We start from the raw sequence: 144,179 nt of genomic DNA, 5'->3' as shown, positions 1-144,179 counted from the left end.
ACTTTGTCTAAAAATATGTAAAACTTTGCACCTCATGCTCTATCATTTTGGAAATAGGAGCATACAATTGACGAAAATTATATAAATATATATCATCTGCTAATGCAATGTATTTCTTATTTTGATAATGATACATGTATGATTTGGAAAAGTTGTATGGATGATTTGCCTCCCATTATAAGTATTGGTATTGCACTCATGTTTCCAAATAGTAGATGTTTGCGGTGATAGGTTCCGTTTAAAATTTGCATGATATAAAAAATTACATAATTCGCATCTACATCCTCACTGTGCCATGTTCAAATTTTCAAAGACAGTAGGTGGGTTACGATTCATAAGGAAGCTGTCACAAACTATAGTGCAACATATCGGAATATTATCGGATGTACGAAGCATTATAGAGTACTTGGTGTTTTATTGCAACACACACACACACACACACACAGATTTTTTTGTCTACAATCGGCAACATACCATTTCTAACACTTGCGTACCATTTTTTAAAATACAAACGACTGCATTAGAATGGAATAATATGCGCATTCTATATGTTAACATTGAATCTTCCATATATCAGGCACTTCAGAAGGTTTTCTTTTCAGTCTGAGTTGGGCCTGACTGCTGGAACACAAGAATTCTTGCTGATTCCAGACGGTCATAAGTGTGCTCCAAGTCTCATCCCTGATATCCAATACTTGCTAATGGGTACGAGCCTCTGAATTAGATGTTCTCAAATTTAAAAGAAAATATGTTTTGGGTTCCTTTCTCCATTTATTATTGAATTGTCTAAATATTTCGCTTGCTATGTTTTAGTCTATATCCGTCCTTAGTTTCCTTTTAAACTCCTGATTCATTGTATAGTTTGAAACGTATATTATTGGTAATCTTTATTGGCAGAATTACTATGGTAATGGCACAATCAAGAAAATAAACTTTTGTCAATGCCTTGCTTATTTGATATCTTAATGTAATCCGTACTGTGCGACATATAGATAATGCACTATCACTGATATATTTTATATTTCGAATATGATTTTGTAATAGGCAAGATATACATTGTATGGTTAAGAATGTAACTGCATATAAAGAATATCTTAAATTATCAACACTTAATGTAAAGTAATAACAACGTCAATATTAAAAGGCCCAGCATATGCATATAACAATTAAATAATTTTTTGCTGGTTATAGGCGCATATTGTTATATGTGTAATATATTCACAAACTAAGAATTAACCATTTCATGAATTAATATAATCATATAATCCTGATCAAAAAGGGATATTCTTTTAAAAAATATTCTAATATGACTTGGGCTATATTGCAGCTAAAAATATTGGATATTCATTTGGCGAGATCCAACTGTGCATGCGAGAACCCACACAAGATTATTGCATGTAAGTATTCTGCGGCCTACATGGATGTGTTCAATATATAACTAATTGCTTTTATAACTACTACTGCTACTGCTGCTGCTAATAATAATACAAATAATAATATTAATATTACTTCTCAACATGTTTTCGTTGTAACTTGCAAAAGAATTATAGTTTAAATCCATAATAAAACAGTAAAAAGGAAAACGAAGGAATATTATATTCAATCTAATCATTCTAATCTCGTCCATTTGTCTAAACTGTTTACTTATCTAATATTAAAATGTATATATCTAATTCTGAACGTTTTTAGCACATATTAAAACCGAATATCATAGTTCCTTGGAACGAATCATATGTCATCCACTGAAATGGAGATTGTAGAGAGCAAGGTTAGATACGTATATACTTATTCATGTTTCATTAGATAATGGCTTTGTTTGTACTTCATCTCAAACGCGTCTGGAACTACATTTACCACGTTGATTCCAGGTTGAACATTTCATTGATTCAACTTTGAATCTCTAATGTTAAGCAAAATTTTGGGAATTGCACATCAACTGTACGAATTTGTGTTACACTTGTCTAGAGAAAATTAGTGAATGTGGTTACATATATTTCATCCTTTAAGAGTGATACATACGTGCATATCTGATTATATGTAATTCGGTTCATGCTTGCTGGAAGTAACTCGTATTGAAAATGTTTGAGTGTTAAATTAATTTCCATTGTTGTTACTTGTCTTGGTGATAATGCTTGTATTAAACTATCCGGAACTGAATAGGTATATTACAAATATATAACTATCAGAGTAATTACATTTTGATTGAATTGCCAGATAACTCTTAATGATATGGTTTTGCTCATTTTATATAAACCCAGTCTTCCATAATTTCCCTACTAAATGTCACAAATGAATACATTTGGCTAATCGATTTCATGATAGGACATTTTGATTGCAGATAGTTATATAGGCAGTACATAAGGATGGTTCATTGAAATTACGTTACAGGCTGTAGTAGTATACATTATTTGCATTTTCTTTTTGATAATATATCATGGTCCCTGAGCCATCCAGTACAGATATTATCTTTAGAAACATTGCCATCGAGAAGTACGTCATCCGTATCGATATTATTGGTAGCGGCTTCGGTAATGCTAATATTAATGATTACAATGAGAATCATCGATTTGATCGCATTGCCACATTTTGCCAAAATAAATTGTCACTCCCAAACGTGACGAAGTATCAAGAAACTTTTTATTAAATTTAGGACACGCATATAATTAGGTGCATTAATATTATTTGACAACCATTAGGTGAAACGAATATACCGCTGATATATGAGGACTTCTCCCAGAGATCTATTCATTGTACGTGAAGAGGATAATTCCCATCTAGAGCATGACCATAACAGTGCATATATAATATATTGATCCAGTTTAGTATTTGAAGGATTAACTTTAATTGAATATTTCATTTGGAAGAGAGTTAAAATTTAAATGAATTTTTCATTTGGAAGAGAGTTAAAATTTAAATGAATTTTTCGTAGTTGCCTCAGGCTATCAGATCAAAACGCACTTACGTCTCATTTCCTGAGCAATTTTTATCAACAATATATATATATATTTATATATATATATATATATATATATATATATATATATATATATATATATATATATATATATATATATAGATAGATAGATAGATAGATAGATATGTATATATGTATATATAAATGCGTGTGTTTGTGCGTGTTTGTGTGTGTGTGGTATATATTTATAATTATTATACTTATTGAATGACTGTGTAGTTTTAGGAGAGTGAATTACTACGTCGTCATGCCAGTTTGACTTCTACACACGTGTGCATATAACACCGATTGTGTAACATCATTTTTTGTGATGTGTGTTTAGTCGTGGAGAAATAAGGGCTCGTATGTGCAGGCAAGGCGATGAGTATTGTCTACCCGTGGACCTGGGTTACAATATCAGTAGAGTACGATTAAAAAAAGATTTAACCTGTATGATTGTAGTATCTGTATTATAATAGTAAGTCTGCCTACTATTAACAATCATTCTATATATAGAATACATGGAGAGTATTTTAAGTTATGTCTATATATATATATATATATATATATATATATACATATGTGTGTGTGTATTTGTGTATATAGTTAGGTTTATTAATATCAATTACATCAGGACACCACCTCTACTTTTCCAATAGTTCGATTGTTTTGATTATTTGACTGATTACATGATTATATCTTTAAATGATTTGTCCATTCTTTCTTTGTTTCATTTCAGTTACGTATCGATACCGTTTGTCATGAAAGAATGAAGCACATTGTAACTTGACAGTATTATTAAAAACACAATTTTAAACATCAATAATCATGTTCTTGTGTTGTCTTTGGGCATATGTACTGGCATGGAATTATAACAAAGAAGAAAACCAAGCAATATATCATATATTAAAACAATAGTATATATGTTCAAAATAAAGTCAAGAAGGGCCTGATAATTTTTTCTTGCGATTCGTTCGCGTAAATGTTAATATCGCTTAGAATTATAAAAAATTTGACCAATATACCTGAGTGAGTTCTGAATGACCATCTGTGCTGCAAGAATAAAGCAAACTTATCAGCTTGAAAATGATATTGTTTCTGATACGAATATGGGAGAATGAACACTATATGATCAATGCGCTTTTTGCTCGAAATGGTCTTTGCTGGCAGAAAGGTTGTTGTTCCTTATCTGAAAGCCAAATCTCCGATGAGCTACCTGAACCAATATGCATAGAAGAACATTTTGTTGCTTCTATCCCTCTTCGACGGCTGTTCGGTGTCTTGACATACCCCAGGTACTAATTTACTCTGGTATAACCCATATGTAGGACCCTGATTATAGGTGTGCTTGTGACGGCGTTTCCACGAACAGTTATGTCATCTTCTATATCAGGGTACTTAAACACATGCAACCATGGAAATACGTATTACCGCTCCTCAAAACGACCTCAAAAGTACGCCATTCTGAGCGACAATTATCCCAGTGAGCTATTGTCTCTAGTTTATTGATGGTGTTATTCAGTTTTATATATATCTCAATTTTGAAGATATAAATTTTGTTGTCCAAATTCATCAAATTGTGTAAGCAGGCGCATCGCCATAAATTCATTTAAAATTTGGGCTTAACGTTAACATATGCATGAGACTCTTACCAAAATCTATTTAAGCATATATCTTGAACATTTCCAGTCACAAACGTGTAAATGTTTGGAACTCAATGCAACATAGTAGCATATGATATTAATACATAAAATCAGTTTGATCTACTTTTAAGGAATGTCAGGCTTTTTAAATTGATAGCATTTGTTACTAGCTACATGATTTAACGAATTAACGAAGTAATTGTATTTTCATGGCAGCCAACAAAAGTCAAGGGATCTGTATATCTACCTATATTCCTATATCTGGATATCGCTCTCTCTACCTCTCTGTCTCTCGCTATGTGTGCGTATATATATATATATATATATATATATATATATATATATATATATATATATATATATATATATATATATATATATATAATAACAATAATAATAATAATAATACGTTGTAATAATTCTAGATTTTGACCATCTTTCGTCATATAGCCATATCTTATTTATGCTTGTGTTTAAATCTTATAAATGGAATTCGTTCTGGATATATTATACAGTGTTTTGTGTTCTTTGACTTATGAACATAGTTCATGCGTTCTTTTGTATGTTTATAAGTTGCGAGCTTTCATCCGTCTTTGCATACTCGTTGATATTACTTGTTTTGTTTAGTTACCGTTAGAAATGATAAAGATCCGTATATCGGTTGTTTAATTCGGTGCGTATCATTCTGTTGAATTCATCTGATGAGCAGGGTGTCCGATTATGCATTATTTAATTACATTTCAAATACATATTCCATTCATGAAGTTCAAGTGTAACTTTTCTAGCTAATCCAATCTCAGTTCTGCTACGAATTATTAGTTTATGATTAATCACAGTTGGAAAAGAAAATATTTGGACTTATTTTAAAAATACTAAGCACTCCACAGTAAAAGCGAACAAGATGGTTGGGAAGAGATTTATAATTAAAATGTGTAGACTGCATTCTAAAGAAAATGTCCACACAGTTGTATTTAACATTGGCTCTGTAGCTGCCGAAGAGATCTGCAATGTACACTCAGCAAAAGATTGCTGTAAAAGTCGCAATGTTGCCTCGAAATATGGAAGTTTCAAAGTAAATGTTGACATGAACATTTCTGCTAATCATTATGAAAACTATATTTGGACAAATTGTTATGGAAACAAAAGTTTCCATTTAAATCTGAAATTTAATGGAGGTTTTGTAGACATTGTTTCAAAGTATGACGAAAGCATCGTCGAAAAGCAAGATGAAAGCATTGTCTCAAACGATTTCGAAATAATTGTCTCAAAGTATGAAGTAAGCAATGTTTCAAAGCATCTTGAAAGCAATATCTCAATGTGTGATGGAAGCATTGTTTCAAAGCATGTCGAAAGCAATGTCTCAACGTATGATGGAAGCAATGTTTCAATGCTTGTCGAAAGCAATGTCTCAGCGTATGATGGAAGCAATGTTTCAAAGCATGCAGAAAGCAATGTCTCGAAGCATGATGGAAGCAAAATGTTTCAAAGCATGTCGAAAACAATGTCTCAGAGAATGATGGAATCAATGTTTCAAAGCATGTCGAAAGCAATGGCTCGAAGTATGATGGAAGCAAAATGTTTCAAAGCATGTCGAAAGCAATATCTCAAAGTATGATGAAGCAATGTTCCAAAGCATGTCGAAAGGAATGTCTCAAACCATGATGGAATCAATGTTTCAAAGCATGTCGAAAGCAATGTCTCGAATTATGATGGAAGCAAAATGTTTCAAAGCATGTCGAAAGCAATGTCTCAAAGTACGATGCAATCAATGCTTCAAAACGTGTTGAAAGCAATGTCTCAAAGTATGATGGAATCAATGTTTCACAGTTTGAAGTAATCATTGTTTCAAAGAATGATGGAAACATTGTTCCAAAATATGATGGAAGCATTGTCGCAGAGTATGATGAAAGATTTTTTTGTAGATGAAACGAAATTATCACATCAAAGGTCAAAACAAATATGCAGGAGGACACAATCACATCAAATCGTGTATGTACTACCATTCATATCACAGCAATAACAGACTATTTGCCGTTTACCGTAAATATGAATAATTTGATAACTCTTCTTTAACAGTTGCTCATCGCAAAATAACTTATTTGAACCGACAGAATCTCATAACAGAAGCTTTTCAAACTTTAAAGATTGTTTCCGATTGTAAAATATATAAATATAGAAAGAATTCGATATAGAATTTGTAAGATTTGTTTTTAAAGATGTGCACACAGCATGTTGTCATAATGTAGTCCCATATTAAATAGATGTTTGTTTTGTGTGCATGAGTATCATTTATCAGGGGAGACTTTGCTTCTTTATACAATGTCAATATTACCCCATAGTGTCTCTGTGGGTATGTTCATGAACTGTATAGTCGTTTTACACAGGCTTGTTTGCAGGCCTGACTACTTCGCGTAGCACCGTGTAATATAGCTCAGATCCTCGGGTAAACGGCATACATCATCTTGCATGCACACATGAGCCCATATTTCGTCACGACCAAGCACACATAACAAAACATTGATGTCACTCAATCGGTGTTATATGTACTCGTGTGTAGCTTGTGTCTTTGCGTGTTCGTTTAAATATCAGGACACCCACGGTTGGTCCCCCCCCCCATGCTGCTATCTTTCTCTCAACAGAAAATGTTATCGAGACCTACATTATATCACGACCGAGGATCACATACAGTTATCGTGATTAATCCATGATGGATCGCTTGAGCGCGCGACAAAAATTTCTAAACTGAATCATATCCATGTCCGGTGAACACCAAGTCTGGTGAATGTTTTGAAGAGTATGTGTATCGACTTCATTAAACAAAGGTAACATATTGCAGTTATCTAAGATCATTTTAGGTACTTGTGTCTATTGCTGAGTAACATAAATAATTTCCGTGTTTTTTTACCTGCCTCGAGACAATATCCGAGGTGGACTTGATTTTGTATCTAGCATCACATCATCGTATGCTACAAAATTATTGATGCATTAATCTAGGTAATCTACAGTTGGAGCATCATCAATATCTTTAATAAAATCCATAATATAATATACCGTCCTCTTCCAACAATTTCATTAAAATATGTATGCACGTTGTAGCATAAATTAACATTTAAAGATGGTGTAACTAAATACAAATTATCCCAATTGATCCACCTCAGTATTAGATTAAGCAACACTTGCTTCTCAAGAGACCCATATAGACATATGATAATTGCTCTGATAAAATATGGTAGCGCTGGATAATGCCTGACTGGCTCTTGATTTCGTGTCGCTGAGAAATCATCGATATCCATGTTTTACAAATATATTAAATACTATGAATTTATATTGTGTTCGATCCAGAGCCCCTACCTCCCACCATTTGATTAACGAAAATAACGACGACGAATAAAATACGTGCACTTTAAAGCATGCGTATAAAATGTAGGGTACACCGGAATTTGAAGACCATATTCAACTGCTTCTCAACGTGGATTCGTACGTCAGCACTTACAAGTAATACCTGAAGATACACAATTACCACCGCATTCACTTTCATATAAGCAGTGCAGAAACTGACAGGTAAACTAAATATTGACCATTAAATACGGTCATCAACGATACAATATTTGAATCGGAAATAGTTAGACCTTGCCATGAATGAATCGTTATAGCATATCCTTTCATCCGTGGACTTTTCTCCATCGTTAAAGCACTCTAAACAGCACTCACATGAACCAAACAAATGTAATTTAGTACAACGTTGTCTTTGTCGTTAATTCGTTCCGATTTCAAGATTGATATTTTGCCGTCGCGTATCTGTTGGTGATAACATAATGTTACAGGTAGAGACCAAATGATATCTTTATGTAACATAAACAATTGCTGTTGAAGTGTTTGACGAACTATGTTTATACTTGCGACTATCAAGTCATGTGGTCTCCACTTATTAGCATTATTTTACATTGAATTTTAGCTGGATGTAGTCTGAATTTTTTATATATTCTTTTAACGAATCAGCAAGCGTACTGTAATCACATTACATTTTTTATCATGACGTTATAACCATTAATAATTAACGCACATATATCTTGTCCAGAAAGATGAAACTATCAATGGTTTTAATATTTATATTCAGTTATGATGTAAAAAAATGTAAAATAAAAGGACACGTTGTAGCTTCTATTTCTTTGATGTTGGCTTTGCTTCGTGCTGGTCTCTTTTTATATACAATCGTGTTTACCACGTCAAAGTGAACTTTAACATTTATCTCGTACTGATCTACAATGATTCCTCATCTCATTTAGCAGAATGTTTCCTCATAGCCGGCATTGGTCCAGTATATCGTTAACCAAACGTTTCGTTAAGTATCAAAATGGTAGGTATCAGATATATGTAATACAATGAAATTGAACAGTGGATTCTAGGAAGCGACGATATGTTTTTTAAAGCTAACGAAATTTTATATATTTGTTATGAATTCAGAAGCAATTAATTACAATATTAATGCTTCTTTAGTTCAAATATATCTAATACTAGGGATGTGGCTATTTGACTAAGTAATAATCCAATTTCATAATACATATCAGTAAAAGTGACACTCATTGGAATGAGCTTTCTGAAATATTAGTTTTCGTGATCACAAAATGAATTTAATAGTTATATATGTACTAAAAAAGCATAGATACACCAGTCTACTACGTATATATAACATGCGGCATGCGACTTTAATTTTAGCAGTGATCTTACTACAGACACTATTACCATCTTGACGTCAGTAATCCCAAGAGAGAGAAAAGGTCCTTGATCTATGTCATGAATTTAATCTCATTGATATTTTGACGATTTGCATGCAGTCGCAGCGGTGATGTTTCCTACCCTTATTCCCTCAAGACGATTTGCATGCAGTCGCAGCCGTGATGTGTATGGTATTAGTTTTCGCTCTTTCTTACACTAATTATATCTGATTGTACGCTAAAATGATTGAGCTTGCATCAATTGTTTTAGTTTTTTATCCTAGTTGCGTGAGTGCTTCCACATTCTACCTTTCTATCACAATTTATATACGTCCATTCAGGATCTTATCCTTCCATATTTAGCTCTGGATTTTTATTTCCATATTTTGATATGATAAAAGCATATACTATATTCTTATTAGTGCTGGTGTAATGTCAATACCTTCATAGACGGTAACCTCAAATTCTGCGTCACAATTTAGCGTGTAATAGCATTTTCTATTATTGGCTAAAAATACAAACTTCCCAGTTTCTTCTTCTCTGTTCCAGTCCATCTCCATTATCCTCATTCCTACCCCTCTATGTGTTGATTTTGCTAGTTTTACCATTTTCAAGTTGTACATGCTGCACTTGGTTTTCAGGCTTAAGAGTATTCACTAAAAAATACATTTGTTTTATTATTGCTATATAATTTCTACCACTTCTGGGCATACTGCGAAAGCCGCAAGCAATCTTTTTATCTCTAAATTGTGTACTTGCTGGCTGCTTACTTTGTTCACACCATATCATATAAACATTTATATACTTCCTCCTCAAGAATGAGTGTCAGTTCATTTCGAACGTGTTATCGCTCGCGCAAGCGAAGACTAGCTAACACGTGGAGTGTTGAGCAGGCTGAGGGACCATTACAAGAATGCGCGTAATGAGAAGGTACACTTTAACTGTATATTTCCGAAATACCCTGGAAGAAATACTATCAGTTGCAACAGATTTGGTAGCCTTTGACTTGAGGAATAAGGATTTCGTAAATCTAACGTACTTATGTTGTAGAAACACCCGACGCGTTGAGATAATTTGTTCCGTTCTATCAACATGTAAAAGTTAGTCAAGACATCTGGCTCGAGGATGTGGGATACGAATACGGAGCGGTACGGGGACATTTGCCTGATGTGAAGCATCTCCGTAGTTCTATCACATAATGCTCTCGATGTGCATTTGATTATGCTACGCAACAGTGAAAATCATGATGTGTTTAAAATCAAAGATTCGTGGATTCGTGATTGTCCACTTGCATTGTTGTGTCGAACTTAACTTTATTAACACAGTTTCCTGTACAAGTTACTGATATCGGTAAGACCGAATGGCTTCAGCCTGCAGTCGCCATCAAGGTAATATTTTAAAATAAGGCCTGTAATCTATTCATCAGTCGGCATATCCATGCCGACAGTTTAATATTGATTCATTAGTGTTACACGGTCCAGATATGTGGTACCATTGTGTTTGGATCAACATGGTTTAATGATAGTAAGCACGAGGGGAAAATAGTGTCAATTTAGACGTTGCATAAATGTATGTAGAACACAACACCTGACCTTCGATGTGATATAATCAGTTCAAAGCTGCAGCGTAATATCAAGCCAGTACCCTAAAATAGCATTATGCAATTTACAGCAGCTGAACGAAAAATTAAGGTGGTATATATCATTATTCCTAAATTTGAATGTCTTAACATTCACATGGTCGATTTGCTTTCCCAACCGATGTTTAATCAATTGCGATGCAATTAGTTGAACAAGTTTCAAGCGTAATTTATAACACAGATTTAAGATACGACGGGCAGCCCGTGTCATCAGTGCTGTGTCACGCAAGGACTCGGTTGATGTATTTTTTAAATCGCTAGAGGTTAAGGCGAAATCGACCAGATAACAGTTATATTCGCCCGCAGACGTGATGACCTATGATAGTATCTGCGAGGTTTCGTCGGTCTCTCATTGCTAGATCTGCGATCGCGCTTCAAGCTCTAGTAACGAAACAGTACGCTATGACTTTCCCAATACTTGCTCGTAGATTTCAGCTGCAGAGCGCATTCAATATACATCTGCAGATTTGCACAAGTAAACCAAACTAATTTGTGGTGCTTCACAACCTACGTGGATATGACGGATACTTGAATAATAACATGGAAAACTGCACGACGTGAGGGCTGGGACAACAGTATTGTTGCTGAATTTAAACCTGGACAAGCAAGCTAGTAGTCTTGAATTAGTAAGCAAAACTTACGCAGCAAACTGTCAATTCAAAAACCACCATTCGATACGACACCGCTATCCGTGACAAGTCAAAGTTTATAATTTTAAAACAACATTATCATAACAAGTACAAGAGTGAATGGGAGAAATTTAGTTAACTCCATTGCCACTAATCGAGCCATTGAATTGATCGATGTCGCGTGAATATATTTCTCCCTACGTCTCTGAATAACTCAAAGTATGGTGCGCATTCCAATGCAAATTCATTGGCAATCATAACGATCTGTATTTGAAAACATTTGTTGTTGGTCGTGGATGTATTGGAGACGTTTCGAGACACAGCCATGCGTGCTTTTATTCTTGACCACGTGCATCACTTATCATCATATGAACTGGCTTGGTAAGCTCTTCTGTTAACGACAAATATTCAACTTGTCTTGTTCTCCGATACTGACCAGGATATGTTTATAGAGCGTGAAATCCGTTGGTGAGTTTAACGGCGAATTATCGCTACGCTAGAACCGAAAGCCCTAACGTGGACGGATATGGCCAGTGGTACCGAAACAGTTACATCATCTATCTGGCGCCGACAACTTTCAGCAATTGGAAATGAAGCAGCATGTTGGCGGTTTTAAGGTGGTTCGACAACTATATTGTACAAGTAAACGTGTACGACAGTGTGAGTGATGTCTCATATATCGTTGAACTTGATCATGAATATCCAGACGATCATCACAGCAGCAATAATCATTATACGCTAGCACAAGATGAAATCTTGGTACCGCAGGATTTGTAATCGCCGTATCCACGTGATATTAAAAATGATGCTTTCCGCAAGTACAGGGGCTTTATTAATCCTGCTTCGAACATGAAAAGCAAATAAATTATATAGTGCACATACGTAATTTGCTCTTATATCTGCGTTTGGGCATAAGTGTGTCACCGATTCACTTAATGTTACAAATTTGTCAAAGTGCTTGCATTTGCCCTGTATTTTGAACTGAACATTGATCGGAGAAAATAGGTTATCAACGAGTTTTAAAAAGACATTTTTAATTTTATAAACTACGCCGTTTTGGAGAATCAGTGCAGTCCATGATTGTAAACATATCAGCGTACCATGCCAGATCAGTAGTACGATGTTCCTTGAAACCGTCGGGTTATTATGGGGCATAAAGACACCAAATACAATTATTTCATTGTGGGTCTAACGGTCATTTTTTTGTGAAATCATTTCTTAAGTAACTGTGAAGCTTTCTGCTGAATTTTTCAGTGGGTTTTAATCAATTCACACGTGTGATTTCATCATTATGTTATGCCAAGTCTGATAGAAGCACATGTAATCGGAAACTTCAGCAACAATCTTGGTTGTACTGATGTTCAAATAATCGTTCCTCATTTATAGAGTTAATCGCTCTACAATGGTTTGGCCCCGATCAATGTCAACATGTCCTGCACGTACCATCACTGTTGCTCTGTTAACAATGCACCCAGTGTCCCAATCGTTTCAGTACTCATCATCGTAATATACATCATTGATATATGTAATGTATATAATAAGCTCAAGCAGCAACGCGCTTAACGTCTTCATTTACATTAAATCATTGCAATATACGTAGCTAGCATAGACATCTGCGCGAGTAAATAAATGTATGCGTGTCAGCAACGATTACTGCATCTTAAAACGTCAATGGCTCCGTTTCCGTATCTGATAACAACATATTCGATGGTTAGCACCCCATTATATTTGCGCAAATGAACTTATATGATCATGTAAAAGAAACAACTGATCACCCTGATGATTTTCGGTAGCGGATTTAGCACCCATCCATCTATCAGAAAGCTTTCCTGGCACACGTATGCAAATTGTAACACATTGCATACTTCAGCAACCATTTTACATCAATTTCATGTGTACCATTTGCAATGCTGTATCAGTTTTAATCAGAGGGTTTACCTTTATAACAAACACGAGGTCTTTAGTATATTTTTGATAATGTCCGCTCCGAAGCTATGTTTATGTGTTGATTATTTCAATGTGCTGTGTCTCAAATGAGTGGACTATGTTCACAATTTGCAATCTTAATCTTCATACTCCACAGACGCATATAAATCGTGAAGAGGATCCCTATGAGAACGTTGTCTCGCACGGATCTCATCTGATGGTTTGTTGCAATAATTTGCACGAAATTTAAGCGACACATGTGCATCTAAAAGAAATGGATAAATATACAGCAAATTGGGATAAATGACGCAATACGTCATTGCTGCATGCATACTCTGACCTACTCTTGCAGTTCAAACCTAGTGCCTCTCCGCTCCCCATGGATTGAACTACAAGCTCATCACCGGAGTGACACCTCCGCAAATGAAGGTTAGAACAGCTCCTCTACCTACTTCTTTCTCTCTGTCTCAGAGTGAGCATCAATAAAGACAATCCATCTAGCAAGAAAAAACATCCATCATAAAAACAGGCATGACCAACAAATCACATGAAAAGATAGATAAAAGATACATGGGAGAGATGACATTTGAATGAATCAGTCACACATTTTTCTTTGCTGTCCGAGGGCACAACCCAGACCAAATAAATTAGTTTTATTTTCAACATTATTTTGTGGATCATAAGGATTGTATATGTATATATTAGTTCCTAGGGGTTGTAACGGGATGATCCGGGTTGTGATTAGATCACGAAGAGGACACTAAAAGCAATTTCGTGAAAGATGATTTATTGTAATGTGATTGAAAAAATATTAACTCTAACGCTGAGCTCGTGCCTATGACACCCACCGATGCGCACCAATTAAAATAACTAACATAAAGAAAATGCTGTCTTCCCTTATTGGAACGAATCATAACATGTTTATACAAGCATGTGATCAACAAGAATTAATGAATATAAACATAAATGCTTGATATAGGGGTCTATCACCATGAATGATCAACGTTTAAAAATTGACGAAAAGAAACTGTTACATCTACCACCAAATGTATCAAATTAGGAAATCATACATACATATATATATTGTATAATGTAGAAATAATCTCAACCCTGTCTGAGATGCTGACACTTGGGTCTATAGCTACAGAGACACATTGATAGCATAACCTAAGTTCTTTTCAATTTAAGTAAAACCAACTCTCAACCCCATCTACAAGGACATTGCCCACATAAACATTTTGTGAACATCTACAACCACCCCACTGACTGCAATTATCGCCCAAGGTGTTAAGGTCTCTCTAATGTTATAGTAGTCTAGAAGTTGCGCAACGGTCAAAGTATTGGAAATAACACCGGAGACTGGTTACAAATCTAGAACCATTGTGCTCATCCACAGATGATCGCGAGTCATACTCGAAGGTTTCAGTCTTTATCTGGAAGGTTTTCTTGGAGGTTTCGTGAGATGGGTGACAAGAGAGACAGGATAACAACATTACCACATTTTCTAATCTTGGCTTCATCTGATCACCAAGATAGTGACTTCCTATATTAAATGTTGTAGTGTGTCCTTGAGAAAGGCCCTAAGAAGACACACTGCCAATTCTGAGTTCAGAGACCGTAAGAGCGTGTGAATTTTTGCAGGAGTTTTTTTTTAAATTGATCAGGCAATAAGAATGTAGTGCAATAATATATAGATAGTGTATAAATATATATACTCTTTCACTTATCTCTATCTTTCTACATTAGGTGACCTTTAGTGTTTCTGCCGAAACAAAACCATGTGATCTTTTGTATCGTCTCCGCGCTTGAAACATATAAAGCCGTGCGGTATCCCGAATTGCCATCCAATCTTGACTTGCCTTCAAAATTAGCTAAGCTGAAGAAATAGAAAATATCAGGATGCTTACGGCGGCGCAAGAAATGATAGAAGTGGTCTTTGGAGAAGATATTATAAAGGAGCAAAAAGAGTGGACAGAGAAGTACAAACCTCAGAACCAGCAGCAACAGCAACAACAACAACAGCGGCAGGAGCCAGAAAGATGCTTTATGGACTGTAGAGTGGACTCCAAAGAGTTTCCTGTCTGAAAACCTGTTGCAAGACGGGGACGTATCCACATGCGTTATGAGAGACTACCAAAACTCTTAACAAGCAAAACAGACCTTTTCAAAGCTACCCCCCAAAAAAAACATACTACTATTTTGAAAAATTGATGCATTTGTTTGTTGGTCTGTGAGCATGATTGTCAGTCAAACGTGTACCTATAGACATTTCGTTTATCTGGCTTGTAGGAAAGTGTATGTGTGTTTGTTTGTGTGTGTGTTTGCTTTATTCCTTGAAAAATATTATTATCCCCGTATGAACAAAATAATTGTTATGTGTGAAAGTCGATTAGTGTCACTAAACACGCTAATTCTTGTATCTGATGTCATTGTAGGCGATATTGTGTTTCTAAAAATAACTTTACTTTCCCAAATTGTGTTGATATAAAGCATAGTGGTTTTTTTGTACTTTTGTGTTGTTTTTAATTCAAATTTATTATAGGTTAGTATTCATATGACTGAAAGTTTTGGTATGTGATATGGGTAGTTGGTGTGAGTGGATAGTTTCCTTCACGTACGTGTTTGAGGTTTATATGGTGTCGCATTCATCAACAGTGCTATTAAACGTTGACTAAAAATGACAATATATCACGTCAAAAAGTGGTAAATGAGGAAATGTTGGTTCGGCTGAATAATGGATGAAGACAGGGAAACAAACGGAAAAGAAACAAGATGAGGAAAAATACGATGGGAAGAAGAAAAGTGTAATGAACAACATGAGAAGGTAGTGTAGAGAAAGAAAGAAGGAGAGGCATTATAAAAAGTTAAATGGCTCTCTTCAGGGCCTCTCGATTGGTTTAGTCGGTTGTATAGTTGTTCGCGTATTCAGGTCAACCCCTTGCCAAGCTGTTCCGCCCGACTGAGATCATTCACTTTCGACATTGTAAAATTCATATTGTCCCTATACAGCCCACTCCTTTTATATATGTTGTTGTCCCTGTAGTACAAACACACTGTCTGTAATGATAATTCTCATCTTCCCGATAAATCATGTCCTTATAGTTAAAACACCCAAATTTGACATTGAAGTCCCATTGTCCATATGGTATCCACATTCACTACTTACATATATGATCATTCGCAAATATCTTGTGCGTATATTTTTCTGATTTCAGTACAATGTTCACAAAAAATGTAGATAATGAAATGAATATAATATATATTCTGAGATGCACTTTTCATATTTCAATTCAGGTATATCCAAATTTTGCTACCTTAGGCTGACCGAGAATTCCTTATTCGGAACTTTACAACATATATTTCATTCCTTTCATGGCATACTATGCAATCCCTGACACGCGTGCTCCTTTGTTGGATAAAGTGCACTTGAAACAAGAATAAAATTAATATCAGAGAAGTAAAATGTTTCGATGAATAAATACAATAAATAGAATACCACGTTGCTAAATAAGACAGTTTTAGCTTCGTTATTTTCTTTAGCCAGTCAGCTAAAGAGAATGACTAAGATAACCATTAAAACAACATAACTGCAAATTTCACAGTGACAAGTTTACGTTTTTCTTGTAAAGGACAAAGAATGATCGTTTAAGCGTATTCAGTGATTCTTAGTTTGTTTTTTTTTTTTCATAATAATTTCAGCCGCTGTTTTCAAACCTCCATTCTATATATAGATTCTTATTAGATATAATGTGTTGGTTGCGTAATATCCATTCTGAAAAGTGTATATTTAGAAATGATTCATCGTTTTGTATCATTTGCATTACAGGCAAACATGACAAAATTGTGATGAAAACGATAACGCTCAGAATACCACCCGCAATAAAAGATCAGTGTACGAACATATGTCGATTCCAAAACCATATCAAGGAACATTTTAACGACATTTTTCAATATCCCGTGTACTTAGTTTAAGTGAAAATCCGTACGGAAGTTAGAGCAAATACATGCATATATTGTACTATATACAAAGTCAGTAGATGAAAAGCCTAACTTATTTCACTTTGAGAAAAAAAGATACAACATCAAAATTTCATTTATCGCACTTCAGTTTATTTCGGTCAATGTTTTTGTAGTATATTCGCATCGATGTTTAATAGTTTTATATCACATTTCTAATTTCTAACTAGAAAAAGAGCTGTCAACGTCGTCTTGTGCATTTGTTTTGTTATCATCATTTTTGCACAAGGACAACTTAAGATTAATATGTGAATAGTGTTCACCCTTTAAATCAACTTGTTGTTAATATTATTTTTATTATTAATAGTATTAGTAGTAGTATTAGTAGCAGAGCAGTAGCAGTAGCAGCAGCAGTAGGTTATGAACTAAGTACACATATTGCTAAACGTCTGATACTTACTAACGAGGTCAATTATTTATTTATCGTATCCACGGCTCTTGGTCTATTGCAGAAGTAAAGCGGTCAGCTGCAAAGTACAGAATTCCCTATTGCAATAGAACATACGAACTTGTATAAATATCATAAACGCAGATCACACATATCAAAGCAGAGACGTAAAACACATTCAGAAACCATTTATGTTGTATTTAACGTTGATCGTATGCGGATAAAATAATTTACAGAAACAACTATAATAACAACTATAATATATTGCGGAATACATAAAAAATAATAAATTTATAATAAATAAATAAAGAGATATTATTAAATACAACAGATTAAGTGTTATTATTGCAAACCATTCTAGTATAGATAATTGTATTTGTAGGCAATTGTGCCCGTAACAAACCATGTTCGAAAGATAATCGCATGTCTGAGAACAGACAAGGCATCAGTGTCAGGTAGTTCTCACATTACATGGACTTCATTAATACATCTAGCAAACAAAGCATTAAACATGTCTGAATTATCTTCAATTTATTTTAAACAAGTCAGTTGCTGATAATGAATATTAGATATAATGAAATTAGTCTACGAAGCTCGGTATGAGCATTGAACAAGGATCAACTCAGAAAAGTATGATCGATACAAAAGCATATCAGACATAAATTAAGCAAAGCTAATCAAATATCGAAACACACAAATAGCAACATTCTTTGAACACGGAATACATAATGCAGAGGTTCGCACCCATTAGCAAGTATCTGGATCTAGTGTCAAGATACAGAAGACCACTACTTATTTTAGGAATCAAAATTAAGGTTTTCATTCATGCAGTAATGCTCAAGTTTGCCTGAAAACATATGTCCAGTATATTTTATACTTCTAGCGCATAAACGTTGCCTTCCAGTGCACTCGATTGAATTACTTATGAACTTATTCAAGTAGTTTTAAAAAGTGATTTTGTTGGAGTTAAAGACAAAGTAAAGTCTCCCACCTAACTATTGGATACAATGAAATATGAAGAACATAATCATGCATTGCATATCATACATATTTTTATTTTGTTATGTGTCCTATAATCAGAGTCAGAAAGATGTGTTTTCAAAAGACGCAGCATCCTAACATAAACTGTGCTTTGAATGGAATTTACGCGGCTGACTGCACATGTAAGAAGAGAAGCTCGTAAACCAGTATTTTATACAACATGCTGGATATCATCCACTACAACCAGGAAAATGGACATAAATATACCGCATAGAGACAAAACATATGAAGCATAGCATGTATTGTAAGTAGAATATAGACCTAATCATTTTAGCGACGTACCACATATTCCAACATAATGCACTCGTGATGCAAATGGCTTTATAATATGGTTGCAAAATTCACATTTAAGCATTTAAAACGTTGGCGCTTTGACTACATTTACAGCAATAATTAGAAATTTCAAATTCCCTTCTTATTTCTCTGGTGTATTAAATCAATAACGAGTACAGCTATTATTTTAGCAATACTATTGGAGAATAATGGCGGTGAGTCATATAGTACAATGAATGTTCATAAAATTACTCCCACAAGTAAAACAGGGATGCTATATCAATACAATGTACACCATGCAAGATAGCTAACTCCTTAATGGCCATACTAATGTGATCCAGAACTGCAGCAACAAAACTTATCTAAATCAGGCATATAAACTATACGTAGAATATCGAATTGTATCATCAGTATGTTCTATGCTAAAACCTGCACAATATCGCAATATGAAGATGAGTGTACCATTTACATTTATTAATATTACTTTATTTTGCAATGTGTGTCATGTCTTTAATCAAACATGACATTGTCACTATTCTATTTATATTGTGGTATGTAGTTTTCTCTCATTTATTCAATAACCACATATAGAGTTGGTATCGTATACGGTGTTTACAATATAAATGTACAAGCGTCTACCGTTTTTTTACAAAAGCATACGGATAACAGCCATTGACCTTACGATGTACATTAGGCTCACACACTCTGCTAAAAGAACATCTTTAAAATTGTACCTGCCGCCGAGGTGTGTATTTTTCAAATTAAAAACGTCTTCGCTGAAGGAATATTAAATGGGTTAAAATTATAAAGGTACGGAATGGTTAAACAAGTCTTACCTAAACTGTAGGTGTGGAAGGTAAAACAATGCAGGCTGCAGGGGAAAGTATGTCATCCATAATGTGCCTGTGGCAGACTATAGCTTGTATCAAGTCTGAAGTTCAGAAATGATTATATGTTTAGTGAATTTAGCAATTCGATTCTTCTGGTATACGATCGCCTATCACACGTCATATTTCTGAAGGAACGCCATTACAGGAAGAGATAAACATTTCTCAGTAAGGCTAAAGAATGTATGAAGTGTGCATAGAGAAGATATGACACCATAGCAGTAACTTTGATAAGCATATTTATATAATTTTACTTGAATTATGTATTATTTCTATATATAATCTTATACTGAAGTCACCAATGGCGGCCGGCAGCAACGCTAAAGAATGACTGAATTTGGCATAGAGAAGATATGCCATCATAGCAGTAACTTTGATATGCATTTGTATATCTTTTCTTTTGAATTAGGTTTTATTTCTATATAAAATATATACTGAAGTCATTGAAAGAGGCAATCATGGAGTATCCTAGTATTTCCTCCCTGATGCCAAACTCGAAACACGCTCACATTGCGGTATAATTCCTGATTAAATTATCTGTCTCCTCAGTATTGATCTCCCTCGGGCTATAAACAGACACCTAACCATATATATACACACATAAGTATCATAAGAATACAAATTATATGATATGGCGAATACTAGTCCTTTCAAGTGCACTTTATCCAGCAAGGGAGCACGAGTGTCAGGGATTGATTAAGATAATTGCAATATACTGACAACGAAGAGTGCAAAACTAGTATAAAGCTAGCCTGCGCGCTTTTGAATTCGTAATGAGTCTTTTCAACATGAAACATAGACAAATCAAACGAAAAAATCCACATAAACAACTCTGTGTTTGCAAAACTGTAGATGACCTTTTTACAGAAATTGAACCTTTAACTTTATTATGTTTCGACTAGTTTATTTCAAACTTGTTGAGGATGAAGGAAAACATTTGATATTGACCTAGAAGTCGGTGAGCCATAACGACAGTTGATACATTTTTTAATTTATATAAAGGAAAATGTATCGGCAGAAAATAGAAAATTGTTTTTGTGCATGACTGACTTTTTACAGTGTTTTTGGTTTGAACAACTTAGTTTTAATGTTCTAAGGCGTCGTATCGAGTACGACTCCTTTTCTTTCTTCGTTTCAGAACTCCAGTTGGGGTTGTGATCAAATGCAAGAAGTGTTGTACGACTGAAATTGTGGCCACTAGATATAAATTGTTTTGCGACTTGGCTTCTGCACAGTTTTGTCATCTGATCAGATTTTTGAAGGTTGATCCTTATGTGTAGTTTTTCATTTTCTCTGACATACTGAAGTCTACAGATCTTATATGAGATGAGACACATTATATTCTCCGTTTCGCATGTTTGGCTTGGACCATGTATGTTCAGCTTTTGTCTAGTCACTCTGCTAGAACATATTTTGGTCTATATCATATGTTGACAGGTTTTGCACCCTTTATCGTCACATGGGCCATATTGACTAGGGTTAGTGATTGACGTTATCTTCGCCATGACTAGTAAGTACTTGAGGATTTGGGTATCCTTTAGGCTACTAAATATTTGTTCGGGAGGATCTACTTTAGTGCATCATACGATTCCAGTATTTACCGACGATTTTACCTACTTTGGGGTTGTCAGGATGGCAGGCCAGGATCAATGGTATTGTATAAGTCTTCCCCTTCTCTCCATATTTTAGTAAGTCATTGTGATTTGTTTGTTTAGCCATTTGGGTTGCCTCCGGGATCAGGGCATTGTCATAGCCTCGGTAAATCATATGTTTAGATAACTCTTCAGACCTTTTTTGCAATGTTTCATCATCGGAAGAAATTATGCGTATCATCAGTGGCTATTTATACGGGATGTTCCTAATGCAGTGTTTGATGACAGTTGGTTGGGAGGAGATACTGCTATTTATCGGTTGGTTTCAAGTAGATGTCTATAAGGAGTTCGTTTTCTACCAGTATGGCTGTTGGGTCCAGGGAAACATCGTGAAGTTGGAGACTTGTGCCGTGAATTTTATTGAAGGATGGAAGATGTTTGCCTTTGATACGAAGTCATTCAGACTTTCTCTTCCATGTTGTCACTCCATTTATTTATCATCGATAATGCGTGCAAACATGTATGATATATGTTCCACTAATGCTTACAGTTGACCCTCCAGTTTTTACATATAAAAAGATATTAGCATACGAAGGGGCCATTGTTGTACCGATTGCGGTTACATTCATTTGGAGGTAGGTTTCTTGATTAAATTAAAATGCATTTCATTTTTGGACAATCTTCTGGAGTTGGAGTAGGAAGTGATGGGTAGGTTGTCTACAATTCTTGTTTCCCATGCCTCTCTACACGCCTGTATCCCTTCGTTGTGCGGTATGTTAGTATATCAGGAGGTGATCTCTAAGGAAACAAGCAATATATCTAGAAAGTAAGGGTATATTTGCTTTGCTTAAAATATGGTAATCTGTCTGTCGTGTCCACAAACTCAGTAACGTGCATGATAAAGTTAGGTATTCATAATAAAAATCACACTAATGCTTCCAAATTTCCTCTCGTCAGATCCAATGATAACAATCTGCGAGTTGTTGGATGTGTACTTATACTGCTATATATTAATAACTTCGATATAACGTAACCCGGTTTCTTTGAGTATGTCCACAAAAATCATGGATTTCGGAAAGAATAACAAAAAACAAATTTGAGTTATCTAACTTGAATGTTAATGTCAATTAGCCTTAATTAATCTACCAGACATCCTCTCGTCAGATCCAAGATTGCAATCTGTTGGATGTCTTCGTATATTGCTATATATTTGTAATTTATATATACTTTTATTTCTGACAAATGTAATCCAGAATCAATTTGTAATAAATTTTATTTAATAACTGGAGCGATATCCCTGCACGAAATGAAAGAGACAATGCCCAAGCTAAAAACTATATAGCATTATCTTTGCGGTGTATGCATGCTTTAAACAGTATAACGATCGATGCTTACAAGCAAGACGAGGAGTGTTGTAGACCGCATACCCGGGTTTAAAACTCGGTATGGTCAGACTTCCAGCTTACCTGTAAAGTGCTTTTATATCAAGATGAACAGAATGTTGAGATTTCTGTGCATGTTTTAAGGAAACATAAATGTACGCATGAAAAAAAAAGTCATCGACACAGATGTAAAGGCATTAAGGAAGAGTCCGTTTTCCCATTTGCATGACCTGTATGCATGCGTATGTGCCTGCGTAAGTACACGCACTCAGATAGATTGCAAGAGAGATAAAGATATATTTATTTCAACAAAAGTTGCACAAAACATTCAGATATTTGCTCCCACTCCGCGCTTGACACGTGGTAATAGTTATGTAATATCCATCAAATGGACAACAGCCAAGCACTGTTGTTTTAAAAATTAATTGTGTCAGTAACTAAAATGCTTAGAATAAAGTGTAAATGAATAATGGCTAGAATATTCAGTTGCCCTACTCTGACCCCAATGCCAGGTTTAATTGTGAGTGGTATAGCTTTGAGGCACCTCAGCTGTAATATGTTTACTCAGCGGCACCTACCTTGATTGTCTCACAAACAAATGGTGAACGGAAAATAATCTCCGTTGAAAGCAGCTTAGTAGGCAAGACACTTTTTGATTGTTAGAAACACAAACATATAAAGCAGACGTAGTGACCTTTGTATATTTATTTATTATGGTTTTATCTCAGTTCAATTGGGAGGCAGATGAAAAACTATTAAACGTTACGTGCAATATCCCATAAATAATATGCGGATCCTTTGAGTATGTGTCGGCGGAAACCTTCGAAATACTTAGCCAATGTCTACAAAATACATTTGTTTTGGCAAGCAGTAAAGAAATCAATTTCGAGTTACCTAACTAGTTGGTGATTTTAATTATTCATAATTAAAAATTAAAATGATTTTACCAAATATCCTCTCCTCAGATCCAGTTTGATACTTTCAGTTTTGTTGGATGTATACTAATAATACAATGTAATACTTACTTCTATAAAATTGTCTGTCCAGTATCAATGTGTATTAAATTCTAACTAATAACTAGGGTCATATCCGATTACGTTTGCTATTAGAAAATGACCACATCAACGAATCTATAGCATCATCTTTGCTATGTATGGATGGTTCAAATGGCATAAGGAACGATGCTTGCAAGCAAGGCGAAGGGTGTTTTAACCCGCAGAGGCGAGTTTGAAACACGGTAGGGTAGGAATTTAAGCTAAAACGTAAAATGTTGAACGCCAATATGAACAGAAACATGCTCGTTTAATACATAATATATAGGATTGGCTGTAAGTTTAAAAAAAACAAACAAATATTCCGTAATGAAAGACCATCTACATATACCTCAAAGCATCGATCAAAAATCTAATTTCGCATTTGCATGACCTGTATGCAAATTTATGTGCTTGTTTGATTACTAAAACATACAAACATGGATATATATATATATATATATATATATATATATATATATATATATATATATATATATATATATATATATATATATATATATATATATATATAGATAGATAGATAGATAGATAGATAGATAGATAGATAGGTAGATAGATAGATCGTTAGACAGATATATACATAGATAGATAGATAGAGAGAGAGAGATAGATAGATAGATAGAGAATAGATAGATAGATAGAAAGATAGATAGATAAATAGAGAGAGATAGATAGATAGATAGATAGAAAGATAGATAGATAGATAGAGAGAGAGATGGATCGATAGATAGATAGATAGATAGTAAGATATAAAGGCTTCTGCATTCCCCCCAGCTACTTATTCCATCAAACGTGAACACATTCAGATCTTTTCTCCGACTCCATGCTTGACAAGGGGTAAAAGCTATGGTAAATCCTTCAAATGAATAACAGCTAAGGACTGTATTTGCATTGAAATGAATGATGCAAATAATTAAGATGCTTAGAGGCCGATGCAAATGTACAATGGCTAGAGGATAAAGTTGCCCTATTCTAACCCGGATGAAAGGCTTAATTCTGAGCTGTATAGCTTTGAGGCAACACCTATCTTGGTTGTCTGACAAATAAACGGTGAACCTAGCATGTTCAACATTGAAATCAGTTTAGTAGGCAAGACCAGTTTTTATATTCATATAAATATACATGTAAAGCAGACGTAGTGACCTTTGCATGTTATTTTATTATGGTGTTTAAATGAGTTGAATGGAGACGCAAATGAAAAGCAGTATAATTATAATTAGGATATCCTAAAACTGCCACACTTTTCCTTTATGTGCCTGTGGAAATCTTCGAAATAACTGGATTATGTCCAGAAAATACATGGGTTTTGGAAAGCAATTAAAAACGCAAATTCGAGTTTTCTAACTAGCATGGCAATGTTTAAATATTGCAGCATAGGATGAAACAAACTCACTATTTCGAAAAATTTTAAAATATACTTAAATCAAGGTCGGGTATCTTTGTACACATAAAACAAAACCAGAATACACTTACTGAATAAATAAAAGGATTCATACTATTCCGGGACAATGCATATATCGCAAACAATAATTACAGATTACGTTAATGTTACCAAATATCCTCTCGTCAGATCCAATGAACGTACATTGAATTATTTTCGATGTGTACTAATAATGCTGTATAATAATAACTTCTATATTTTTGTTTCTGACATAGGAACCCGGAATCAATACGTACTAAATTTTAATTAATAACTGGGTCGAATTCCTGGTACGCTTGCTGTAAGATAATACCAACACAAATGAATATATAGCATCATCATAACCTATACAATTCACTTAGAAATAAAAATCCTGACAAAATCAACATATATCCCTCTATTAACAAAAAACCCTGATATTAAGCCCATGAAAAGTATAGTAAGTCAGCTATTCGTTAGTTGTCGACATAACTTGGAATACAAAGTTTGTACAAAGTTAATGAGGTCAAGGAGAATCATTCAATATTACATTACATTATCATGTGATGAAATACAATTAAATTAAACTAGCAAACAAGATGCATCATCCAGTTATGGACAACTGATTAAAAACAGGCTTGGGTTGAAAGCTGCCAGTTAAAATATGATTGATCAAATACATCTGAATGATATTGCTACAGGTGGTAAAACTTGGATTCACTCTTAATGAACACGACTGAAGAGAAAACCTATAAAGATTGAATCATTTCAAAAGAGCAGGGATCACAAATTACAATAAGTGATTTTTCTGTCAAGAGAGATGTATGCATATTGTATTTCCATCCAAAAAGCCCGTTCCTACATATACCCTCCTGGTGTTACTTAATGTTACTATGACTTGAGATTGGTATGCCTCCAAAGTGTTACCAATGTTATGGATCATAACCCGTCTAGTCGTCAGTGTACCTGCGACCTGTGTAAGAATCTTCGTCGTGATAATGCATCGTCCATAGGCCGAAAACATGTGGTAGTGCATAGAGAATATATTAAGGGCACACATTACAGGTGAAATGATGAATTCAAATTAAGTACGAGTGTATACGAATAAGAGATGCTGGAGGTTATCCACAGTTACATCACCTTTAAGAAGTTTGAGAGAGTGCATTGCATTCGCTCCACCAGTGCACTTGACAAGCTGCTGGCGACCACATGCTTGCTTCTCACGGACATCGCGTATTTACCTTGTTTATTAAGGATGTCGGACTTGATGATTCAGAACCCATGCGATGCTTCCAAAATCACATCGACAAGTTCATCGAGAGCCATACAAGTGGAAGAAATATTCTTGGCTGGAAACCTGACATACACACTTACGCTAGCCAAGTTGTCTCCATGGGCCATACTTACGGCACCTGTCAAATGTAAAAATGGAACTTCAACAACATGTAAAAAGAGCCGTATTGTCTTCTTCCTTTGTGAAAGCTTCAGCTTGCACAGACGGCCAATCACCTCAGAAGTGGAAAAAATGGATTGCTGATGCTTTAGTGTCTTGTAGCCAAATGTCTGCTTGAAAGATTAATACGAGAGCGGCTTTGAAATAGAAAACATTCTACTGAAAATATAGCAGATACGTTTTGTGACCTAGTACGAGAATACAGCCCCGCAAGCAACGAAGATAACTTATTGGCAATCAATTAAAGTAGCCTCATATTGTTTAATCCTCCATCTATGTTGTTTCACCTTTCATATGGTTAGCTTTTTTGTAAATTTTGACCATCATTCACAGGACAGACACATTTTGGCATGACATTGGACAATGGAATTATGCTCGTTTCCTAATGGTTGTTAGTGGGTATCTTGTGACGAAGGAAGATAAATATGTAAATATGCTTGAAAGACCACATACCAATCCAGAGAGAGAGAGAGAGAGAGAGAGAAAGAAAGAGAGAACGAGATATAAAGAGAGGTTGCCTATGAAAGTGAAACTATAAAGATGGCATGTACGTTCGTATAAATTGAAAATATTAAAGGATGAAAATAATGCATGATTAAAAGAATAAAAATGAAGGGGTTCTTTCTAAGGTCACGAATATTTCGACTGCCGGTTAACATGTTTCTAACAGCAATGAACCATGTGCTGATATTTGCTGAAGAAATTAGTGGACTCGATTGTATCGTCCAAATAGTTTATTGATCAACCATAATCTACAAATCGAATAATTGTATATATATGTGGATCTTTTGTCACACAAGGTGCTGCATCCTGTTTACACCAATGTAACACTAACCAAATATTATCTTGTTTCCTGTCCGTCATGAATCGTGCATGATCTGTTCGCTAAATTCATGCAAACTTTGAAAGTTGTCAACCTTTTGCAATAAATGATGATTTCACCTAAATTAAAGGAACAGATTTAAAGTCTATAGACCAAGTTAAACAAATCCATACACGAAACGAAGCGCAGGCACACTTGATGCACCACGGGGACGAGTCTTTCTAACTGTCTATCTTCGTCTCTTTGTTGCTGTCTGACTCTCTCTCTCTCTCTCTTTCTCTCTCTGCCTCTCTGTCTGTCTGTCTGTCTGTCTCACTCTCAATATATATATATATATATATATATATATATATATATATATATATATATATATATATATATATATATATATGTGTGTGTGTGTGTGTGTGTGTGTGTGTGTTAGTATGTACCCGATGTAAAACAACTGAACATATGTTCTTATACATTGACCACATAGTTGGAGCTCTAATTGAATAACTGGGTGTTTTAAGCACATGATGTAATAAATGCGTGGTTATGATATATTATATCGGGTCCCGCTCATCATCCCTAAACAATATATTAACCAAAGTCTTGTCACAACATATTGATATGCTTGAATCAGTTACACACATTATCCGATAAGTATTTCGATAATACGTGTACCATTATTATTTGCTTGGAAAGATCTGACATGTTCTTGCTATTTAGAAGATGGTGTTTCGTTTCAAGTTTAAGATGACGGTCTTGTTTAATGTTGTAGCTTTCTCAAAGGACACAATGATTGCTGTGTTAATCACGCCATACCAAGCTCTCATCCCCAAAATCCATAATAATAAACAAAATAGTATATAACTGTCATAGCAACATGTGATTATGATATAAACTGAAATAATTACGGCATAATCGTGATACCCGACCCTAATTAGTTTATTTAACATCAGACGGTACTGTCAAGTAGATGTCAAAACATTCAAAGCAAACATGAAACCAAATAAGCCCAGTTGGTGTTCCATCTGGGCATTCGACGGTAAGTGACTGTATGATATTGAAGCACGTAGCAACACGTTGACATAATCATTGTGTATCAGTATACCCAGCACCTGCCACATTCATGAGAGTGTATGTTACTTTCTCAATATTTGAGTAGCAATTGTGACTTACGCTCAGTTGTCCCCCTTGACTGTATCTCAATCAGGGATGCAAACGTGAGCCAGTCTTTACAGGGTGATTGCAAACATCAATAGCAGAGATATAATCGCGAGGGTGACAGCGACTGCTTCACTCAAATCCATTGTCTATGTGTAGAAGTGGGCAGATTAAATCTTACATTCTTTAGTACAATATTAAATTTCTACAGGTTTACTTCTGGAAGATATTTCCTCCTCTACATATTTACACGGTATTTTTCACATGACCATTAGTTTCAAGACCATGCATCAGGTAACTGAAGTTTTATATCGGTCACAGACAGAATAATGAGAAGAAGCAATGTGTCACCCAATACTTATAACGATCATGTCATATAAAGAATGTTTTCACAATTGAACACGACGACGAATGCACGAATCTAAATTAATATAATATTTTCTTGAATTGCAATTGAACACTAATCCACTCTTGACAATCTTGTACAGGCGACTCTGTACCAGTGGGACTAACAGTCCTTGTATGGTGTGTTTTGGAAGTGTGCATGTAGGTTTAGTACATTTCTGCTCTTGGCTGTACACCAATAAATAACTTTCAAAGAAACTTAAGATGCTTTGCACAGGTGTATTGACATATACAGGTTTCGGTGCTAATTAACATGACACGTTCATACGAAGTTAGATATATCAATACAAAGTCGTCAGATTGGAAGATTAATAAACTGTCACTTTTGTGACACACCCAGCATGCACACGCTTACAAAAACATACACATTATATGTCGCTGACCCTTTCTCTATATAATCAACTTTCGTAAAGCGAGGTTTAAAGAAGCCAGCAGAGATATCTCGAAGTCAACAACATTAATTTAATTTTTTATGCTATCGTAATACCGATAATTCGGTTAACGTAAACATATATTTTATTGTCAAATATTCAAATGTCAAGATAATATTTTGGCACGCTTGCTGTGAAGTCTGTATAATATTAAATGTGGTATTATCCAAAACAAGAAGCTCACCTTTAAACTTCAATTCAGCAGTCTCAAAATATAATGTCATGGCCTCTGTTAAATAGATCTGATTCTTGGCTCACTTGGCCATTCAAACATATGCCCACTGACAAGTAGCCTAGGCTGATCAGCATTACATCGTTAGATATTTGACCGATTCGCCCTCCCTGCAAGTTGTTGTTGCCCAGACGGTATATAAACCTGGTCAATACGCGAATAATATCAACGGAACGTATCGTGCTTCTGAAATCAAACCGCATACAGGTAAGTATAGCAAATATTCCATTGCAATGAAGTCACGTATTCCTTGGTAAAGGCGAGACTCTGAGTGATTGCTGATTTGTATACAGGTGTATGGGACAGGTATTGCAAGTTTGTGCTATTCTTTTATGAGAAGTCACTATCAACAAACGCATTGTTATTGTTATTCTTATTATTATTATTATTATTATTATTATTATTATTATTATTAATTTCAGTAGTAGTAGTAGTGGTGGTAATAGTGGTATAACTATTTATCAATATATCAAATGGTCTGTTCTGGACTTTCTTTGAAAACTATTTATTAGTGTAATATCAATATCAAAAATGCACCCAATCAACGGTACAACTTTAAAGCAAAGCATGAATGTGTTAGCCCCAGTGGTGAAGGGGCGTCTTAAAATGTTCGTCAATTGCGGATAAATGTTCAATAGTATTTCAAGAACATAATAGTTTATGTGAGTTTGATGTTTATCTTTCTCCATTCATCTTCGCCAATTTTGACAATATTATGGAGAATGCATTATTTGCTCATTTGCATTGTTTGCGATTCATTGTTTCATGATCTCGTTATTGTGTCTCTGACGGACATACGGATTATATCACACGTGATCCGTATTCTTTGAGATAATGGTTATGTGAAATAAACCATGTAGCATGTAAGGTCTTTGATGTAGGAAATATCTTGCATAAGTAAATAACTTGAACCTTAATCTTATATTGCAGAGTGTAATTTGTATCTTCCCACTTCCACCTCTTAACCTGACAATGGCTTTGAGAGATGCAGTCGCTGTTGCCATCGCACTCAAATGTTTGATATTGATTGTGGCAACTCAGTCCGTAAAGGCAGGCACCTGTTTAGATGCATCAAATAACAGAGTTGTGCGTGATAAGTGAACGTAATTCATGGTGTTTTCTCAAATTATTAATGAATGAAACTACCACAATAATACGTGGACAATTTATTGGATTGTCTGCTCAATTTAATTACATCGGAGGGGACACTGGAAACAATGCAATATTTAACAAATAAAGGTAACGATTGTGTGTTCGATACAGGACGACTACTGCGCTACTAAACAAACCAATTAATTGCATATTTATTTAATAATAGAGAAGGTGTTACCATATCCCTAAGGAAACCTGAATATCAAAATCCGAAGGGGTATTGTGCACCAGATAAAGCATTCGTTTATGTCCACATACCATTGTACACTTTACAAAATGCTGCCATATTTAGCAAAATAATATAAAAGAAAACAAGGAACAAAAATGTAGAACTTTGTAACAAGAATAGGATTGCTATGTCAATACATTATCATTTAATTTTGTTTGAACGTTGACACGGTTTTGAGATTTTGCTATTATATTGTTGATTAAACTGTAAACATACATTTCGTAATAACATTTTTCTTATTATAGCAAAATGGATTAAATATTCAAATATTCATTTTAATCACTAAGTAAAAAAGCAATTTTCGCTTGCATCCAATGTCTCTCACAAATGGGTCGGTTTCAGTGACTTCTGAATATATCCCCGGGGAGGTGTAGAGATAACAGACTGATCGATTTGAAGTTACAATTATGAATGACCATCATCTCTTAATTATCCAGAACTGGGATGCCTCCGTGTGTCAATTACTATCCTCTTATTGACCAGACTCCCTTTATGGCTTAATTACCTACACGTATTAAATCTATCTTTCCAACATATGTGAAAAGAACAAATAATCCTGAAAATAATGAATATCTTTGAAATCCTATGTCCCTCATACATATGTTAAGTAGAAGATGCATTCATGCTGAATTTGCAGAAGCCGTTAACTTATATAACGTCGTAGACCAGAAGCACACACCTTTCGACATTATCATAATATTATTCTTCCTGCACGTATTATAAACCGTACGCCTCATCAATATTATTCGTACGACTTTAAGTTTTGAGTTTTGAGTTTGATTTAAATTGTTGCACTTATGCAATTGTATGCATATGTGACCTCGTGCATACGTATCCAACCAACTTGAACTTCATGGTTCACCTTGAATAATGATAACAATACAATACAACACCCAGTTTAATAAGTTGCATATGCTCGCTTGTACTTAATTCCGATACCTCTTTGTCTTAGGTAGTAATCTTTATTCATGGCGTTCGCCGTATTATATTTTCTAGGCTCGAAAAAGAAAAGGGCAAAATAAACACGGTAATACAAAGGTCATTATTGAATGCAGCATTATATCATTTGCGTATTGAATGCTGACAATAATTACTTAAATCGGTTAAGTAGAGCAAGACGCATCGATTATTCTCCACAGAACACAAAATTAAGGATTTATTTAAAATATTATATAGCTGCGTTAGGTTACAACCTTTGACTCTATTCATATGAACAAACACAGTTTTCACACACTCCCATCCGAGAGATAATAGCTGGTTTAGTTTAATTCGTGCCTTGTTAGGTAGCGGTATATACCATCCTGCGTCTTTATTATCCCAATATCGCATTGAATGTACCTGTGTGCACGCTAACTGTATACATTAAATAATATTTTGACCTTTTCGTTAAACTGTTATCAATGTTACGAAAACAACCAGCCATCGATCAAATTAGACTTAATTAATTACTCCTCCGCAATTTCTCAAATGTCCTAAAACTGACAATCTCATTCGTGTTCGTCAGTTTTTGAATTTGCATATTCCTGAGCACACTTAATATTTGAACGTATTATTTTACATATTCATTTTCCTAAAGACTTGGTTATCTTTAATTCTTACATTTTTTTTGTCTAATACGTCTCTCCTAACAAGACACTTATAATGTATCGTATATATTAATTGCAATGAACGGGAAGAATGCACATGCCTGAGACGCAACCTGTCATGGGTAGTGACGTACGTATTTGCTGTTTTGCATGACCTGCCAAGCAGGTGCTTACTATTATCGGCACTGGGAAATATTTGTCATGGGTTCATTTTTCTAATATGGAAAACAAGTTGCAATGTATATATATATATATATATATATATATATATATATATATATATATATATATATATACACAACTTAAATCGGCTTTAAAGCTATCATATTTGTGAGGATATTCAAGGTAATTAAAGTCTATAATAAATACAGCCTTAGAAATCATGATATGGAAACTAACGCAATATATTAATTTTGCCATTCGGAATTTATGTTGAATCTTCATAATTGCAATATGAAACGGCAATATTTGAAATTTTTACAATCTTTGTTTTCCCTCTCACATTGCCAGTGGTAAAACTGACCGTGCTGAAAAGATCGGTGCTGACGTCGGGCGAAAACTACGTTGCTGTCAGAATTGATGAAGTTTTTAAGGTTAGATGACCACACATTTATCTAATTATTTTGCTTGATTCGATAGACTAGTTTATTAGAGAAGCACGCTCCATCGAAATATATTGAACCTTACTATTACCCATGTAATTGCAACCTTTTATGCTTGAGAAATGTCTATCAAACAGTTTATAAATATATATGTGTGTATATGTGTGCGTTTATAATTCCCGTCCACAACAAATATGTTCTTTATATATAGCACAAATTGTAAGGAAAACCTCGACGAAACAACTTATTTCTTAGGAATACATATTCTAAAAAATTATAAGATATATCTAACAGGTTTTTCCTAGTAATTTCCATTCATTTTATATACATGAATGTTTACCACCGAACTGTATTTAAATCTAAGCAGATACTATGTTTACCTATTTTGCAATTTAGAGCCTTTTGTTTGTATAAATCATGTTGCTCAACAAACACGCAGGTATACATAAAACGAGCGGCATATATACACCATTATCGTACATTAAACAACCAGAAGAGATGTATGTATTTTGTAATAAATAGTCTCCTCAAACCTAAAAATCGTTTCACACATGCTTTGCATTGCGCCATTTGTTAGCTTGTTTACACATCATCACATTCTGCAAAGTTGCCTGGAAGCTTTCGTTAAATATTCATGTACAATGTATTCTGCATTCTACTTGAGTTTAGACTCAGATAAAACAAATGGGTATTGACCTTACAATGTCCGTATAGGTCTATATTTCCAGTGAGTATGTTTAATAACACATCATTTATACAAAGTGTTTAAGACAGTGGTTTGCTTTACTTGGCAGCGGATGATTTTGATACTAACACAATATCGAAGGAATCTATTTGATTACGGCAGAACGTGATAAGACTGCATGAATGGCGTAAACCCGAAAATCATGTAAAAGATAATGGTGGAAAAAGTCTAGGGATCCTAGGATAAGAGTAGACTAGCCTAGTTATGAGGTATTAATATCCATAGATAATGTCAATACATGATGGTGTCATATGGAAACAATCAGAAGAGCAAAAAGGGTGTCTAGTACAATCTCAGTTTGTTAATGAATGCATCTATGGAATAATGGCACAGTGGAGAGGTCTGCGGTTGCAAATTGAACATCTGTTGTACAAGATCAGAGAAATATGAGGATGTGAGAGAAAGAAACCTCTTGAAATAAGGATCACATTTTGCGTTAAATACATTTCAAATTAGATCTCTGTGCCGCAAGCTTATCATCGTGATGACACTTGCTTCCGAAAGATTATAGATAATATCTCAATTAAATCTGAGTATGTCATATATTTATCTAACATTTTGTAAAATACAAGCTATAGTCTGTTACACGTCCCTTATAAAACGTTCCTCCCATCCTTTCCTCGAATGTATGTGCCTGACATAATTACAATTTAGCTTTGCATTTTTAATCCATTCATCACTTCCAACCTATTGAATCTGGTTTTGGTAATATTGTCATGCAATATTGTCGCAACGTATTTGTTGTGGAATGCTTATACAACGTTGTTGTTTAACATCACACATTAAACTTCCTATGACAATCTGACATCATTCAATACCATTAATGAAAGTGAAGAATGAATTATGTTTATGTTTCTTAGACCTATGAACACCACCGATGGCAATAAAGTCCAAAACTTAAATTAGGCACTACAAAATGTCAACATTACCATTCATCTCGGAGTAGTAAAGATAGCATAATTTTCAAAGAAGACTTAATGTAAGCTTTGTAAAATTTTAATTTGGAACCAACCAAACATTAGCAGTAATTTGAACTTACTAGAAGGAACTCATTTAGGATGCCAGAGCACACTAGTGCATCAATCATACAAACATTGCACAAGTTTGAAAGGTGGTGATGAGAGATAATGCCTGCACATTAAATTAGAATTACTCAAATACAAATAGACAATCTGCACTGCATAGACATTTGTATTGAACAAGTCTATGCCTTGGATGTGGAAGGTCGCAGGTTCGAACCCCGACCGAGTCATATTAAAAATCTCTAAAAATGTTATTAGCAGCTACCTTGCTTGACTCTCAGAATTGAGAAGTTAGTATTAGGACTGGCCGAACTGATCACAGGATGATGTGACAAGGTGGGACATAATGAAACATATCCTTGGCATGATGCCCCAGCGTTAGACATCACTGTTAACTGACACACTGCAGTCATCATATCAGTATGATTGACAAAATATTAAAAACTATGTTAAAAATCGTTAATTATTTCCAAAATTATTTATATTTCTATTTGCATTCATCGTTGACTAGATAATCAAATGAGTTACAAAACTTTCATCTATTTAAATTAATATGTTAAGTGTAGTCAAAGCAGCGACAATTTAAATGATTTTTATGAAGTTTGCAAACAAATATATGCAATTTTATTGAAGATTCGTTAATTTGGAATGTGTTATACGTAGCTAACATGTGGCAAGTTCGATATTCTACTTACATTGCATCGTAATGATTCAGGGAGATTGTAATTCTGGTAAAGCCTCACTTTATTTTCCTTTCAGTGGTTGGTATCTTGTTTATTGTTTATATTATCCAAGTGCCGACATTTTTATCCATGCGAATATCCGCGTAACTTCATTGTACATTAAGATGTATTACAAGTTGATCGGTCTACAAAATTGACCCGTTTTAAATATTGCACTCATTTTTCCACATAGTAGAAGTTTGCGCTGATATCTTTCGTTTGATATTTGTATGGTATGAACCATTACATAATCCTCAGCTACATCTTAAATGTGCCAGGTTCATATTTTCAAAGACAGGAGGTGTGTTACGATTCATAATGAAGCTTTTTACAACTCTTGTGCAACATACGGGAATATTATCTGACATATGAAGCATGTGGCAAGTTCGATACTTGTACCTGTGTTTTATTGCAATAATATACACATACATACATACATTTATATATATATATATATATATATATATATATATATATTAGATGTGCATCACACCATTTCTAACACTTTTATACCAGTTTTTTAAATGCAAACGACTGCATTAGAATGGAATAATATGTCTATTATATATGTTAACATTGAATCTTACATATATCAGGCACTTCAGAAGGTTTCCTTTTCAGACTGATTTAGGCATGATTGCTGGAATACTAGCCTTCTTTCGGATTCCAAACGGTTATGCTTGTGCTCCGAGTTTCATCCCTGATATTCAATACGTGCTAATGGGTACGAGCCTCAACATTATATGTTCTCAAATTTAAAAGAAAATGTTGTGGGTTCCTTTCTCCTTTTGCTATTGAATTTTCTAAATATTTAGCTTGCTTTGTTTTAGTCTATATCTTTCTTTATTTTCCTTCTAAACTTTAAATTCATTATATTGCTTTAAACATATATTATTGGTAATCTTTATTGGCAGAATTACTATGGTAATGGCACAATCAAGAAAAGCAACTTTTGTCAATGCGTTGCTTATTTGATATCGTAATGTTATCCGTATTGTGCGAGATACTCACACCTAAAGCACTATCTTGTCACTGATATGTTTCATCGTTGGAACATGATTTTGTTATAGGCAAGATATACATTGCATGTCTACCAATATAACTGCATATAGAGAATATCTTAAATTGTCAACACATAACGTAACCTAATAACAACGTCAATACTAAAAGACAGAGCATATTCATATAACAATGAATTAATTTGTTGCCGGTTATACACGCATATCGTTATATGTATACTATATTCACAAACTAAGAATTAATCATTTCATGAATTAATACACGAATAGTATTCATCAAACTGGAATATTGTTTTAAAAATTAAAAACATCTCATAAGCTAATCACTACAAAGGTACATTTTATCAATAATATGGTTACCACTAAATATGAAAGTTTCAAAGCAAATGTGCACATGAATATGTCTGCTAATAATTATAAATACTAGAAAATCAGTCTACTTGCATTTAAAGGGAAATGCGAATAATTTAGATAACTCTTCTCTAACATTTGCTGATCGCATTTTAACTTATTACAACGGAAAACAGCTCAACACAGAGGCTTTTAAAGCTTTAAAGATTGTTTCCGATCGTACAATATCAATGATGTCACAAACAAATTGAAAACATAAAATATAGCAATTTGTAGGATTGGTATTTTACGATGTGCACACAATATGTTGTCCTTATGAGAGAGAAAGCATGTTGTTTTAATGTAGTCCCATATCAATTAGATCTTTGTTTTGTGTCCGTGAATAACATTTATCAGAGGGACCTTTCATATTTATACAATCTAAAGATTTGCCCCATTAGGTCTATGTGTTTATGTTCATGCTATGTATAGTGGTTTCTCACTGGCCTTTTACGCTTTTTTGTTGTTGTTGTTGTTGTTGGGTTTAACGCAATTCTTCAGCACACGATAGGCTATGCATGGCGGCCAGTATTAATGGTGGAGGAAGAACCCAGGAAGAACCACCGACCCACGAGAAGCTACTGGCAAGCTTTCTCACATATCCACATTGGCCGAATCCTAGACACGAATCCACGCACAGAGAGGTGAGATGGCAGTGATCCGTAACGGACTGCTCTTTAGACCACTCGGCCACTCGGGCCCCCGGCCTTTAAGGCCGGCCTGACTACTTCGCGTTGCACCGAGTAAAATAGCCCACCATCGTCTACGCCAATTACTTCCCTTGCTACACGGTTCTCTATCTACGGTGTTATTACTCATTGGATCAGCGTATAAAGTGTAGCTATATAAGCAATTTGTAGGTGTCACTGTTCTCTAGTGCGCAAGTTGTTGTACATCAAGGGAAATTCGGAAACCTTTTCCACCTCCAGGTAGTTTTAAGTGACCATCATCCAAGGGATATACCATGAAAACAGACAGGCCATTCATAATACTAACCAATTAATGATGAGGTCCAATCTTTAATACCTTTCGGCTGAGGTTCGTGTCAATGGTGAACACTCTAATCACTTAAGCCATCGGAGATGTCCTCATAGTGCAGCTATTCCAAGATATATATATATATATATATATATATATATATATATATATATATATATATATATATATATATATATATATATACATATATATATATATATATATATATTAATACAAATAATACTATCATACAGGTTAGATAAATTTTAATTCGTACTCTACAGAGATTCTTACCCAGATCCGCGGGTAAACGGCACTGATCTCCTTTCCTTCACACATGAGTCCATATTCCCTGACGACTAAGTTCACATCACAAAAAAAGATTTTACTCAATAGGTGTTGTATGCACTCGTGTGTAGCAGACACACTCCCATGACGACCTAGTAATATACATATATATATATATATATATATATATATATATATATATATATATATATATATATATATATATATATATATATATATATATATATGTGTGTGTGTGTGTGTGTGTGTGTGTGTGTGTGTGTGTGTGTGTGTGTATGTGTGTGTGTGTGTGTGTGTGTGTGTGTGTGTCTGTGTGTGTGTGTGTGTGTCGTATTTGTACATATAATGCATCTTAAGTTAAGAATATTTAATCTTTAGGCAAATAATGGATAAACCCATGCCAAATTAAATTGATTATTAGCATTTCTATAAAATCCTTACAATTACAGCAACAGGGAGGGTGAACAAACCACGTTTTAGAAGGATACATTCGCGAAAATAAATCTTTGTACGAAAACTAAAATGTATGGTCAATAACGCGAAACCGAAACTTCTAATCGCCCGAGGTATCATTAATTGATTTGTTTGACGCTTGTGTGTTTTCGTGTTCGTTTACATTCTCTCACTGTTGGTCCCCCCCCCCCCCAGCCTCTCTTTGCTGCTATCTTCCTCAACAAAGTATGTTATCGATCGCGAAGTACATTTATATCGCGACCTAGGATCATATAACTTTATCGTGATTATTCCATGATGAATCGCTTGCACGGGCGAGAATAACTGTCTTAATTTAATCATATCCATGTCCGCTGAACACCAAGTCTGGTGAATAATTTGCAGAGTATGTGTATCGACTTAATTTAAACACACGCAAAATATTGCAGTTATCTCTAATCATGTTTGGTGGTCGTGTCTACTGCTGAGTAACATGCATCATTTCCGTGTTTTTGTGCCTGCCTCGACACAATATCCGAGGTGGATTTGTTTCTCTATCATCACATCATCGTATACTACTAAATTATTAATGAATCCATCGATGCCATCTACAGATGGAGCATCATCAATAGCGTTGATAAAGTAAATAAGATATCATTACCGTCCTCGTCCAACAATTTTGCATTTTCATTACAATCTGTATGCACGTTGTAGCATCGCCGATCATTTAAAGATGGCGCCACTAAATATAACATATCCCATCTGAGCCATCTCAGTATCAGGTCAAGCAAAAATTATTTCTTAAGAGACCCAGATAGACCTATAGTAATTGCTTTGCTAGAATTTGCTAGCGCTGGGTGATGCTTGGCTGGCTCTTTATTTCGTGTCGCTGAGAAATCAATGATATCCGTGTTTCACAAAAATAATAAATACTATGAATTTATATTGTGTTCAATCCAGTACCCCTACCCCCACCAGCTAATTAACGAAAATAACGACGAGGAATAAATAACGTTCACTTACAAAGATGTGTATAAAATGTACAAAAAATACTATTTATCTCAAATAAAACAGGTGGAGATTCATGGGAAAAGTAACAGGACTCCTGGGGCCAAGTATTCTGACGACAAATGTATTCCTGGATATAATTGTTGTGGTCCTGGAATCAGACTTGATATCAGACACGATGAGCGAAGACAACCAAGAACTGGAAAGTATCAAATAATGCGATTGATCAAGCGTACTAAGTTCATGATGTCGTGTATACAATTTCGGATATGCAGGAACGACACATTGCAGACATGAGTTTGATACACATGCTAAAGACTGTAAAAAAATCTCTCGGAGAATCGATTGCTAATGTCTTCGTACGATCTGCGATGAAATGTAAACTAGTGTTTGGGGCTTGTAATTCCTAGGCCGATTATTATGATAATAATGTAATCGATTTATTATAGCCCAATATGATGTTGGAGAGGTAGACCAGCGATTAGTAAATTGCTCATACAGCAAGTGTCGCACGTTCAGTTGCTGCATCTTGGCTAGAGCGACACGCAATATAACAAAGATATGTTCCAGCACCTACAACAAATCAGTACGCACAATTTGATATCGACACAACCAATGAGGTTCGTCAAGCAGATACTTTGTTCTTACCACACGAGACTATTAAAATTGGTAGACAACCCCGCACATACAAATAAGCGTTGACTGTCGTTGACGTTGCAAGTAGACATAATGAAGCAGAGCCGATATCAGCTAAAACAGCAGCTGAAGTTGCATCTGTGTTTGAAATTTTCAGCGTCATAACATCCGAGAGTAGACCTGCAATTTGTAGATTAGATTCAACTGTTCCTCAAAGTGGATTCGTATGTGAACACTTACAAGTAATACCTGAAGATAAACAATTACCACCGCCTTCACTTTCGTATAAGCAGAGCACTGTTGAATTGGATCGCAGTGCTCTTGTGTTTAATAAATATAGGCAATTCATTCCACGTCGCTAGAGGATTAGGACACGAATGAACGCACTACGTATGATTCCGTTTTCCAGACAATGGGAACAATAGGAATGAGATTATATGAACAGGAGCGTTCGCTTCTAGCTGGAGTATATAAATTGGTGAGGTCAGATAGGTATATTGGGTTGGAACCAGTCAAGAATGAAGTATAGTAAGCATATTTTTTGTTTTATTCTGGATCGAAGTGTTAGCCAGTGAGGGTTACAGAGCAATGGGAGGTGTACTTATTTAATTGTGTTCTGAGGATGATGCAAGGAGCCGTGTTTTGAACTGCTTATAGTTTCTGTAATATATATTCAGGCGAACCAGAAGGAAGAGAATTACAATAATCCAGCCAGTACTGATAAAGATACAATTGCTTAAGTGGCATTAACCAAAAGAAAATTGCAAATAAAGCTGATGCGTCTCAGCTCAAGATATGCAGCCTTGCATATGTTCATTACAAAGTGGTGCAATGAGAGAGTACTCTCAAGAGTGACACTTAGGTGTCGTACCGACTGTTAAATTTAAGATTGGTATTCATGATACTTAGTGTTTGAGGTAAAGGATATGAATGAGGACGCCGTTGTGTGATCAGGATGGCTTCCGTTTAATCATCATTCATCTGCCGCTTGTAACAGGACATCCATTGCTTCACACAAATGCACCTATCCATTCCTTGTGTGGTAGCCTCAGCTTCAGCGATGTGGCTGACTGGTCTATTTGAGTGTCATCAGCGTATACTTCGTAAGACATCAGATGACGGTCTATTACACTTGAGAGCGTTTGAATGTAAATGATGAAGATAACGGGCCGAGAACTCATAGGCAGTTTCAGTATAGTGTCTTTATAACTGACTCACGCTAAGTTATGTTGCATTGATAAGTGTAGAAAATGCACCGCGGTTTTTTCTCAAGAAGTGAATTTGCATCCAATGAAAGCAAAGAAAAGCACGTAATAAAGTCGAATTCTGGCAAGACATGTTCTACCCTGTCAGGACGAGAGGACGATAAGCCCTGGTAATTAATTTGATGTTAAGCATCCAGCGCGTGCAGCAGACATTGAACCAAATGGTCTCGTGATCCAGCATTGTGTTGCATACCTCCGTATATATATCTATATATATATATATATATATATATATATATATATATATATATATATATATATATATATATATATATGTAGAGAGAGAGAGAGAGAGAAAGAGAGGACGAAACTGATGAAAACAGTAAATTTCAGTATAAACAATTTAGGCGGATTGATTGCAAAACACTTTAGCGTATGTTATGGAGCGTCTGACTCTTTCAAACATACATACATATATATATATATATATATATATATATATATATATATATATATATATATATATATATATATATATAATTGTGTGTGTAGGGAGATAGATAGATAGATAGATATGTGTCTGTCACAATCTGATTTAAAATATGTATTTATTTCATTAATGTATTACAATAGGGGCTATCCATTTAGTACGTACGCAGAAATCTGGCAAAGCTTGACACTTACTCCCCTTCCTGTATACATTTGTACTTTTTACACCCCCACCTGCGTATGTAACAAACCCACAATTCGATAGAACGGCTTTTATTTAAAAAATGTTATTAACATGTTTAATGAAACAAATAGTCCAGCGACGTTGAATGTCTCGCTGCATCGTTGTGTCTGCTAAAATTCAAACACAAGAGTATGCATTTGGGTTACCCCAATGCCCCCTCCGTGGGTACGTTCTAAATGGACGTCCCCATATTCGATTTTGGATATAATAAATATAAAAAAGGTGTTATCTGAAGTTGCTTTTGGAATAAAATCCTATCTTTGCAATATGGTTGTTATAGTTGTGTAATATTTCGCACCAGTATGGCTGGTGTGTTCAGTTGAATTGGATTGTATGGCTGGTTTGGCAGGATTGTCGCAACATCATCAATAAAGCCGGTTTGACTTGGTGGATTGATGGCCCGCTGGCCTATATACTGGGTAATGTGGGCAAAAATGTATTATAGGACTTTACAGCCAATGGTGTCTGCTGGCAAAATAATACTTGTATGCAGACGACTGGACAGCGTGGTCGGCAGCCGGGACATTCTTGTACATTATTTAAAGAGAGGTATGCTGGCCGTGTTGGCCGGCAAAGTCAGAAAACACCCTGAAACGCAATTTGTATATATCAGAATCAAACAATGGACGTGGACTTACACTCAGAAGGTTGTCTAAACTAACCCCCCCACAAAAATCAATGATGCAATTGGTTGACCTTCTAGTCACCAGTGTCTTTATAATAATACGGATCAGTGAAGATTCAATGAGTCATGTCACTCGTTTTTACTTCAGACACACCATACTTCGGTGTGTTATTCGTTCTCAGACAGGCTATTTGGCTCAATGCCTCCATCGGGATGTTGAACTGAGCCAGATCTCTACAACCTGAGCTGTTCTTTTATCTTGTTCGTCTGCTAATGTACCGTCCATTAGTGTGTGCGTATTGCAGACACCAAGGGTGAGGTGCATCAGTTTAGTCTTTTGTATGATTTTAAACCGACAAGGTGGGATCTCCGTCAGCTGCAGCATGCTGGCCAGGGTTAAGGTGAAGTAATCAATGATCCGGGCACCTTTTCTAGCCCCTTATACCTGCTTAGAAGGTGCGCAGTGTGAGCCTAGATATGAAAAATAGCCCTTTGACATTAGGGTCATGGTTACAATCATAGAAAATTTGCGTTCGGGTTTGTATTTAAGATTTTGCCTGCATGTCCTGAAATACTGGTCACAATGTTATACAAATTTTGTATTAAGGGGTCTCATTCTATGGGAATTTGGGTCTAGGTTACACAGTGAATTGTCTCAACATGCAGGACCTACCATTTTTAGTTTATTTTAGTTTCTCGAGGATTGTACGTATCCCAAAACCATCCTTCATGGTGCTGAGATATATCTCGGAGATTACATAGTTGTAGCAAAGTTGCGACAAATAAATAAATGCGTTAGAATTATGGACATATAAAAGATACAAGATTGTTCCAAAAGCGGCACATATCTGCCTTTCTTGAGTATCACACACACACACACCAACCTCAAAATAGGCCCAGACAATTTTTAATTGAGCTGTTGCGGGACATTTTGCACTTTGTGTGCTGGGTCAGGCCGTTTTGTACATTGTGCCAGGCGTTTTACCCATTGTTCAATTACAAAAACAACCCGTTAATCTTTCACGAACGCAAGCGTGAATTTTCTCTGCAATGGATGAACTTCAGATCAAACTTGGGAGTTTTCGAAATTTGCAAAATCAGCTAGGTTATCTAACAACAACAACAATAACATCAACAACAACAACAACAATAATAACACTAATAAGAAGAAGAGGAAGAAGCAGAAGATGACGAAGAAGAACAAGAAGAAGTGGAAGAAGAAGAAGAAGAAGCAGAAAAATAGAAGAAGACGACGAAGAAGAAGAAACAGAAAGGCAACAATTCAGTGGCGGATCCGATGGTGGACCCAGCAACCCACCACCCCAAGAAAACAAACGTGAACGCGGAGCTACCATTCTAATAAGTTGTGTTCTTTATATTTCGATTGCTACAAGTATGCCATAAAAATGCTTGACAGGCAGAATCTCCTCTATTCAATATATCTAGATCTTCTACTGCAATTCACGAGTTACTGTTCTGATAACGAGATACGTATATAAAAGGTCGTTAATGTATTGCAGTATCCCTACCCTTATTAGATCTAATGGGGAATACATTTAAGCCACACAAACATTTCTTGCTAGAAGAGTGTGTGTATAAGAAAATGAAGGCCTCCTGACAATTACCTCGATCCATTTTCACAACGTTATACTACAGTTAATACCCATCCACGGAACTCTAATGGAATATAAACAGAACTTATTCAGTAATTAGAAAGAGGCAAAAAACATTCGTTCGAAACATTTTGATGGCGAAGATGAACTCTGCGATGACATACAAGTGGAAACCTATAATCGTCAACAGGTTAAAAGTGCAAATTTTATGGAAACGAATGAAAGATATTTGGTTTGCTTAAATATTTGAGGTGTACGTCATTATTTAAACGTGCTTGCATCTATGTATTTGTGTTCGTATTATAAGCTATATATAACAATTTCCCAAATACCCACATTTTTGTGTCTTAGATTCATTTGTGTTGATAACAAAGAACAAGTGTTCTTCAACATTAGATGTATCTTTGACACACATTTTTACATTTCGACTACATGTTAAATCGGAATTCACGACACAGTAAATGGAACTCCATCTACCGCCGTATATCGGAACAGATTACTTCTAAACCTTCGACATAGCAAATATATAGCTTTCAATCACACTTTGAAACTGAACCGGTAAGCTAAAACCTCGACATGTAAATTGAAATTTCAGCATCAAAATTTAAGTGTGCATGTAAAATTGGAATTTTTTAATACAAAATTAAAATTTCAAACACCGCTATGTAATTCAAAACTTAAAATCTAAAAACCTATACAGGAAATGGAATTTTCAACTTCGGATGTTTAATTTAACAGATAAAATGTCAAAATATCGACATATGGTATCTATCTTTCAAAGTAAACTATTTGATTCAACATGTGAAACTGGAATTTCCGATATACTACTTTGATATTTCAAACACCACTGTATTTCAACCGAAGAAAAGGTACAAATTTCAATCTAGAACAATGATCTTCAACCACCGTTATGTAATTCAACATATACAATTGAAAATTAAATATATGAAATAGAACATTCAACAACAACAATTTCATTCAACGTATAAAAAAAGAATTCTCGATACGTGCTATTGAAATTTAAACATATTTTGTCACATACGGTACCTCGTACATAATACACTATTTTATAAAATATGACAGGCCAGGCTCCTTACAATCAGACGTAATTGGTATTATAAAAAATCAGCGTCTTATAGACATTTACAAAGTTTTCCGCTATAATAATTTGTTGATCATTTCAAACGTTAATTATATTTTAATTCAACAATAAAGATCGTTATAACGGATGTAGACATTTTCATTTGTTTTCAGCATCTTGTTACAACTTGTAACGCATAAAAAATTTATCATTTTCAGTTTCTCTGACTTAATGATGCCGCCCTGTATATTATTGTTTCTTAAATGATATATAACATTCAACTGGATTTGATTTTAAAATGGTAAGTTTAGACAAAAATAAAATAGCTTGTTCGTGGTGTTGATTGTGACGATGGCATTTTCATTTATGTGCTCATTACAAGGCGAATTTATTTGTTTCAACTGGAATTAAAAAACAGGTAATTTCAGCATCGCTGCAACGGAGTACTATCCTGATTTTGACCGAAGCGACATTTAAGAACTTGTTAAGCCAGTCAAAAAACCAGTAATAACTCCATTGTGCGTATATTTTGTTTCTGCCTGATTGAGTTGAACGTGTTCGAAGAGGAATTCAGTATATGTAGTTTGTAGACATGGCACACGCGTTGCACCATAGATACTATTTCTTTGAGGTAGAAACAGTTGTACAAGAAACTAATTTTAGACAAAATGACAGCCAGTGCTGCGCATCATTTCAATTCAGAGATTAACTCCTGGCGTCTTATTGGTAAACTGCTTTAGGTTATCTCGCACTGCGTCCTTTAAGCCATGGTAGGCTTCATTCCATTGAATGCAATGACGTAAGCAAATCTTTGGTCGCTCCTCTTTCATTGAACAAGTTTGCGAATTTGTTCATAAATTGTTATCCTGTTCACTTTGTTTATATGTATGTCACGTTCCTAAATAGGTACGACCTGCACACACTATGAAACATGTGGCCATGCAGTCAACAATTATCTTCAGCTCGTATTGTAGGCAAAACAAAATAAATTGTACTGACCACTTGCACGTATATAAAAACACTCTACTGCCCATTGTCCGTCATCATAGTGTGCAAAACGTCGTATCGGCACCCGAAAATCCTCTAACCTTCTGCTTTATGCTAGTTTTGTTTCTTTCTTCTGTTGGCCTCCTGCTATGTATCAATGACTGTAAAGCTCATGCATATAAATCTATGTGTCTGTTTATACGATAATTTTAACGACAGTTTACTTACAAAGTAAGCTGTTACATTATCTAAATATAGTTTCTTGGTTCTTGAACATAACAATACGCAAGCAAGTTTTTATATTGCGATCGCATGACACAAGCCGTTATGAGAATGCGCAGACTATGGCAAGGTTTGCAACGTCTTTTGGTTTCAATTGTCTGTCGGTCAGTATTTTCAAAAATCTATAAGATCCGACTGCGGCTTCTCTCTCAATTTCTTACATACATACATACACACCACACACAAATACAAACCCAATCCCCCCCCACACACACATACATACATACATACATACATACATACATACATACATACATACATACATACATACATACACACATACATACATTAGCTGTTATTTCTACTGCTTTTGCTGATGGTTTAGGGTTTTGAGTTCTAATTTAGGCATGGCTTTAGGATGTAGACCGTTCGTTCTTAATATGCTGTAATTAAATTAAAGTGTCATGAGATTCATTTACGATTACAATAGACAATTGAAATCAAATTTTCAACATTTCCGTCCGGTTTTAGATTTGTTAGAGGTCCGGTTTACTGAGTGAAAACTGAATCGAAAATTTGGAACATTAACATGATTGGTTTCAAGTTAATACTAAAGGGCACGTGTTTCTGACGATACACCGCTGTTGATACTTTTATTATTTGGCAAAGGATTCAGCAGATACACAATAACAGAGAGAGAGAGAGACAGACTGATAGACGGGGGGAGGGGGGTCGGTAATACTCAATTACTTCTAAAAGGAGGGTTTGATCTTCTGTACATGATTGAACATTTTTGACCACGACAAAACTCTTCAGCCATGCATTCTCAACGAAGGAAATGTCAACCTACTCATAACGTTATGTGCTCAGATTTTAATGACATTGAATTTGTCTGAATAAATCATTAATGATTTCATCAATTCATTTCCGGTCCCAGCAGTTAAATCGTATGAACTTTTATGTAACAGATGGAATGAAACTAGAACGAATATACAGACGTCTAAGTAGATTTAGAAAGCGAACACAATCCTCAACAACTTCAGGAATAAAAGAACTAATAAATAAAAGTATAAGAAAAGAAACAACCAGATGAGTTGCGAAATATATGACTATACATAGAGATAAAAACAAGTAACAGGATTGAAAGATCAAAAGGTTTCTACTGAAAAAGTTAACTTTGGTTTTTACGTGGACATTTTGAGTATAGTGCTTCAGGAAGTGATCTAGGTACTAGGTCTCATTATCATTAACTAAGTTTTCAATGCTGGTTTAGTGTTACATTAAATTCTTTATCATCTTATCTGTGATCTTCGGTGCACAAAATCAATTTTCAATATAGCTGGCAAGTCAACAATCCCATCCTGAAGATACACACACACACACACACACACACACACACACACACATATATATATATATATATATATATATATATATATATATATATATATATATATATATATATATATATATATATATATATATATATATATATATATATATATAAGTAGTGAATGGGGTGAGATTAGCGACAATGGGAATTAGCATTAAAAACACCCCCTGGGTAAGATTAGCGACAATGGAAATTTACCATTAACCACCCTGGGTAAGATTAGCGACAATGGAAATTTAACATGGGCAAAATACCCTGGGTAAGATTAGCGACAATGGAATTTAACATTGGAGAAAGGAAAAAAAAGGAAATATCCATTTTAGCGTCAAACGCATTCGAACAATGGAAAAAAAAATATCGATTCTAGGGACAAAGGCAATTGAACATGGGGAATAGAGTTTGGGTCTGTCTAGGGACAAGGGGAATTGAACATGGGAATAGAGTTTGGGTTTGTCTAGGGACAAAGGGGAATTGAACATGTTAGAAAAAAAGAAAAAAAACTACTTTAGGGACAAGGGGAATTGAACATGGGATTTTTTTTATAAAAAAAAATTAAAAAAGGGGTAGGCAATCGAAAGGCTATCTCTTTTCGAGAAATGTGGGTGGCCCTGAAAAGGGCCTTTGGGTTTCTTCTTCTTCTTCTAACTCCTCCACTTCTTCCACCAAGTCCTCACTTTTTCCATTATTCCTTTCTTCTTCTTTTTCTCCTCTGGCATCCAGTCTGGATGGCCCAAGGCTCTAAACTTTTCCTGGACTTTGATCCAATTCTGATTTAGCCTTTCAAAATCAGCCTGTTTCTTTATGTTTTCCTGATCTTTTCTTTCTTTATTCCATCTCTCTTTAATCTTCTTTACCTCTACCTCCTTCACTTTTATCATCAACTCCTCTCCTTTCCTCAGTCTTTCCTGACCTCTCTCCACAAAAGAGCACTCTGTCCCATGTGACATATTTTCAAGAAAGCACCTGACTTTGCTCGCATTGTCAAGTGCTTCCTTTAGGCTTCCCACTCTGACATAGGTGGGATTTATCATACCTCTCAATCTCTTTTCCTCCTCTTCTATCATTTCTGCTATCACTTCTTTTGCTACGTTTAGGCATTTAGCGTAGTCCAGATACTCTGCTATCTTCCATTCTTTTTCTAGTCTCTCCACTACATAGATACCATCCATTATCCAATTGTATATATGTACCAAATTGTTGAACAACTCACTTGCAACCACCATCTTCGTTTTTATTATTCCGTAGAATGGTTCGAACATCAAACCTTGTGGGTTCTTATAGTTAAAGTACGGACGTGAAGGAAAACATCCCCTAAAAACATAAAATTGATCTTACCTCGATCAGGACCAAACAACGCGCGGACGTGAAGGAAAACATCCCCCTAGTTTTCTCATTTCATATAATATACTATCCACATAAGTGAAGCAACAATAAACAAACCCCAAATCTACTATTTACACACGCAAATCATTAAAACAAAATCCATAATCTACTATCCACACAATTGTACGTGAGCGGTTACAAAACCCAAACTATACTCTCCACATACGCTAAGAAACAATAAACAAACCCCAAATCTACTATTTACACACGCAAATCATTAAAACAAAATCCATAATCTACTATCCACACAATCGTACGTGATCGGTTACAAAACCCAAACTATACTCTCCACATACGCTAAGAAACAATAAACAAACCCATAATCTACTATTCACACAAACTTACGTGAGCGGTTACAAACACAAACACACAAACACATACACTAGCACTATGAAAAAGGAGTCAGTGTTTATATTCACACTACTCTATCTACACACATTGGCAAATTGATGGTTATTTCTTTTCTAGAGTATTGGGTAGCCCTGGAAAGGGCTGTTTTTTGGAACTTCATGGACACCTGGTTAATGATGGCACCTTCCAGGCCTGGCGCCACATACACATCTTGTTCTCCAGTTGCTTTTACTTTTTGGGGGGAGAGAGCAGAGGAAGGATAAATAGCTTCAGAATCCCAATTTTCTGTCTCTGGGATTCTGAAATTTCTTCTCTCCTTTTCCTCCTCTTCTTGGTTTCTTCTCTCCTCCTCCTCTTCTTTGTATCTTCTCTCCTCCTCTTCTTTGTATCTTCTCTCCTCCTCTTCTTTGTATCTTCTCTCCTCCTCTTCTTTGTTTCTTCTCTCCTCCTCTTTCATCCTTCCCTCTTCCACAATGGCTTCCGCGGCCAGTTCGTTCAACAGGCGCCTGGCATAATCCAGATGCACATGAAGTTCCAACAGTTTCGCTAGTCTCGTGTTCATTCTGGTGTTGATCAATCAACGAGTTTCAATTTATACTAAAAGTGCGGACGTGAAGGAAAACATCCCCCTAAAAACATAAAATTGATCTTACTTAGATCATGACCAAACAACGCGCTGACCTAAAAGAAACACTCACTTTTTATACTACCCATTCCTATTCTAAATTTTTTTTTCATTAATCACTTCAATATGCTATTCACATACGCAAAGCAATCCAATCAAACCTACCAAATCTACTCTCCCCACACCTCAAACAGCCAAAAAAAACCATGATCTTAATCTACTATCCACACCAACGTACGTGAGATGTTACAAACACAAACACACAAACACATACACTCGCACTATTAAAAAAAGAGTCATTGTTTATATTCACACTACTCTACCTACACACATTGGCAAATTGATGGTTATTTCTTTTCTAGAGTATTGGGTAGCCCTGAAAAGGGCTGTTTGTTTTTTGTTTTTTTTTTTGTTTGCTATGGCAATCTTTTAGTTTCTAAGAATGTGATGTCCTCTGAGGATAGACTTTCTGGCGATAGGTCTGCTTCTTCGGAAAGAGAAGAAGAACTCTTTGGTGTCGATACGACAATCGACAAAGCCTCTGTCAGCTGCTGCTGCTGCTGTTGCTGTTGTTGTTGCTGTTGCTGCTGCTGTTTTTGAAGTCTGTACTTCTCTGTCCATTCTTCTTTCTCCCTGTTCACTTCTTCTCTGAAGAGCTCTTCTATCAGGTCTTCAGTAACTTTTAACATTCTCACATTCTCTATCTCTTCTGGCTTCGGTATCAGACTGTGTCTGTCCCTATGCAAATTCACGTAGGCTTCGTTTAGCTTAGCTAGTTTGGAGCACATCTTCGTAGAAGGATGAGTCGACAATGGATGGTTAGACTGGAAACAACCCGGTTCTTAAAGTCAAAGCGCGGACGTGAAGGAAAACATCCCTCTACGGTTTTCGAGCCGCAACGTTCAATCAGTGTCATGAGAGGGATAGTAAGAAGTCAAAGAGCATATATCAACATTCTTATAGCCAAACAAACCACAAAGGCATTTTTTTTCAAAACACAACATTTTTTATTCAAAATCACTTAACATTAACCAACAACTATAACATTTTTTAACAATAATCCAACAATATAACATCAAACATTTTTTTCAAATGACAAACATTTTTTTCAATTTACACTCTACTTTAAACAGGGTTGGCAACGTTGTGAATGAAATTGTGATTTCCACTGTTGCAAGTCATTGAGTCATGGATGGACACTACGTTTCCTAGCTGAAGACAACAAAATAAGCATACTAGTCACAAAATCAACGATTTACTTTCTCATCGTTTCTAGAAAAATCATGATCAAAATAAGTCACTAAATGTTCTTTTGCTGATAATAAGTGATCAATTTCGATCTCGACTTTCTCTTTGAATTTGTCAAAGAGGGCTTTGATGTAATGGATTTCTTGAGTCGTTAATGGAGGACAGAAATGTTCACGCAAGTCTTTATACCACCAACGTAACCCGTCTTTTTTAAACAGACTCCAAGCTTCGTCCAGATATTCGTTGAATTTTTCTTCTTGACTGATGTTTTGACATTCATAGTAATCATGCTTCATCCATATCGTAGCTGTGTCTGCCAGGTATGTAGCACAGTAGGAGACCAATTGCTGTTCTTGTTCTGGACATCTCGACGTGATCATGATGTCCTTTTCGTCTTTGTCTTGGGATTCTCCTTCCACGGTCTCCTCACATTTCATGTCTAAAGTTTCTCCACTAGGCAAAGAGGGATAACAGTCTTCCATGGCTTCTAATAGTCTAGAATGACTTCTCTCAGACTGTTGATTTCTATGGTATTGTCGAATTCTGCATACAGGAGAACGTACACTGTGTGATCTGGAGGTGGATTTGCAAACTGAAGTTCCACACGAATCTGGCCCGATTTTATAGGGTGGAAATGTCCCTCGTCGCTGCCTTGGTCTGGAGTGAAATCAAAACCCCACAAAGCATAGCCTCCTGCATAATCGTCGTACGAAATACCGTGGCTGGTGTTGGTTCCTAACTGTCCCGTGGCTTCGTACAGGGACAAGTACGATCTCAAATAATTCTTTGCGACACCAAAGTTGGGCTCAAAGGGTCGGGTACACAAGGTCTTGCCGTCGCGACTGACTTCGATCTTGGACACATTGTAATGTTGAAACTCAAAAGGATTTTGATCGTGGGTTCCGTTGAAGGCTGAATTCCTGACGATACCAACAATCAAACGCTTGGGTAACTGTCCTTGGAACAGATGATCTTCGATCATAGATCTCTGTCCAGCGGGAATGGTGAGCGTTTTCACTTCTAGGCGTCGTATCGGATACTTGGCGGTCGTTCTGCTCAACGTCTATTGACGTCGTTTCCCACTTTAGGTAACACTTCCACATGACGCACGTAAAGTCGGGCTTCTTGAATGATAGTTTTGTATTCGTTGGCATGGGCCATCAAATGGAAAGCGGCACTGCTACAATTCAGTCTCAGACGGATATCCATCCCGTTCAGCAAATACTTTTCTTGTAACCACATGTCCAAATGCAAACGATCCATCAGTTCTAAACTTCGCCCTTGCAGAATTTTCTTACGACGGTCGTTAAACCCCACATTGTGAGGATTGTCATCTTCTGTCAGGACTGTGTCGCTAAACGTGCCTACACCTGCCGTGTCAGGTTTCCATACCACGCAAGCATCCAGATGAGTATTCTTGGCTTCTTTTCCGTACGTCAAGAGATTTTCCAAGTAGGCACGATATGGGTAAGTATCCATGCTGCTGCTGACCAGTTTGTTATTCAAGTACAAGTCCACTTCGCTGAACAAGGAATGCATGAAATTGTTGACAGGAGCTACTCTAGCATCGCCTCCTGGATTGGTGTTGTCCGTTTTGATCACTTTCACTTTCAAATACAGGTAACTGCTATTCAGATCGATGTAATCTTCGGGTTGTCCTTTGATTTCAAACTCGATGGGAGCGGAATCCGTCAAAGAGGAGACGGGATGAAATTCCACCCATTGGGATTCTTGCATCGTCATCATGGTAGGGGGTTTGGCAAAGAGATCCAGTTCCGACTTGGAACAAGCACAAGACTCTCGGTGCATCATTTTGTTCTGTGTCTCAATAATCGAAAACGTCTAAGTCTCGAACGGTTCTTCTTTTCTTTGTCTTTCTCGCTTTAGACGTGTGAAGTCTGGTGAAAGGGTGTTTTCTTCGTCGTCTCTTTCTGCCTTGTCCCTGCTGAATGCTTGACTCGGTAGCGTGTAGGGCATTTATAGGTGTTTCGCGTCGGTCCAAAAGGTCTTTGCCCGTTTGCAGCAAGACATTTTTGCCTGCCCTCATGAAGGCTTCTTTAGGGTTTTGTTTGTCGATGATGACATTTTGGAGAAATTCTTTGCCTTGCGTCAGTGCCTCATCTTTCAAGGCGTGCAATCCGCGTGTCACCATCGGTTTCAAGACTGGGGCCACCGAACGAAAGGCCGATTTTAACATATCTCCTAAACCGTGTCCTCGCTGTCGAGCAACCCCTCGGTACACTGGATACATGACTTACGAGTCGCGAGAGAACCGTTTTCGAAAATGGAGTTTCACCGTGACCTTTCCTTTGGTGAATGGAATATTTTGTCCCAAATCTCCTTTTATAGCAATGTTGACCGTGTCCAAATACGACTTGCTGACAGGCAAATAGTGAGGATGTACAAATTCGCGGTGAACGTGATAAGTGTTTCCACCTTCCTCGTCAGTGACCGTGGCAGAATCCGCTTTGAAAGGAATGACACGCAGTAACGGTGCGGAGGTGTGTCCCACCACGTTGTACTCCACCACATCGGAGTACACAAACATCAAATTCAGTCCTTGGTTCAGTTCTACCGGGGCACGAAATAACTTGCTAAAAGACTCGTTGTCGTAAACGATTGGTAATTCGTTTTTCTTGAGCATGGCCATTCTCATGTCCATGTCTCCGCCCAACATGTCAAACAATTCAGGACAAAATAAAATGGACAGGATTTTACTCCCATCAAATTTCATCAAGAGGAGACGAGCTGCTTTGTGGTATTCCATGGTGACACTTTTTTTGACACTCTCCAAAGCTTTCAGAAACACGACATTAAATCTGGAGGTTATGGTGCTCACCAAATGTTGACCACTAAAATAATAGCCTGGAGGAATGAACAAGTGATAGGTGGTGTACTTTTGATTTTTTGTGCCAGGGGTTTTCTTGTCATATTTGCCATAGGTATCCAAGAACTGTTGCAATTGTTCGTCATGAACTTCTACATCAAAAAAATTTTGATTGGGAAGGACATTGAGGACTTGGGGAATGATTTCTACTAAAGCCACTTCCCAATGGGCTTCGTGATCTAAGGGGATGGTCTGAGGTAATTTGGCCGTGTAACAGCACAACGTGTTGTGGGGAAACACCTCCATGGAACTGTCACTGGGTAAGGTTAAGTAAAATTGGTTTTGGTGACTCATAATTCCAGAGTTCTGTGGCTGTCCGAGGGGTTACTGGACGTCAGAGGCGTGTCTCCGACCAAAATGGGGTTCTGGCTGTGCTTGTTGTTTGAGTGGTGACTGGCACTGGCACTGGACAAAAGGTTCCCGTGGTTCCCGTTCGAAGAGAATTTCAGGGAGGGATTAGGAAGCAGGTAACCAATGCAACTGCTCAATAAAATGGTCCACAACTGTTTGTCTCCTTGTTGCAAACTCAAATTGGCAATGGCTGCCTCGATGACACAATACACCACGAAGATTTGGCAGAAAAAGACGATTTGCGATTTAGGCACTCGTTCTCCGCATCACACCCACAAGGGTTGTTTTTGTAAATCTTGCAGAGAAGAACTGGGTGAAGGAGTGGTCGACGTAGCTGTGTCTGTGTGAAAGGGCATCATGGTCACTTCTTTTTATAGTCGATGACTTGCGAAGCGTCGATCCAAGAATCAAAACTGGGTGGATATCCTTTCTAACGTACTTTGATTTCTTTGACACGTCGTTTGCCTACTTTACGGGTTCTGCGTTCGAGAATGCGTTCGATGTCGTACACGTCGTCTTCTTTTTTGGTGACACGTTGTAACTCGGGCAAATAAAACGTTCCTTTGAGCACGTCTCCGTTCATGTCGTCCAATTTATAGACGGCAGGATGACGGCCATGCACTCGTCCAGTGACACGAAACAATTCGGTCGTCCAGTTAGGTAAGTAACCTTTGTCGAAAGTGCGTTTGGTTTTCCCAATGCGCACCCAATCTCCTACGGTCAACTCTCCACTTTTCTTGGGGACAGCCCTCGTCGGGGACGTACCAAACAGGCGCTCAAACACCAACACTTCGTTCTCGGGAGTCACTTCTTGCGGGGCACGTCCGATGTTTCGTTGGTAAGATTGGTTGTACGCTTGCACCAGGTGCGGTAAGATGTCGATGTACTTCAGAGTGTGGTGATGCGTAAAATATTTCCACATGCGTTCTTTCAAAGTGCGTTGAAAACGTTCCACGATGTTGGCTTTGGTTTCGGGATTCTCGGTGGTAAAAAAATGAATGTCACGTTTCTTTAATTCTTTTTGGAAAGATTGGTTCAGAAATTCGGTACCTTTGTCCGTTTGCCATCGAAGAGAGTGACGACCACTTTGTTTCAACACTCGTTGCAGGGCTCGCACTAACTCGCTGCTCGATTTGGAAGTCAAGGGCACGACCCAGGCAAATTTGGAAAAGACGTCGATGACACAAAACAAATATTTGTAGCCACGATTGTAGCTGGCCAAATGAGAGACATCGGCTAAATCGGCTTGCCATTGATGATCGATGCCTTCCACTCGGGTGCGACTTCTGGCAAACTTGCGTCGAATGGGTTTGTGTAAAGTGTAGGTAGCTTGTTCTTGTAACCATCGTTGCACTTGAGGTAAACGGAGACTTTTCAATCGAGTTTTGGCAGCACGATACAATTTTTGAACTCCTGCGCAACCTGCAGGATGAGAGCGATCGCAGTAAATGCTGGCTAAGACTTTTTCCATTTTTTTGTGTTTGTGTGTTAATAAGACACCCACTCTTGGAGGATGCTACTCTTTTTCTCTTGGGGTACTTTCTTGGATTGCAATGCTTTGCGTGTGCGACCGGCAATAGGTGTTGAAGAGGAGGATGTCTGAGCGGGGGATATCGGTTCTTGTTTCACTTCTGTCTTCACTTCTGTCTTCACTTTCTTTTTCTCTTGTGATGAAGAAGGGGTGGCCATCATCTTTTTAATCCATCCAATTCTGGAGGTAGGTGGTGTTGTTAACTTGCGTACTTTTTCTGGTGGAGTTTGAAACCCTTCTTCTTCTTCTTCTCCTCTTTCTGTCTTGGTCAGTGGTAGTGGTGTTACTGGTACTTGTACTGGTGATGGTGCTGGACTTTTCATCAAGGTCTTAAAATCTTTCAGAGTGGATAGAGCTGTTTCGTCTAAAGCTTTCTGGTGAAAGAGTTGCAGTCGTTGCAAGAGTTGACTGTACTTTTGCGATTTTTCTGTTTCGGACAAATCTTGGCGATCCATCAAGGACTGCAATTCGTGTTGTAACTGGGACATCTCGCTCAAATGGGGATTGGGAGGTAAATGCGGGGTGCGTTGTTCTTGCCAACGATGGTATTCCATCCATCGTTTGTAAGGCACTAAAGCTAGTTTTCGTCCTTCCATGTGGTTGTCAGGGGTCAATTCTGAGATCTTGGGAGTTCCGACGGCCTTTTTATCTTGCTCCCACCAGTCCTCCCAACATGGTTCCCAAGACTCCTTTCAGTAAGGGACCTAACAAGAGGGGTAAAATGCCTCCACGTTGGACCAACATTTTCTTCTTTTGACGAATGGGAATTTTCTTTTGAACCATTTGGCGAAGAACGTGACGATGTTTACCTAAGCATTGTTTCTGGTGTTTGGACAAAGGGATCGTGCCTTTCAAGACGTTCAAACAGCATTCGCACACGGTATCGATGACCTCTTTGGAGGCCGATTGAATGAGTTTTTTTCGTAGAGGTGGAGAAGCTTTGGACAGGACAGATAACATGTCCCCATGTTTAACTAAACGAGGAGGCAGACCTTTTCTTTTCTTTCCTTGGGGCTGTTTAGCAGAGGGATGTTTTCTGGAGGGTGACATCTTTGAGTCTTCAGCACCAAAAACACTGATACGCCTACTTGGTCACACACCTTTTTTATACTGGAACGCGTCGCCACTGATTGTCTTTACGTCGTATCAGTTTGAGGACAGGCATGACACGTCGTGCAGGGGTACGTAACGGACTAAATCGAGCCAGTTCTTGCTTGGACAAATCCAGTAAACTTTGTAACATGCCCGATCTTTCTTGGACTTTGATTTTGGGAGAAGGTACTTTGTGAGCAGCAGCCACTGCCACTAAATTGGAGGGTCCTGCCACTGGGGAAGTTCTTCTTGGGGTCATCAACGGAGATGTTCTTGGTGTGATTAACGTCTCCAAGTACTCTTCAGTTCTTGGTGGCATCAACGGTGAAGTAGATGAACTTGAGGATGCCGAAGACGCAGACACCGCCGTGGCAGGTCGTGGTTTGCGAGTGTAAAGTTGCGTCCTGGCCGAAATGCCTCTCTTGCGACTAGTTTTCTTCTGTGGACTTTTCTTTTTCTGGGGTTTCTTTTCTTTTTCCGGGGTGGCGTCTCGTAAGAGGAGGGTCCCGCCACTGGAGAAGTTCTCCTTGCGGACCTGGTCTTTTTCTTCTTCTTGGAGCTTCGTTTGACTTTTTTCTTGGGGAGAAGTTTGGGGGCATTAGGATCCCTTCTTAAGAGAGAGCAAATGATGACCCCTCCTAGAGTACCGCTTCCTCCAGGTTTCAAAATGATTTGTTTTTTGGTTTGAGTGTCGATGCGGGGATCGGCCAGTTGGGTCAAAGCAACTTTGTTTCGATCAAAAAAGCGTTTGGTTTGATGAGGAATCTGAATGATCCGTTGGAGTAATTGACGTGCCGTCACCGTGAACCATCGTAAGACTTCTTTGAGACTAGCTTCTAAGACACGAGCTCGTGTTTGTGGATTTTTTTCTCGACTGATGCCATACAAGGCACGAATCAATTTGACGGGAAGATAAGACTGAAGGGACGTCATGTTCAAAATGTGTGTGAGACAGACGAAAAGGGTCTGAGGTTTTTATAGATTTTTTTTGTGGAGTGAAATTAAGTCGAGGACGGAGACGTGTACAGGACAGGCCCTCCGTCTTGGCACCAGTGGTGAAACAAGTGGGTACGAAATCGCAAATCCTCGGGGGTCGTAGGTTTCAAATCGACGAGTAAATATGCGTGTGGAGTTTGAGTGGCATCGTCGTACGCCTGAGTCAGCCAAGGTGTCCCTAACTGTTTGGCTAAGACTTGCACTTGCGATTTATCTCGAGGGCTTTTAAACAAGACCACGTAATGCGCATTGAGACTGATGGTGCGATGGGCTTTACTTTGTTGAAACACATTTTGGGTGATGTAAACGACACTGGCATTACGGTGATGCCCTTTGCGCGTGAACCACAGTTTAATTTCTTCTTCGTCTTCTCCTAACATGTCGTCGAAAATGACCAAATGGGTTTGACGGGAGTCAGAGACGATGCCGTCGTCTTCTTTAGGAATGCCTTTCACAAACACGATGGAATCGCCTTGACTTTCTCGCAAGAGGCTGTACGCCGATTGCCACTCTTTGTAACACCACACGATCCGTTGAGGTGGCCGATCGATCAAATGATGTTTATGTTCGATCAAACGTTTGACGAATTCGGTTTTGCCTGAACCGCTAGGTCCAGCAATGAGCATGTTAAAAGGATGGCGAAGATACAAAGCCTCCCAACTGGCACGATCTAAGTGTTCGTCGATGACTTTGACAGTGGAGGAAGAGGGAGCACAGACAGCAGAGGTAGCCATAGTGTCTGGAATGTCACTCGTGACACGAAAACAAAAAAGACGAGAGTTTATATACTTTTTTTCAGAACACGTTTATTGAATGTTTCAAACATGAATACGAAAGATAAAAATACATAAAAGCCAAAGGCTTAAGTACAAGAATAAAAGGCACATGATAACCATGAACGTGGAATAAACACAAGTGTCTGTACAACATGTTTTGGGTAATGTTCTAACCAGTTCTATAGTAGGGGGTAAGGTCACACAAGTGTCCTCCCGAAAGGGTCTTTCAGGCCTGTCCACGACAGTCCTGTCCTGGGTGACGGGTTCTTCTGGCACCGTCACTAATACAGGTTGAAAAGTCGCACGGCTCACAATCGTATTCCAATTCAGAAGCCCCACACTTGAATTGTGCCTGTCTAAACTTGTTTTGTGTTTCTCTGAAAGTATTCATCTTGTTCGCTCGGTCTTGGTAGTCACAATGAACTATTGATCTTGCCTAGGGTTCCTTTTTATATACAGACCAATACCGACGTGTCCATACGGTAAGGTGAAATGATTGGAAAGTCGCACTCGCTTCTGGTACACGATTTGATAGACTTTTTCCAAGGGTAGACTGACGATGTGGTCAGTGGGTAAACGTACACTCTTGTTCGGTTGATAGGTGGTCACTTTAAAGTTTCCATCCTCTCCCGATTGCAAGGCTTCTTTCAATACCCCAAAGTTCACCACACGACTGGTACGATAATTCAGAGTCAATCCTTTCACTTTACACGTCGTGTGCAATTCTCCTTCTGGGTCCCGGTATTCGTAGCCGTAATTTTTGGGACCACCACTGACGAAACTTAGAATCTTGTCGTCGGGATGTTCGTCTGTCCAGGCTCCTAAACGGTCTCCTTCGATGTCAGGGTGCTGTTGACTCGGGTGATGGATGTAAATGTAACTCTCCGTGTCAAAGTACAGGACACGTTCCCCTAACAGTTCTAAAGCTTCGTACAATTTTAAGCGAGCATGAGCTGTCACGTAAGCCGCAATGATGACATTTCCAAAGGGTCGTCTTGTACAAAGTCCAGATCTTCTTCGTAATTGACCAAGATCAAATCCTCGCGAACGACGTCCACGTGTTTCATGTATTTGGTTTTGTCGTGAATCATCTGACAGTAGCGGGAAGGTTCTGTCAAATATTCCGTCTTGGGTAAACACGGTCGTTGTGCCATTTTACCCCACAAGCAATTTAACATCACTTTGGCAAACAACCGCCTACCTTCGTTTTTCTCGATGTGGTCTAAAGAGATGCCTTCTTGTTCATAGTATTTCTCTTTGAATGTCTTTTCGTCTTCGGAAGTGTGACACCAGGAAGGATATCCGCTTTATTTGTGCTTCAGTTTCAAAAAGGCATCCACGTAGTCGGCGAAAATGCCTTTCTGACTGGGGTCACCCTTGTGGTATTCTTGTGTCTTGGGAAAGTGGCAAATTTCGTACACTTCTAACAGTTGGTATCCCATGTCCAGAGCTTTGAACAATTCTACGCTGACCCAGGTTCCCGTCAAGGCCCGTTCTTCCTGGGTGTGCTGACAAGGTTGATCTTGGTTGCACGTTTCGGCACAAGTACGGCACAAAGGAAACATCAGTTTGCCTTGGCAATGGTGAGGTAAGACGGGATGGTATAGGTTCGTGGGAGGCAAAACTTTACACTTGATCAAGCCTTCGTATTGTCGAATGTTTTTCAGGTCGATGTGTTCCGTGAACAATTGTGGGTGCCCTGCAGGAAAGCGACAATATTTGCACACGTAAGGATACAGCGAACACACGTCCAAGTATTTGATTTCTTCTCCTTTCTCTTCGTCGGCTTGGTACAGCAAACAGGTGGCATTGGTCCTTCCTCCGTACAAACTATCCCTCGGGTTTAGGGGGTCCATCAGCTTGTAACTTTCCACGGCACGTTTAAACTCGGGATCGGTTTTCATACTGTGATCGTACTCGTGTTCCCACATTTCCACCACTTGGTATCCTTCCTGTTCTAACTTTAGGCGTCGCTGACAAGTGGCCTGGTACAAGTCTTCCATGGTTCGTTGCAAAAACTGATTTTTAGTGCTACGATCAGGGTAACAGACGGGACATCCGTGAAATAAGCAACCGTTAAACTCGTACACGATCTTGGGGTTTTCTAAGTCCCAGCCATCGACCGAATACGTTCCGATGGTCTTTTCGCCTCCTCTGTTGCGGGCATGCTGAATCTATTTATCTTCCTTGTCGCACAAGTAATGTAACCAACGTAGGGCTTTGACCGAGTATTGACGTTTGACATAGTGGGTCGTTTGAGGGCTGATGACAGCCACGATGTTTTCAGGCATGAATCGTTGTCGATACACTAAGGAACACGCTTTGGCAATGGTGCAAGCTTCTTTCAAAGGATCGATCCCTCCGTGTTCCATGAACAGTTCTCGAAATGTTCCACAGCAACGCCGTAAAATGTCCACGTCGGAACGACAATATTTTAGCATTTCTTCCTGAAAGTCGAAAGGGTCGGAGGCGTGAGTCTGCTACCAAGCGTAGAAAGCTTCTCGTTGTTCGGTACGCATGTTGTCGGGGTCGTAATAGTGAGCCTCAGGCAAATGGGGTAGAACGGCGTGTTGATTGGCTTCCGAATTGAAAAAGTGTGGAAAGTACCCTTTAGCCATTTCTGTCATTCCAAACGTTTTAGGCATTGGACTCAAAGGCATGGCCAAATAGCTCATCGAATCTTTAAACTGCACTTGTCCCACTTGCATGAAAATGATTTTGGCTCCGTTCAAAGTGACTTTAGGACTTTCGGTGCCTTGTTCCGTATAGTATCTGAGAAGAAACTGTCCATCGTATCCGGAGAAATTGTGAGCCATCACTGTGGCATGACAATGACAATCTCCGCAACGTTCGATGTCCTCTTGGCTCCACGTCTTGTCGATGGGATCTAAGACCCATTGGGCAAAATCGGCTAACGTGTTAGGTCCTCGAAAGATTTTTTCACGCCCTCCGGGAATCTTGCTGCAGTGAGGGCAATGACTGAAGATACGTTCTTGAATGCACTTCTCGCACGCTCGATGAGCCACGCAGAAATTAGGAATGTGAATGCCAGTCTCTTGCATGCATTCGAAATCGAAAAAGATGAAATTGCCTTTCTTCTTGTGACCGTCTTCTTTCTCTGGTGGGGGTTGGTATTTTTGCACGTAGCATTCGTGTTGCAGGTCCACGATGTGGTGACAAATGTGACATTTTTTTTCCTGAACATACGTGTGTCTTGGTACTGTTGGTACGTAGGCCTTGTCGACACGTAGGGCACAATCGCAGCAGTTGACAAGTACATTTCTGCTGTGAACCTTGCGTCTTCAGATGTTGTTGGTAACAGGTAGGGCTGACAAACGTGCGCAGACAAGCAGGACAATGTACTCTTTCTTGTCCTTCGCTCAGACAGGGTGGAGAGGCCAAACATCCTGGGCATTTCCATCCGCAATGTTTGTGTTGCTCTCGATTGTTATAGCCATAGTCACATTTCTCACAGTAATACTGTATCCCAGGAATCCAGTGATAGTGGTAATGGTATCGAAATGGTCATCATGATAATAGACATGAATGTATTTTCCGTCCTTAAAGTCTTTCTCTCGAAACAACAGAGGCCCGCGCATTTCTTGAGGGTGCACTTTCAAGATGTAGAGTGGAGCTAGGACATCTTGCAATTTCTGCATCTCAGGAATGCCACAGGGTGTGTCTTTGGACAGTCCGGCTTGTTGTAACAGGAGTTCTGCTTCGTTTCGTTGTTTGGCTCGGTCGGATCGTTGAATAGTTTTCCAGGCTCTTTTCCATTCTACCGTGTCGTTCTTGTTGGCATAGGTTCGTCCCAAAACGATGGCTCGGGCTAAACACATCTGGTCTTGAGAATTGTGAATTTGGACGAGACTCTTTTTGGTGTTGCGAAGGTCGTTCACCAATAACACCTTATTGCGTTGTCCGGTCCCTTGAGGAGGAGAGACGTGGGCCATTTTCAGTGTGGCTTTACCATCGGTGATGTCAAACTGGTCATTAGATTGTTGTACGTCTTGAATCTTATCCATGACTTTGGAAGGGGTTAGTTCTGCGGGTCTGCTAAACTCGATCCAAACAGGAGATTTCAAGCTGTCGTGATCAATGGATATTGTCAAGCGATCGTCTTCTTTGGGTTGACATTGTCGCTTGAGTGCGGTGAGCAAAGAATCCCACATCTCGGTGATAAACCCTTCTGCTTTCTCCAATGGTACGTCGGACTTGAAATCTTTAAACTTCACTGTGTAGGTGTAAGCCGTGGTTCTAAATTTTCTAGAGGAGCGCTTTTCCGTCTCTCGAATGGAATAGTACTTTTCAGGGTTGACTAAGGGTGGTGAACTTTGTTTAGAGGGTTCGGATTCTGGTTCACTCATGTCCTCTTCAAAATCACTGGCATGAATTTGTGCCAAGACTTCAGCTCTGGTACGAGGCGATAGATCACGTTTCTGCCTCTTACTTTCTTCTTCTTTCTTCTCGAATGAATAGGATCGTTTCATCTTGAGTGCAAAACGTCAAATGACTCAAGTTTAAACACCACAGACTAATTTATAGTCATGGCAAACCAGCGTATATAAAAAGGGTGTGTGTCTTGTCCTTTCACTATTCATTTCACTCTCAAACCGAGCACAACGATGGAAGAGACTACCCAGATGGAACGTTTCATCAGAGCTTTGCGAGGGGTCATTAGAAAATAATCTTCAGACCAGCCGACGGACTACTCTCCTTCCTTTCGAGATAAAAGTCAAGATACTTGCTATATCTATCAGAAGAAAGGGCATTGGTCTTCAGAGTGTCCAGACCGTCAAAAAAGAACAAAAACAGGGGCTAGAAAAGACAAAGTCAAGATACCTGTTATTATTGTCAAGAAAAAGGACATTGGTCTCCAGATTGCCCAAAACAGAAACAAGAGGAGTCGGAAGAAAAGAGGGATTCTTCAGAAGAAGAGAGAGATTCTTCAGAGGAAGAAAGCAGCCAGGTGAAGAAAAAGAAACAGGAGAAGAAAAGAAGAAGGGAAGAAAGTGAGGAGGAAGAAGAGGAAAAGACTGTGACGGTGAAGAAATTGAAAAAAAGAGAGAGTAAAAAAAAAGAAACAGAAGAAGTGAATGTAATTTATAAAGTGTTCTGTTGTGAATTGTGAATTGGATTGTAACTATGGAGAAAAGAATACATTAATTATATAAGGTAGGTGTCTTTGAGTTTTGATTTTAAAATAAGAAGCTACACTCACGCACTCATACACAGACATGTACTATAAGGGTAAAATGGTTTTTTTTGTTGATTTTTGAGTTATTGGCAAATTGAAAGGCTATCTCTTTTCGAGAGAAGTGGGTGGCCCTGAAAGGGGCCTTTTTGGTGTAGGGGTGAGTTTAAGCAATCAACTTTAACTGCCTTAAGCCTTTGCCACGGCCGAGGCCTAATTCTGATGATGATAATTGGGTTGAAATCACTAAGGGTGGTACGATAGGCTTAGTGACAGGGTTGGCGTGTTTAGCTCGGGAAGGTCGTATTCTCTTCGGTCGTGATAAAGAAGTCTCATACATTTGTTTCAGACTTCTTAACTCCGCTAAAATGTCCAACAGTACCGTGGCCGTTTGATTTTCACCCTCTTGTTTCTTTGCTGCTACTTCTTCTTCTTCTTGTTTTTTTCTTACCTCTTCCTGTTGCTGTTGCTGTTGCTGTAGGAGAAAAGCTTGTTCCGCTTCCTTTTGTCGTTGCATAAATTTCTCCAATTCTTCTTTCTGTCTCTGTCTAAAATTCTCCACTTGCGGTAATGAAGAATGAGACGAAGGTTCCGGAACAAATTCTTGCGAGGTAAGAAAATCCACAAAATCCCAATGTACCTCTTCTGAAAGTAAGTCCGGGTTCCCTTGGGCGGTCTCCACTGCTGGTGCACCCCAGTGAATCGTTTTCTGAGTTTCCGTCATGTTGAATCACTGTCTCGCATAGATTGACTGCACACAGGCGCTAGCGAATCTATATAGGCCGCGTGACGTCACAGACTGCTCTCTTCGGATTGGATGCGGCTGACTGAATTTTGTCACGCGTGTTTGGATTGGTCAATGAACTCAATCCGTTTCAATCCTTCCTCTCCCTATAAATAAGCGCAGTTCAGTGCATTGATTCACCTGTTCTCGGAGCCTCACGACGTGGACCACAGTTGAATCATCCACCCTTGTGTCTTCAATGATGTTTAGGACGGACATACCCATGTATGTCCGATCCAAGTGGACTGTTGTTGATAGGACAGATACTAGTCTATGGATGAGAAGAGTTTACATAGAAAGACAAGGATGCCTCAAGAGGGTACTTGTGTATGGACCTGCAGTTAGAAGGAGTTTAAGAAGAAGAAGATGTGACAGATGCCGTCTATGTTAATATTAATATTAACATAAAACCAAAGGCCCTTTTCAGGGCCACCCACATTTCTCGAAAAGAGATAGCCTTTCGATTGCCTACCCCTTTTTTAATTTTTTTTTTAAAAAAAATCCCATGTTCAAGTCCCCTTGTCCCTAAAGTAGTTTTTTTTTTTTTTCTAACATGTTCAATTCCCCTTTGTCCCTAGACAAACCCAAACTCTATTCCCATGTTCAATTCCCCTTGTCCCTAGACAGACCCAAACTCTATTCCCCATGTTCAATTGCCTTTGTCCCTAGAATCGATATTTTTTTTTCCATTGTTGGAATGCCTTTGTCGCTAAAATGGATATTTCCTTTTTTTTCCTTTCTCCAATGTTAAATTCCATTGTCGCTAATCTTACCCAGGGTTTTTTGCCCATGTTAAATTTCTATTGTCGCTAATCTTACCCAGGGTGGTTAATGTTAAATTTCCATTGTCGCTAATCTTACCCAGGGGGTGTTTTTAATGCTAATTCCCATTGTCGCTAATCTCACCCCATTCACTACTTATATATATATATATATATATATATATATATATATATATATATATATATATATATATATATATATATATATATATATCGCTTTAGTTAATGTCATATATGGTGTTTCATCTACACTTCTGTCCTTTTGGCATATTTGCTAAAATTACCAATTATATCAGGCGACGATGTTATTAACCTTAAAATTAATAATATCTCCACGGGCAGGTATTATGCATCAGCCTTCCAATCTAATAAATAAAACACCTGAGTTTCTTATAGATAAAACATATACATAACCCATTAGCTTTTGACACTTATTGTGTCAAGAACACCGCAAGATGGGCATTTTGGTAATCTAAGTCTAGAACATCTGAAAATCACAGCTGGAAATATTTGCTACATCAATGATCGGTATATACTTTAGAAAATCTGAATACAATAGTTGGGCGTGGGCTATGTGATACCAAGAGATCCGATGTCCTTCAGCTATTAAACTTGATGAGATACAAGCGAATAAGTAATGTTTTCATGCTGGAGATATGTATTTACCAGTAGTTGATACTGCATCAGGTGGGTCTATACTGAGAAATAGAGGACTGATCTTGAACCCAAAGAAGTATGAAGTTATTGAGAATTTAATAGCATTTTGTTTCAATGGGAATTTGAGTATTACCGGTAGTCGTATATGGGTACTATGCAATACTAGGAGTCTGCAGTTTCCATGCTTGCCACCTATGCATTATGTTTGTGTTTTTTCTTATACAAATTACAATGGATTCCCCTTTATTATTTGAATATCATGTTAGAGAAAAACAGTTTTTAAACGGATGTATGAAATGGGTAGACCCAGTGAGAGCTGAGGCTATGGAAAAAGGAACACAATTTTTACATCTCGTACCCACGGAATGGCTTCTACAGATAAATACCATTTGACGTACGTTACGACATCTCCAATGGGATAGGTGAGATTTTAAATGTAAGCCGCATATGAAATACTCGCTATTTAAGTGTCCATGCACATTCAATAGGTCAAGGCAGAGAGCATTATAAAATTCAAGGGTAAAGACTGTACATGCCACGATGCACCGATCTGTAACAGTCGTTAAAATGGAGGCGGCTTATCATGTGAGTGATATTATTTTTAATTTCATTTTTACTAACCAGAGTGCACTACAATTTGCTTCTGTCGTATATATATATATATATATATATATATATATATATATATATATATATATATATATATATATATATATATATATATATATATATATATATATTCGTTTTCTGATCTTGAAACACGGAATTACAAGCAGATATCGTACAACCGATAGATTTGCACCAAATCACCAGGAATTACCCGGGTCCATTGTTACCGTCATGAAAAGCATGAAGTTTCTCTTAAAGGTACATGTAATCGGACAACCGATAGATTTGCATAAAATTACATCACCAGAGAGTATTCTGGTCCATTGTTACCGTCGTGAACGACACGAAGTTTTTCTTGAAGGTTATATTCGTACGTAAGCTACATTGTATCATTTGATTGACTTATTCCTCTTAATGTGTATTCTTCTTCAAGTTTGTCTTCAACACTTTAAACAAGTTATGAAATAAATAAAATTATATATCAATGATGCATAGACGGGTTTTCTAGCCAGGTTATTTGAAAATATGTGTTTGGTATCAGCAGCTACCCTTCTATGATCGGTGTATCTTAAATGCAACCAATTAAATCAAGACTAGGATACCCACTGAAGATAATGGGATACTCAGATGCGGAAAATGAACATATGGCTGCTATTCGAGAAAATGAACATATGGCTGCTATTCGAGAAGATGAACATATGGCTGCTATTCGAGAAAATGAACATATTGCTGGTAATAGAGAAAATGAACATATGGCTGCTATTAGAGAAAATTAACATATGGCTGCTATTCGAGAAGATGAACATATGGCTGGTATTAGAGAAAATGAACATATGGCTGCTATTCGAGAAGATGAACATATGGCTGCTATTAGAGAAAATGAACATATGGCTGGTATTAGAGAAAATGAACATATGGCTGGTATTAGAGAAAATGAACATATGGCTGCTATTCGAGAAAATGAACATATGGCTGGTATTAGAGAAAATGAACATATGGCTGCTATTCGAGAAGATGAACATATGGCTGGTATTAGATAAAATGAACATATGGCTGCTATTAGAGAAAAAGAACATATGGCTGGTATTAGAGAAAATGAACATATGGCTGCTATTCGAGAAAATGAACATATGGCTGGTATTAGAGAAAATGAACATATGGCTGCTATTCGAGAAGATGAACATATGGCTGATATTAGAGAAAATGAACATATGGCTGGTATTAGAGAAAATGAACATATGGCTGGTATTAGAGAAAATGAACATATGGCTTGTATTAGAGAAAATGAACATATGGCTGCTATTAGAGAAAATGAACATATGGCTGGTATTAGAGAAAATGAACATATGGCTGGTATTCGAGAAAATGAACATATGGCTGGTATTAGAGAAAATGAACATATGGCTGATATACGAGGATTTCTCATTTGGGTAGGGGATTGTAATCTTCAGAACAAGTGAATGCAGTTAATGAATATAGTCTGTGATGGGGCACATTTCTGGCGATCTATGATGTACACATTAACTTGGGCCAGAGAACAATTATTTAGATTTATGGGGGCAGGCGCGTATCAAATCGCCATACTGCCATGATCTGTAATGTCTTTTCGAGGGGAGAATCTTGTTCTTAATTAAGCATTCGTTTATTTAGTAGACTGATGGAGACAAAACGTAACTTCGATTCCACAGTGTAAATGTCGGAATTGAAAGATCGCATAACACTGTTACTCAAACTACAAAGTCAAGTTGACCACGACTTTGGCGCATCTGGAAAAAGGCGGTTGATATATTTGATTCTGATTGGTTACGCTAATTAAGGGGTGTGTTTCCCGCACTAAATTTCATAGTTTCAATCGCCACATCGAAAATTCTAATCAGACCAAGCTTTTCTGCAAGAGAAAACAAGTGCAATAACACGCCGAGAGTAAATTTTGGAGAAATTGTCTCGTATAACTATTGTCCAAGATAACTGTTGTCGAGGACAACCGACGAACAGATTTGGCGGTAAAGGCGAGGAACGCTGAAAGCTCAAAGTTATTTGTGACAATTCCATGTAATTTCTTGATGCCCATATATAATGCGTTGCTGAATTCTTTACTTATATTTGCATGAATATTTTTGCTACATTCGTATATCAATTTGCTTTATGAAGTAAAACTGTGTTGAGTTTATGCATAGGAAGTCGTACATTAATATTTAGATAAGTTTGACGAAATGTTTGAAGGGTCGTCTTGTTGGCATAAGAATTAGATTCTAAGAATTTCATGCATTAGATTAGTTAATATGTGTTACGAGATTCCGTATGAATTCGCCGAATTTAGAAGAGTTCACGTATGATTAGGGTTGAGTGTGTATTGACTGAAATGACGTAGCAACTATTTAATGTATCTCATTGATTCACTTGTGTAAATTGAGGCTGGCTCGGAACCGTTATGCCTCGTGTGGTGTTAATGTGTGGTGTTAATGCGTGATAGAATAGCCATTAAACTAACTAGGGACATTATAGGACATGTGGAGCCGACTGATAGCCGTATTATATGTTTAACACCGATAGTAAGATATGATAACGAGAGGGGGATAATGCAAGCCCCTGTTATCATAAACAACAGAAAATTCAGGTCGTCTCTACTTCAATTGTTTTAAAAGGGAGAAAATAGCTCCAGTGACGTATTAACTCTGAGACGTATCCTGTGACGTATTATCTCTGAGACGTATTCTGAGACGTATCCTGTGACGTATTATCTCTGAGACGTATTCTGAAACGTATCCTGAAACGTATAGTGAGAAGCAATATCCTGAGATCCAAATATTTGTGAATCTACGTACTACGTACAGAGTTGAGGACTGAAAGAGGAAATAACAGAGGGAAGTCGAAAGAACAGCTACCGTGGAAGTGGAGTGAACAGGAGAATCAGGTTATGCACTTGTACAAGGCACTAACTTTGATTGTTCACTTGATCCTATGATGAACTAAATCTATCAGTAAAACAGATCGGCTACTTTGTTTAAATATATTTGTTTTTTGATATTCGGTGAAAGTTGTATTTCTAGAAGCTTCTCTTTCAATTAATTTCATACATACATACATACATACATACATACATACATACATACATACTATAGCTGTTATATTCTACTGCTTTTGCTGATGGTTTAGGGTTTTGAGTTCTAATTTAGGCATGGCTTTAGGCTGTGTAAAGACCGTTCGCTGTTAATATGCTCTAATTAAATTAAAGTTTCATGAGGTTCATTTACGATTACAATTGACAATTGAAACCAAATTTTCAACATTTCCTTCCTGTTTTAGATTTGTTAGAGGTCCGGTTTACTGAGTGAAAACTGAATCGAAAATTCGGAACAATAACATGATCGGTTTCATGTTAATATAAAAGGGCACGTGTTTCTGACGATACACCGCTGTTGATACTTTCATTATTTGGGAAAGGATTGAACTGATGCACAATAACAGAGACAGACAGACAGACAGACAGACGGACAGGCAGACAGACAGAGGGGGGTTGGTAATACTCAATTACTTCTAAAAGGAGAGTATGAACTTCTGTAATTGGACATTTTTGACCACGACAAAACTCTTCAGCCATGCATTCTCAACGAATGAAATATCAACCTACATCATCAGTAAAGTATCCAGTTTTTACAGTCTTTCCTTGCATCTACAAGTAGAGTTTTTAAAAATGCATTGCCAATAGACGTCTGCGAAAGTACTACCTGTCCAGATCTACGTATACAGCGAGCATTTCTTCTATGCCATGTGAAAGTCTTAACTGTATATATCTAAGCACAAAGGCTGCATTTCTTCAGGTCATGGGAATGCCCTATCTGTTTAGATACGAGTGTACATTCTGACTTTCTTCCAGGCAATGTGCAAGTCCTAGCTGTATAGATCTATGTAAAATAGCTTCCTGTCTTATGTGTTTCATCATAGAGATCAAACATTTTATATGTATAAATCCATGATACTCATGATGCTCTCTCCAGCCGCACTTCTTTTCCCGGAAGACAGTATTCAATATAGTGTATTTGTGTACCGTGTGCAATTAGCTAAACGCGTTCTCATCTCCGGATGTACCGATGTGAATATAACAAACCATGTTTAATGTATGGTATGACTCCTCAGAATTGAGATTATTTATTAAGAACATAAAACCTTTATATAAACTTATGCATCAAGAGGTAGTAGATACCCAGTTAGCTTTGAATTAGTTATCTGGTATGCCAAATCAAGGTATGTATCCAACCTTTTGATAGGGATTCTTTGATAGCAGAATATGCTGAATGTCTACGTTTGTCAATAAGTTATGCATTTCAATCGGGGTTATGAACATTTGTGGTGAAAAGTTTACACTATAGTGATTTTGGAGTCTTTTATCTTACACATTGCTACAGATAGGTATAGATTTATGTATTGAAGAACTGTTTTGTGCCATTCATTCGGAATGCTAACAATTACCAAATGCTTTATGCATTATATGTACATTACATTGAAATGTGCCTTTACTTTGACATTGCAATGTTTGTCGCGCATTCTCTACCAGTGTATACTGATGCCTGCAGCCTCAACGTCAATGTGACAATATTATTCTAGCTTTGAGTGGCTTTTTTCACAATTTCCCCTTGTTCTTGTGTAACGTACCTCAGGTAACTTTCTCTTTATAGTTCTTCCCAAACGTTCCCTTTTTAGTGGGTAACATTACTATGTATGAAGGAATTATTTTGTCTCTTATATATCTCCTTACACTTTCCAAAAGATTTAAAACTGAACAAATATAGAGCCAATATTACATTGATGCAAATTTAGCAAGTTATGCCGACCTGACTTAGGAAAACTCAGCAATCAAATTAGCACCAGATTGTTAAGATGTAGGATGGATAACACATGCAGACAAGCAAATGCCAGGGAACTTTATATTTTCTCCACGTATATGTTTGCATCAAGGATCGCTCTATACTTAGAAGTATAGATTTGATATGAGCATTCAAACATGCAATTATTAAAATCATGGTTTACATGAGTTTTACACAGGTTTGCTCTGCGAGTTGAATTAGTAAATTAAGTCTTTTCGAGAGAAACTTGCTCCAGTGTTTCCATGCCGTTTGAATACAGAAATATCATGTTCTTTGGGAGCTTTGAAACGATGCAAACAAAGCAAAACGAGCCTTTTAGGAAACGTGCATGTCAACACAACTTTAACATTAACCTTCAACATGTAAAATTCGTATCGAAAAATTCTGAAGTATATTGAATATAAATGACAGTTTTAATAAGAACATCATAATGAGGACATAATGTGTCCATCTTGCAAAACTTGTATTATCAATATTAACATAAATATTATGATAAATGTGGAGTGGTAGTCATTTTAGTTTTGGCAATCGTGTTCTAGGAGATGATCGACAACGGTGTTACTGCCCGGATCGAGTAGTTAATGATGTAAAATATGAAATCAAGGGATGAGATAAAATAACTGTGCAGAGATATAGAATAGAATAACACTATCCCCATGTGTAAAATGCAACAATTTCATAAATTACATAATAATGCCATGAATAAATTGCTTAACTAAGAAACATATTTACAAAATTATGAGGATGTCATTGAACCGTTTTGTTACTTATGCAACTAGTTTCATCATATGATTTAGTGCCAGATCGAACTCAGATTTCCAGGGTTTACGGCCTTTTCCAAAAAGTTGCTGGTGATTCATCGGCGTTTTTAGTATCTTACCTTCTCTCTCTCCCTTTACTTACCTGTCTGGTTCATTGACCTCTTAGTTGCGAACTCTGCTCCTTTACCCACTGTGTAGTCAGGTATGTAGAACTATTTTCTTACCCTTGAAAAATACAAAATATACCTCCCATCCTAATCACATGACAGATATGTCTTCTCCTGGGGTCTGCTAAGATTCCAACTATCTGTAGCGTCAGATGATGTATATCAACCGAATTAGCAAATATCATTCGCCTAATACACAAACTTACTATCCTAGTATTGATATACAATCCTATCGATTGTGAATTTATGTCCGTTCTTGCGCCCTCACATTCCCATTGAGAACATGACATGATTAGACCTCTCTCATAACATTATTGTCCGCAGTGACCACACATTTACCAGCTGACTTTTCAGGTGGCACAAGTTACTCGATTCTCAATTGAAATGAATTCACATTTAGCTACATACGAATTAATGGACTTCACCTCCTTGTCCTAAGCTTGTTAATTTGCTAATTAGCGATTTCTCGACACGTATTCCCAGGCATATAAAAGGTAAGTCTTCACGATACTTTATACGAATCATCTGAGGCAAGTAAATGAACTTCTCACAATTTGTATTCAGAAGAAATACGTGGATATATGATTTCGATTACATGCCAAACCTCTAAACCTAAACACATTCATCTAAAGAAATATTGTGTGTCATCCTTACAAACATGAATCATAATACATGCATTAATTAGTTCTGAACGAAGAGAAAACTGGAGGTATGATTTTAAAATGAATATATTAAACAGTAATTACAGATTTACATCATTGAATATACATGGCATGTAATCGGGGCAATACCTTTGTGCATCTCCGAACTCTAGCTCGCTCAACATCAGAAAAGTCCCTCTGGCCTTCACTGGTTACGGATCTCTACCAGAAACCCCGTCTCTTTGACGATTTATGATGGAAACACACCACCTCGTTTAGCTTTGCCAATCAGTATTATTGCTTTACCCGCCAAAGTTTCTTATCAGTTCTGTAGAAGTCAAGAACTTCTTCCCAGTTCGCCATTATTAATAACTATTTGGAAATTATCATCAAATGATACCTGTTTCAAATGGATTACAACTTCCTAAATATATTCTCTGGTACGTGTCCCGCTGGACATTTTACCTCCATGATTTGATCTCCTGTTAATATCGCACTATATCTTTCTGTTATAACTGTTCAAAATCGGATCCTAATTAAAACTCAGTTGAGGCCCCAATCAGAACATATTAAATATTACAAGTTGCCCAGCTATAGAGATCCTAGCTAATACATCAAGTTTAATGTTTATGTCACGCTGCGCTGACCGCAACAACAGGTACTACCAATGAATCTACTGTGAAATATATACTGCAGAACGATTAATTTATGTGGACAGAAATTTGTCGACAAACGTTTGCACCATTATAATAAATAACAAGAGATTAATTTTTTCGTGAAAACCATACAGCAAAAAAAACAAGTGACATTTATTTATACCGTAAATAATCTCCTATAAGTCGGATCAATCTATATATGACTCAGATCCTGATGGTCAATGTTCTCGATTTAAACCAGAACTAGTTGTATGGCCCAGCTATTCCAGCACATTATGCATAGTAATATATGATTTTTGTGCAATTTGCAGTTGCTACCGACTTTATGCGAGTGTATATATATATATATATATATATATATATATATATATATATATATATATATATATATATATTCGGCAAATTCATGCTTCATATATGTAAATATCAACAATATTTCAGATCACTGCATGTGGACCTTTTGACAAACATCTATCAAAGCTGTTTGTTGGGACCATATTTAAATGGCATCACAGCCTAACACTCGCATATATTCAGAGACTATTTATTTCGGTGCGTATCGCGTTCCTTCCGTGAAAGATGTGAGTTTGAAACTGGAGTTTAAATGCCATAGTATAATAGTTTTAAATTACTGGAAGTCATGCTATTTGTCAAATATAATTACAGTCTGAAACCATTAGGAAAGCGGCAGTGTTGCCCAATATATAATGCTGTTCGTAATCATTTAATGAGTGCACATTGCACATTGAATGCACATCACTGTCCTTAACAATATTTTAGAGCTAAGAATGGTGTAGATTATAAATCATAAAGAATGACGAGTTGGGCAGGATACTTCCATCGTTGAAAAGATACATAATTCTACACAATTGGATTATCTACGAAACACAACTATTCATAGGAAGCAGTATATGCGGAACAGTCTGCGGAACACAACTGTGCACAGGAAGCAGTGGAATGCGGAGCAATCTGCTGTGTGAGAAAGTGTTTGGTAAGTTCCCTCAGTCTGTGGATTTTGATGGGAATTAATGTGAGTCTCTCTCTCTCTCTCTCTCGCACTCTCTCTCTCTCTCTCTCTCTCTCTCTCTCTCATACACACACATACACACGCACGCACGCACAATTCCACTTATATTCAACGAACCATTACTTGACTTAGAGGCTAAGACTGTTGGTATATTAAATGTATCCAGGTTAATAATTTACGACATAGTGTGGTCTGTCGCATATCTGGCCGTCAATGCTAGTACCTATCTCCCAGTGTTATCCAGTGACATGGTTTCAACTGGAAAATAATACTTGTGACCCTGTAAACGCACTAAATGAAATTGCAGTCCTAAGAGATGAGGGTTTGTTTCAATAGTTCACGCAATATTTAACAACAAGCCTGTTTTGAAACTGTTAGTGACCCTGCTCAAGTTGCCCGCTGCATATTATGATGACGCATTTCCAGACACTCAAGATGTCCTTGAGATCCGGCTAGGCTTTGTTTCAACAGTTGAAGAGGGTGGGGAATCTTTAAAATTGGGCATTTTCTTTACGTTTATGTCATGAATTATTTTTCGAGCTGTTATAATATATATTTATTTTACTTTTCTACAAATCAGAGCAAGGAATATAACGGCACAATAACTGAACGAGCTCTTTCCTAAAGACTATTTATGATTTAACAGCATAGAAAATGTATTCCTTTTCCGTGCCATTAGAAGATGGTCCACAGTTGCATACAATATAATAGCTACTCGTAAAAGAACTCAAACAAGTTGGGATCTGGTTTATTTTCAATGCTGTATCCATCATATTCTTTAATGTTTAAACTACCAAATTTATTTTAGAAATAAGTAGGATGTAGGCTCATAAATTCGAGAGAATAAGTAGTTGAACGGCATAATTTTGATGTTATTGAAAAGAAAGCTTGCACCACTGGACTATCAGTCCGTGTGTCCACAACTTACATGAAGTGTCATTTATGTTTAATTTACATTGTTTGTTTGTTAGTTTTCTTGTTATTGTTTTGTATTTCATTACATGCTATTCTAATGAAACATTACAGGTCAGGTCAAGTAGAACACTATATAGTCCTGTTGCTGAGATGATTTTTCACTTGTGCTTTAAGTCCAATCACTTTTATGTTGTATTATATGTTGTGTCCTGTATTTCATTTTTGACTGGAAACTTTATTTCTTCAAATTATTGAATTAAAGTATCTATTGTCTCTGGAAATAAAAAAAAATGATCTGATACAATTCCTGGATAAGGACATTCATTATAATGTAGTGCATTCAGACCTGGAATTATATTACTGTGATTCAGCAAAAGACTGTTGACACATCTACACTCTATACGGTTCCACCAACACATCATCGTCTTTAGTTTTGGATTTAATCTGGACTTCAACTGAATTGTATTCAGGATTTTAAATTAATTGCGTCTGTAATTTGTGGATTATTTTGGGATTTAATTCGCTATTCCGTCCGTTCTTTTTTCTCATTTTCACTATTTGTTATAGCGAATTCAATTATTTGTTGAAATTTTACAAAGCTTGTTGTTTTTCTCTCTTTTATGTTATTTATTTTACGAGCGTAGCCTCGTAACAGAATAACAATATGCATTTGGATGAATGCTATGTGAGAGAGTGTGTTAAGATCACTTAATCTATGTGAATCTAAAGATCAATATGGAAAGATGCACAATTACAATAGCTTTAGAAATAAGACATTTTATTTTGTATCGGATATCACAAGAAATTACATCAGCTATGAAGAATTATTACATAGACTTGGTAATATACTTCAGAAATATCCTTGTAAGGCCTTGTATGGTAGGGAAAGAAGACGACTACCTACAAAGTTGGAATAGTTCAAGAGATGGCAGTACCATAAGCTTATATATATATTATTGCACCTATATTCACATGGCAAGATACATTGCATCCGCCTGTCCTTCAGATTTGGGAGCACAAAACATTTCATGGGCGCAAACACAATACTTAATACGCTAGTGTGGATAAAGGAGACGAACAAATTTGCTTTGAAAGTTTATCCACCTTAACCTTTGTCTTCTGCACTGCATTATCATTTCACTGGCGACACAAACACACAAACACACACACACGCATGCAAGCACACACACACGCACATGCACACACACATGCATACACATATGCACACAAGCACACACGCACACACACACATGCACATACATATATGTGAGAGACATATAGACATAGACCTTGTTAAAATAGCCCATTAGATATTTGACTGTCTGGTTCACCTGCAATAGAGCTAAGCTATGGAATTTTCTGGATCATGCTTTTATTAAAAAATAATGTTTACTCATTGTATACCTAGGGACACAGATGCGAAAAGTGCATGAAACATCGTGCACACAAGGTCCATCGTTAAAATTCATCCTAAACTAGAGGTTTGCAAATCATTATTTATTGTAATTGTCACGATTGTGGTTACTGATACAAATTCACAGGTATGATACGAAACCAATTTCAAAAATATTTTGGATCAAGTATTATGGTTAAATGTAGGAGCGACGGAGTTTTCAAAAGTACCACATTAATGTATGAGGTGATAAAAGTCAGCCGTCCGAAAATAGATTCCCCTCTCTCTCTCTCTCTCTCTCTCTCTGACCAAGATTGAGTTTGTACTTTTATCTATAGTTGAGAAAGTGGTCTAATAGTTTCTGACGTAGTAATATATATGCGTTTTATATGTAGCAAAAACGTAGCCAGGCAATGATGTTATTGAGCATTGCTTTGTTCGTCAGTAAGGAAAATGGTGCAGCAGTGAGTATGTGATCTGTTCTGATTCGATGTTATTTGGATTTTTATTAAATGCAATGTATATTGTTATAACTTAAAATTTATTCTCCATAAAATTAGACTGATTTTTATTCTCAGTAAATACTACAGTGTTTCACGTTGTAGGAAAAATGTTAGTGGTCCCTGATATGTCACACTCAGAAAACAACATTTTAGTTCAGGAAACATTGCACGTGTCAGCAACTATATTTGCATCGTACGTGGCTAGTAACACATAAGAGCATGAGAAAATGTAACATGTAGTCGCATCATGCCTATCCGAAAAAAATGTATACAAAATGAGATGTCATAAGGTCTGGAGTTTGGTAGTGTGATATTGACTAACCAGTTATAGGAATTGAAAGCATATGCAAGAAACTTAAAATAAATGGATAAATATACAACACATAGGGATAAATTACGCAATACGTCATTGCTGCCTACAGACTCTGAACTCCTCTTACAGTTCAAATCCAGAGCCTCTCCGCTCCCCATCCATGTAACAACAAGCTCATCGCCGGAGTGACACCTCCGCAAATGGAGGTTACAACAACACCTCTACCTATTCTCTCTGTCTGACAGTGATCATCACAAAAGACAGTCCATCAAGCAACAAAAACATCCATCATAACAACAGACATGACCAACAAATCACATAAAAAGATAAATACAAGATACATGGGAGAGATGACATTTGAATGGATCACACATTTTTTCTTTGTTGTCCGAGGGCACAACCCACACTAAATAAATTAGTTTTATTTTCAGCATTAACTAGTGGATCATAAGGATTATATATTACTTCTAGGGGTTGTAACGGGATGTTCCGGGTTGTGATTAGATCACGACGAGGACACTAAAAGCAATTTCGTGAATGATGACTTATTGTATAAAGTAGGAATCTCAACCCTATCTAAGATGCTGACACTTGGGTCTATAGCTACAGAGACACATTTATATTGTAACCTAAGTTATTTTCAATTTAAGTAAAACAAATTTCCAACCCCATCTGCAAGGACAGATCCAACATAAATATCTTGTGAACATCTACAACCACCCCACTGACTGCAATCATCGCCCAACGTGTTAAGGTCTCTCTAATGTCATAGTAGTCTAGAAGCTGCGAACAGTCAAAGTATCGGAAATAACACCGGGGATTGATTACAATTCTAGAACCATTGACCATTGTGCTCATTCACAGAGGATCGCGAGTCATATTCCAAGGTTTCAGTCTCTGTCTGGAAGGTTTTGTTGGCGGTTTCGTGACATGGATGACAAGAGTGGCAGGATAACACCATTACCACGTTTTCTTATCTTGGCTTCATCTGATCACCAAGATAGTGACTTCCTATATTAAATCATGCAGTGTGTCCTTGAGAAAGGCACTAAGAAGACACACTGCCAATTCTGAGTTCAGAGACCATAAGACCGTGTCAGATTTTTGCATGTGTTTTTATAACATGATCAGGCAATAAGAATCTACTGGAATAGTGCAAAGACGTTACGATTCTTGCAAAGTTCTAAAATAGTGTTCAGACTAGCAAAGGTTTTTTGCGTGTACCAACCTGTGGACAAATAGAGTATCGGGTAAATAGATACCAATTTACCAGCTGCCCTAATGACCTTGACAACACTTTCATAAAGGTTTACCTGAAATTATTATTGGTTTAACGGTATCATTGGTTCATTGAAATATAATGTTATATGTTTACATCTTAGTAGTGGTGGTACCATATATGTTTTTATTGATTTAGCTATCATGACTTTGCTAATCAGCTATTAATATTTTGCATTGATGATCTATATCAAAATTAATATATAAAGTAAACCTCGTTTAATATCTAACCCTTACTTCTATCCATCTTTATAAGTCAACATTGCATTGACTGTATAAACAGTTTAACACCTGTGTCAAACATATGCTTAAAGGATTATAATTATAATTAGATTTCTAATGTTAAAAATATATTTGATTTGTAACAAACAAAATTGTCATGAAAAATAAAAACATGCTGTTAATTTCATTACTTTCTTGCACTGTAATTTCCTTACGCTCTCTATTGATGGAAACTACAAAAGTACTGGTAGAGTGAAAAAGTATCATCCAATGAACCAACGGAAAATGGTGCTGCGGTACACTGTTGTACTTTGCACCTCTACCAGACAGACGGACGAACATATAGACACATGTTATCAACATAATTCGCTTTGCATATTTTCATGGAATGGATTGAAGGCTTGATCAGATAAATTAAGAGACATACTGTAGATTTGTTAGGACTGCTAATCAAATGGAAAGCAAAGATACACGTAGTAGATATGTTACGGTTGCTAATAAGATGTGGGAAATATAGATACCGTAGATCTGTTTGGACTGCTAATCAAATGGGAAGCAAAGATACACGTAGTAGATATGTTACGGTTGCTAATAAGATGTGGGAAATATAGATACTGTAGATCTGTTAGGACTGTTAATCAAATGGGAAGCAAAGATACACGTAGTACATATGTTACGGTTGCTAATAAGATGTGGGAAATATAGATACTGTAGATCTGTTGGGACTGCTAATCAAATGGGAAGCAAAGATACACCTAGTAGATATGATGTTACGGTTGCTAATAAGCTGTGGGAAATATAGATACTGTAGATCTGTTAGGGTTGCTAATCAAATGGAAAGCAAAGATACACGTAGTAGATATGTTACGGTTGCTAATAAGATGTGGGAACTATAGATACTGTAGATCTGTTAGGACTGCTAATCAAATGGGAAGCAAAGATACACCTAGAAGATATGATGTTACGGTTGCTAATAAGCTGTGGGAAATATAGATACTGTAGATCTGTTAGGACTGCTAATCAAATGGGAAGCAAAGATACACGTAGTAGATATGTTACGGTTGCTAATAAGATGTGGGAAATGTAGATACTGTAGATCTGTTAGGACTGCTAATCAAATGGGAAGCAAAGATACACCTAGTAGATATGATGTTACGGTTGCTATTAAGATGTGGGAAATATAGATACTGTAGATCTGTTAGGGTTGCTAATCAAATGGAAAACAAGGATACACCTAGTAGATATGATGTTACGGTTGCTAATAAGATGTGGGAAATATAGATACTGTAGATCTGTTGGGACTGCTGTTCAGCTATGGTAAACGAGGATACATGATATAGATCTGTGAAGGCTGATAATCAGCTTTGGGAATGAATTTATATAATGTATATCTGTTATGGATGCTAATCATCTATCGACAAATGTTCTACATGGAGAGATTACTTCTTTCACTGGGGGAATCTTGATTACTTACAAGTCAACTAGGATGCATACTGTAACATGTACAGAATGCCCCAATATGTTGTTGTTACGAAACCATATTATTCAGTGCGTGAATTGGCAACTTTCCAGTAGACTGGGAACCTGGTCTCATACTGTATGTAAAGATACACGTCATGCAGCGGATGTAGTGGCAACTTTCCAGTAGACTGGGGAGCTGATCTCATATTTTATGTAAAGATGCAAGTCATACAGTGCATGCATTGGTTATTTCCAGCAGGCAGGAAGCTGATCTTATAAAGTATGTAAATATACACATAAGAAATATTAGTGTAATTGTGGGAGTGAAGTATACGTTTCAAAACGGTAAGTCATGAAATATACTCAAAAAGAATTTTGGTTACAGATCTGCTAATTTGATAAGGTTTTGATGACTGTCTATAATCTATAAATAGCAAGAAAGTCTCTGTATTTAATCTTTAAAAAATGATAGTTCAAATATGGTGGACAGACCAAGAGTTTTTACTAATGTAAATTGATGGATATTTGTCATGGTATTTTTCATTGTTACAAACCACTTAAGAAACAAATGAAAAGCAATCCATTAGTAAGTACCAATGGATCCCATCTCCAGCCCAGGGAATATTGTGCAAAGTAAATTAAATTTTCCCGAAACCAATAACTACCGGTATGAAAAATAAAACATAAAAATATCCACCTGTGTACAGAAGTTAAGATTCTTGTCCCATTTTATACATATGCTGAAACGGTACGTGTGTCATGTTACGAAATCGTACTTAAGTAGTGAATAGGGGCACCCTAGCCTCAATGGGAATTAGCATTACAGACCCCCCTTGGGCAAACCTAGCCTCAATGGAAATTTAACATGGAGAAAAATCGTGGGCAAACCTAGCCTCAAGGGAATTGAACATGGGAAAAATCGTGGGCCACTCTAGCCTCAAGGGGAATTGAACATGGGGGAATAAAGTGTGGGTCTATCTAGGGACAAGGGGGAATTGAACATGGGATTTTTTTTTAAAATTTTTTTTATAAAAAGGGATAGGCAATGGAAAGTCATTCTCTTTTCGAGAAATATGGGTGGCCCTTGAAAGGGCCTTTGGGTTTATGTTAATGTATCCATTAACATAAAGGGCATCTGCGGCATCTTCTTGTCCTCAAGCTGCGTCCTACTCGATGGCAATAAATCAGTGTCCTCTTGAGGCAACCTTGTCTTTCTACATACACTCTTCGTATCTACAGACTGGTGTCTGACTTGTCGACAACGGTCCACTTGGACCGGACATACATGAGCATGTCCGTCCTAAACATCATGGAAGACACAAGGGTGGATGATTCGACTGTGGTCCACATCTTGAAGCGACGAGAACAGGTGAATCAATGCAGTGAACTGCGCTTATTTATAGGTAGAGGAAGGATTGAAACGGATTGAGTTCATTCACCAATCCGAACACGCGTTACAAAATTCAGTCAGCCCACATCCAATCCGAAGAGAGCAGTCTGTGACGTCACGTGGTCTATATAGATTCGCTAGCGCTTGTGTGCAGTCAATCTATGTGACAGTGATTCAACATGACGGAAACTCAGAAAACGATTCATTGGGGTGCACCAGCAGTGGAGACCACCCAAGGGAACCCGGACTTACTTTCAGAAGAGGTAAATTGCGATTTTGTGGATTTTCTTACCTCGCAAGAATTTGTTCCGGAACCTTCGTTACCTTCTTCATTACCGCAAGTGGAGAATTTTAGACAGAGACAGAAAGAAGAATTGGAGAAATTTATGCAACGACAAAAGGAAGCGGAACAAGCTTTTCTCCTACAGCAACAGCAACAGGAAGAGGTAAGAAAAAAACAACAAGAAGAAGAAGTAGCAGCAAAGAAACAAGAGGGTGAAAATCAAACGGCCACGGTACTGTTGGACATTTTAGCGGAGTTAAGAAGTCTGAAACAAATGTATCAGACTTCTTTATTACGACCGAAGAGAATACGACCTTCCCGAGCTAAACACGTTAACCCTGTGACTAAGCCTACCGTACCACCCTTAGTGATTTCAACCCAATCATCATCAACATTACGCAGTCCAGAAGTAGGCCTTGGCCGTGGCAAAGGCTTAAGGCAGTTAAAGTTGATTGCTTAAACTCACCCCAACACCAAAAAAGGCCCTTTTCAGGGCCACCCACATTTCTCGAAAAGAGATAGCCTTTCAATTTGCCAATAACTCAAAAAAAAAACCCAACCCATTTTAGCCCCTATAGTACGTGTATTTGTATGAGTGCGTGAGTGTACGTTCTTATTTTAAAATCAAAACTCAAAGACACTTACCTTATATCATTAATTTATTCTTTTATCCATTGTTACAATCCAATTCACAATTCACAACAGAACACTTTAAAAAAAAAGTTCATTGACTTCTTCTTTCTCCTTGTTTAGTCTCTCTGTTTTTTAAATTTCTTCACCGTCTTTTCCTCATTTTCTTCCCTTCTTCTTTTCTTCTCCAGTTTCGTTGCCTCTTGTAAATAGAATTGTCTTCTTTCTTCCTCTTCTTCCTCTGAAGAATCCCTCTCTTCTTCTGAAGAATTCCTCTTTTCTTCTGATTCCTCTTGTTTCTTTTTGGGCAATCTGGAGACCAATGTCCTTTTTCTTGACAATAATAACAGGTATCTTGACTTTTGTCTTTTTTAGCCCCTGTTTTATTTCTTTTTTGACGGTCTGGACACTCTGAAGACCAATGCCCTTTCTTCTAACAGATATAGCAAGTATCTTGACTTTTATCTCGAAAGGAAGGAGAGTAGTCCGTCGGCTGGTCTGAAGAGAATTTTCTAATGACCCCTCGCAAAGCTCTGATGAAACGTCCGATTTGGCTAGTCTCTTCCATCGTTGTGCTCGGCTTGAGAGTGAAATGAATAGTGAAAGGACAAGACACACACCCTTTTATATACGCTGGTCTGCCATGACTATAAATTAGCCTATGGTGTTTAAACTTGAGTCATTTGACGTTTTGCACTCAAGATGAAACGATCCTATTCATTCGAGAAGAAAGAAGAAGAAAGTAAGAGGCAGAAACGTGATCTATCGCCTCGTACCAGGGCTGAAATCTTGGCGCAAATTCATGCCAGTGATTTTGAAGAGGACATGAGTGAACCAGAATTTGAACCCTCTAAACCAAGTTCGTCACCCTTAGTCAACCCTGAAAAATACTATTCCATTCGAGAGACGGAAAAGCGCTCCTCTAGAAAATTTAGAACCACGGCTTACAAATACGCGGTGAAGTTTAAGGATTTCAAGGCTGAAGTACCGTTAGAGAAAGCAGAAGTGTTTATCACTGGGGTGTGGGATTCTTTGCTCACCTCACTCAAGCGACAATGTCAAACCAAAGAAGACGATCGCTTGAGACTTTCCATACAACACGACAGCTTGAAATCCCCTGTTTGGATCGAGTTTAGCACCCCTGCAGAATTGACTGCTTCCAAAGTCATGGACAAGATTCAACACGTGCAACAATCTAATGACCAGTTTGACATCACCGATGGAAAAGCCACACTGGACATGACCCACGTCTCTCCTCCTCAAGGGACCGGACGCAGAAAGATGTTATTGGTGGACGACCTTCGCAACACCAAAACAAGTCTCGTCCGAATTAACAACCCTCATGACCAGATGTGTTTAGCCCGTGCCATCGTGGTGGGACGAACCTATGCCAACAAGAACGATACGGTAGAATGGAAAAGAGCCTGGAAAACTATTCGACAATCGGACCGAGCCAAACAAAGAAACGAAGCAGAACTCCTGTTACAACAAGCCGGACTGTCCAAAGACACACCCTGTGGCATTCCTGAGATGCAAAAATTGCAAGATGCCCTAGCTCCACGATACACCTTGAAAGTGCACCCTCAAGAAGTGCGCGGACCTCTGTTGTTTCGAGGCCAAGACTTTAAGGACGGAAAATACATTCATGTCTATTATCACGATGAACATTTCGATACCATTACCAGTATCACCGGATTCCTGGGATACAGTTACTACTGTGAGAAATGTGACCATGGTTATAATAATCGAGAGCAACACAAGCATTGTGGATTGAAATGCTCAGGATGTTTGGCCTCTTCACCCTGTCTGAGCGAAGAACCAGTGCCTTGTTCAACTTGTCTGCGCACGTTTGTCAGCCCTACCTGTTACCAACAACATCTGAAGACGCAAGGTTCACAGCAGAAATGTGCTTGTCAACTCCTGAAATTGTGCCCTACGTGTGGACAAGGCATATGTACCAATGCTGCCAAGGCACACGTATGTTCAGGAAAGAAAAAATGTCACATTTGTCACCACATCCTGGACCTGGAACACGAATGTTACGTGCAAAAATACCAACCTCCATCAGAGAAAGAGGACGGTCACAAGAAGAAAGGCATTTTCATCTTTTTCGATTTCGAATGCATGCAAGAGACCGGCATTCACATTCCCAATTTCTGCGTGGCTCATCGAGCGTGCGAGAAGTGCATTCAAGAACCTATTTTCAGTCATTGCCCTCAGTGCAGCAAGATTCCCGGAGGGCGTGAAAAAATCTTTCGTTGACCGAACACGTTAGCCGATTTTGCCCAATGGGTTTTAGACCCCATCGACAAGACGTGGAGCCAAGAGGACATCGAACGTTACGGAGATTGTCATCGTCATGCCACGGTGATGGCTCACAATTTCTCCAGATACGATGGACAGTTTCTTTTGAGATACTATACGGAACAAGGCACCGAACGTCCTAAAGTGACTTTGAACGGAGCCAAAATCATTTTCATGCAAGTGGGACAAGTACAGTTTAAAGATTCGATGAGTTACTTGGCCATGCCTTTGAGTCGAATGCCTAAAACGTTTGGAATGACAGAAATGGCTAAAGGGTACTTTCCACACTTTTTCAATACGGAAGCCAAACAACACGCCGTTCTACCCCATTTACCTGAGGCTCACTATTACGACCCCGACAACATGCGTACCGAACAACGAGAAGCTTTCTACGCTTGGTACCAGGCTCACGCCTCGGACCCTTTCGACTTTCAGGAAGAAATGCTAATGTATTGTCGTTCCGACGTGGACATTTTACGGCGTTGCTGTGGAAAATTTCGAGAACTGTTCATGGAACACGGAGGGGTCGATCCTTTGAAAGAAGCTTGCACCATTGCCAAAGCGTGTTCCTTAGTGTATCGACAACTATTCATGCCTGAAAACACCGTGGCTGTCATCAGCCCTCAAACGACCCACTTTGTCAAACGTCAATACTCGGTCAAAGCCCTACGTTGGTTACATTACTTGTGCGACAAGGAAGACAAGTGGATTCAGCATGCTCGCAACGGAGGGGGCGAAAAGACCATCGGAACGTATTCGGTCGATGGCTGAGACTTAGAAAACCCCAAGATCGTGTACGAGTTTAACGGTTGCTTATTTCACGGATGTCCCGTCTGTTACCCTGACCGTGACACTAAAAATCAGTTTTTGCAACGAACCATGGAAGACTTGTACCAGGACACTTGTCAGCGACGCCTAAAGTTAGAACAGCAAGGATACCAAGTGGTGGAAATGTGGGAACACGAGTACGATCACCGTATGAAAACCGATCCCGAGTTTAAACGCCTCGTGGAAAGTTACCAGTTCATGGACCCGCTGAACCCGAGGGATAGTTTGTACGGAGGAAGGACCAATGCCACCTGTTTGCTGTACCAAGCCGACGAAGAGAAAGGAGAAGAAATCAAATACTTGGACGTGTGTTCGCTGTATCCCTACGTGTGCAAGTATTGTCGCTTTCCTGTAGGGCACCCGCAATTGTTAACGGTACACATCGACCTGAAAAACATTCGACAATACGAAGGCTTGATCAAGTGTAAAGTTTTGCCTTTCACGAACCTATACCATCCCGTCTTACCTCACCATTGTCAAGGCAAACTGATGTTTCCCTTGTGCCGTACTTGTGCCGAAACGTGCAACCAAGACCAACCTTGTCAGCACACCCAGGAAGAACGGGCCTTGACGGGAACCAGGGTCAGCGTAGAATTGTTCAAAGCTCTGGACATGGGATACCAACTGTTAGAAGTGTACGAAATTTGCCACTTTCCCAAGACAGAACAATACCACAAGGGTGACCCCAGTCAGAAAGGCATTTTCGCCGACTACGTGGATGCCTTTTTAAAACTGAAACAAGAAGCCAGCGGCTATCCGTCCTGGTGTCACACTCCCGAAGACCAAATACAATTCAAAGAGAAATACTATGAACAAGAAGGCATCACTTTAGACCACATCGAGAAAAACGAAGGCAGGCGATCGTTTGCCAAAGTGATGTTAAATTGCTTGTGGGGTAAAATGGCACAACGACCGTGTTTACCCAATATTTGACAGAACCTTGCCGCTACTTCCAGATGATTCACGACAAAACCAAATACATGAAACACGTGGACGTCGTTCGCGAGGATTTGATCTTGGTCAATTACGAAGAAGATCTGGACTTTGTACAAGACGACCCTTTTGGAAATGTCATCATTGCGGCTTACGTGACAGCTCATGCTCGCTTAAAATTGTACGAAGCTTTAGAACTGTTAGGGGAACGCGTCCTGTACTTTGACACGGACAGTTGCATTTACATCTATCACCCGAGTCAACAGCACCCTAACATCGAAGGAGACCGTTTAGGAGCCTGGACAGTCGAACACCCCGACGACATGATTCTAAGTTTCGTCAGTGGCGGTCCCAAAAATTACGGCTACGAATACCTGGACAAACAAGGAGAAGTGCACACGACGTGCAAAGTGAAAGGACTGACTCTGAATTATCGTACCAGTCGTGTGGACAAGTTTTGGGTATTCAAAGAAGCCTTGCAATCGGGAGAGGATGGAAACTTTAAAGTGACCACCTATCAACCCAACAAGATTGTACGTTTACCCACTCACCACATCGTCAGTCGGCCCTTGGAAAAAGTCTATCAAATCGTGTACCAGAAGCGAGTTCGACTTCCCAATCATTTCACCTTACCGTATGGACACGTTGGTATAAAACATTGGTTGTAAGAGGATAGTCACCTGCTAGAAGGATGACTTCGCCACAGCAAGAATCGAGTGAGAAACCCGATGAGAACTCCAAGTTCAAACCCTACCATTTTCCAGTCTTCTTACCTGACTATTGTGATTGTGCCTGTCGATTGGACACGTTTCAGAAATGGCCTACGGATAGGGAAGGATTACCTTCTTCGCATGTTTTAGCTAGAACAGGATTTGTCTATTTGGGACCTGAGTCAGGATTGGGATACGAGGTACAGTGTTTCGCTTGCGGACTGAAGTTACGAATGGATCTATGTATCTATAAAGATTCAGCTATTCTGGAACATACTCGATGGTCTCCGCACTGCCCTTACCTTTCTATGGCCTTTCCACACATCACACTACGATACAATGTTGACGGTACCTTAGAGACGGTACCTACCAGAACAAGACATAAAAAAGATAAAAAAGGAAAGATGTACAAGCTGGAGACTGCATTGCGACTAGTATAAAAAGGGGCTATGGTCAAGATCGATAGTTCATTGTGACTACCAAGACCGAGCGAACAAGATGAATACTTTCAGAGAAACACAAAACAAGTTGTTTAGAAAGGCACAATTCAAGTGTGAGGCTTCTGAAGTGGAATGCGATTGTGAGCCTTGCGATGGGTACGATGCTGTACGTTGTGACCTGAGCGATGAGGTAAAGTATCATGGGAACTTTAGTGTAACTACCCCTGGCATGGAAAGGGATGCTGTGCGTGTCAAACCTGAGGGATGCGAAAGTGATGCCGCTCGTCCTCTTGGACATTTTACTGGGTTTCGTTTTAAAGGGGAATGTTCACCTTCACGTCTACCCCCCTACGGATGTCATCCAGCCCTGAGCAAACTCCTGTTCATGTCACCCAACCCTCATCGAAACGAATTTGTGAAAGACGAATATTCGCTTCCTGTGCGTTTGTCGGAATACTGCGACTTTGAAAATCGTCTTCAATCGTTCAAAGGAAAATGGCCTATGTATCTGGGAGGACCGACCCCCGAAGAATTAGCCAGAGCCGGATTTTTCTACTTGGGCGAAGGAGATAAAGTCAAGTGCTTCAGTTGCGGTGTGTCACTTCATTACTGGGAACCGTAAGATTCGGCCTACGTAGAACATGCTCGATGGTCACCGAATTGTCATTACTTACCCTTAGTGGGACCGAGACATTGAAGTAACTTACCATAATCTGTTCATGGATACCTTGCAAGAGAACATTCGTGCTTTGCCTGTGGAGTTGAGAGAACGCATTTACCGAGAGCTGGTCAAAATACAAGTGAAACGTAACGAACAATTGCATCCGTTACGTCACTGGTGTTTGAACCACTGGTACCTGAATGCTATACAAGGACTGATTGAGTTGAAAGTGTTCCATTGGACAGACATTGATCAACGACCCCCTGGTTTTAAAAAGGAATGGTTTGCTCTGGATGATTCTATCTAATACATTGTAAACGTACTGCATCGAATACCAGAGGAAGAGTTAACGAATTACCAACATCTTTTACGCAATGTCGACTTAGTGAAAGAGGAAACTTCTGAACGAATTGTAACGTGTAAATTAGTAACTAAACGATTTACATTGACAATGAATTAAAACCATGTCTGTGCAAACAGTACATGTCATGTGTCAGACAAAAGAGGATTTAGTATGACCTATTCATGGATACTTTGCTAGAGAACATTCGTGCTTTGCCTGTGGAGTTGAGAGAACGCATTTACCGAGAACTGATCAAAATACAAGTGAAACGCAAACGCAAAGTTATTGAACCGTTTTTAAATTATGCTCTGTTCCAAAGTATAAGAAGACTGATTATGAGTGGATATTACATCAGGCACAAAGGTAAACGAGGCTATTGGCCACCACCCAAGGATTCCAAAAACAGTGTATATACTTTATGGATACTTTACAAGAGAACATTTTGGGCTTGCCTGAGGAGTTGAGAGAAAGGATTTACCGAGAGCTGGTGAAAATACAAGTGAAACGTAAAGAACAATTGCATCCGTTACGTCACCAGATCTTTAATCACTGGTACCTGAATGGTATAAGAGGACTGATTCGTCAGAAAATGTTTCAGTGGTCAGACCTTGTTGAACACTTTCAGTTTGTGAATGATGATGAACTAGACGTTCGTAATTTTGGTTACTTCGAGATTCACTTACTGCAACGTATTGAGGAAGACGGGTTAAAGGATTACCAACATTTGTTACATGGAATCTGCTTAGAGAAAGACGAAACATCTAGACAAACTCTGACGTTTCAGTTACAGTATGTAACATTTAAGTTCCCTACTGGAGAACGAACATGTCTAGTTAGAAATTACCTTTATTGCTTCCGAAACAAAGAGACTATCAAATCAAGTTGCCATGCCACGGATTATGTCACATATTATTGAACACATTCCGTGGAAGGAACTCAATGACCATATTCAAACCGTGGATCATTACCATCGATTATTACAAGAACTGTATCCATTCAATTTGGGTCGACAAGTGGTGTATGTCTTAGTGACTTGTTTTCTGGGATTTCGTTTATCAGCCGATTCTTTGTGAAATCTTTACGATCAGTACTTACCACCTCAATGGCCTTAAATGGTCACGAAAAACTCCTTTTGCTCAAAGCCTTGCGTTTTCATCTGGATACTTCTCGACCTCTACGGGAAAAAAAGATTCGTCAACTTTTAGCTACCCAAGACGTGTATGACGATGTGTGTGTAGCTTGTGACTTACATCCCCATTGGGCAGATGTCCGTGCCTGGAAAGAATGGGATTTTGAGGTTTGGACCCAAGAAGTGGCCCAGTATGCACGAGAGTTGTTCAAGGAAAAAAGTTACTTTTCAACCCGTGTTAGTGACGGTGCCAGAAGAACCCGTCACCCAGGACGGGACAAAGTACCTTCTCCCAAAATCAAAGTCCAAGAAAGATCGGGCATGTTAGAAAGTTTACTGGATTTGTCCAAGCAAGAACTGGCTCGATTTAGTCCGTTACGTACCCCTGCACGACGTGTCATGCCTGTCCTCAAACTGATACGACGTAAAGACAATCAGTGGCGACGCGTTCCAGTATAAAAAAGGCCTGTGACCAAGTCGGGGGTATCAGTGTTTTTTGGTGCTCCTGCAGACTCAAAGATGTCACCCTCCAGAAAACCCCAAGGAAAGAAAAGGAAAGGACTACCACCACGTTTAGTCAAACATGGGGACATGTTATCTGTCCTGTCCAAAGCTTCTCCACCTCTACAAAAAAACTCATTCAATCGGCCTCCAAAGAGGTCATCGATACCGTGTGCGAATGTTGTTTGAACGTCTTGAAGGGCACGATCCCTTTGTCCAAACACCAGAAACAATGCTTATGCAAACATCGTCACGTTCTTCGCCAAATGGTTCAAAAGAAAATTCCCATTCGTCAAAAGAAGATGTTGGTCCAACGTGCAGGCATTTTGCCTCTCTTGTTAGGCCCCATACTGAAAGGAGTCTTGGGAACCATGTTGGGAGGACTGGTGGAAGCAAGATAAAAAGGCCGTCGGAAGTCCCAAGATCTCAGAATCGACCCCTGACAACCCCATTGAAGGACGAAAACTGGCTTTAGTGCCTTACAAACGATGGATGGAATACCATCGGTGGCAAGAACAACGCACCCCGCATTTACCTCCCAATCCCCATTTGAGCGAGATGTCCCAGTTACAACACGAATTGCAGTCCTTGATGGATCGCCAAGATTTGTCCGAAACAGAAAAATCGCAAAAGTACAGTCAACTCTTGCAACGACTGCAACTCTTTCACCAGAAAGCTTTAGACGAAACAGCTCTACCCACTCTGAAAGATTTTAAGACCTTGATGAAAAGTCCAGCACCATCACCAGTACCAGTACCAGTACCAGTACTACCACTACCAGTGACCAAGACAGAAAAAGGAGAAGAAGAAGAAGAGGAAGGGTTTCAAACTCCACCAGAAAAAGTACGCAAGTTAACAACACCACCTACCTCCAGAATTGGATGGATTACAAAGATGATGGCCACCCCTTCTTCGTCACAAGAGAAAAAGAAAGTGAAGACAGAAGTGAAGACAGAAGTGAAACAAGAACCGATATCCCCCGCTCAGACATCCTCCTCTTCAACACCTATTGCCGGTCGCACACGCAAAGCATTGCAATCCAAGAAAATACCCCAAGAGAAAAAGATCAGCATCCTCCAAGAGTAGGTGTCTTGTTAACATACGAACACAAAAAAAAAATGGAAAAAGTCTTAGCCAGCATTTACTACGATCCCTCGCATCCTGCAGGTTACGCAGGAGTTCAAAAATTGTATCGTGCTGCCAAAACGCGACTGAAAAGTCTCCGTTTACCTCAAGTGCAACGATGGTTACAAGAACAAGCTACCTACACTTTACACAAACCCATTCGACGCAAGTTTGCCAGAAGTCGCACCCGAGTGGAAGGTATCGATCATCAATGGCAAGCCGATTTAGCCGATGTCTCTCATTTGGCCAGCTATAATCGTGGCTACAAATATTTGTTTTGTGTCATCGACGTCTTTTCCAAATTTGCCTGGGTCGTGCCCTTGACTTCCAAATCGAGCAGCGAGTTAGTGCTAGCCCTGCAAGGGGTGTTGAAACAAAGCGGTAGTCACCCTCTTCGATGGCAAACGGACAAAGGCACCGAATTTCTGAACCAAGCTTTCCAAAAAGAATTAAAGAAACGTGACATTCATTTTTTTACCACCGAGAATCCCGAAACCAAAGCCAGCATCGTGGAACGTTTTCAACGCACTTTGAAAGAACGCATGTGGAAATATTTTACGCATCACCACACTCTGAAGTACATCGACATCTTACCGCACCTGGTGCAAGCGTACAACCAATCTTACCATCGAAGCATCGGACGTGCCCCGCAAGAAGTGTTGGTGTTTGAGCGCCTGTTTGGTACGTTCCCGACGAGGGCTGTCCCCAAGAAAAGTGGAATGTTGGCCGTAGGAGATTGGGTGCGCATTGGCAAAACCAAACGCACTTTCGACAAAGGTTACTTGCATAACTGGACGACCGAATTGTTTCGTGTCACTGGACGAGTGCATGGTCGTCATCCTGCCGTCTATAAATTGGAAGACATGAACGGAGAAGTGCTCAAAGGAACGTTTTATTTGCCCGAGTTATAACGTGTCACCAAAAAAGAAGACGACGTGTACGACATCGAAAGCATTCTTGAACGCAGAACCCGTAAAGTGGGCAAACGACGTGTCAAAGAAGTCAAAGTACGTTGGATAGGATATCCACCCAGTTTTGATTCTTGGATCGACGCTTCGCAAGTCATCGACTATAAAAAGAAGTGACCATCATCCCCATTCACACAGACGCAGCTACGTCGACCACTCCTTCACCTAGTTCTTCTGTGCAAGATTTACAAAAACAACCCTTGTGGGTGTGGTGTGGAGAACGTGTGCCTAAAACGCAAATCGTCTTTTTCTGCCAAATCTTCGTGGTGTATTGTGTCATCGGGGCAGCCATTGCCAATTTGAGTTTGCAACAAGGAGACAAACAATTGTGGACCATTTTATTGAGCAGTTGCATCGGTTACCTGCTTCCCAATCCCTCCCTGAAATTCTCTTCGCACGGGAACCACGGGAACCTTGTGTCCAGTGCCAGTGCCAGTGCCAGTCACCACTCCAACAACAACAACAACCACAACTCCATTTTGAGCGGAAACACGCCTCTGACGTCCAGTAACCCTTCGGAAAGCCACAGAACTTTGGAATTATGAGTCACCAAAACCAATTTTAGTTAACCTTACCCAGTGACAGTTCCATGGAGGTGTTTCCCAAGAACACGTTGTGCTGTTACACGGCCAGATTTCCTCAGGCCATCCCCTTAGATCACGAAGCCCATTGGGAAGTGGCTTTAGTGGAAATCATTCACCCGACCCAAGTCCTCAATGTCCTTCCCAATCAAAATAAATTTGATGTGGAAGTTCATGACGAGCAAATGCAAAAGTTCTTGAATAATGTCAAATATGACAAGAAAACCTATGATGACAAAACTCAAACGTGGACCTACCACTTGTTTATTCCCCCAGGCTATTATTTTAGTGGTCAACATTTGGTCAGCACCATAAGATCCAGGTTTAATGTCGTGTTTCCGAAAGCTTTGGAGCATGCCCAAAAAAGTGTCACCATGGAGTACCACAAAGCAGCTCGTCGCTTCTTGATGAAATTTGAGCGGAGTAAAATCCTGTCTATTTTATTTTGTCCTGAATTGTTTGACATGTTGGGCGGAGACATGGACATGAGAATGATCATGCTCAAGAACAACGAATTACCAATCGTTTACGACAACGAGTCTTTTAGCAAGTTATTTCGTGCCCCGGTAGAACTGAACCAAGGACTGAATTTGATGTTCGTGTACTCCGATGTGGTGGAGTACAACGTGGTGGGACACACCTCCGTACCGTTACTGCGTGTCATTCCTTTCAAAGTGGATTCTGCCACGGCCGCTGACGAGGAAGGTGGAAACACTTACCATGTTCACCGCGAATTTGTACATCCTCACTATTTGCCGGTCAGCAAGTCGTATTTGGACACGGTCAACATTGCTATAAAAGGAGATCTGGGACAAAATATTCCATTCACCAAAGGAAAAGTCACGGTGAAACTCCATTTTCGAAAACGGTTCTCTCACGACTCGTAAGTCATGTATGCAGTGTACCAAGGGGTTGCACGACAGCGAGGACACGGTTTTGGAGATATGTTAAAATCAGCCTTTCGTTCGGTGGCCCCAGTCTTGAAACCGATGGTGACACGCGGATTGCACGCCTTGAAAGACGCGGCACTGACGCAAGGCAAAGAATTTCTCCAAAATGTCATCATCGACAAACAAAACCCTAAAGAAGCCTTCATGAGGGCAGGCAAAAATGTCTTGCTGCAAACGGGCAAAGACCTTTTGGGCCGACGAGAGACACCTATAAATGCCCTGCACGCTACCGAGTCAGGCATTCAGCAAGGACAAGGCAGAAAGAGACGACGAAGAAAACACCCTTTCACCAGACTTCAAGCGAGAAAGGCCAAGAAAAAAAGAGCCGTTCGAAACTTAGACATTTTCGATTATTGAGAAAGAACAAAAAAAAATGATGCACCGAGAGTCCTGTGCTTGTTCCAAGTCGAAACTGGATATGTTTGCCATGCCCCCCACCATGATGACCATACAAGAATTCCAATGGGTGGAATTTCACCCGGTCTCCTCTTTGACGGATTCTGCTCCCATTGAGTTTGAAATCAATTGACAGCCCGAAGATTAAATCGATCTGAATAGCAGTTACTTGTACTTGAAAGTAAAAGTGATCAAAACGGACAACACCAATCCAGGAGCCGATGCTAGAGTAGCTCCTGTCAACAATTTCATGCATTCCTTGTTCAGCGAAGTGGACTTGTACTTGAATAACAAACTGGTCAGTAGCAGCATGGATACTTACCCATATCGTGCCTACTTGGAAAATCTCTTGACGTACGGAAAAGAAGCCAAGAATACTCATCTGAATGCTTGCGTGGTATGGAAACCTGACACGGCAGGTGAGAACACGTTTAGCGATACAGCCCTGACAGCAGATGACAATCCTCACAATGTGGGGTGTAACGACCGTCGTAAAAAAATTCTGCAAGGGCGAAGTGTAGAACTGATGGATCGTTTGCATTTGGACATGTGGTTAAAAGAAAAGTATTTGCTCAACGGAGTGGATATCCGCCTGAGACTGAATCGTAGCACTGCTGCTTACCATTTGATGACCCATGCCAATGAATACAAAACTATCATTCAAGAAGCCCGACTTTACGTGCGTCGCGTGGAAGTGTTACCCAAAGTGGGAAACGACGTCAGTCAGACGTTGAGCAGAACGACCGCCAAGTATCCGATACGACGCGTAGAAGTGAAAACGTTCACCATTCCTGCTGGACAGCGATCCATGATTGAAGATCATCTGTTCCAAGGCCAGTTACCCAAACGTTTGATTGTTGGCATCGTCAAGAATTCAGCTTTCAATGGACTTCGCAGCGAAAATCCTTTTGAGTTTCATCATTACAATGTGTCCAAGATCGAAGTCAGTCGCGATGGAAAGACCTTGTGTACCCGACCCTTTGAGCCTAAGTTTGGTGACAGGAATTATTTGAGATCGTACTTGTCGCTGTACGAAGCTACCGGTCAGTTAGGAACCAACACCAGTCATGGCATTACGTACGAGGATTATGCAGGAGGCTATGCTTTGTGGGCTTTCGATTTCACTCCAGACCAAGGCAGCGACGAGGGACATTTCCACCCTATAAAATCCGGCCAGATTCGAGTGGAACTTCAATTTACTAATGCTCTACCAGACACAGTGAACGTCATCCTGTATGCCGAATTCGACAATACCATAGAAATCAACAGTTTGAGAGAAGTCATTCTAGATTATTAGAAGCCATGGAAGACTGTTATCCCTCTTTACAAAGTGGAGAAACTTTGGAGATGGAATGTGAGGAGACCGTGGAAAAAGATGAAGTGATCATGATGAAGTCAAGATGGCCAGAACAAGAAGCCCATTTAGTCTCCTGTTTTGCCAAACACTTGGTCGAAAAAATGACGGAATTGATCAAGAAAAATTGCTATGGATGTCAAAACGATCATCCCAGTCAAATTCAACACGATAAATGCCTGATGTTGAGTCAAGAAGAAAAATTGGACGAGTATCTGGACGATGCTTGGAGTCTCATCTCGGACGAAGACGTGTGGCACCAGTGGTATAAAGACTTGCGTGAACATTCTTGTCCACCATTAACCACTCAAGAGATCCATCGTATCGAAGCTCTCCTGAATCAGAGTGAGTAGACGAAACGAAGAAACGGTTATTTGTCAGACATTTTCAAGCAAAAAGTCAGGATCGAATTGATGACTTATCATTACCTGTGAAGAAGAAAAAAAACAAAACATGGATACTTTGGAACTTTATTACCTTTTGAACCACAGTTCGTATACGGCTTCTTGGAATCCTGTCGTCTGTGCTAAAGATGAACTCCCTCATCGCAAACCTCAAGACCATCAAGCTTATGTGATCAACACGGACGACAGTCATCTCCCAGGAACCCACTCGGTACCCGTCTACTTTCCTCAAGAAGGATGTGTGGATAATTTCGATTCGTACGGATTGCCCCCTTTGGAAGACGATATCATCGACTTTATGAGAAGAAATGCTCAAACCACCCGATTCAATAATGTGAAATTACAAGGCACAGATTCCTTGGTGTGTGGACAGTACTGTGTGTATTTTCTGCATCATCGCAGCCTGGGCTATTCCTTAGAACATTTAGTGACTCATTTTGATCCTCGTTCTTCTTGTAGAAACGATGTGAAAGTAGATCGATGGTTTTGTGACCATTATGCTTATCTTTTGTCTCAAGCTAGGAAACGTAGTGTCCATCAATGGCCTAATGATTTCCAACAGTGGAAATCACAATTTCATTCACAACGTTGTCAGCCCTGTTTAAGGTAGACTATAAATTGAAAAAAATGTTTGTCTTTTGAAGAAAAAAATGTTTGATGTTATAATGTTGGATTATTGTTAAAAAATGTTAGAGTTGTTGTTGGTTAGTGTTAAGTGATTTTTTTGAATAAAAAATTTTGTGTTTTGAAAAAATGCCTTTGTCTTTTGTTTGGCTATAAGAATGTTTGATTTATGCTCTTTGACTTCTCTCTATCTCTCTCATGACACTCATTGAACGTTGCGACTCGAAAACCGTGTGGGGGATGTTTTCCTTCACGTCCTCGCTTTGACTTTAAGAACCGGGGTTGTTTCCAGTCTAACCATCCATTGTCGACTCATCCTCCTACGAAGATGTGCTCCAAACTAGCTAAACTAAACGAAGCCTACGTAAATTTGCATAGGGTCAGACACAGTCTGATACCGAAGCCAGAAGAGATAGAGAATGTGAGAATGTTAAAAGTCACTGAAGACCTGAAAGAAGAGCTCTTCAGAGAGGAAGTGAACAGGGAGAAAGAAGAATGGACAGAGAAGTACAGACTTCAGAGACAGCAGCAACAGCAACAACAACAGCAGCAGCAGCAGCAGCAGCAGCAGCAACCTGAACCTGACAGAGGCTTTGTCGATTGTCGTATCGACACCAAAGAGTTCTTCTTCTCTTTCCGAAGAAGCAGACCTATCGCCAGAAAGTCTATCCTCAGAGGACATCGCATTCTTAGAAACTAAAAGATTGCCATAGCAAACAAAAAAAAAAACAGCCCTTTTCAGGGCTAACCCAATACTCTAGAAAAGAAATAACCATCAATTTGCCAATGTGTGTAGGTAGAGTAGTATGAATATAAACACTAACTCTTTTTTAATAGTGTGAGGGTATGTGTTTGTGTATAGGATTGTGTGTTTGTAAGTGCTCACGTACGTTGGTGTGGATAATAGATTAAAATGATGTCTTTTTTTGGTGTTTGAGGTGTAGATTTGGGGTTAGATTGGATTTGTTTGTGTATGTGAATAGTCTATTGAAGTGGTTAATAAAAAAATTTTTTACAATAGTAATGGGTAGCATAAAAAGTGAGTGAGTGTTTCATTCAGGTCCGCGCGTTGTTTTTTGGTCATGATCTAGGTAAGATCAATTTTATGTTTTTAGGGGGATGTTTTCCATCACGTCCGCGCTTTCAGTATAAATTGAAACTCGCTCGGCAGTCTAGCTACCCTTGTTGATTGATCAACACCACCAGAAGAATGAACACCAGAATTGTGAAACTGCTAGAACTCCAAATGCACCTGGAATATGCCAGGCGCATACTAAATGAACTGGCCGCGGAGGCCATTGTCGAAGAAGCAAGAATGAAAGAGGAGGAGGAGGAGGAAAGAAGAAGAAAAGAAGAGGAGGAGAGAAGAAACAAAGAAGAGGAGAGAGGAAATTTCAGAATCCCAGAGACAGAAAAATGGGATTCTGAAGCCACATATCCCGCCTCTGCACTCCCAAGAAGAAAGGTGAAAGGAGACTGGGGAAGAAGATGCGTGTGTGGCGCCAGGCCAGGAAGGTGCCATCATTAGATAGGTGCATCTGGAGTTCAAAAAAAAAAACCAACAGCCCTTTTCAGAGCTACCCAATACTCTAGAAAAGAAATAACCATCAATTTGCCAATGTGCGTAGGTAGAGTAGTGTGAATATAAACACTAACTCTTTTTTCATAGTGCGAGTGTATGTGTTTGTGTGTTTGTGTTTGTGTTTGTAACTGCTCACGTAAATTTGTTTGAATAGTAGATTATGGGTTTCTTTATTGTTTCTTAGCGTATGTGGAGAGTATAGTTTGGGTTTTATTATATGAAATGAGAAAAGTGGGGATGTTTTCCTTCACGTCCGCGCGTTGTTTGGTCATGATCTAGGTAAGATCAATTTTATGTTTTTAGGGGGATGTTTTCAATCACGTCCGCGCTTTCACTATAAGAACCCACAAAGTTTGATGTTGGAACTATTCTAAGGAATAACTGAGACAAAATGACTCAAGTATCAGTTCTATTTAATCTATTGAGAGACATCTATTTTTGGATAATGGATGTAGAATATGTTGTAGGAAGAATAGAAGAGGAATGGAGGCATGGAGATATGAAAGACTTTGTAACCAGTCAAGTTCAAGGCCTAAAGACAGCAAGAGATATCATAGCAGGGATGATTGAAGAAGAAGTCAATAAGTCAAGAGGCTTCATTAACCCACCTTACTTCAGAGTGGGAAGTTTGAAGGAAGCACTGGATCATGTCATCAAAGTCCGGTGCTTCCTAGAAAAAATATTGTACTGGACAGAGTGGAGGAATGTAAAATGGGGGTTGGACAAGGTGAAGAAAGTTGAAGATCTGATGAGAAAAGCAATGGAGGGAGAAGTAGAGAAGATTAAAGAGAAATGGAGGGAAGAAAGAAAAGATGTGGAAAACAAAAAGAAAAAGGAAGAGTTTGACCGGCTTAACAACAATTGGATGAAAATCCAAGAGAAGTTCCGAGCCATGGGTCACCCGGACTGGATGCGGGAAACAGAAAAGAAGAAGAAAGGAATGATGGAAAAAATAAGAGGATCGTGGAAGAAGTTAAGGAGTTACAAGAAGAAGAACAAACCCAAAGGCCCTTTTCAGGGCCACCCATATTTCTCGAAAAGAGAATGACTTTCCATTGCCTACCCCTTTTTTTAAAAAAATATTTTAAAAAAAAAAAAATCCCGTGTTCAATTCCCCCTTGTCCCTAGATAGACCCACACTTTATTCCCCCATGTTCAATTCCCCTTGAGGCTAGAGTGGCCCACGATTTTTTCCCATGTTCAATTCCCTTGAGGCTAGGTTTGCCCACGATTTTTCTCCATGTTCAATTCCCTTGAGGCTAGGTTTGCCCACGATTTTTCTCCATGTTAAATTTCCATTGAGGCTAGGTTTGCCCAAGGGGGATCTGTAATGCTAATTCCCATTGAGGCTAGGGTGCCCCTATTCACTACTTACTTAACTTTGTTTATAATGTATATCTCGCTGAGTGTGTGTATGTGATTTGCATTTTTCACGTAACTTTATCAGTTGTGCAATCGCCAGGCTTAATCTACATCCCAAGGCTTATTCTATCCCCATGTCTTAATATACATCCCCAGGCTTGTTCTATATCCAAGTCTTCACCTACATCCCCAGGCTTAGTCTATATCCAATTCTTAATTTTCATCCCCAGGCTTATTATATAGCCAAGTCTTAATTTACATCCCCAGGCTTATTATATATCCAAGTCTTAATTTACATCCTCAGGCTTATTTTATAGCCAAGTCTTAATTTACATCCCCAGGCTTATTATATAGCCAAGTCTTAATTTACATCCCCAGGCTTATTATATATCCAAGTCTTAATTTACATCCCCAGGCTTATTTTATAGCTAAGTCTTAATTTACATCCCCAGGCTTATTATATATCCAAGTCTTAATTTACATCCCCAGGCTTATTTTATAGCCAAGTCTTAATTTACATCCCCAGGCTTATTTTATAGCCAAGCCTTAATTTACATCCCCAGGCTTATTATATATCCAAGTCTTAATTTACATCCCCAGGCTTATTATATAGCCAAGTCTTAATTTACATTCATAGTCTTATTTTATCTCCAAGTCTTACTCTACATATCCAGACTTATTTTATATTCTCAGATTTATTTTACTCTTCCCAGGCTTATTCTACTCTCCCCAGGCGTTCCCCAGTGGGGAGGTGGTTTACTTCCCCTGCCCCTTTCTATACCACTAGGCTTAATTTACATTCCAGGCTTAATCTACATCCCCAGGTTTATTCTACTTCCCTAGACTACCTTTACATCCCCAGGCTTATTCTCGCCGAAGTAGGGTTGACCAAGCCTACATTAGAGGTCTTCACTATTTGCATACGATCACGTCAGTGTATACTGAGAGATAATGAACCTGTATCATATAAGTGTTAGAGGACACTTATATTTCTTTTTTCAGAGGTGGCTGCTCTACACGTTTGACTGTATTTGCATATTTGTTTCTTAAACAAATGGACTAAAATGCATTAAGACATACCTCACTGCATTCAAGACATGCAATACAAAATGTAACGTTAAGTATTTAGTTCAAGTTGTCACAATATTGCTCGCGTCTTACATTTAGTCCTGGTTTTATAATGGCGCTTTTTATCGGTATAAACTATATTACTGGAACACGTTCTGTATGTTTAGTACATATCTGAATCATAGTAAATTAACATTATAAGAACACTCACTTAAGATGATTATATAAAGCAATACACTCCGCATATAGTTTTGGTCACTAGGCTTTTTAACACACCCAAAGATAAAAAATCAGTTCGTTCCAAGCCAGGGTGCAAGTTATCAATTTGTTTAAAAATTTTGTAGTCTAAGAGCATGATAACTTTAGATTTTCACAATCCACCTTTGCCAACCTTTGTGGATACCGTATACATCTTGCAACAAAGACATCTGCTAATTTTGGTTCACTAGGTGAAAGCATCAGTATTGAAAATCAAACGGTACTTTCCACTAGGATGGCTTTTCATCGGATTTTATACCAGACAGTCCCGTTTTCAGCAGCATGTCCGTCCCCTCGTTAACGTGATCATTTATTTATATATTCAAAGGAGTGCCAAGTTTTCTTGAGTTTTGTCAATAGTCATCTTGCTTTCCACCCAGTAGCTTAATATTAATGTAATATATCTTAGCCAAACTTTGGATGATGCTTGTACTTTGGGTATATATAGTATAAAATGTGATCTCATCAATTTTGTTATATCTTAGACACGCTTATTTTAAAATAATTTCAAGTTATAATTGGCTCTTTTATATATTCATAAAACAGCTGATAATGGAGCAATTTATTTTCGTATGATAGTAGAAAGTTTCTTGTGTGTACTTTGTAAAATATGTTGTTCAGCAAAAGATGTAAAGCAAGACAGCAATGTGATAGTGGTCCAAGCAGTACGACATTATCATTGAAAAAATATCCAAACATTGTTGCAGACTAGTTTTAATATGAATGTTTAGGTAAGACTTTATATCTCTATGCCCATAACCGATTAACTAAGGAGTGTCATGTGGTATGGTGTATAAGATTAACTAAGGAGTGTCATGTGGTATGGTGTATAAGATTAACTAAGGAGTGTCATGTGGTATGGTGTATAAGATTAACTAAGGAGTGTCATGTGGTATGGTGTATAAGATTAACTAAGGAGTGTCATGTGGTATGGTGTATAAGATTAACTAAGGAGTATCATGTGGTATGGTGTATAAGATTAACTAAGGAGTGTCATGTGGTATGGTGTATAAGATTAATGTGGTATGGTGTATAAGATTAACTAAGGAGTGTCATGTGGTATGGTGTATAAGATTAACTAAGGAGTATCATGTGGTATGGTGTATAAGATTAACTAAGGAGTGTCATGTGGTATGGTGTATAAGATTAACTAAGGAGTGTCATGTGGTATGGTTATAAGATTAACGAGATTGTACGGTTTATGTTGTGTATATATGTTTTCACTTAACTAGTTGTACTGAATACTTTTATTATTTTTACTCAAATAGTGATACTGATAAATTCAAAAATGGCACTTATAACACGTGGCGTCTCGATGACGACCGCAAAATATATTCGTTCTCCCCCCACCAGTCGGATGTTCAAGGAGCCACCTCGCATGATCTGCCCCTCGAAGTCTACGGAGGGATCCCTAAAGAACCATCCTTGTTCACTGCAGACCAGTTGGTTCCGAAGCATTGCTACATCACCACGAGAAAACAATTATTTCCCTTTGTGACATATAGAATCCATGTTGGGGTTTGGGTTTGGATCGATACAAAGAAATTCCTGTCAAGGGGTTACATTGTCGGTCCAAACCCCAACGTAGATTCTTTTTCTCACACAATAATTTCCTTTAAAGTAAAAAAAAAAAATTAAAAAAACTCACTTCTGCAGTATAGTTCACGCGCCATTTGTTTGCATTAATAAAAATAAGTTAATTAGGACTGTGGCGTGACCGTGTCATCCGAAGTACACAGTTTTTATGCGTGAGCCAAACAAAATAACAGTACTAAACGTTGCATATTATTGAGGTATTATCACATTTAATATATGGATGTTATATGAAATTAACAATAAATAGTTAATATTTATTACGAGAAAATATTTCATTTTCATCAGTTCCAGTTTAGAAAATTATATTGTAAATAATGAAACGATACAGGGCCTACGCCTGTGTTGTAGTGTATAGGCTATTATTATGACGAAAATTTCCATGTAGCATGAGTGTCCGTGCTTGGGTTATTCACGGGTAATTAGTGATCTGTGTCACTATCGTATATAACTCTCCTTTGCTTTGGAGGAGGTGAAACTGTTTGTGACATACTTGTGTTGTCCTTAATATTAATTGTAAAATTACCCCCGTGTATAAAAGACCCTCCAAATACGGACCCTGGCGGATAGCCATGTGCTAAACTTTCAAGTTCACGGATTCTTTTAAAATTTATTTTATTTTTTCTGTCTTGGAAATATGGCAAGTGCTACAGTGAAATTTCCTCATGGATTAATGTATTGATGGATAAATGATTCCTTCTGGCTGGTAAGTGCATTATTTATCATTAAATATTATAGGTATGCTTTTTATTCAATTGGGGCATAATGGAGACGCTTAACAATATGAGGTTAAAACATGTTTGACATAACACATTTTCTGGCTGTTACTAAATTTTCTGTAGTTAAGAGAGTTGAGAGGCTATGAAATGCATAGGTATATAGTATATGTACATGGATCAGTGTTTTCTGTCTGATATCATTTCACACAGCATTGAGAATTTTATCCTATCTGTAGTATTTTTCAGGTCAGCGTCATTAAATGTAGCTAACAGTATATTATTTATTTCACACGGAGCATTTAAAATTAGTAATGACGCTGACCTGAAAATGTATTGAGTTAGACCTGCATATTGGATAAAATTGACCATGCTGTGTGGAACGAACTAGCACAATACCAAAAAGCTCGCAATTGTATGCGTGTGTGTCTTTGTCTCTCTCGAAATGTTTTGTATGTTGTGTTCTCAAGGATGGATTTACCTTAAGTTTCTATGTTTTTGTTATATAGGTGTTGTTGTTGTTGTTGTCTGATTTTAGAACAACTACGTCAGGCACAGCAGACGACAACAAGGGTTTATTTTTTAAAAGTAGTTATGAGCGCGTGAACAACCTGACTGAGACGACTGGTCTGAGATGACAAGACTGAGATAAGAAAGGTAAGGTCAGTAAAACAGCTATATTTCTCAGTTGCATGGACGAGCAAACGTCAACACCCACAGCAGCACACAAATTACACAAAACACCACATTGTAATATGGCTCTGCATCCAACCTATTACTTCTACAGCCAAAATCATACCTCAGAACTCACACCTCCAAAATCACACCTCCAATTCCAGAAACATAGTCACATTTAGACATATGTCACATACAGACAGTTCTACAGCTGAAGATTTGCTCCCATAACGTGGAGAGCATCGTGTCAAAACTTTGTGTTGTGACATTACCGTCTAAATCGAGTCTATAATTATCCTGACTATCGTACAATCTACGGCCAGACAACATACAATTATCGGTGTTCTCACTGCAAGCACGTTGCTCGTACAGCAAGGGGTGAACCAAAGTCGGTATTTTGAAATAATTTAAACGTATATACGATACTCCCAGGCAATCCTGTACGCGGAAAACAAAACCCGTGTACATTCTAGTTCAGGTATAATGCAAAAACGTTAAGTATACATAATACACAATTAGTCGTGTTGACGTGAACGATGGTACAAGGGTTTGGGTGTCTTTAAAACAGTCTTTTGTAGCAATGAGGAAATTCTCGAATAATAATGAGAGCACGGTATTTAATATCATGTTATAATAAATAAATTTCGTTGTAATTTTGTTGAAGATTAGCAAACAAATAGGGTAAGAGGCACTAACTATTTGGGAATAATCACTAAAGGTGGGCATCTAGGAAAGGTGTCAAAGTGTATGGCTCATTAGGTTAAGAAACAATTTAATAAATGATATAATAGGCACTAACTATTTGGGAATAATCACTAAAGGTGGGCATCTAGGAAAGGTGTCAAAGTGTATGGCTCATTAGGTTAAGAAACAATTTAATAAATGATATAATATTTACTGAAATCGCCACTTAGCCGCATCTTCGCTAGCCAAGGTTCCGATATTTTAACCCTATCTACACCTTGGTGGATCGAGCAGACATTTATGTGATTCGAGTCTGTGAATTACATTGGATGCGGCGGCAATCTACCGCATCCAATCAAAATATGTTTTACAAACTTATCACTGTTCCTGCATGATCGATACAAAGGGAGCACCCAACTTGAATGGACTCATAAATAAGCAATATTTTTCGTGTTTGTACACATAACGTTCACTCAAATACACTTGTGATGGCTTCTCTCTGGTACGTAGTCACACTTACAAAGTAGGCTTTTAGAGTCAAATGCCTCCACTATTTTCCGCCGATATACAATACACCACTATTACGCACTATTAGTTAGTTGGCTGAGTTTAGACGGATATATCAGATTTTCCATAGACACTTCATACTGTGCAAAAGGGTATGTGTTTCCTGAAATTCAAATTCCTATTTTTTATATATAAAAAACCATTGCATCAGTTCTGTTCTGAGTTGCTCTGTATAATCTTATTTCTAGGTTTTCAGTTTAATATTATTATTATAAATCTATGCAAAATAAAATAGTATTGTGTAGGTGAGTCTTCGAAATGTTTCTTTTTTTTTGGATTATTTATGGTTAGTAGAAGTTCTTTAACAGACCCGTTGATTCTGACAATATTTTGCAGCTATATTCTAGCATTGGTCTTGAGATATATGAGCAGCTGACGTGATAGATCCGTAGCATCAACATCCAAAGGGCAACATAATGGCTACCGTAGGAGACTACCCTATCGGAAACTGTGATCTTGTTACAGTAGCAGCTCTGACTCTACATGGTATTGTATCCGCTAAGTCATATAAATATTTGCTTTTTTATTCAACCAATAAATCCAGGAAAAGCGTCTATAACACGCTGCTGTTCTTGCATCAAACTTTGGTCTAATGACATTATATATAATAGAAGCACACTAGTATGCACACTTTCTCCACTATCTGCAAGAACATGGGTATATTTTCAATCCTGCTAATCTCAGTAAGTATTGTCACTATTGTCGTCGTCCTGATTAAATCGTTCATAGGGAAGTAAACAAATAATGATAGTTTTCAAGTCAGTTTTTAAATACCTTTTGGATGCTTTTACCTACAATGACATTCTTTACGATCTCTTGTATCAATCATATATTAACTAAAGTAATAGTTAGTACTTTATTATGTATGCATGATAAAAGCTTAGTGGAAACATGCTTTTGTATAAAATATATAAAAAAGCATCATGTAAGATAATAGTATGGCTCCAAAGCATATTTTTTGTTTAGTTCATTTCTGAGAGTTATGTCGCATCAAAATGTACTTCAGCAGTCATCTTCAAGCTTATAAATAGTAAGATTGATTAACTGATATGTTGATTGCTCATTAACGTGTTATCGGTATAACTGTAATGGTTCACTTTCCAATTTTCAGCTGACGATTCTTCCCGCCATTTGTACCCCGGAATCATTTGTTTACCAGGACAACGGCTGCTGTTGGTAGATTTTTCCTTGAATAATGTCAGACTTTACAATCGCCAGACAGGTGATATATTAGCAAAATCAGAAGAACTGTACCCACTTTGGGATGTTTGTAGCATTGACGAAAACAAGTCAAAAGTAGCGGTGACATTAAGGAATGGTAAGATACAGATTATGTCTATCATAGCCAATGGACCATCACCTTCTTTCAAGTCGTGGAAGGTGTTAAATACACCCTTGGACTCTTGTCGTGGAGTGAGCTCCATACCAAAGCAGGACAAACTTGTCGTTTGTGGTATGTACCGAACCATGCAGTGTTGGTGTGTATTGTCGATTTCCGATGAAACAGTCGGGAAACGCCACGAAATCTGTGAAAACGGTGGGTTTGGTTGCAGTTATGTGGTTGCAAGTGAAAGCGGGAAATGCGTTTATATCTCGTGTTTCGCTGATAAATCTATTGATACAGGCGTATATGGATACGTCATGAAAACTGGAGAGCTCAAATTTATATATAGACGCAAGGACCTTTCCTGGCCACGGGGAATCTGCGCAGACAAGAGAGGATTCATCTATGTCTGCAATCAGCATCTCGATAGCAGAAACATCCATCAGCTGACAGAGAATGGGGAGCCAGTGATGATATTCAGACTGGAACTTCCTCCAGATCCCCAGGGGATGTGTCTTGATCAAAATCAAGAACAGATTTTCGTCACATTGTGGGGGAAAAATCAGATCTCGAGCCTAAGGTTGGTGTGGAGAGGTCAGACAGGTATTACATATTTCTTTGTATGCATATAATCTACTATTGCATGGAACAAATCCATTCTCTCACTTTTCAGATTCGTTTCGTTTGCCTGATTCCGTAGCATTCGCACAATGAAATTAATGATACTCCCGTTCATTTTGACTGGCAATTTGCCACATCCCTACCAATAAGAATGATTCAACGCGCAATATTTATAATTTTCTGATTTTGTTTAATAGTACAGGTCATTAAATGAATGTAATGTACCAGCTTATCACCCGACATAATGCACGGAAATAAGAGGTTTATGCAGATTCATTAAATAACTACAAACTAAACAAGGGACAATTATTTTGAGGTAGGGGCGGCTTTAATTGAAGAGTCTAGCTCACGAACTGGTACGACACATTTGTATGATCACATAACCTTCTACGTCATCTCTGTTTAGAAGGGGGTTGGGTTAGAAGTAACGTGTAGTACTTTTGTAGTATCATGCAAAACAAAAACGACTGACACACTGCAGATTTTAAGAAAACGTGAAGACCTCCCACAGTGTTTTTCGCATTCCGAGAAGAAATTTCGAAGAACTGCCACAAAACCTGAACTGACTCTATTGCAGGATAATACAAATGGAGGAGTATTACTCTCAGCCGACACTGAAATTTCCATGTTGTTGTTGAAAATCTACTGGTTATCCCCGTGTCAGTTTTATTCACATGTCATACATGTCTGTATTTCTAATATTTGAAAGTTGGATCAGGGTTTCTTTATAACAGGCAAATGATTTGTTTTGATTGGCATGGCAAGATTCAAACAAACTTAGACGCACGGCTAAACGATATTTTGTTATTGCTGGCATCAGGTTCTTCCTCTTATTATTATGGGATTGTGGGCAGGGCAAATAATAGGACACTACTGTAGCTATGTAAAATTCATTACTTTTATATTTGGCTCATTACAATAAACAAGTCTACAATCATGAAGTAACAGTAGCAATGTATCATTATGTTATGTTGTGTTGGACAAAGAAAACAGGTCAAAGGTGATCATTTTGGGTAGAATATCTTACAGCCCTATATGTTATATTATATTTTAAGGCTTCTACAAACATAAAGACAAGTCTGTTGATAATTATTAAATGGTAATCCAATGTCCTTGTATACTGATATACCACTGCTAATAATAATTATTAAATGGTAATCCAATTTCCTTGTATACCGATCTACTACTGCTAATAATAATTATTAAATGGTAATCCAATTTCCTTGTATAATGATATACCCCCGCTAATAATAATTATTAAATGGTAATCCAAGTTCCTTGTATACTGATATACCACTGCTAATAATAATTACTAAATGGTAATCCAATTTCCTTGTATAACGTTATATCACTGCTAATAATAATTGTTAAATCATACTCCAATTTCCATGTATACTGGTGTACGACTGCTAATAGTAGTAATAATGATGAGGGAAAAAGCACTTATAACATGGAGACCGCCTAGGATTTTAGTTGGTTAATATGCATTTGATGACATTTTTGAGCACACGAAAGGTGCTAAATGTAAAGAAAACTGCCATTAATTATGGCGATTGAGACGTTATATAAACTGCGGTGTCACTCAATGACTAATAAAGATTTAAAGGTACAGTAACTAAATAATATTTACCAATTTCATTTATCAAATTGCCAAGATACCAATCATATAATCCTAAAACCTTATAAAGCATTGCCATTACTCTCCATTTTCCCACTCTTAAAATAGAACATATGGGGTTAGATGGAATACCATGTGTGCAGCACACGTGGATCCTGTCTGTTGGGGGGGGGGGGGACCGGTTGAGTTGTCATATGACAAACTCTTTAGAATCTTGACAGACGAGAGTGACTAGATATAGTGGAGTAGTGGCAAAGGCTATAAATAGCACATTCCTTGATAGGGAATCTGAGAAACACGTACCAACTCTATGCAAATATCAGGTACATACCATTCACTTTAACACATTTCCTGTAAACGTTTGGCACGCACACACGCTGTAATTCTGGTTGTATCAATTTTACTCTGCAGGGGTGGTTTTTTTTGTGCCAGAGTCGTCGTTAATAGTTTCAGATTTAATGATGAATTGGTACTTAATAGTATTTACCTTGAAGAATATATAGTGCACTTGCTATACTAAATTATTATAAAGATGTTGCATATGCACATGAATGTACACGTCTAGTATAGATTGCGTACACATCTAGTATAGATTGCGTACACGTCTAGTACAGATTGCGTACACGTCTAGTATAGATTGCGGATTTCGGAGTCAGTGACCAGGATGCTATATTACCATTTGTTAGGCACGTTTAGTCTTGGTAAAGAGGCAATATGCTTTAAAGATAAGTCAATGGTGAATAAGTTTTCTTTTCTATTACTTACTTATATATATATATATATATATATATATATATATATATATATATATATATATATATATATATATAGAGAGAGAGAGAGAGAGAGAGAGAGAGAGAGAGAGAGAGAGATATGCAATACCCAAAAGACATCTGTTCTCTAATGATGTCGACTTTGTCTTTGTCGAAACTGGTGCGAATCTGACATCCAATATATCCACCACGGCAGCTATTTTGAAAGTAGTGTTGTCGCTGTATAATATCTGAGATAGTTTCAATACGCGAGAAATAAGCGGAAGACATTGTGTAATGATACAAACTGAATAAATGCAATGTTGCTAGGGCATCACCATTTATCTCACAACATAACTCAGGAAAGATAAACATATAACGTTATAGTGTCAATTCATATGATAAAATTCAAATGATGCAAAGACCGGATAAAGAAAATTATATACGAGGCTTTGAAAAGATTTTGATGCATATGTTTTCATGGAAACATAAACTGAATTTAAAAGCTGAAAGATCTGAAGTTTGAATTAAATCGATGATGCAATTTTCATGTTATGATTAGAGTTCCTGTTTATACCCAAGTTAACAACTCCTTACCATAATATTACCATATTTATTCCGTATTTACTCAACTGCAGATCAATGTTTAAACGATCATAGTTGCACATAGGTCGACTGGACGAGTTACTAATTCGACTTGTTTGCCTTAAAATGAAAACGAGAAATGAAAGACTCCAGAAATCGATAGATATTTATAGATTTTTTGTAATACATAAATATATAGCATTGTTGCTTGGAAAAAAGAATTATGTATCATTTCCTCTGCAAGTTACATCCAATAATGTATTGAAAATGCCGTTAAAACACTTAAAAGCAAAAAGTAACCAATTCTTTAATGCTGTCCACTCAATCTCTCCCCGGAAGTTTTTTGAGACAATCTTTTGGGTTGCTAATGCTCCATGAATATTTGTGACATTGACCCACTTCCAAGTCAAACTTATTTTGTATTCATTAAAACATATCACAATACACTTCATTTCAATAACAAAAATCTAACAACTTGAACAGGTTTCGCCAGGAAACTTTAGCATATTTTATATAGGTCATTTTGGATCCAGATTGATAGGAAAACAGAACAATGTTGCAACAAGAATTGATGGAATATTTATCTACATGTACCTATATGTAACTACATGCTCATAAGAAAACGATGTAACAGACAGACTTCGATGCGTGTTGCTTTGAATATATTGATTCGTTTTTATGCGATACGGTGATTGTTTTAATACCATGATGGTGATAATTCGCCGTTAATTTTGCCGACATGCGTTTATAGTTATGTATGTATTATGTCTATGTGTACTTCAAGTATGATGCTGGACTTAGTGTTAAAACTTGCTTTTAGTCAATGAAATACATTGAAATAAAATGATGATGTATTATAATTATTGCTCATTCAATAATTTTGGTTGTACTCCTGAAACTTCATCCAGAGCCGACTTACTATTACAGCGGAAATGTGCATAATAGTTAAAGTCATAGAAATATTCTATGTGTAGAAAACGCCCAGTCCCATGAAGTACGTGTAAGTACGAAAGATAGAAGTAAACCACCAGCCCAAGACAGAGGGACCCTTCGAAGTAAATTAGCAGCGCATGATAAAGAGATTCTTACAGAGACAGAAAAGGTAACTATAAGTTTTCATTTATTATGGACATCCAACCTTAGTTTTCATGTTTTGTTATAAGTAACCTTTTTATAGTTATGCATAAAGAAACAATTTATTCAAACAATAAGCGTACTACATTAGTTTCAGTACAATATCCACAAAAAATAAACTATTTTCGATCATGCAGTTCGTATCTAGCATGCAACGTTCCAATATATATCTCGAGCTTATCGTTATCTAGTCCTATTCAGTAAAAATTTTGCAAAACAACAGTGAAAATTGATAATGAAAACATTGCTACATGATAGTACATGACAGTACTGCAATTCCACTTGAAAGGCACTGCGACACATCGGTAAACCATACGTGCGTTATTATGCTATAATACAATTCTTACTCGCTCGCAATATTAGTAAATCAGCATCCTATTCAATTTGTTTTATTTTTATTAAAATTTATTAGGATTTTATATTTGATGAAAATAAGCTAATTAACCCTGCCATGAAGTTGTAAATCATTATTTAAGATAATCTTAATAATTAACCGATTTTGACATAATAGCTTCGTTTTTTTTTCCTGAATGTATTATGAATATCTATATTGTATGCGTTCCATTTATCCGTAATTTTTGGTTGTACTCTAAGATACTTGTCATTTTAAAGAACGTGTTTTCGTTTCAAGGCCTGGCCTTTTTTAGGAACTTAATGGTTGTGGCAGAGAACCATTGACAATGTCTTGATGTTTTTAATTAGAAATGACTCACATCTAAGGAAATCAGGGCATTTTATTACCTCATAGATCACGAGACAGTTTGTTTAAATATAAATCTTTTGTAAACAAGGTCTTAATTAATTCCTATTTTAAGGCCAGTCTTTGGGATCATTTTAAATGTGTTCAGATATATTTTGGAAAGAATTCTTTATTGAAATTAGATATTTGAATAAAAAAGTGCTAATCGACATCTTGGACTAAAACACTACTTTAGGAGTATTGAGGACTCATTCAAAGACATTCTGGATTATATCATTGTGATACATCGAGAAGTTCAAGGCTATTGGAATTTATTCCGAAAATTCTATATTTGAACTTTTGATAGGACATTTTGAATCATTTTCACTTTGCATATAAGGAAATAACTTATTTTATTCATTTACTAAACTTTGTGGTTTCACTGTAATTATGTTACATACCTGAAGACCCAAAGAATCGTAACATAAATTGGAGTCTCCAACAGGATCTAAATTCCATCGAAATATTTTAAACATATCAAATCTTTCTTTTTAATAGTTAAACTGACGTTATTTCTGAAATATTATTGTCCCTGGTCAAGGTTTTTTATTTCTCACATTTGAGAAATATTTAGTGAAGCACGCTAATATTCCCAAAGTCATCAAAAGACGAGAATTTTGTTTGATATTTCTCCCAGGAAAGGACAAAGTTCAAAATGAGAGTTGCATGGGATCGCCAGACATTCTAATCTTTCTGAAGCAAAAGCTTCTTTAACATAGCAATAGATATATATTAATTTGATTCAGTATTTAGTGGATTTTATATTTTTGGATTTCGGTGCATTGGATTTAATTAGTATGTTCCTGGCTGTGATAGGAAATTAAATGACTTACTGTTTTCATAATAAGAGAAAGAAATGATGGAAAAGCAAATTCAGAAGACGAAAATGAAAGGCAAGTGCAAATTCACAGAGTGGGAAGCGAGAAAATTACAAACGCAGAAAAATCAAAATTAGAGACAAACGCAAATATTAAGAAAAAGATGAGAGAGAAACACAAATGCAGAAAAAGCGAATGCAGATATAGGAATGGCAGAAGCGAAGGTAACAAGACGAAAACGAAATAAAATGCAGAGAGACGAAATGAAGAGTTAGAAAATAAAAACTCAGATAAATATCAATGCAATATCAACTTCAAAGACACCTCAAATGCTTAGCGAGAGATCAAAGAGAAATACAAATGCAAAGAGACGAACACGACATGCAGAGGAAGGAAAATGAGAGACAGAAAAGTGGAAGAAAGACAAATTTAAATGTAGGTACACGAAAGTTAGAGGAAAAACGAAAACGAAAAGAGAGAACTGCAAGCAAACTATATAAAGAGAGAAGTGCAGCAAATGCACCTGCATAAAGATGAGATTGAACTGGAGAGAGAGAGACAAAGATAAAGAGAGAGAGCGAAGAGGAGAAGAAGAAAATGAAACGCAATATAGATTAACATACTTAGAACTGGCAGGAAGAGCACACACACTCACGCACCTTTGCATACAAGATCATGTTTTGAGGTTGCCAGAAATATTAGGCTATTTCCCCTTTTTCAAGACAAAAGTAGATAAATGCTTTCTTAAAACTGAGAAAATGATTGCAAGTGTGAAGCTCAAGAGAGCACTGGACTTTCTTACTACAAAGTGTAACTTTTGGCGAAGCTCGTACAGTGTATATTTCAATGTTGATTCGACATATTGTTCATTATGAAGAGTATAAGGAATTTATAGTGTTATGGATATCTGTATTATGTATTAGTTTTATTTGACGTCATTTGGGTTTATCGCATTTATGCCTTAATTCTATCAATTCAGTGGCTGGCTTGTATAATAGTAAGCGTACATATACAATATGTTAAATAATTCTCATTTATAAACCAAAGCCGATTCCCTGGGTCAGGACAGCAACAATTTCGGTCACAGTACGCCACACATTAACTTGAATGGATGTCACGAAAACATCACGTGACGTTAGGAGTGCATTTGCGCTGTAGAGATATCATAGACTTCCTAGTTGTTGATTGGCTGAATAATTTGAGATGATAATTTACACTATGTTGACTTATATGTTTGATATATTTATGTGATTCATGCATTGTAGATAATGGTGCGCACGAAGAGATTATATAAGAGAACGCAAACAGAGCAGACAAATTTTAATTTAAACATACATATCTTGGGGAGCATGTGAAATTACTTAGTGATATTTTGCTTTCATTGGATTACTTTCAAGTAAATATATTTGGATTTAGATCTGTGACTACAGTGGTACTAGCTCATTAACAATTTAGTACATTACAACCTTTATTCGAAACACCTTGGATATTTTCCGGATTAGAGTTAAATTGATTGTACAAGTTAGAAAAATATTCTTGGAGTTTATACACTATAAGTTATTTTAAAATCTTTCACTTTGTTTGATTTTAGATTTTAGGGAAATATATTTATTTTATGGAAAATTGAATGCCTCTTCATTTGTGTCTTGTCTTGTTGCTTAATTTAAAATCCATAGATGTAACAAGAGAATTGGGAATTTCATCCAAAATTGAATTTTATTTGAGTATTTTCAGGATTTGGATTTATGCAAATATTTTCGAAATATCGATATTTGAGCGATTTTGATATTTCCGAAGATTGTTTTCTAAATTTGAATTTCATTGTTTTAAATGATAGAAGTTTCTGGTATTTTAATTTCATAGCTGCTTCTGGTGCTTGTTTAGCTTATCAGGAAATTTGTTCAGTTTCCTTTCTACAATTTCTCCATAGCTCTGTTGTTCTCTATCTATCTCTTAATTATCAGATCTTTCTATTCCTTTCATTATAGTCTTTCTGTCTCCTCCTTTATTGACTTTATGTTTGTACCTTCTACATTTCTCTATATTTCGCCTCCTTTTTCTCTTGCATCTCGCTTTACCTTTATCTCTCGCATTTGTACTTTGAATTGCAATGCTTCCTTTTGCAATTGATTTTCTTTCTCTTCTTTTTACATTTGTAAATCATACTGAAGCTGAAGTCTACTTAACTGTTTCCATCTGCATTTTCCTCATTTTGACCGAACCAGACGGAGACTTCTTTATCAAGCCATAAACACGTTGATCAAAGAAGTTCTGGTTATTCAAATAATCTATCAAGATATTCCTGGTTTGCTGTTTTTCCTCAGCAGGATCATAATGTTTAGCAAGTTCAATTACCTTGACCTTTATTAAGGACTAATTTCTCGACAATATAATCATCTGCCCTGCTTGTCATGGTGAAGGGTTCTTGGAATGTTTGGCTTTGATATTGGCTTCGTAATACTTTGAAACATTTATTAGTTCAGCCCCTTCTCCGATTATTGTATCCAGAGATCACAAGTCCCTTACTTTCATAAACAAATGAAGAAAAAAAATTCACAGATTCTTCAGATGCATTTTGATGCAGCAGGAATACAATATTGACATTAGAAGCATCTGAGGAAAAGATAACGTCATTGTAGGTGCACTGACTAATGTATTGAAGTAGTATATTGGTCTTTCTCTTTTTTTATATTTTGAGTCATTCATAAGACACACTAGTATGTAACTTTTATTATTATTGTTCTATATATCTCTGACTAATATGTAAAAGATATGTTTATTGTGTAAAACTTTCTTTTTCTTTTAATGGGATGTGTTATGTATATTTAATATATATTGTTCAATTTACTTTTATCCCTGATTGATGACTGATGGTATATTTTGCATACCTAACTTTCCTCATCATTTGACTGAGATGTGAATGTGGTTTTCCCTACTTGACTTCTGTCATGTTATAAGCTGTAAGTTGGTTATCAAAATTTGATTTCAAGAGTTAGCGGAATTTTACATCGGAAATTTTATTTTTCCAAAATAATCTAATGTGTCGTAGGTCATTCAGGTATTTGTATACATAGGTTACTAAGCGAGCATTCATTCCTGTTTTATGTCAGTATTTGGTAATTCATGTTCAGAGATTTAAATTTTGTTTAGATAGAATTGAAGAATAATTATTTATTTTAATTATTTATTGGGATTGCCAACTGCCTTTTGACATTTGCACTAATACATTACTTTAGAATTATTGTGAACACAGTCGAAACTTTTGGTTCATTGGCACAGTAAAGACTATCGACCTTCAAGACGTCTTGAATTACTTTAGAACATTCTAAACATTCGGCTTTTGATAAGACATTTAGGATATATTGGAATTTAATTCGTCAAACTATCTCTCTGTCTCTTAAGCTTTCATTTTGTAGTTTAAAAAATTAATTAAATTATAATGTTAGTAAGCTTGTTAGTTTCGCTTCTTGCTGGTTTATAATTCCCAGTGATGATTGAAGTTACCTGCATGTCATCATATGTTGGAATGTAAGTCCCGTATGACCTCTACACCCTCTCGTTCAATTTAGTATAGAGATAGATAGATAGATACATAGATAGATACATAGATACATACATAGATACATACATAGATACATACATAGATACATACATAGATACATAGATAGATACATACATAGATACATACATAGATACATACATAGATACATACATAGATACATACATAGATACATACATAGATACATAGATAGAAAGATATATATCTGTGTGTATATGTATGCTACAATATTGAGCTATAATGTTATGTATAGTTTTCTATGTAATGAGTGCTGACAGATAAGACGATAAAAGGTTCCGTTCCTAAAATAATATGTTGCCCATCGTACCCTAAAGGTGGCAAAAGGTGAACGTATCTGAAAGAATGCAAACTATGCCAAATTATGCCAGATGCCTCACCAAGATAACATGTTGCTGATACGATGAAACAATATCTAATAAGAAGTATTTTAAAAATGTTCATGGATACAAATTAAGCAAATTCCTAAATAACACGAAAGTTATGTAGATTAAGTACATTAATCTGTAGATTAAGTACATTGATCTGTAGATTAAGTAAATTATATGACCGAATATTTAAATCATGTTTAAATATTTAAATCCAATCTAAAATCAAACTTGTTCTTTACATTTAAATTTGTCTTTAATTGTGTTATGCATAGCTAAAATATTTCTCAGAACGTATTTCATTCTACCATTCCTTTGTGTCCCTATTGCTCCATCCTCTATACTGCCATCACTAGCAATTGATATTCATACTTAATCTCATATGTCAATTACTAAACATCAGATAACAAAGTTGTAAATTATTTTGATTAAATAACCATAGATAAAAATAATAATATTAGAATACTAACAATTGCGAAGATTGCAGCAGTAATCCAACTAATAGCGTCCTATATATAACAAATCATTTTATAGTGATTGTACTTCATACTTTCTTAATAGTCCATACAACAATGGGTAGAATAATAACTCAGGATTAAAACAAACAACAGATTATGGTAGTGCACCTTCAAAGACGGAAATAACAGAAGGACATTCAGGGTCAAGCGGGGATCAAAGGTTTTGGAAGTTACTTACCTTGTCTCTTTTAGAGTATGAGATAAAGGGTCCTATGTCAGAATGGGTCATAAGTTTAATCAGAGGTAATTTTTTCACTCGCTATGGTGTTTTTCTTTCAGATTATTGGTTTTTCCAACATCAAGCTCGCGTGGAGCACCTGTGCTTCTAGCTATGTAATAATATAACTCCATTTGAGGACAACTACTTCTAATAATGTTAGGTTGTACCCCCAATATTGAATGCCAGTTATGGTTCCATATTGCCATATCCCATATGCCTAGTAGACCACATAAATGGAGGTCATTTACATCTAACAGTATTTCCACTTAGCACCAATGATAAACGTAATGTTTTTTCGAACTTAGGATATTCCGTATGGCCCCAAGTACAGCATGTTTTAGAATTATGATAAAAATAGCAAACATTAATTTACAACAGTGTTTATATTTCTGTTTGTATTCATCAATTATTTATTAAAAACAAAAAGCATCTTTGATTTGGTCTTTCAACAACAACAACAACAGAACCAATAATAATAATAATAATAATAGTAATAATAATGTCACACTTTCTTGCTTTTTAAATGTAGTCAAAGCACCAAAAGTTTAACTGCTACTTAATTATACATTTACAAACGTATTACCAAGCCACTTTTATTCACACAGAACTTTTGGATGGATGTGTAGCGTTTACTAAATTACTCGTGGGTTGGATGGATTTTTTGTACTACCTGTTTGTCTTCTTGATCATTAACCACTTTGGGAAGTACAGGTGTAATGATATGGCTATGGAGAACCCCCGAAGTCTGATTCTGCACATTATTTCTTACACGTGCTATTTTAAACAGCGTGTGTAAATAAGGCGACTCTCTCTCTCTCTCTCTCTCTTCTCGTCGACCTAAAAATCTTAAGCAGCGATCCAAATAGTATATTCTAAACTTAACAAAATTCCATAACTGAACACTTCTTGACTTTGTAGTATGCATATTAAAATGCTTTAACATCTAAAGGTGCAGGAGGAGCCACTTGTTTCTCTTCTTTCGATGTTAAAACATAATATTACATACAAATCTGTGCAATCTTAAGTTCACAAATTATCAGGAATCGTCATCTGTGTAAAGGTTCGGATTTTCATTGTCTAAAGAGAAGGAAATAGGTACAATGTTAAATTGAGGTCAAATTTCTCTGTCTCACATACACACACATAGTTCCAGTATTTCTAGCCCTCGTAGCTATTACAATCAAATGCACAATATATACATTGTCTGGAATCATGAAACAATATTGGGGTGGGAGGTGGTGGAGGACCAACAATCGATACAGGCTATGCATATATATATATATATATATCTATATATATATATATATATATATATATATATATATATATATATATATATATATATATATACAATTTCAAAAAAGAATAACAAATAGCAATGAATTTATACTAAGCAAGGGCAAGAAAATTTGCACTTGTCACTTTTAACAATAATGGATCTGTGCATTGATATTTGTGAAAACTGAATAACTAGATGCAATACAAATAATGGGCAAATTTACTTCTGCTGAACTGTTTTGTCTTATTTACAGTCCACTTCGGAAGCATTCGCAGTGGGCTGCTTTGGGTGTTTTGGAGCCAGAGTTTCCAAAAACAAGAAGAAGGCTAAAGAACAGTACAATGAAAAGTTGAATAAGGATGAAAATATATTGGCCCTGCGTACTTGGAAGGACCAGGAAATGACAACCCCGTCTGACAATGACTCACAAACAGTTTCTTTGGAAATTGGAGATCCTTCACCTCATGATGTTCCGACTGAGGCAAGAGAGCCTGTTTCACTTGATGAGGATGTCACGCAAGGTTAGTGGTCAGTTATTTATCAATTATTTATCTTGATCATTAGACCTTTTCATCCGAATGTGTACTAGGGATTGCAGTTTCCAGGTACTGAGTTTATATAAAGGAGCTAAGCAAATGAGCTTTGTCACTTTCCAATTTATAAATACATACCAATTTACCAGCACAGTCCATGATACATGTATGTTGAGCTTATCAATGAGATTGTATTGTTTCATTTTCTTTATCTGGTCTTTATAGATTTGTATTTTCTTATTGTGTATCCTCTTTGTTTTGAATAATTTCTTACTAGTCCTACTATTGTCCGATTACGCCAACCCTTAGTACACTACAGGTGGCCATCTTAGCCTTGTTATGGAAAATGTTGATTAAATGAATGAAATATGTGTAATGAAAGTCAATAAGAAATACCAGGTCTAACCTTGTTGCTGATAATTTTAATTTAGATTAATAATTTACTGCCCTACAGAGACATATATATGCACCAGCTGCAGTGGACTAGTTGGAGTGTGCATGTATGTGATTCTTCTGTTGGTAGGCCCAAAATATTGTTTTAAAAGCTGACTACTGCACATTCAGTTTTATAGTTGATATATTCCAAACACGACATTTTACCTGTTATGTCAAAACATTTGAGGGAAACCAGCCAAAACTAGTCTACTGGAGTCAGAAAATGTTCCACCAGTATACTGATAGGTGCGAGGATGCGTGGCAGATCCATTACTCATGAGACATTTACATGTTTATACAACAATGTGTTAGTTGATTACTTTTTTCCTGGAATAATGGTAGTTTAAAGGCCAAATGTAGAATGTCTTTTGAGGTGTCATCAGTGATAATGGAATGAAAGGCGGTGATGATGTAACTGAGCCCCTGAAGAAAATCGGCCAACCGTTGATGGAAGTGAGATAAGACCATAACAAATTATTTCGGCATACTCACACCAGTAACCATTTTTATATAAACAAGTTCTGTTTTTGTGCCATTTTATTGTCCAAGATGCTTTACAAGGAATATTTGATGGCAGCTTATGTATTTTTTTATTCAGTGCGAGTCAGTGCAAGTCAAAATTAAGAAATGTATGCTTTTATTGAATATTAAGAAACCACCGGCTAAGAAATATTGCAAATTCAACAGTGCATATATATCAAAGTTTTAAGCGTGTACAGGTGAATATCAAAGATGCTGAGCTTGAATTCATTTTTCAAAGGTATTTACCTTTTTGTACTTTATGGACATAAAATAAGATCAATTCCTATATGAAATTTATGTAACAGTATTTTACAAGCAGATTAATTTTAAAGTTGGGATACGTTATTTATGAAAGCATAAATATATCATGTATTTTTCATTGTTTATTTAAAGTCAAAATCAATTTTTTTTAATATACGGGGTGAAACCTGCCAAAAAGAAATTTAGATCTGAGCCATAAAGAGACAGAAGACATTTGTCATGATATTGCAACATTCAATACTGATATATTATCCATTCGTTGCAAAACTACAAAGCGATTCAGGGGAAAAAATGGACCATAAAACTACTGAGAACATATTATGTGAAAAGCTTAGTAAACACAGTGAATGTCATCAGTGGTCACCAGATAGTAATCATGTGAAGGAATCTAAAACACTTTTCGATGCTATTAACAACATTTGCAGTAAATAATTTTCATCATCTGACAATATATCAGAATCTAAATCCAGTGTATGATCGGGCATGTTATGTCTTATACTATGAAGAGAATACACCTTAAAAATGTTGGCCATGCCCTTATCATCCATCTTTGATGATAACAATCTTGACATTTGTTCAAACGAGATATATGTACTAACCTCTTTCGTCAACAGATCAAAATGTTAGCGCAAGCTATGATACCATAGCAAGGACAGATTATCATAAATCGAGCTCAGAATATTTGATCTTTTAATGCAACAGAACATACGTTTGACTTCTAACGTCATGAACATCAGCTAAGTTAACGTTGACGCAGGATAGTATTTGGACGAGACGATGAAGAAAAACTGAGAAACATGATATGTTTGAATGGTCAAACCCAGAGCATGATATTCAGTGTCTCGACTGGATCTATTACAAAATCATTCTGGAAGCTTAAAAGTAATCATTGGGTAACCAGTGCATGCAATTGATCTTTCTGCTTGCTGTAAATGGCATTGCATGTGTTACGAAGGCCGTGTCACTTGTGTTGAAAGGATGTACGCAACTGAATACTTTGTTAATTTCCCCATTGTCCTTCTTTGTCCTTTGTGATCAGTGGTCAGACTCACAGATTAGGGTATTTAGTGAACGTTTTCAATGGGTGAAGATTCTAGATGTCAGAGATTTAGAGTCCATCATTGACATTAGCTTTATTGTATGTCTGTTCAAGTGTTTAGCTTCTTACATTTATGAGTTTGCTTTAGCCTCAAATGTGTGTTCAAATATAAAATGGATATGAATTGATTGTATTGCTTATGCGGATTATTTTTTAGCATGTTATGTCACTCTAATTTTCTATTTGCATATTCGCTTGCTCATCGAATCAATTAAACGAGTTGATAGAATTCTCAAAGTTTTCTAGAATATTGTCCTCTATTTTGATTTATTACGTATGACAGTTTAGGGCTATCCCTACTTCTTGAAGTAGATTAGTACTTCAATATTGAACTGTGTTTAGTCAGTTTCAAACAAGAAAGACTGACGGTAATAGGAGAATAATATAAGCAATATGTACAAAATAAACAGAACATTGTGTCCACCAATGCTGAACTATATGTGTCATCATATCTGGTGAATTCCAAAGCATGTCTACTAATTAGGCTAGCAACTGTTATCACCAAAGGTTGTTTTAAAAATGTAACCACTTTATTGCGAATGTAGTTTTGTGTCACAGTTGAAATATATGAAAAATGATAATAGTGTAAATTTATATGTGTCACATAGTCGAATCGGCCAGAATTACAGGCCATCACTTAAACAGGTAAATGTATTGTCTAGTAAACTTACAACTACAGCATTAATATGCGATAAATCTAGCAGAGCTCAGACTGAGCGTGTTTAGCAGTTCATTGGAATACTGTGTGAAAAAATATTATCCGACAGCAGGTTGGTCAGTAAAAGGAGTTTGCAGATTTGTCAGTTCAAAACAATGGTTGCATGTGTGACTAACTTGTTGCATGGCATTTTTTGACTAAAATTCAGAACTGGTGAGCTGAAATAGTTAACTGGTCGCTGCCAGCAAACTTAAAAGTCATAAAATAACTTCTACATAATGACATGAACATTTTCATGTTACAAGAATATAGTACACTTTCATTTACGGCATAATCCCATTTTCATTGCACGATTCCTGTTCATTTGGTAACGAAAATAGCAATGTTTATATTTGACAGATCCGCTATACCTGTCAGATGTTTGGGTTGGTTCCTTTCCTTTAGCTCTGCAAACAACTGTCTATCATTGTAAACCAGATAATGCACTTTCTAAAAAAAGCTATTTCAAAGACTATTTTCTCTAAACTCTCTTGGACGTATCAAAATCTTAGTGAAGGGATGCCACTTTTTTAAGCTGTGCCAAGTTTAGATTACATGGCAAGTTTATAGTATATTGGCCATGATTTGTATGGCGTGTACAGATTACAATGACAGGCGTATGTGTTGATTCATGATGAATATGGCAAGTTTACATTACAATGCCAGGCCTACATGTTGGCCCATCATTATTTGGCATGTTTTGATTACATTGCCTTGCTCCACAATTTATTTGCAATATTAATATTACAGGCTTATGTGCTTAGGCCATGCTTTCTACGGCATGATAAGATTACAATGCCAGCATATGTGTTGGCCCATGAATTGTATTGCATGTTTTGATTGCAATCTCTGGCCTAGGTGTTGCCCCATGATGTGTATGGCATGTTTAGATTACAATGCCAAGCCTACGTTTCGATCCATGATTTGCATGTTCAGATTACAATGCCAGGCCTGTGTGTTTGGTATATGATGTATATGGTAAGTTTGATTACAATACCATGCCTACATGATGGCCCATTATTTGCATGGCATATTTAGATTACAATGCCATACCTACTTGTTTGGTCCACGGTTTATATGGAATGTTAAAAGTGCAATATCAAACCATCGTAATGGCCCGTATTTTATTACATGTTTAGATTCTAAAGTTATCCCTACATGATGTATCTTGGTTTGTATGGCATGTCTAGATTATCATGACATGTTTTCGTGTTTGGCACCATGATTGACATAGCATTTTTTAGATTCCAAGACCAGGCCTACGTGAATTTTATGGCATATATAGATCACGATGTCAGGCCTACATGTTGGTACAAAAGTTGTATGGCGTATTTTAGTTACAATGCCAGTCATAGGGTTTGATCCCTGATTTGTATGGTATATTTAGAGTACCATGTCAGGTCTACGTGTTTGTCCATGATTTGTATGCTATATTTACAGTACCATGTCAGGTCTACGTGTTTGTCCATGATTTGTATGCTATATTTACAGTACCATGTCAGGTCTACGTGTTTGTCCATGATTTGTATGCTATATTTACAGTACCATGTCAGGCCTATGTGTTGGCTCATGATTTGTTTGGTATGTTAAATTACAATGCTAAGGCTATGTATTGGCCCATGATTTGAAGCATTCACGTGAAACGTACAACCCTAAACCCCATTGATACAAGAGATGATGCAGTACCCATTGGTACAGAATGAATCTTAGCTTTAAAATGGTCCATCCAGAGTATGACCGAAATCCACTAAGAATTTTAGGAAATATAAGCAAATGAGCACTTTAACCAGTACCTTAATGCTGATGTTTTACTATAATAACTTAACCGTGAGTCAAAGGGGCAAGCAATCATGTAAGAGAATGAATGAATCACATTTGAATCAGCATCATGTCAATCCATGAAGCAGTTTATGAAATATAAGCGAATGAAAAAATACCTTAACCAAAACCCTAGTTTTCTGTGACAGAACATATCATTTTGTTCACGTCCTTGAAAGTGGATTTGGCATTGGTCGTGATTAACTCATGGAAGTTAGTGCAAAGTCTGAATGCCATCAGCGGTGAGTGAGTATGTACTAAGCACACTTAATCATCTGCAAACTGATAATGGTTTAGAGCCCATCGGAGATCACTCTAATACTTGACCTGATATAACGGTATGGCCATACATTCACCCTGTGTTCATGTGTCTACTACCAATTAGGAATACATATTACATTATTATTTAACAAACTTGGAATGTGAGCTTATATAATGAGAGTCTCCGACAAATCGAAATAGACGAGATGCATACAGATTAATCAGGTGTATATAGATTGATGAGCTTGCAAGCCTCTGGAAGCCTCATTTCAAATCTGATTTTCATCAACATTTGAAATATGAGTTTTTATAATCAAAGTCAATGAGGAACAAGATCCATCCATATTAAAGAGGTGAATTTGCATTTATTTGGCTGAACTAACGGTCTAGAAGCCATAATTCTGGTCCTATGAGATCAAATGGGAAAAAGTGATTATATAATGAAGTGAACAGTGTCTACCCGCATCAATGAGCTCTTCTTTCATTTAATTGGCTGAGCCTGATGTCAGCCTTCAAGGCACATTTTTCAGAATTTCATCAAACTAAAACTATAGATTATATCAACGAGACAACTTGTATCTGATTGGATGAAATGGCTAACTGTCTAGATCGAGATAATATATTTATCATCCGTTTTCAATCACACTTTTTACATGGGTTTATATCGTTGTATATGCAGTTACAAACTAGCTTAATAACAAATTTGTACCAGGATAAGTAAAACTGGTATAATGAACAAGACAAAATTTGAGAGATAATTTACCTGGGTTGTGTTCTTACAATACTACATATACCTACTTAGTGAATTGACTATTAGTAACGTTATTCATGCCAGGTGAGTGATGTCATGCCCTCGTGGGCCTTTGTCTGTAATTCCTCTTTCATTTGCCTTAATTAAAGTCTTTACCATTTATTCCAGTTCTGTTGATTGATTACTGCTCTCTTTCTCTCTCTCTCTCTCTCTCTCTCTCTCTCTCTCTCTCTCTCTCAGGCAAACAAATTTCACGAATTAGTGTTTCATGTCATAATATTCAGACTGGTGCTACAATTTTCACATCAGCTGCCCCTTGGTTTCAAAAGCTGACGCATGTTTGTACTCGGAGTGCTGTACTGTACATGATAACGAAAAGTACCAGGTTTGTCCAAATACATTTTTTCTACAATAATTTTTCGGAAAGATCAAAACTTTTGTGTTTCGCCAAAAAGGTATGAATCTGCATGCTTAGTTTTTAATATTAATTTATTTAATCTTAGTCAACGTTCACTTAGTGAGATATGGTCAAAAAATGTGGGTTAACTCATTTTTTTTCTCACTTCATTTGTTTCCAAGGGCACTGGATTGTCTTTCCGTTTCATAGTCTTGAATACCAGAGTGGCACACTTGATCCAGCCCAGTCCCCCGACTTGCTCTCTCTGTATGCGTAGTTGAATGACTACGATTGGTGATATGAATTGTACAGAAATAGTGCTTATCAAGCAAACTGCATGATCTAATTAAAATAATAACTTGCTTAATTCATCTTTATAGCTATTGATACACACATTTCAAGTCAGACAGATATTCTGCAGTGGCATGATATCCTTCTTAAGTCAGACATATATTATTTAGTGGTTGGACATCCTTTTCAAGTCAAACAAATATTATATAGTGAATGCTTCCGATGTACATCAGACACTTTACAGGTCTGACAGAACTGGGTGTGAGGGACACTCGGAAACCGATTATGAACATTCTTATTTTAAATATTATCTACTAAAATTATGAATGATGCGCAAGTAAAGAGAGTTTTAGAAAATATTTAGTTTGATTTACCCAGATATCATATGTACATTGTTAATGTTCTTCAAAAACTAATTTAAGGATTTGATACAGGTTGCCAATATGTGTTATTTTATACACAAATGATGGCCTTTTAGTATTTTGATCATTTCTCACTTATCTTGAAGTACTTCTTGTTTATATTTATTTGGAAGAGTTCCCAACGTTTTGTCTGATTCTTCATCTGTACAGTTTTAGACGTTTACTTTAATTGGAATTATTATTAATATAATTATATATATAAAATCCAAAATTTTAATCAGTATGTTTAGGTTTCACCCCATACAGAATGTACATGTAAGTAAGGAGATAACACGTACAATTTCAAAATTCCAGTCCTCAATTGAATATTCTCTGCAGTGTTGTTTTCCTAGGCACAGTTGCAATTATGGTCGCTAAACGTGATGGGTACATTCATTATGCCACTTATATTGGCTTCCATACAAATTAAATTGTAATGACCTACTTTTCTTGCTTAAGTGACTTTGTTTTGAGATTATGTACTGTGAAGCAGGTGAGTCACTGCGATGTTTTGGGACTTTGTACTGGAGAAGCAGGAAGATCACTCTGCTATGTTTTTCGTTTATGCACTGGTGAAGGGGGATGTCAATCCGTATTGCCTTGGTATTATGTACTGGTGAAAGAGGAGAATGAGTCTGTTATGTTTTGGGATTATGTATTGGTGAAGGAGGACAGCCAGACTGTTATGTTTTGAGATTAAGTCTTGGTGCAGTATGCGAGTCACTGCTATGTCTTTGGGGTTATGTGCTGTTGAAGCAGGCCGGTTATAGCATTCTACCAAATTCCCAGTTCACTGATAGCACATACCTTCAAAAGTTTTATCAGTTACTGGTATAAAAGAGAAAACAGTTTAATCTGGATTTCCTGTTTTGGGAAAAAGCAACTCGGTTAGGTGCATTTTCACCTTTGTCCTTTAATGGCGTATTTTCTTTAATCACAGTTGCATTGGCGAATTTATTTCAGGAAAAACACCTAAGCGGTCTGTGTTAGAACACAATGAAGCTACTCAAGGGGCGAAGGTAAGGCTTGCGGTACAGCACGATTGAAAATAAGCCGGTTCTAACATTACTTAATTCACTGATCTTTTTGAGAGGTCCATTTCATGTTCCGGCTCCATAAAATACCTAAACATTTCTAAACATCGGTCAAAATAAACACTCATAATCATCGTCAGTTTTCTTAATCTAAGTTCTGCTGAACTGTAGTACTTCCCATGATCAACCCAGGTAGACACCACTTTGAGTATGGAGAATGTCACACACACACACACACACACACACACACATATATATATAAAAATGATTATTTCAAAATACATTTGTGAATGAGGCAGTATCTATGTGATGTTCGTCTTCTTTTTTTTCAATTTATTTTCCATTATTGTAATCCTCAGGTAGATATATTAAACTTTCAAATATTTTGTAAACAAAAAATTGACACCATTGTTATGTAATTTACATCATTGCTCATAGGGCACAATATAAACAACGTTATATCTGTTTAGAACACTTGTTTTACAAAAACGCATTCAAAAGCCTGACGAAATGAATGCAAATCATTTCATATTCCTAATTAAAAATACTACAAATGTATTTGAGAAATTCTTTCAATAAAGTTTTGAATGTGCTTCAATATATCGGTAAACTTTATAAAGTGGTAAATACAAATGAATCAATACAACAGTATTTGGTTGTTTTATACTTTATTTGTACCTAATAATATATATTCAGCATTGAAAAATTGCTACACATACATCGCACCTGTGTTCTACATATGTGACACTTGTTGTCCGCAGCAACATAGACCAGCAGCTTTTTAACAATCACATTAAAATAAACCATTTTATAATCAGCAATTTAATCGGTTTTTGACAGATTTATATGCCCTTTGTGATCAATTTTTGTCATGATACGTACATTCAAATAAACGCATGCAACTAAAATATTAATATAAAACAAGTTATGTTTGATCAGTCTATATGGTTAGATCTAGCAATTATAATTTCTTTGCAGAATGAGATCGTTGAGACTCCCAAACAAAGGCCTCTTAATCGTACACAAGAGAGCAGTGACTCGGAGAATGACTCAGCAAGTGAGGACTCTAGTTCATCAGAGTCCTCAAATGACTCACCAGGTAACATTAAACGTAAAGTTCTTTCTTTATATTCTACAAACCCTTCTCAAAACTTACCAGGTACATTAAGTATCCTTGATTGGTTTAATGCGGTCATTGGTGGCAGAGAAAATTTGATTAGCTAGAAAAACCTTCCAGTGGATATGCAACTGCTGTATCCTTGCATATACTGGAACCAGTTGTTGAAACATAAATGGTCAGTACCACAACGGTGTTTTGTACTGAAATAAAATTTGTAATAGCCAATATAAACTATTTGTTATGATTTTAGTGTTTCAAGCAATAAATATACTGTGCAATGGAGAATTGTTGTTGTTGTTGTTGTTATAGGGTTTAACGCCATTTTTCAGCACACGATAGGCTGTACATGGCGGCCAGTATTAATGGTGGAGGAAGAACCCGGGAAAACCCCGGAAAGAACTACCGACCCACAGGAAGCTACTGGCAAGTTTTCTCACATACCCACATTGGCTGAATCCGAGACTGGACCCCACGCAGACAGAGGTGAGATGGCAATGATCCGCAACGGGGAGCGCTTTATACCACTTGGCCACTCGGGGCCCCCGCAATGGAGAATCAATATATACATGATGTCATGACATGCATCGTGTTTTGGATGTTATTCAAGGCAACATATTACCGGTATTTCCATTGTAGTGCTTACCAGAGATTCCATATTTCTTATACATTGAATTTTATACGAAAAGACACCCCAGCTTAGCATAGTACAGTAGCAGAACAAAATATACACTCAGTGTCATCCAGGTTCTTGTCATTAATCGGAACATATAAATCAAGACATAAGTCTGCATAAATAATTGGAAATAAAACTTGTCATCTTTTGACAGTTTTTGCTATTTATTTCTTTCATGGGATCACATCGGATAGCACCTATTTTTTTTTACATAGTTGAGGAGACAAAAGGCTTGAGAAATGAGAAACATTCTAAAACAGCTATAATGGGCACCAATAGTGGAATTGTTTCTGTAGGAGGAAGCAGTAAGAGCAAATTTGTCCAGATCAATTTTGTGGAGAAGGCAAATAAAAAGAAAAGGAAGAAGAAAAAGTAGAGTAGTTATCATTAAGGTAAGCTAAAGCACACAAACATGTATATGATGGTTTACACATCAATGTCAGCCAGAGGACTAAACCATGTAAATCAAGTTTTCAGCTGTTTTGTATCTTCTTACTTGCTCTTGTCTATAACTCCTGTTAAAAAGCAGATGGTGCATTTTTCTGAACACTTGTTAGTCTCTTCTTGTCAAGCTGACTAATTTCACTGCCTTCAGATTAGTGTAAAACTGTGCAATATTCTACATATATTTCAGAGCTACATTAATTGCACGAACCTTTCACTAGATTTATCTTTACAGAGTAAACCCCTTCGAGATCCAACAGTGTACATGGACTTTGACCATGAGTTACCACATGGCCTCTTTTAATATTCCAGAAGAGAAAAAGACACTTCACTTCAACTTTGAACCAATTATCAACCAGGGAAATGAATCACCTGACACTGCTGCGCTCAAACTGAAACCAAACAATAGGGGACTGGATTCAAATTTTCCACCCAAACATTTGAACTTTGTAGAAAGAAAAGATCATGTTTTTGGGCAAAACAGTGGTGACAATAATGGGTTTGACAGATAAGCAACGAGAAAAAAATTGAAGGAAAATATGTATAAACAGTTTCAACATTGAAGCATGTAGCTCCAAGTATGTATTCGGGTGAAGTATCCAGTTGCTCGAAAGCAGATCATGGCAGCATGTTTGATTGCATCTTAAAAATGTAGTATATAGATCACCTGGTTTTTGTTAGTAAGCACGATTGCGTGCCTTAAGTGGTAACCATACTACTCCATGGATATCCAGACTGCATATATGATGATCCTGACCAAACGATAGAAAATATAAATATCTGGCAGGAATTCATTTTTGAGTATGGAGTGTGTTTGACAAAACAAATTTATGGTATCAGATTTGGAACCATGGACTGGCATAAGATATATTTGAACCCAAACTCCGAGACTGGCATTACTCCAAAGCCTCAGAAAGTCCCCAGATGATTGTAAGCGCGGATTATAATGAGTTATGATCATATGTAAATAAGCACCAGCCAGCAATTTGTTTGTGAGCAGAGGCTCGTTAAAGCCCACCACTTATCCTATTCTGTTCAATAAAACATGTTTCTCTTGTTAATTTTGTGGAATGCTAACAAATGTGTGTAAAGAAAAGTATATATATAACTACTAAGTAGCAGGTTAAACACTGTGTGATTGTTGTAAAGTCATTCACATCCTTAAACACTCATCCACGAATGGTGATGTCTGTATAGTATCAAACATAATATAATTGTGTCTGATATGAGATTCACTACTTATGTGGCCTTCATTTGTTGGCAATGTACTCTCAAAGTTTTTAATTGGGTGTATAATGTTAAATTAAGTGTATAATTTTAAATATCACAGAGAGTATTTGTTTTGAGAAATGTAGACCTGTGTACCTCTCCCTTAATAGGTGACACACAGTTTGATCGAAAAGCAATGATCACAGCATCAGCAATTATAGGAATAATGAAATGACCATTGAACAATTAATACTGCGATGGACAGTGGGTGTGTGTGTGTGTGTGTGTGTGTGTGTGTCAGAAGCAAGTTATGGTTTAGTTCAGGCTTAATAATCACGATGGAAATAATTTTTAATAGCTTTTTCTAATGCAATGCTTTGGTTTTTGTGTAAAAGACTATTATTTAAATATTTCTAATCTCTGCAGGACCGTTGAATAAATTGCTCAAAGCGGTTTCAACAAAAATCATGTATGCCAGCAAATGTATTTTGTATTGAATGCACTGCTTCTTGCAGGTAAATGTGGATACATTCTAACATTATACATATTTAGGGAGAAAACGTTGAAACTAGATTGTTCTATAGTTATTGTAAAATGCTGATGATGTGCTACAATCGCAAGTTATAGCAAACATTTTGCTCATCCTGGAGCAACCTCTTAGCGACAACTCAGGCATGTTAATTTTAACTTAATTTTAAGTTTGGAACTCGCTGGTCCTTATTTAGCCTTTCATTTTTAACTAAGCTTTCATTCGCCTTGTGTGCCTTTTGCTTGGTTCCGTTGTAATCTGATCATATTAATGAATGCGTACGATAGACCACTAATTAATCTTAACTACTTAAATTGTGTTATATCTACTTACATGGTTTCTCAATGAATGAGTATTCAGAGGAAATGAATAAACACATTCCTATAACTGATAAGTCTTTCGCGTTGAGTTTTGCATACATTATGGCACTGCTTGATTTGAAGAAAAGACTAATTAATATGATTATTCGATCCAATAACCTAAAACTGAGTTTCACATGACAAAGCGTATTCAACAGGTAATTTTTTTTAAATGTTGTCACTAGAGGCATTACTGACGTTTTACATCATTTAAAATTCTTTGTATAATGTTCGTTGTGTAGTAATGAGAATATCTGCATAAAAACAGTTTAAGAAAATATATGAGAACTGGTCAAACGTTGCAAAGTTTTTACTGTTGAATGTAGTGACACTGCATTTGGCAAAGCTGCATTACTGATATCCCAAACCTGCTAAACCAGTTTAGTTTACTGCAGTGTGACAAATGTGATCCTAGCAAAGAATGCAGATGCGAACCAATGGCTAGTGCGGGGTGGTTCAGACTTTCAATGGTATTTCTGGCAGAGAAAGGTGCTGAAATTACGGGTGAAACTGCATTCTTCCTTCTCAGGCTATGGAGGATAGTCATAATGGTGATAACAAGACGTTTAAAAGAAATGTCCGGTTTTCATCTCAATAGATGTGCAAAAATACTGATGTTCGTTAGACGTTTTGACTTGAACGTGTTAAAATATGATCGAACTTGTTCGACACTTGTATATATGTGGACTATGTGCCAATAGAAACCTCGTGCATCCAACTACATTACCCACTTTATGAGAACATTTATTAATATCTAAACATTGCGTGGCATGGAAAACTATCAGAATTCATAGACAAACATGTGCGAGTACATTTCATTTATATTATTTGTTTGACGTTTATCGGCGATTAAGGGTAGAATCTTGGCCTACCTGAATTGTTGAAGTTTTAAAGATGTGTAATGAGATTTGAATTCAAGAACTAACCTCACTCACATATACGAAATTAAAATGTTCTAGTAGAGAACCAGCTACTATTCCTGTTCCTGTTAAACTAGCCTATGTACTGGACATACTATTGTGTCTTAAGTCAACTGACATTACTTTGTATATTCGTTTGAGAGTAATCATTTATTCAAACTGTTCCTTGGAATGACAAAGTGCTCATTGAGCTGTTGGACTAATAAACTACTTTGGAATTTCTGTGGACTCGTTTAAAGACATTCTGGATTATGTCATTGTGATTAATCACGACTATTGGTATATTTCCACATTCAATATTGTTTGTACATTAGCACATTCAATATTGGAATTCAGTCGAACATTTTAAACTTTTGTATTCATCATAGAACATTTAGGATTATTGCGACTTAGTTCACAGTACTGTGATTTTCTCATAGATTTTAACATTGCGACTTAGACAGATAATGTATTTGTTAATTTTACTAACGCTGTTTATTTTTGTTACTTTAATTAAGGTAATATACTTGTGGCAATAGTTGCAGGCCTGTAACCATTACATGTATTGTCCTGAGAGTCCAAATATGATGAAGATTAAAATCTTCCTATACAAATATATTGATGTGATTGATATAATTAACCCCACAACTATATTGTTCTTTGAAACTTCCTAATGTCATTTCTCGTCAAAACTATATAAAAATCCAATAATAATAATTTATGCCTCTCATTCAAATTGCAAGCTCCAAATAGTTATATTCGTCAAGGTAATATTTATTACGTCAAATGTATTGATCTGTAATTTATCCCAGTACACAAATGTTGTTATAAATTTATAAATCAGAATGTAGAACTCTTAGTAATGTTAAAGTCAAAATGCTAACTCTTAGTAATGTTAAAGTCACAATGCTAACGTATGATGCTCTTCAAATACCTTTGTTAATATTTTTTTTACCGAACTTAGTCTTAAATATTTTTGGGAAACACAATCTTATTTTCCACGTACTAATAATGTACATTTTTTCATGCCTGACATGGTTCTATGCACGCATAGATTAAAATTCATAAACATTTATTTTTTTGCATATGGTCAATTGAAAGAATTAAGAATCAATCCAAAACAAAAGAAAACTGATTGAACATTTAAGTCAAAATATATATTATGCCAAATGTCAGCAATTTTTAAAATCTGATTTACAATCGTCAAACATGTATCAAAACTAATTAGAGTAAAGTTAATATCAATTAATGAAGATAAAAAATGTTTAGCTTGTTTGCATTCATTTTTATTATACAATGTATCAGATAATGCAGGCAAACAGCACACACCTAATTTACCCTCTAATCCTAATCTCACCAAAATCTCACATATTCAACAAGAATAACCATATGTAATGGATCGAATAGATTTGACAAAAACAAAACTCGCAGTGGTAGGGACAACTACTGCAACGTCTTCAACTGCTCCACGAGGAAGGTCAACAATAAAATTCGACGTGAACGATATCAATCCTTCTCGATCAAAGAACACATGCAGTGGGCAAACGTCATCGTACGAAGTGAAAGTGCGTTGTAAATGATATATGCTTATTTGTGATTCTTGTTTTGACACTTCGCAATTCATCAAGTCATCGACTATAATAAGAATACCTAAACATCATGCCGCTAAACTTATCAGTACCTCTCCTCGTTTTTTTCTCTTTTGACTAACAACAGAAATATCCTATGTGGGAGTTATAGAGAACGTGTGCATCTGCCTCTCTCTCTCTCTCTCTCTCTCTCTCTCTCTCTCTCTCTCTCTCTCTCTCTCTCTCTCTCTTAGTGTTTGGCTCCTGATCTGGATTGCTCACTATATGTTGATGACACTCTCCTATGTTACGTGTTGACACAATGAATATAATATAAAGAAAATTGCAACCAAATATAAAAAACTTTCAATGATTTTCAAAACTTTCAGACTCAAAAACGTATGCATGTGTTTATGTCATCTGGGAAGACAGCACAATGATCCTAAGCTGACGCTGGAAGGAACACACCTATACATCTTGTTCGAGAAACATATTTTATGTATTGTACTTGACAAGAATCTTACTTTCATTCCACACATATTAAAAAATTGAAAGGTAATTGCTTGAAAGCCCTTAATTTTCTCACACTGACTGGGTTACTGATAGTACAATTTTCGTAGTTTGTGTAGAATCTTTATTATATCCAACCTTTACTATGGTTTTTCTGTCTATAGTTCAGCTAGATGTAAAACTGAACGATTTGTGATCCAATTCACCATCAAACAATACGACTCGCTTTGGGAGCGTTGAGCACTCCCCAATATCACATATGTACAATATGCCAGAAAATAGAATGCAACCCTTTGTACTTTTGGTGTCAATTCTCTGACACGAATACAAAACATTATACCAAACTTAAACCAAAAGTCATGCTTAACGTTAGCGTTAGAATATCTCCCAGCCTTGATTGTAGAAAAATTGACCTTTCAAAACTTCCAAGTTTATTGTTTCTGTAAGACCTCCTTGTCTTCTTAAACAAACAAAATAACTTGTTATGCACATGAGGGAAAAAGACCAGGGACAATGTCTTTCATTTTTCATAACTCTTATAAGTAAAAACTCTAAACTTAAGAATTAAACAAGAAAGTAGACCGATGACCCAAAGGATGACGCAAAGGCTGTGAAAATCAAACCACAAATGTTTGCTTGCCAGATGGTGCATATATGTTTTCATCTCATTTTTACTATCTTTGCTTCAATCACTACGTAATAGGAAGCTGGAAAACCCATTAATGACCAATATTCTCTTCAAACAAACTGAGCTGTGTACCTCCCTCAATATCATACGCTGTTGCATGCCCAACCTTGTCGATATTAAAGGTAATGAAAACGCAGGCCGCACTGCAAAACAAGCCCTATCACACAACCATCTGGTTCCGCCAGAAGTGATTTTGAACGATGCTTGACTCAATTCACCATCAAGCAATACTGCAATCTTTGGGAGCATTTTATGAAAAACCTTTTTCATGCATACTGTTTTATCATATAACCATTATTGTGGGGATATATAGCATTACAGTGCAGATGCGCCATAAAATCCACAATTCACCAATCAAGCAACCAGTCTCATTTAAGATCGAGTGAATCCTCCGAAACCAGAACCATCGAACTATGGACAACCAGTTTAATTTATATAGTTATATTTCTGTGGATGTATTCCAAAAACATCTTGTGTTCTTCCACTACCAAATTAACTCATGCCATACAGTTAAATCAGGAAGTTCATTGGGAAGTTGTCTTGGTAGAAATCTTTCATCACAGACAATATCAAAGAAGGTCATATCAGTTGCATCGTCGATATCCTCAGAGAACATTTTCAAAAAGAGTTGGACAAAAATAAACCTATCAATCGTCAGCTGAATGCCTATACCATGCGAATTCCTGTTGGGAATTATATTAATTTGCAACATTTGGTCTAAACGATTGACGCTATTTTAACGATATGTTTGGAAATCTGTTGAGAAGGCTACTCACAATCGTCTACTGGTCATGCACCACATAATTGCTCATCGCTTTATAACACATTTTACTTATGGTTAAATAGTGTTCATTACTTTAAAAGATGACGCTTTGACGCTAGGAAAATAAATTCGTCTATACTCATGAATTCCAACAAGTTAAAGTTTCCTTGATGTAACCACTCAATGTGGCAAAACGTTAAGTACCATACCCTTCAAACCAAAGTTGCCAAGAAACAATTATTGATATCATACTTGACAGAGTTTTGATGCCACAGAACAGTTGGGTACCAACACTAGCCACAGCATTTCGTACGACAGTCATGTAGAGTTATACGTTTTATTGGGATTTGAATTCAGTCCAAGCCAAAATATCGGCGCGGGATATTTCCACCCTATAAGATCAGGCCATCGTCATGTGTAACATATTGCAGTAGCTCTAACAAGCACTGTCATCTTGTATGCCTCATTTGACAATACTATGGAAATCAACATTTTGAGAGATACATGATTCTATACTATTATAAAATAGACGGATGATGCGGATAGGCGATGCTGACGTTTTTCGTTCAGAACAAGATGAAAACGGCAAAAATATAGTCATGTTAATATTGCCAAAACAACGACAACATTTTGGTCCACTGATTGTATCTGGACTTCACTGAACGAATTACAGGCCTCAGCCGAGACGATTATCATGAATCTCAAATTGATCATTCTAGCCAGAAACAACACTCCAAATGTTTGATGATGATTTCAGAAGACAAGTTGGAAGAGCATCTTGAATAAGAATGGACTCTCATTTCAGAGGAGGCTATTTTGAAAGAGTGGTATAAAGACTTGCGTGATCATTCTTTACCTGCAATAACGTATCTAGAAACGAAACACATCAAAGCTATCTTGCAATAGTTCGTTGGCTGGTTGATTCTGGATTTTATGACACATCAGCACTGTAAGGCTCTATAGCGCCATATAACTGGTTCTTTGAAATATGTATTATCAAAATGGTTTATTCTCAACTAGAGATAAACATGGAAAAACACAACAATGATCAGTTGACCCGACTTGTTTTTGACATATGAAACAGCGCCTTCACCAGTCTTTTCATCTGTCCTTGACTTGTTAATTCAGGAGTGGCAGGTTAAGCCAACCTTAGGACACTTGTTTGATGTGCAGGATCTTCTATGCCAAATGAAAGATACGGAACAATATTCCAACAGGAGAGCTTTCAAGGGGAAATGGGTCAAAACATCCAGAGTTAATAGCCTACAAGCTGGGGAAAGAAGTAGAAAAAGAAAATGAAACTTGCAGAGGAGATGAAATAAATTGGGCAATTTCAATATTCCACCAGTGCTGGGCAATGAATTGGAGGCTAACGATCCTCACTGATCAATCCCCGTATCCATTAATCTTTGGGGTGGGAATCAATGAAGTAGGAGATGTGCAAAATGGACCTGAGAGGTGCGATCAGTAATGGGACTGTGACTGAGAGAAACCAAACGGCCCCTTTAATAGTCATCCAGATCTCATAGAAATACAATACTACTCAAAATCATTCGCAGCCTATCTGCAGACTGTGCATGTCAGCGTCTATGTTTACAACCCAACTCAAACTCAGCGACTAGTTTTATATGTTTGTGGGAATAATGCATCAAACAACACTAACTACCCTTGCTTTGCATGTGTGCGTATATTTACGCCCTTCGTTTTTCATTATTCGCCCCTCTTTTTTGATATCCCGTTTTGTAAGTATAAACATCTAAGTATTGGTCAATGCAAACTGCGTGTTAGTAAGTACAGTACGAAGTACTTGATAGTAATACAAAGCAAATAAAATCCAAATAAATGTTGAAAAGTAATCAAAAGTGGATGTTGAATAGTAATGAATGCCTTCTGTCTTCTCTGTAATCTCTCATATCTCTCTAGACTCAAATGTTCATAAACATTAGCACCAACACAAGTTGCATATTTATACTTTTGTTCACCTCATGCCTTTACTAGGCGAACCCAGATTGCCGTATGGTTGAAAGAACTTTGACAAGGGGTTGTACTAAATGTGTCAGAAGTTGGATCCTAAAATATAAAATTAAAACAAAGTGTCTAAAAATATAAAGAATTAAACCGAGTTACCAATGTTTTGGATATTTACTGGTTAACCTTGTACTGGTGGTGGCAATAAATGACTGAAAATAGCAAAACAAATTTTATGGATATTATTTTTGGAGTTGCAGATTATTTGGAGATGCTTCTCCCGCCACTGCAATTGATAATGAAAAAGAGAATAGAAATTACTGTTTCATTGTTTGACTTGAATGAAACGTTTGATATAATGTGAAAGACACAATTTTATATTTGAATGAGACATTGAGTGAACAATTTGATAACGTTTCGCACAGATTACCTGCAATACAGGAACGGAATTTAAACGTTTAAAGTGACCAATCTACTCAACAAAACTCAAACTCCAAAGTTCAAAATAAACCTTGCATGATTCCCCACATACAGGTAGAACAAACATAATGACTAAAATAAACCTCATTTATTTGACAAAATGTAGATATTGATAGACATCTAACTTAATATACTGACATAAACCAATGGCTTGAATAATCTTGCAAAAAGCACTTTACCTAGCTAGCAGTTTATCTGGTGTAACTCGTTTACTCCGTAGCGAACTTTAATACGAACAAAGAACCGACTATAACACTCTTTTTTGGAGCACTCAAAAAATGATTTGTTTCTTTATACAGAACAGACATCGTTCGATCTATGTTAAAGACTAGATACAAGGCGAAAACGGAGTCAATACCCGAATTAGCTCAGAATGTCAGAAAACGTATCAGATTACCATATGCTTCTGAAGTACTGAGACGTGGGGATGTCAGTATTTAAAACATTGGCTTTAAAACGGGAAACACAACTAATCGCAGAGAGACAGAGAAATAGAGAAGTAGGATTTGTGAACGAGAATGTTGGTCAAAGGTTGTGAAGATTAAAAACAAATCTTTGTGAGTGAAGAACATAAACAAAACTTGGACAGGCTCGCTGTAAGAACAAATGAAATTGACCCAGCAAAGGAATAAATCACAAAGTTTACAAGATCCAGGAAATCAGATCAATCTGAGAAATGACGTAAATTAGTCAAAGCAGATATATGGTAGCATTAACCATTCGCACAATAATTTCGAACCTAAATGGGAAACTAATTCCAAAATTTTGTCAAATTATGAAACTTCCAGATGCGAGCTGGCAGTTTTTCCGAGAGAGGAATCTCGAGACAAACAGTAACAGAGAATCTGAAGGAGACAGTAAAACCCCTAAAACAACCAATGACAGTGAATTACAAGCAGATAAGCTAAACTACGACCACTATCCAGATGCGAAAAGAATGACAGACAGTGGTTGTGTAGGCAGATGATGGCGAGAATAAAACAAAAAGGCAGCCCTCACGAGCTACGGTAACATATAGGACATGGGAAGCCCAAATAACATGCCGAAAAAGAAAACACCGCCGCAAGAAACAAAAATGGAAACAGAAGGGAAGGAAGAAAGAAGAAAATAAAGAAAAACACATAGTCCATAGAAATTACAAATTGTACCTTGTCACGTTTGTCCAACCCTAGTTCGTAAGTCTTGAATAAATTAAGGTACTAATACAAACCATGGTTGCAGTCTAAACATTGTCGCAGGCTAAAGTTAATCTCTTACGCAACGTTACCGTGACAAGAAAGAAGATACCGTATCTTGAATCGGCACAGACGTTAGATAGCTCAACATCCCACCTAGGTGTTACAAGTTTGTCCTAGATCAGAGGAACCGCGAGAGAACGGGTCTTGTTCTAAATCAGTCCCCACGAGGACAGACAGCGAGAAGGACATTGTCCGCTAAGTGTGATTGGGTCAGGTCATAGCGAAATCCAATCGTAATTGAGATAGAGTGTGTGGTAACAATTTCGATCCGAATTATAACTTCTAACTAGCAAAGCAAAAATTTAGTCTCGCCTAGAAAGACTGATTAGCAATATAGGGTTACTCCAAGAGAGCCACTCGTAATTGGGCGGTAAAGCTTAGAGAGGAGATTCTAAGGAAAGACAAAACTTCGTAAAGTTCAGAAAGTTATTTGCTCGTTTTTTGCAGAATATTACGGCACTGCAAGTGTAATTATGTGTCGTATGTATAATTAGTTAATATAATCGTTAGTACGTACAATTACCTTTGTAGTGTTTAATTTACATGCGTATTTGAGAAATGAATTTGAGTATTATGTAGAGAATTATGTAGATTGTTAGCTTGTGGTCAGAATTAGTTTTCTAATTCGCTATTAGGTTACATGGTAGTAAACTAGTGCATTTATTCATGTGGCATGTTATAATTTACACATGCTTGAATTGTGAATTAGGAAAATGGTTGAAGTGTGTGAGATTAGTTAATATGGATGTATGGATATATCAGAGCATGTATATTTGAATATTTGTGTACTTTGTATAGGTTGTAATGTAAAGAAATGCGTCCGATTGCTTTGATAATGTTTAGTATAATGGAATTAGGAATATGTACTGATGTGACGCAATGTATCGATGTATGTATGAGAAGTAATTGATACCGTGCTTTTAGTACGATGTTGTTTTACCATGCAAGAACGTACGAGTATTTGGAAGCGAATGAATGCGTGACCGAAGAAATTTAATAGCCGTTATCTGATGATAGTCTGGGTGTAGTGTGAGACGAGAGGGCTAAGAAATATATTGTACCGTCCTTGTGTTTTCACCGGAAGCTTTTAAGGGACACATACTTTCGGGTTCGATTGAGTCCCGAGTCTCTAAGAGGGGAGACGGAAATGAAACTAGCAGAGCAGTCGGAGTCGACAAGTCTAGACGGTGGTGAGAGTTGATGAGGAGGAGGAAAAGGAGACGAGGTTTAGACAGTAGAGAAGTATGAGGATGAATATATAGACGTCGAGAAGGAGAAGGAATTTGGAGAAAGTCGGGAGGAAAAGGAGAAGGAATAGGAGGAACAGAAGAGGAACATACACGGATGAGTAGAATACAAGAACAGATGGAAAGCTATCTCACACTACAAATCAAATGATGCAAATAGGCTATCACATTGTCGAGCGAACGGAGAGTACTTGGGAAACTTAATCAGTTGATTTTTGAATTGTCTTTAAACTGTTATTCGTTGAATTTCACATTTTTGTATATTCAGTCATTTAACCGTTGACATTGCTGACTGGGTGCTCGGAGCTTTACATCCATCTTTAACTAATTTAACCTCCATTCAAAATTGAGCCTGGGTGGGACTTGTATAACAACTTAAATAGAATATTGAGAGCATCCCACCCCAGCCATAACACACCTACCACGGTGACGGCATAACCACCCGACATTTCACATACTTTAATGAGGAACTAGATGAGGAGATGGCAGCGAACCAGGAAATTTCGACTGCAGTGACAATTCTGTTGATATATGCAATACCAAAAATAAGAAATCATCTATTTTAAACAAAATCATAGCAAAGGAAAACAATAAGATATACAAAAACTAGATAAGAAATATTCACGCAAATTATATATTTATAAAGTAAGAGGGAAAAAGTGAGAGTCGCACTCATGAACTCGTTGTAACATAGATAACGAGAAAGAAGAGCCTATTAAACGTCTGATACAGAAAATTATTAAAATTATTACCCACACATAAGTAATTTTATTTTCAAATCCAAACCGTAAAACAAATCTATAAAACACACCACTGGCAAGGGTTACAAACCTTTTGAAAACTGGCTTGGTGGAGTAAGGAAAGGAAACCCAACCAACAGGTAAATACCTGAAGGGAGGGGAGTACGGAACTGAAACTCCATGACTCCATAAAACTTGGGAAGTTAGGAAATTAATTCAGAGGAACTTCAAACAAAGTTTTTTTTTTTCCAATAATGCAAAAAAGCCTTCGGGCATTTTTGGACGGATTTCGAGGGGACATCTCTAAAGTTTTAACCAGCCATATGTTCAGGAATGGAATAAGATGTGTCATTAAAAGCACCGTTAAATCTAAGTCTAATTTGTGTTAAATTAAAACCATCGATACAAGTTTTTTATCATTTAGATTAACATTCGTTCATAAA

At 37.1% G+C, this 144,179-nt stretch overlaps 1 protein-coding gene across 9 annotated transcripts; it reads left to right on the top strand.

Moving 5' to 3' along the window:
* Window positions 1-75,690: 75,690 nt before the first annotated feature.
* Window positions 75,691-135,150, top strand: LOC149780391 (uncharacterized). Of its 9 annotated transcripts, XM_089937308.1 has the most exons (10): window positions 82,474-82,534; window positions 105,832-105,979; window positions 107,585-107,734; window positions 108,360-109,175; window positions 113,123-113,250; window positions 121,055-121,322; window positions 129,231-129,286; window positions 130,280-130,412; window positions 131,310-131,486; window positions 131,774-135,150. In XM_089937308.1, the coding sequence occupies exons 3-9, from the start codon at window positions 107,665-107,667 to the stop codon at window positions 131,468-131,470; spliced, it is 1,632 nt and encodes a 543-aa protein (XP_089793434.1). In that variant the 5' UTR covers window positions 82,474-82,534; window positions 105,832-105,979; window positions 107,585-107,664; the 3' UTR covers window positions 131,471-131,486; window positions 131,774-135,150. The 9 variants fall into 9 exon arrangements, with proteins under 9 accessions (XP_089793437.1, XP_089793436.1, XP_089793430.1 ...); XM_089937311.1 differs by lacking the exons at window positions 82,474-82,534; window positions 105,832-105,979 and adding an exon at window positions 75,691-76,068 and having other exon boundaries at window positions 131,851-135,150; XM_089937304.1 differs by lacking the exons at window positions 82,474-82,534; window positions 105,832-105,979 and adding an exon at window positions 75,693-76,068.
* Window positions 135,151-144,179: the final 9,029 nt, after the last annotated feature.

Source organism: Sinohyriopsis cumingii, chromosome 16, assembly GCF_028554795.1.
Source record: "Sinohyriopsis cumingii isolate HCF-2022 chromosome 16, ASM2855479v2, whole genome shotgun sequence".
NCBI classification, from domain to species: Eukaryota; Metazoa; Mollusca; class Bivalvia; order Unionida; family Unionidae; genus Sinohyriopsis; species Sinohyriopsis cumingii.
Note: the sequence above shows the minus strand (reverse complement) of the source record. Positions and strands in the feature narration are given on the sequence as shown.

Coding starts and splice junctions, on each gene's coding strand:
- LOC149780391 (XM_089937311.1), top strand. CDS start 107,665: ATGGCTACCGTAGGAGACTACCCTATCGGAAACTGTGATCTTGTTACA. Junction 109,176..113,122: donor GGTGTGGAGAGGTCAGACAG/GTATTACATATT, acceptor TTCTATGTGTAG/AAAACGCCCAGTCCCATGAA. Junction 113,251..121,054: donor TTCTTACAGAGACAGAAAAG/GTAACTATAAGT, acceptor TCTTATTTACAG/TCCACTTCGGAAGCATTCGC.